A 144,179-nucleotide genomic window follows, 5' to 3' on the forward strand; every position below is an offset into this window, starting at 1 on the left:
AGCTATTGCACAGAGTGGTTAAATAATAAGGCTCTGAAACAGACCTGGTTTGGAGTCCTGGCCTTGTCAATGACAAGTTCTAGGCCATATAAAAGATCTCATTACCCTTCTAAGCCTGGTTTTTTCCATCTATAAAATGAGAATTATCATTGTTTCATGAGTTGTTGTGAGTGCTCAGTTCATGCATGATAAATACTCAGCACAAAGCTGAGCATAACAGTCTGCGTAATCAATGGTAGCTGTAAACACCATCTGTAAACACCATTTTAAAATGCATTATATTTATTAAAGAAGCAGAAAGAAAATTTTTAAAGGAAGCATATTTTGACATGTAGTAGCATATGAGTAAATTTAATTTCAGCATTATCTTTCATAAAGCGTATTCTAATAACACTCATATATATCTAGTAAGCTTGTAATGATGATTTTGATAAGAGGAGTGATTTTTACATTTTTTTCAACGTGTAGGAGGTCTCTGGTAAGCTTACTAATATTTATTTTACAAAATTAAGTGAATCCAAAGCAGGCACAAGAGTTTCCAGTTTCGAATTTTGAGCCTGAATGAATAAGCTTTAATGTCAGTCTCATTTTAAAAAGTTCTTATTATACAAAGTTGACAACCTGAGTTATTGAAGAAAAAAAAAGCAAAGCTTACTGTGGTTAACAAGTTGTTTTTACTATTTTCTATAGTATCTAAAAAGTAGAATATATTGTAAACACTTTGTTAAAAATAATTATTTACATAGTTTTTGGAAAGTTAGTGGCAAACATGGTTTACAAGTAAAAGACACAATTTTCAAACTAAAATCAGTCCGTGGTCTTCATGAAATTTACAGAAGCAAGAGAAGATTTCGTTTAAATATCTGAAGCAGTTTCCACATTAAAGCATTTCCAAGAAATAGAAAGGGGAGAAGCTTAGATAAAGCACCAGCTGTCACCATGTCACCCAGTTAACACTGATTCCTCACTGGTCCCCATCGCTTGATGGAGAACAGGAAGAGAAAGAGAAGGAACACTTAGAGAGAGAAACAGAACCCTGAAATTACATTTGCTTAGGGGATCCCCCAAAGGCATCTTGGTCAGTTGATACATTTCCGAGGAGCAGAAATAGATTACAATAGTTAAGGCTCAAGATCATGCATGCATAACAAAACACAATTACTGAATTTAAGTGATATTGAATGTCATACAACATAGTTAAAACTTGTCATTTAAGTCAACAGTATACATATTTTCTTTATGAACCCCTTAGAACTTTGTAGGCACATTGAAATCAATCTTCTTACAAATGAGATAAATATCAGAATCTCAAACTACATGGGTGTAAGGGGCTGCATTTTTATGAATATGCCAGAAGAACACTACTTGTGCCTATCTTTTAAAAATAATTTCAACAGTGAAAATTAATGTTTAGGATTTTAAAGTTTTCAAACATAAAACAATTTACAGAGTAATTATGGATGTGACGAGATTAAAAACAACAAAAATACTTGGAAAGATAAATGAGAAAGTGACAACTAACTTGCATATACAAATGTTGTACACCACCACCAACAACAAACTTACACTTTGATCTCCTAATTCGGAGTCCTCACAGTTTGAGCAATCATTTTCTTTCTCTAAGTTATAAAGAGTCATAAAGTGCAATGAAAAGTACTTCAAAGTGGCCAGTTTCCAACTAGGGATCAAGACACTGTGAAAATCCCTAGACAAAATGGTAGCCCTTGACTTTTCTAGTTCTTATTTATGACGTGCCTTTGCCAGCTCTTACATACTCAATGTTACATTATGGATAAATGGTAAAAAATACGCCAGTTTTATGCTAAAGTAAGACTCGAGTCTATTGTCATATTCTCTGTTATATCATTTTAGTAAATGTATGCTTTTTAAAAAAGTGTAAATGAAAAAAATTAGGAAAAGGTCGGCAATAACTGTAGTTCCCCTTGTGCTGCTTGTTCTGTGAATGCATTCTTTTAAAGAGCTGGAGACTGGGGGGGACTAGCCAGAGAGATGAGAGACCAGGAATCTGAGAACTAGGAAACAACATTAGCTCCTAGTACCAAAAATAAATGAAAACAAAAACAAAGATGGGGCTACAATCAATCTTTTTCAAACGTGGTTTGAATCAGCCCAAGAGTCTCTGTAATGGATCTCAAAGGCACTCCGAGAATTGCCCTTCCTCTTGCTCCAGTTGGCATCTGTCTAGGCAAGTTTATGATTTAATGGCCTGTAGCATTGTGCTGTTTTTTTTCTAACACCACCCCACATTAAGACAGTAGTCGTTTATTTGTAACTAAGTCCTATTCGTGGTGACTTGAATCCCATCAAGTTGAAGTAGACATAAGCTATATGAAGAAGCCCTTGCAACTAATCTCTACTACCACCTCCCCCATCCTCCAGAAGAAGCACACACCATAGAAGCCGTATAGAGAAAACAAGCGTTGGATTATCAAAAGGGAATTTTAACCCACTTTAACTCTGCAGTGATATTAAGGGGTTGTCTTGGTTAGACTGAATATATAGGGGTAAAAAGTGAATTTGACTTGGAGTCTTGAGAACAAAGCTTAAATTCCTCGGGTTGTAAACAATTAAATATTAAGTGAAATCTTTACTTTCTCTGATCTTTGCTTTTATTTCTGATTTAAACTTCTCATGTTTTGGGGAAATGTGAAGAAGATGAAAAGGTAGGAAGTGGGATTAGATCTGGCTTTGAATAGTTGACTTTCCCTCAGCCTTGTCAAAATAGGCATCTTCTTTGGTAGCTTGAACTTCCCTGTTACCGTCTATCATATGAATATCTGATGTATTTTTGTCATTTTGCCTCAAACGGTAACTTTTATAAGCACGCTGAATGATGGTTGCTGAGACTGCCTCTTGTTTTCGTTTCAGAGTAGTTGTAATTGGTTCATATGTGATCTTAAAAGGGTTGGCTAACAGAAACCCTGATTCCATCTCTGAAAAAACTTTCTCCATCCTCTCATCTGTACCCATAACTCGCTTTGCTAAAGCAAGTAAGATGTCAAGGCAATGAATTCTGTCCCCAACAGCCATGGGAAGATCCATGGCAATGAGCTGGCTCTTGTTTGGTTTTGCCATGAAAAGAGGAGGATCAAGAGCAGCTGCCAAATCTGAAAGCTTGCTGGAGTCTATGTACTGGGTCATTTCAGGATCAAACCTCTTCCATACCTGAAAGAATTTCCTAAAATCATCTTCACTCAACGTCTTGGCCTTTTTTTTAGAAGCAATATTTAAAAACTCCATGACAACAACAATGTACATGTTTACAATGATCAGCCACGATATGAGGATGTAACTGACAAAATAAATAATCCCAACAAAGGGGTTACCACAATCTCCTCTAACCTGAGTCCCAGGGTTAATTTTATCAGGATCACAGTCAGACCATTTACTGTTGAAAATTGCATTGAGCATCCCATCCCAACCAGCAAATATCGTAACTTGAAAAAGACAGAGCATACTGCTGCCAAAGGTTTCAAAGTTGGACACATCATTAATTCCAGCTTCCTTTTTAACATAGGCAAAATTGTACATCCCAAAGATGGCATAGATAAACATGACCAGGAAGATGAGAAGACCAATGTTCAACAATGCTGGGAGAGACAGCATCAAAGGAAGCAGCAGATCATTGAACACCTTTGGTCCTTTCCCAGGATGCAGGATGTGGATGATCCTTGAGAGAAGTATCAGTTGCACAAGGGAAGGAGGCACAAGGTAGGGTCCTACCATCAGAGGCAGAAGTAGTCCTTGGTGTAGGAAAAGATAAAGCAGGCAATAAAATTATTCAAATATGATTGTACTCAGCAGAACATAAGTTATTTACATTTCATTTTTTCTATATATTAAGATCATTTATTAATCCTTCTCACATAACAGTTAGCACATATTGAAAGTTTGGGTTACCCAAATACTAACTGTGGAAATGCTCAAAGTATCTAGCAAAATTTGGAAGGGAATTCTTTGTATTATCATCTTAAGAGTACTATAGATCAAGCACTTCTGGAATCACAGATGGCATGAATCCATAATATAAGACAGTAGTCATACCTTTTTCTGTTTGCATTTGGACCGAGAAATTTAGTTCAGTCCAACCTTTATTGGATACCTAATAAAGGTGTTATACAAATATGTAAAGATGAATGACATGACTTCTGTCCTTGAAGACTTTATAATCTAGAGAGTAGAGGTAGACATGTAAACTAATTATAATGCAAGGCAGAAAGTCCTACTTGGTAAATATAATTACAAAATATCTGACATTTGGTGATTCACAGATTATAATTTAATTAATTAATTTCATAAATAGTATTTGGGTCCTTAGGAGCTTTACATATGAATTGAGTAAATGAATCTTTGCCTAGAACTTTTTTCTGGTGGTGGTGGGTAGATGAAAGAAGTATGGTAGTGAGAGCTATAACTATAAAACAAGGTGAAATTATACTCCCTTTTTTTTTTTTTTGAGGAAGATTAGCCCTGAGCTAACATCTGCTGCCAATCCTCCTCTTTTTTGCTGAGGAAGACTGGCCCTGAGCTAACATTTGTGCCCGTCTTTCTCTACTTTATATGTGGGACGCCTGCCACAGCATGGCTTGACCAAGTGGTGCCATGTCCCCACTGTTGAACCCCGGGCTGCCGAAGCAGAACGTGAGCACTTAACCGCTGCGCCACCGGGCTGGCCCCAAGGTGAAATTATAATTACCCTCAAAAGCATAAAGGATGTTCTGTAGAAGTACTGGAGAGAGTGTGGTTCATTTTGAGTTGAGAAGGTGGGGCAGGGGAGAATCCCAGGAAGCTTCTAAATAAGATGGTATGTTTGCTGAATAAGGAAGGCTCATGTCTCATCTGTTAAACTTGGTCACGGCCAATGGCAGCATTTTCTCTGATATTCTTTCTTGGCTGTACCCTAATCTCCACAGTGCTTTAGTGAACCTTCTGCTCTTACTCAAATTTTTATTTCTCCTCCTCTTCCAAACTCTTCTGTTATGCAGGATGTATCCCCATTTAATTGTAAGCAAATTTTTCTACATCCTCATCACTAAATTTTCTTCACCTCTTTTCTTATCTAAAATCTAACTCTATCTTGAGGACACTATTTCCTTTGCAACACTCTCGAGTACAGACAGCTTATTCTTCCCCACTCCATATTTCTCAGGGTAGAAGGATTGAATAAGCAAGCATCTGTCTTTCTCTCCAATGTGATTTCAGACACTTTTCCTTCCCATCATTTTTACAAGGAAAGAAAGGAGATTTCTGACACTGCGGATCATGCCATTCAACGACGCCATCTCCCACCATTCCTTGGTTCTATGATTTATTCATTCCCCCTCATTCATATTCATTGGAGACTTTAGCACTTGGCTCACTGCCACCCTTTCCATCCCACCATCTACCATCAACCACCCATTCAAAGGCCAGTCTCTCAGTCATTCATCATTTTACTTTGCTTATTGACATCTATGGCCACATTCCAAACACAGGATATCTGACCCTCTGAGTTCTCAAATTCAAACAACTTTCTCTCTGACTGCAATTTCCTCTCCTTCCAGATCTCTGATTCAGCAACTCTTCCTTCAGTCTCATAGGGATCTTTAATTCCATATCCCTCTGCTTTCTTCTCAGGCGGCCTCTTCTGTCTTTCAGTCAAGCTTCTCGTACTTGTCTATAATAGTTGTGCTGCTTCCACTACCAACTGAATGAGTGAATTTTCTGGACGCACATTGGGCAGTTTATCTGCATTTTTCACTACTGACTACATAGAATAGAACTTGACAAGAAACACTTAAATATTGTCCCTACTCTCATAAAGCTTATATACTAGTTTGTGTCTTATGGGAGGCAGACAATAAACAAACCTTTCTCTGCCTAAAATACTTTTATCCTAGATTCTTTCTTGGCTACCTCCTATCTAATAAGTCTCTATTTAGATTTTTGCGTCTTCCATGAAGTTTTTTCTGACCTCGACTTACTGATCAGGTGCTCCTCACTTTGTTGTGCTGCTGTAGCATCTCGTGTTTCTTCTCTTATCATAACCTTAACAGCATCGCATTAAAATATACTATTTAATTATCTGTATCCCTTCATAGATTATACACTGTGTGCATATAGGAATTATGCCTACCTTGTTTACTACTGAATTCTTTGAATGTAGCATAGTATCTATTCACAAAGAGGATAATCAAATACATTTGTTAAATAAAAGACTGAGATCTCCAGAGTAGGAGAATACTAGAGACAAATTCATTAAAGTCTAAAACTCTAGTGTTGTGAAAGTTGCAAAAAGTTTTAGAGATTAGAGGAAAAGGAACAATAGTGAGCTTGAAAGAGTATATCAACCTAAGACATAAAGATCCTTCGAGCGTCATCCTGGAAAAATAAAGTATGTGATATACTGAAGGGGTAATTAAGCCTTTACCTGGTGGTCTGTGAAGTAAAGTCTATGTATTAATTCAAGAAGTATTTCTGAATATCTTGTATCTATCAGGCACGTGTACATGGATGTATGCAAAAATGTAAGGTATTCTGTTTGGAAATAAAAAGTCCATACTTGCTTTGCTCATTAAGAGACTATATCTCAGAAGACATTTACTGTAAGGGCTTGCCTGAATTAAAGTTATTACAAATGAAAATCTGACTAAACAAAATCTTACCTGTAATAGAGAAAACGACCACCATAAAATCAAAAATGTTCCATCCGACGGTGAAATAGTTACAGTGGAAAGAGATGAGCTTCAGTATACATTCTCCAGTGTATAGCATAACAAAAACTGCATTAATCCAGTGGAGAGCAGTGTCCATTTTTGGACTCTGTTCGTCACTTTCTATCATAATTGTTATCGCTTGGAAACAGATAAGCACCATAATGATGACATTAAAAACTTGATTTGTCACCAAGTCAAAGATGAATCCTTGGAACTTGTTCTGTGGGTCAATAAAAAAGATGTAATAGTCTTATTAATAGGATATAAATACACACACATAGTGTTTAGCCGTACAACTTCCCTCCCAGCCTAAATAGGAGAATAAGTGAGGGCCTATGTTTTTACCAAACTATAATTATAGCATACAGTCAAAAAAAAACACAAACCAAAAAGAAAATCAAAAGCTTTGTTAGGGAAAGTATTTTAAAAATTTTGTCAAAAGTATTTGTTAAGAATTTTAAAAACACATTTTTATTTTTAAAAGAGGATACATAAAGGAAAGTTTTTTAGAGGCCTCAAAACAGTCTAGATGTTTTCTTACTCCTGGGCAAGGTACTGGTTTTTGCGAGTCCTCAGACATCAGCCTCTTCAGTGCACGGTATTGTTTCTTCTGTTTTACTGTTATAAAGAGATTTGAGCCTCCCTGGTAAAGAAATGAGAGAAAAAGATATTAAAATCACATTTAATCCAAATTTCATCTAAAATTAATATGTATTTTACAAAGCTTGGCAATTATTGACAATCCTTTTAAAAAGGCTTAACTGCAATGAACTAAATCATGTTTAAACATGTCTGATTTTCTGTACAAAAATCTATATAAAACACATGCAGAATATACCCTGGTAATGGTTGATATGCACTTATCTTTTGGTGCACTTTCCTCTGTGTAGTCAACCCTATTTTCCAGTCTTCTGAGGACTACCTTTTATTGGACAGAGACAAAGGAGAAACAGCAAGGGATATCTGGAAAGGTTTACTAAGAGAGACTGAACTCAAAAGCTAAAGGTAACATTGGTTTGTAACTTTTAACAAGCTGGAAAAAAAGAGTTGGTCATATGTGTGTTTTTATATGTTCACTATTACTTAAGTTTCCAAATACCATCAGAAGATATTTTTTACTATTATTCCAAGAGCCCCTGGGCTTACTTCTTCATAGCACCTTCTAGGGCTTATTCTTCTCTGTGTTTCTAGTGTGAATTTCAGTACCTTACACAAAATACACAAAGTGAATAAGAAGTGAACATTTAATGATGTGTTAATCTAAGAATTAGGACTTGTTACTGCTCTAAATCAGGACTTAGTCACTTAAAATTGACAGGGCTCATCAATTTGAAGCTGAGAAGCAAATCCTGGGATGTTATCCCCTCAGGTTAAAGTCCCAGGAAGCTGAAGCATCCAAGGAAATGCATATTTGATCACTGATCTCTCTAATCTCATCTGATAGTAGAGACTTGATGTGGTTTATCAGATTCTGCACATGGTTAAACTTTGATGACATGGCTAAAGATGGAATTTCAAAGTTAAACTATTTTTTTCTTTGATTTTTTTTAGAAGGCTTTCCTTCTCCTAATAGAAAGTAGGTCTCTATGATTAAAATAAGTGGACTTCTATGACCTTTGAGCCCTTTACATTTGTAGAAGCCCAGAAGGGAGTCTTTGTGTGGAGATGGCACCAAACAGAGGTTGTTCAATTCTGCCTCTGAATTCTCTCCTGTTCCTTCCAAGCACGCCTATTTAGGCCATCCAATTAGGATTTATGGCTCTCTCTACTTCTAGCAGAAAAACCTGCTCCAATTGACCAAGATGTCAATGCTGGTTATGACTCTGAAGGCTTTGAATATATCAAAGAATAAAAAAGTATGGTTTGTTTTTCTTGCACTTCTTCACATACTTGTGCAGATGCATCAAATATTATTTATTTTTCAGCACGTCATTATTTATCAACATAGGCACAGAAATGTTTGTAATTTTTAACTTTTAAATTTGTGTGTATACATTTGAATATAGAAAACAATGTATAGATGAACATTTTAGCAATATGTATCAATAGACAGGAGCATCAATAGTTTTTTTTAGATAAGTACCAAGTAAAAATGACATTAAGCTGAACCCTAAACCAATTATTTGAAGCAGGACGTTTTTATCAACGTGTGTGATTTTCTCAGGCATTGATGAACAAAGATATTTATACTTACCTTTATTTTATGCTTGTTGAAATTAACAATAATAACGCCAATCAGCATACTCAGTGGAAGAAATAATCCGATGATAATGAAGCTGATAAAGTAGGAATACATGTAGATATTGCCTTCAAAACTAGGCTGCATATCTACCTAAAAGTTAAGTTAAAAAATAAACAAAATAAGGCAGAGCATGGAGGATTTTTAGGGCAGTGAAAGTACTCTGTGTGATAATATAATGATGGCTATGTGTTATTATACACTTGTCCAAACCCATAGAACGTACAACACTGAGTGAACCCTAAGGTAAACAAAGGACTTTGGGTGATTATGATGTGTCAATGTAGGTTCATCCTTGATAAAAAATTCTGGCGAGTGATGTTGATAATGGGGTAGGTTATGCATGTGAGGGGGCAAGGGGTATATGGGAAATCTCTGTATTTCCCTCTCAATTTTGTTGTAAACCTAAAACTTGTCTAAAAAAATTGTCTTTAAAAATAAAAATAAATAAAAATGTAAGAAAATAAGCAAAATATTGATATTTTTTTTAACATAAGATTTATAGAGCTATTTATGACAAGAAAATCCAACAATGCTACTCGAGGTAATGTTTCCTCTTGGCTCTCTGGTGAAGGGGTATCATTGCTTTGTTTATTTGGATTTTAAAGTTTCTTGCATTGGTTTAACTATTGTTATGAGTTGGATAATCCTTCAAATGGGCCTATGGGGCCTCAACTATTGGATATAATCCTGGAAGGATTTCATTGTCCATGAAATACTCAATCTGAAACGTATTTAATTTCTGTCTAGCATAAGCATTTGCTTTTAGTGTGTTAATTATTCAATGATTGCTGGTGCCCTGCTCCTGAATGGCAAAAATGACTTTGCTTTCACCTTAACAATGGCTCTAAGATTATATTGTACTTACACCCATAGAATCGACTGCTGAGTTCATAATAGTGATCCATCCATTAAATGTTGCCTGCAAAAACGGCACGTATTTAATTTTTATGGAAATCTTATGCTTCATAGCAAATAACTAGTAAAACATCTGTTTTTAATCCAGTAAAACGTTTGATTAGTAAGGCTGACCAGACTTCAATATATTGTATAAATGAGATCTTTACCCTTTTCATTAATTACATTTGTGTTGTCTGTTAACACTTATTTAAAACTAGTTAGTTTAATTGTAGTTAATAACTTAAAATATTTTAAGATAGTATAAATGGAGAGAGCGATAGATGAATAGATAGATAAATGGTAAATAAATACATACTGCCCAAGTGTCATAGTTACTTGTAACTGCTATCTATGTGCTTTTTCTATGGCAGAAGTGAGACAGAAATGATTCACTACCGCAGAGCTGCTAGATTTTGGGTGACTGAGAAGCCATTCCTCAAAGCACTAGGTAGAAACAAAACAGTTGAACCAAACCTGAGTTGAACCAAGGATTGTGATCTCATTACCTGATCAGTAATGGTGGAAATAGGTTTGGCCAGTACCTGCCATTTCCTCTGTCAGTCCTACCTGCATCTCCGCTTCCTTCTCCCAACAGAGCAGGGAATGTATTTCACTTTTGTCTCTCCAAATGAGCCTAGTATATTATGTCTCATAACATTTTTCTACTAACTAATAATTGCTAAAATAATTTATAACCAACTCTATTAATTGTCCACGTTTGTCCTTTATGTTCACCTACGATATGGATATAATTGATAAGTAAAATCAAAAGTGTACTTACTACTTGAAGCAGTGAAAGGAAACCATTTCCAACATTATCAAAGTTCAGTTTTGCATTCTCCCATGGCATGGATTCATTAAACACGAGGTTTTCACATTGGCTCTTATTCATGACTTCAGATATAGGAAACCTTTCTCCACTTGTTGGGTCGATGCATTCATAGAACGTGCCAGCAAATAAATGTACTCCTATGATGCTAAAAGCCAGCCAGATCATAAGGCAGACCAGAAACACATTCAAAGCGGGTAAAGTAGTTTTTATCAAAGTTCTCACAACCACCTGGCGTATAAAAAATAAACATGTAAACTTTAGGTAAGAAATGTGAAACTATTTTAATTAAATTGGAAATACTGATTAATGTAATGTCATTTTCAAATAATAAAAAAAAGACCATCTCTATAGATTTAATAGGCTACATGCCAGTATTTGAATAACCTAAATAACAAATTTCAATTAAAAATCCAGATATTCTTGGGGCTGGCCCAGTGGCATAGTAGTTAAGTTTGTGCACTCTCCTTTGGGGCCCTAGGGTTTGCAGGTTCAGATCCAGGATGTAGACTTAGGCACTCTTTATCAAGCCATGCTGTGGCAGGCATCCTACATAAAAAGTAGAGGAAGATGGGCACAGATGTTAGCTCAAGGCCAATCTTCCTCAGCAAAAAGAGGAGGATTGGCAGCCAATGTTAGCTTAGGGTTAATCTTCCTCAAAAAAAAAAAAAAATCCAGGTATTCTCAAAATTTTTGTACTAAAAAACCATTAAAAGACAACAGAGCTAATTAGTGCAAATAGTAGAATAAATAATTATTTCACTGATTTAACACGTTTATCAACTTCCTATATTGTGCCAGAAATAAGCAAGACAGCTGAACCTGTGGGTCTGTATGAGATTATCTACAAAGCACATAAAATGAGAGCAAAATAGGCCTAGATCTACATCTTGGGAATTCCAGCTTCAGGGAGGATTAGTCTACAGTGGAGAGAGTGAAGAAGCGGTGGGGGAAATAAGAGGAAGACCAAGAGATTGTAGACCAATGAAGTCGAGGCAAGAAACTGTTTCAAGAAACACTGAATGGGCAGCTGCACCTCGCAACATCACAAACCTCCTCATGAACACCTCTGTGTCACTGGTGAGCCACTCCAGAGTGGGAGTTTGGAAAATGAATCTACCACCTAAACTTGAATAACCGCAATAGTCCATAATCACTGTCTGCTTTCCTCAACTCTCGTAGCTCTTTAATATTATAATCAGAATGTTATTCTTATCACTCCAATAAAGCTGTTATGGCAAAGGCAAACCAGTTGCTATATCCAATAGAATATTTTCAATCTTTGATATTTCTTTATCTTTCTCTTATCATTTACACTTTTGACTCCCTTCCTCCATCCTCACTTCCTCCTCTTTTTTTTCTGAGCTCCCATTGATTCTCTTTCTACCATTCTAATCTTTCCTTCCCTCAGCCATTACTGGATTCACACCCTTTTACCTGTACTTTCTTGCTTATATTCCTTATTTTTATGTCCTTGAATTAATATTTTGACTTTTAATTGTGCTTTCAATAACACTTGATTTTATTTCTAAAACTAAGTCACAGATCCTTTGTTGACATTGTAGATATTTGAGAGAGCCATTCGTGTCTCTGATGAAAAATGCTATGCCTTCTAGAAAATACACCTATGTAAGAATAAAAGCAATAGGTATGGTTGACACAAATACTTCAGCAGTAAGAGCACCCAAGACATGAAGCTTATTAAATACATAAAACATTAATTTTGTAACCATGTAGCTTCGTTATATACTCAATAAGATATCTCCAGGGATCATTCAACTACAGAACTTCCAGAGGGTGAGATGAAGCTTAAGATCTGGATCTGACCTTGACCTAACCATGGCTATCATCCTGTTGCTGTTCTAATGAAAGTATGGCACCAGATGGTACAGCGCTTCATTTCTGACAAACAGAAGCAGCTTCCCTAGCAAATCTCTTCCTACTTTTCTCTAAATTGGAGGCAGACAATTTGCTATTTGGGCAACCCTCCCATGTATATAAATTAAGAAAAAACCCTTAGTATTATCCCATAATGTTTTTTACAATAAAGAAGAATTTGTTTTAGTTACATTCATTATCTAGTTTATACCTGTGTATGTGCATGTGTGTCTCCCAGCTTTATTGAGGTATAAATGACAAAAAAAATTGTACATATTTAAGGTGTACAATGTGATAATTTGATATATGTATACATTGTGAAATGATTACCACCATCAAGCTAATTAATATATCCATTATCTCACTTAGTTACCTTTTGCTATGGTGGTGGTGAAAACACTTAAGATCTACTGTCTTAGAAAATTTCAAGTATACAATACAGTATCAAAACTACAGTTACTATGCTGTGCATTATTTTCTGAGAACTTATTCATCTTATAAATGAAAGTTCGTACCCTTTGACCAACATCTCCCTATCCCCACCCCCACGCCAGCCCCTGTGCTTTGAGTTAACAGGCCATGTGTAGTTTATAGCCCTAGAATATTCTATGAAATTTTCCTATCACTAATATGTATTTGTTTTGGAAATTTGGTTGTCTTGTCATTTTAACCTCAATCTTACAGACCTCTTCAACCACTTTCTCCTTTTCAGCTTTTTTACTCCTTATTTTGGTTTAAGATCAAAGCAGTGGGGATATTACCACCTTGTGGACCTCCATGATGTTAATAAAATGTTTCATAAGTTATAATAATTACAATTAATATTTTAGATCTTTGTATTCTGGGTGTATGATAATTGGAATTTTGCTGTATTTGCTACATAATAAAATATTTCTTGCCTAACACCAGCAAATCGAATGCATTTGGAGAATAGGTTAATCAGGCCTAAATCCTGTTATAATGAGTCAATCACAGATTCATATGAATTATACAAACATTATTATTATTTTTTTTTTTGATTTTATTTTCTCCCCAAAGCCCCCCGGTACATAGTTGTGTATTCTTCGTTGTGGGTTCCTCTAGTTGTGGCATGTGGGACGCTGCCTCAGCGTGGTCTGACGAGCAGTGCCATGTCCGCGCCCAGGTTTCGAACTAACGAAACACTGGGCCGCCTGCAGCGGAGCGTGCGAACTTAACCACTCGGCCACGGGGCCAGCCCCTACAAACATTATTATTAATCATATGCTTGCATACATATTAAAAGTAATTAATGTACTTAATACATGTTCTTATGTATGTATATATGTATACACATTTATCATATAAAGCTGATACTATTAAAATTCCTGAAATTTGCTTTTGGTTAAATACATATTTTAAATTACTTACATTTCTGTTTGGATTTATAATGATCACTCAAATTTTGAGATAAAAACAAGTGTCCGTTTTTTAACCAAGTGGAAAGAATTTGTGTTATGGTTTCTTAATGAATGGCAGTTTAAATGTAACATATCATGTATAAACTATAAAAATAATACAGTTTAAACACAAATAATTTTTTTATTGGATCCTATCTACATTGAATATGTGATATTCCATGATACATCAAATAGGTAGGCTAATGTTAGATAACCTAGGTAAATTAAAAATGTAAGAAAACATAAGTGGAAGATTATGAAATAAAAGATAAAATTAGACTATTTCTGCATGTAATTGGTCACTGAATATTTTCATACTTATTTGTGGTGGTCATAGACTCTGTTTTTTCTATTAAGTTGAGCCATATGGGATTTCCATTATAGGCCCAAAAGACTAAACATTCACCATTTTATGTGGTTCAACCTGTTGGTTTCCCTCACATTGTTCAGAAGAGGTTTTAACATGGAAGTGAGGGTAAGAATTCATAATTTGTGATGTGTGACTTTAAAAAAAGTAAATTTACTTTAAAATTCAAGCTGTTATTTCATTCGGTGAATAACTACTTAGTATGTACAATGTTCTTATAATTTTAAAAGTTAGCTAACTGATCAAAGTTTCATTTTCTGTCAGTTATATTTTTAGCATTGAGATAATTTCATTAATACTTAGACATATCCAAGTGGGTTAGAATGGTATTACTTTTAGAGACTATATTTTCTCTGTCAACTATTGGGTTATTTTTGCTTATCTTTATTAGTTTTCATATCTTATGAGTAATAAAGACCTAAAATCTTACTAAGTATAGCTAATATACCTTTTGTCTATACTTTTATGTAGTAGAATATAAGGTTTTGTATTTGTTAAAGATACAAATGAGAAGACTACAAAGCTTTTAATTTGTGGAAATTTAGTAATCCGAAATAAAAACCTATAAATTAGTTTAGAGACTTTTCTCTTACCTTCATTCTTTCAAACTGAGATAGAACTCTGAGTGCCCGAAGGAATTTAATGGAAATAAGTGGTTTTAGTTCTTCTCGAGATTTGCCTATTAAGCTAAGACAAAACACCTAGATATATTTAAAAAAAAAAAAGAGCAAATAGGATTTAATTTTAACTTTAATCAAAACAATTTGTAAAATGAACTTGGCATTTGTTACACAAAAGATGCACAAAGTCTGCCAAGAATTATGCAAAAAATTTAATATATATTTCAATATATCTTAACAATGACTTACAGAAAGGTATAAGAAAATCAGTTTGTTCTCAAATCACTTAAAAAAGATAAAACAAAAATATTTTCTGGTAATACGGATGTATGTTATTGAAATAAACAAAAATTTGTATATTTGACATTATGATAAAGGATTAATATTTATATCCATGTTTTAATTTGATTAGATTAAGAATCAATTTCATGATTATTTGCAATATAGTAATAATACACAGTGTTTTCATTAAAACAAAATTAGAATACATTTATATATTCATTCATCTATAAATACAGTTAACACAATATACAGAATGGGATTTCAAAAGAGAGGCATCAAGGAGGATATGAATATTGTTAAATTCTAGTACAAATTACATAAAAGTACGGGAAGATACTAAGGTTATTTTTTAAAGCAATCATATATGCATAAAAATGATTCTTTTTTATTCAAGTTTAAGTTCAAGTTTAATGGAGATTGAGCAAGTGGTAGAGTTACGGTTAACTTTTATTGTATCTTCATATTTTCTGTATTTTCAAGGCAATGTCAATATAAAATTTATTCTTGTTACCCTAAAGAGATGCTCTTGAACTGGACTTTGAGTAAGGGTATCAATTATGTCAGCATGGAGGGATGTGGACACATAAGAGCAATGAGCAGGAAACAGGAAAGTGGATTGCAGGTGGAGCATGGTTTGGTTGGAGTAGAAGATTAAATTGCAAGTATTAATTTAGAAGACAGAGGTCAGATACTGTAAGTCATTATTTACAGACTGAGAAGCTTCAATCATTGCTTATTGAATAGGGAGCCATTTGTTCATTTGACAAAAATTATTGAGCACCTACTATGTGACAAAGATTGCTCTAGGCACAGGGCAAAATGAGGGAACCAAGCCAAGAAAAAATTCTGCCCTAATGGAGCTTATCTTTTAGTGGAGAAGACAGACAATAAGCAAAATAAATGGGTAAATTATATAATATTAACAGGTGCAATGGAGATGAGGAAAGCAGAGAAACGAAAAGGGAGTACTGGAGTGGCTGCAGTTTTGAATAGGGTAGTGCAGAAGGACTTAACTTCAATGGTTTCATTTAAACAGACATAAATGAGGTGAGCCAGGCAAAGTTCCAGTTGGAAGGAAGAATATGTGCAAAGGCACTAAGATGGAAGTAATCTTGGTGTGTTTGCCGAGTTTCAAGGTGTCCAGTGCCGGTGGAGCAGTTTATGGACCAGGATAGGGGAAAGGGAGAGCAGTAAGGGATAAGACTGGATCATGTAGAGACTGGTAGGCCTTTGATTGCAAAGACTAGCTTTTACTCCGAGTGAGATGGGGTGTTTATTGGAGGGTTTCAAGAAGAGAAGGGATTGGGCCGACTTCTATTTTACAATAGTAACTCCAGTTGCTCTGAGGAGAACAGAGTGAAAGTGTGCAGTGTTGGAAGCAGGGACATTGGTTTGGAATCTATTGTAATGATCCAAATGAGAATTTTTGGTAGCTTGGCTCAGTGTGGTACTTGTGAAGGTTATGATAAGTAGTCTAACTTTGAATATATGATTTAAAAGTTGAGCCAACATTATCTATATATTTTAGGATGCTGATATTTTTAAGACATTGTTCAATAAAGCTATTCTGTTAGCAGTGGCTTCATAGGTGACCCTTAGAATAATTCAGAATAAAGTGCTGAACTTTAAAAATTTTAGAATGAGAAGAAAGAGATAAATGTTGAACATTACAAATGAATAAACATGGGATGTTAGTGACTAAAAAGGCACAGAGAGAGGAAAAAGGAAGATGTAAGTAAACGGAAGAGTGAGAATAAAGAAGGAAGAGCAAACCAAATAGCCTTTTAAATTTTTCTTTAAAATACGTACGATAACAACCATGAAGTCTAGCTTGTACCAGCCACTACTGAAATAGGCTTTAAAACCATATGCCATCCACTTTAGAAGCATTTCCAGAACGAAGACATAAGTGAAGATCATGTCAGCATATTCTAATAAGATTCTAATAGTCTTTCTCTGATCAATATATATATCTTCAAAAGCCTGTGGGTAAAAAGTTTAAGGATTAGTTTACATTTAATTTCTAAAAAATCTTTTGGGATAAACGGGAATAAAACGCCATCTCTAGCAAGCAGAGGGTGAGCAAAGTTATAGACTGTAGTCTCAAGGGCTGGTTCACTTTGCCTGGATTTAGCCACATAATCCCTAGCTGACATTTTCTGATCCCATGCCTGTAGCAGACCTCGGTAATTGATCCCAGAACTTCTTATGGAGACTGAACTTGGCCTCATAATTGTTCTGAAGAGTGATCCAAAAGGCTCTCTCAAATTGGTTAATGAAACTTAATACAAGAGATGGAAGCTTTCGTCACATCTGACATGGTTCTTATCTCTGACTCCATGTAGCCAACTCACAGATACAGGCCAATTGCTAATAAAGGAGCAGAGATTAAAAAAACAAATGTGTCTTCAGAAACCCACACTTCTATTACAAGAAAAAGTCACAAGCTTGTTCCACTGCAGAAATAATCAGGCAAACTAGTGGAAACACATGAATACGAAATAAAACTATAATCGTTTCTTCAAAGCTTCTCAGTTTTAATAGGTCAACCTTAATTTTACTGTGGAGGATACAAGGTATGGTAATGTCATTCAAAGCAATTTCATAGTGCTTTTATTTTATAAGCACTGAAAAAAGGCAAAAAGGACCAGTAACTTCAGGCAGACTTGTACCAAAGTGCATTCAAGGCCAAAAAGTAAACAAAGATTAAAATAATCTTATGTGAAGAATGGTGTGATTCTTGTAAAACTACTGTTAAACAAAAGTAAATATAAAATAACAATAGAGTTACTGACTTTTAATTGAACCAGTTATGGACTAAAAGTATATATGAGCAAAATATATAAATATATAAAAAATATATAAAAATATATATAATATAATAAATATATATATTTTATATATATAATAATAAATATATATAAATATATAAATAATATATATAATAAAATATATATTATATATATAAAATATATAAAATTATAAATAACGTCTGGAGTTATTTTAAAGGACTTTATTTTATTATATGTATTTATTTATGGAATAGGTACATAATGCAAAATAAAACAAAAGATACACAAAAGTCTCCACTTTAGTTAAAGAAATTTTAAAATTGGGCAAAACTAATCTATGGCAGTCGAAGTCCACAGTCTGTTTACCCACATGGAGTGTGGAAGTAACTGTGAGGGGTCAGAGTGTGTTTCTGGAGTCCTGGTAATATTCTATTTCTCGGGCCAAGTGACAGTTACACTGGTGCATTCACCTTGTGAAGATCCTTTATGCGATACACTTACGATTTGTATGGTTTTCAGTATGTGTGCTAAATGTCAACATAAAACTTACTTCAAAAAATATGTGCAGTGCAAAGTCTAGCTCCCAACCATGACTCCATCTTCTCTGTTCTGTGCATCTCACAATTAACTATTTCTTGTGTATCCTTCTCTGATCTTCCTCACTCAGAGACAAGCAAATAATATACAACCTGTTTTTCTTCTTTTCCTACATAAAATGTAGCATGCCATACATTTTATTCTAGATCTTTTGTTTTTTCACTAATTACATTTCTTGCAATATCAATATGCTTACAGCTTCTGTATTTTTTAAATAGCTGCTCAATATCCTGTTGGGTGATTGTACCATCAGATATTTAAATAGTCACCTAATGTAGACTATTTTTGCTTTTCAGTCTTGTACTATTCCAAAAAATTCTTCAGTGAATAGCTTTGTAAATGCATTTAATACATGTTCAGATATTTGTGGGATACTTTCCCAGAATAAGATTGTTGGGTCAATGGGTAAATATATTTGTAGTTCAAAAGTCCTTAAAAATATATGCAACACTTCTCTTTCTTATTGAATACCAAAGTATTACACAATACAACAGTTTTGTATGTGCCTATTATTAAACTTTGTTTCATACATGAAACATCATTAAAATAAGAAGAATTAGGTATCTATTAACATTCTTTTTTCCCACTGTCATTCATATATTTTGAAATTGTATTATTTATTTGATAGTGAATGAGGCATATACAGACTTTTAAGAAACTGTATTATATGTCTTCCAAAACTAAAATCACAGAAATATGGATTTGGGTGTTATAATAAGTATTCTGAAGAAATCTAATTTGGCACAGTGACTTATGAATTAACAGGTTTCGGGTGCATTTTCTCCCATAAAAGTTGCACAGACTCTCACTTACCAGAGCACCTGTGCTGAGCAGAGTGACAAAGCCAACGAAACATTGAAAAAAACTGTTTTCTACTATCTTGCAGCAGGTTTGCCTTATGTTCTGCCAAATTTTCCCTTTCTTGGATTCTCTGCTGATTTGACCAGATGAAGATCTTCGTCCATAACCTGTCAAGAATGAAGCTATTAAGAACAAACATCTTGAAAACTCACAAAGAAGTAAACATCTCAAACTTTCTACCATATGCTTTTGTAATTATTTATTTATAGAATCTAATATAGGTGGTCTCTGACTTATAAACTTTTGACTTTTACCCCTGCTGTAATGACCACTGCCATTACAGAGGAAGAAAAGAAAAACTTAACTAGTGAGTTTGGTAATAGTAGGAGGAAACAAATTGTGAAAGGTAGAGATGACTTAGAACATCCACTAACCCTGTGTCTGAGAGTAGAATTTATCCCCTACTCTTACAAAAAAAAATACACACACATACAACATCCTCTGAATATCACATTTTGGTATAATGCCTGAAAACTCATTCTCTGAAGATTCACATGGCATAATCAGCATTCCCATTTAAATACACAAATATTTATGAAATGTTAAGAGGTATAATATCAGGTAAGTCAATTAAGTTGATTTCAGTTCTTAGGTGGCATGGGAATGGGAATTTTGACTGAGGCTATTTAAGGAGCTAACCTGGATTCTGGAGCACTTTGTGGGTACAGTACATTTGCATGGGGTTGCACTCTACCTTCTGGTCAAGAGAATTAATATAAGGAAAACCAGAGGCGTGAAAAGAGAGTGACTAACAGGTGAGAAAATGAATAAATGGAGATGGGTGGAGTTTAAAGTCAATACATTTCATTTTAGAATTTTACCTAGTGTCTTTGACCAAATTTATACATCTTTGACCAAAAAAATTAGGAAATATTGCTTCCCTTGCCTTGGATGTTACAAGTCCTAAAACTCAAGCTACTGAGAGCAGATTCTTATTTTGAATACAGGAATTTGAGCATTTAACAATAACCATTTTGATGATTTCCAGTGATTTCAAATGTCTAGAACCTGTAGCCATTTGTTAATCTTGCTTGGAAAATCACTGAATTATGTCATCAAGAGGTATATGTTACATATCCAGTGAGTCAGTCAACTGACTGAAGCCTTATACTTTCTTTTTTCCCAACCATTCAGTTTTATTAGTTAAAATATATTAAGTCACACAGAGTCTAAATAAAGCATTTCAAAATCCACTGTATGATCCTTGGTCAAAACACAGATTATAAACATTCAAGAAGCATTCTTGTTCTTCTGATATAATGATCTGAAAGTTGTCCTTTCTTTGATTTCCAAGGTGGAGCCATTTTATATTCATGTGGAATATAAAAAGAATCACCATTACATGATTTGTTTTCCTATGAAAGTCATAGGATGTTTTCACGTGAGTATTTTAAATATTGACTCCAGTCTATGAGGCCTAAAAATATATACAGGCACACATATACACTAATCTTTTTAAAAATCCTGTGAGGTAAGTTTTATTATCTCCTCATTTTATACATTAGGAAATGAGTCAGAAAGAGAGTAGGTAAAAGCTAGTGAATGCTGGACTGGGATTTGAATTCAGGCTATGTGAGTCCAGAGCCAACATCCTTACCTACAGCAGTAGACTCACTAAGAAATAGGCCTTTTCCCCCTTTCCCAAATGTTGACTTTTTTCTTGACATTTATTATAAGTTTCTATCAGGATTCATATGGGCATGTGCACATGTGAGCACACTCACATGTTTGTGTGTGTGTATTCCTCAGTCAAGCTAATAAATTCTCTAAAATTAAAAGTATCTCCAATAGCATTATTTAGCTTAAGAGCAATTTAGTCTAGGGTCTGGCCCTGTGGCCGAGTGGTTAAGTTCACACGCTCTGCTGCAGGCGGCCCAGTGTTTCGTTGGTTCGAATCCTGGGTGTGGACATGGCACTGCTCATCAAGCCATGCTGAGGCAGCGTCCCACATGCCACAACTAGAAGGACCCACAACTAAGAATATACAACTATGTACTGGGGGGCTTTGGGGAGAAAAAAGAAAAAAATAAAATCTTAAAAAAAAAAACCAAAAACTGTCCTACTGAATCTCACAGCAAAAAAAAAAAAAAAAAAAAAAGAGAGCAATTTAGTCTAATTTCAATGATCAAAGGAACTTATTATTTTCTTACCATTTTTAAGATGCTTTGGTTTTTCACGTTCATAGACCATTTCTTCTTCTTCAGAGATAGCAATATCAACTGTACTGCATTCAGATGAGCTAGATTGCTTCACCTTCTGAAAAGTCAAGTGCCACCAAAAATGTGGTGATTAAAGTTTCATTTACTCACTGAAGTTAAAGTTTATTTTACAGAAAGACTATTATCAGGTTTAAAAGACTTTAGGTCAATTTCATGACTGATATTAAAATGCATACATATCTTTGAGTCGGTTTTAGAAATTACTTTTAAAAGTTAATTTAAGCTAAAATAATTTTTATTTTAAAAGTAACATTTAGTTAATAACACTGTTCTCCTAAAAGATGTGTAGGCTAGCTCCACTTTCCAAAGGGATTTGAGCTCCAAAGCTGTCTTGAAGTTATTTACAAGGTTCCCATATATGCTATTTCACTTAGGTGAGTAGCATCAGAATAGATCACCTCTTGTTGCTAAAGATGGACAGACAAGAGTGCACTTAGTTTTCATCTTAAAATTCAGTCTAGGCATTCTTTTGCATGTCATCATTGGACAGGATTGATGTGAGGTTATCCTGAAGTGAAGTGAAGGAATGACACAAGGAATAGGGTCAAGACTAGAACTTGGAAAGTGATACCAGCCCTACAGAAAGAGGCTAGTTCCAGGATTGATGTTCTTTCCCACTCTGCTCTTGACTGAAGTTCAAGACTGGCTAGAACAAGGTACTCATGATTTGCACATGTGATAATACTGAAAGTCACACATTTGACCTTTACTTGAAATGATTTTCTCATAATGCTTTATTTTGCCTTATTTAAAAATGAATATGCAATATATTATCATTTAAAATGAACAGTATCCTAAAGTTAACAGCATATAGAATTCTTTCTTTTTTTTTCGGAGAAAGATTTGCCCTGAGCTAACATCCATTGCCAATCTTCCTCTTTTTTTGCTTGAGGAAAATTATCCCTGAACTAACATATGTGCCAATCTTCCTCTATTTTGTATGTGGGTCACCGCCACAGCATGGCTTGAAGAGTGGTGAAGGTCCACGCCTGGGATCGAAACCCTCAAACTTGAGCTGCTGAAGCAGAGTGCATGGAACTTTAACCACTCGGCCAGGGGGAGCCCCCTAAAATTATTTTCTAATTTAAAAAATTATGATGTGTATTATAACATTTAGAAGAAAATCAGTCTTATTCCTTAAAAATTAAGGAAAGATCTAGGTAAAGTAGAGTATATAAAAATGGAAATTATTGAGGCCACCCAGTTGCACACCAGTTAATTGTGCACATTCCACTTCGGTGGCCCGGGGTTCGCTGGTTTGGATCCCAGGTGCAGACATGGCACCACTTGGCACGCCATGCTGTGGTAGGCGTCCCACATATAAAGTAGAGGAAGATGGCATGGATGTTAGCTCTGGGCCAGTCTTCCTCAGAAAAAAGAGGAGGATTGGCAGCAGTTAGCTCAGGGTTAATCTTCCTCAAAAAGAAAAAGGAAATTATAAATATTTTGTCATACCTCTTGGTCTTATGCACAACAAGTGTCAAGGAAATATAATTAGGAAGCTTTGTTTGCTTTAGACCTTCCACAGTCAATTGTCAGTAAGACGTTATGGTGCTCAATTGAAAAAATATATATCCAGCAGGTTATTACTCTTAAATAAATGAATCATTTTTATTATTTCAATCCTCTTATATTTTCTTTATTTCTGATGAAATAAGGGCTATAGTGATGCACTGATTTGGGAGTAGACAATAAATAAGTGAATATTATATAATACTTGGGCATTCAATAATTGAAAATTATAGACCTTATAGTCATATGCCTTTTTAGAGTTTTTAAAATCCCTTCACATAAACTCTTTGATGTGAGTTTTTCAAGCCCCTTTTAGTGTGTATTATTGTAAATTTGCAAATAAATCAACTAAGATTCAAAATTCTAAATAATTTATTTTAGTAGAAGATCACTTAACGGCATGAGAAAGTGACTATGATATATTGCTACATTATGAAAAAAGTTACAAAACCAAACATAAAGTTTGATGTGATTTTTATAAAATTTATATAGTTATAGATTTGTAATAAAAAAAGGGTGAAAGTTTAAATACCAAGAGTACGTATCTCTGAATTATCAGATGACATGTGATTTTAATATTATTTTCTTTGGTTTTGGGCATATCAACATCCTTAGTACTCATGGGCTATGTAATCTGGAAAGTATCTAATTAAATTAAATATGTAACTAAATATACAAATAAGTGAACACATCTTCTGTGAGTAGTCAACCAATCAACAGGACCAAATAATTATGCAGCAAGCATAAATTACAACTTCTAAAACCTCAACATTTACAATTATATTTAGTTCTATTTTTCCTATATATTTCCATATCTCAGACTTTCTAACGAGATTGGCGAGAAGTTTTCCAGCACATCTCGACATGATGTACTGTGATAAATAGCAATTTTATCCAGAAATGGATGGTAGATGGTAGTCAAAGTTTTAAGTGAAAATATAGAAGTGTGCTGGAGAGGAATTTTCCCCTACTTTCTAATAATGGTATTAATGAGAGGAAAACGAACTTGAGAATATTATGCTTGCTAAGGAGTGAAAGTGTTTCTCTAAAACAAAGATGTCTTCACTAGGAGCTAGAAGGACTTTGAACAATTGAAACAACTCCTGTTAGAAGGCCAATTTGAGAAGTTACTGCAGAGAGCAGCTGCCAAGAGGAAAGACATCTGGGAGCCAAGATGGTGCCCGAGACTTTGGGGACCCGGCAAGAGACATTCTCTGTCCCTCCCCAGTGCCTGAGAGAGATCTGAGATGATTCCTAGTGAGGTCCCATTCAAGAAGCCCACAGTGCAGATGTGATCCCTGTAGATGTAGCCTTCTATTAAATTACACCTTCGACTAAGACATTATGCTGCTTGCAAATGAAGGCAATAAGACTGTATCCAGTAGGGAGCACATTTTAGAAGCTAAGTGAATAGCAGTATCTACCCTTCTTTGAATGTGTCCTTTTTTTTCGTCCAAGAGTTTATAAAGCTACAAACTATTCACAACTCAAACTGGTGGTTTTCCTTTATTATTTTAGTCCAACTTAATTATGTAGGTTATAACATATGTTGCAGAAATGAACTGACAAGAATCTTAGAATTTTAGCAAGCAAGAAAGTATCTTAGCATTCTTCTAGCCCAATCTCACATATTAAAGGTGATAAAGCCCAGAAAAGTTTAGTGATTTCTCCAATAATACACATTAATTTTGAAATCTTGGGTTTCTTCAGTATGTTTTCCATCATCCCACACTGCCTACTTCTTAATTTATAACATTTTATAATTATATTATCTAATGTTTACTAAGTGTTCACTGTATTCTAGGCATTGCTCAATGCACTATTGAGCTATTTTTTTTTAATCCTTCCATCCTCCCTAAGAAATAGATACAATTTTATGTATAGACGAGGAAACTGAAGCTTAGAAAGTTTAAGTAACTTGATCAGGAGCATAGAATCAGGAGCAAGGAGTGCTATAGCTAGGATTGAATGAGTAATCTTACCTGGAACTTTAGCACCAAGTCACTTTCTTACCAACAATGCCATAAATAACAATAAGCAATCAGGATATTGAAACATCTTACCTCTTTGCTGCTTCCATCACCTGACTTGCTCTGTATCTCCTTATTATCCAGATTTTCTATATCAGATTCTCCTGAAGCAATTGGTACAGTTTCTGAGACAGTAGGACTGGGGATAAGTGACTGACTCTCATTTTCCGTCAGTGTGTTTTTCTCTGTGCCACTGCTTTTTTCCTCATCCTTGAGGAAATCTTGGGTGTTGCTCAATTCAGAAAGAGTATGGTCAGAAATATTCTCTTTAACATATATATCATTTACATTGTCCACAGTCTCCTTTAGAACATTCTGTTTTTTGCATAGTATTCTAGAAAGCAAATAGTTTATTCCTTTCTTAATCCTTGCCACTGCATGCTGGAGATTTTTTGCTTCATTGTTCTCTTCAGTTGTTGCAGCCTTGTATGAACTAAATGAGCTCACCAATGCCAGAAACAGGTAAAGTATCTAAACGAGGATGCAAATGAGGTTAAATGTATTTCATTTTTTGTTTCCTTTTAAACAATTAAAAAACCTTTTAAAAAAGCTGACCCGAGATTTGAAAGCAGCATATGAACTACAATATTATTTAGGCTATTCAGTTTCTACTCATCTACAATGGGTCAGATGCTGAGCTAGGAGTTTGTATAGCCAGAACTCATCTTAAGGTCACAACATTCTATACAATATCATTTGTTTCTCTTTTACAGATGAAAAAGGCAAGGCTTACAGATGCCAAAGATTAAAGGTCACACAGGTTGAACTCGTCTGTCTTATTCCAAAGCTTTTTTTTCCCCACTGAGTCAGGCTGCCTCTGCCAAGGTGAGAAAATGAATTGCTCAGCCAGGTGGCTAACTTTACTTTAGCCCTACCCTAGGAAGATGCGTGATGACTGGCATCTCCATGGGTTCTGCAAAGCCATGAGGAATCTCATGGGGAGAGAGCCATGCCTGGCTCTGAAGCTCACATCTAATTTGCTTTATGACACACAAGGACAGGGGTTGGGTAGGTTAATTGATTCTCTGCGGTAATAAATTTGGTCAACTAAGAAAGAGATAAGTGATGGAAGAATCATTCCTAACATTTTCAAGTTACTTTGAACTCAAAAAGAGTGTATATTTTGACCTTTACTATCACTGAGAAATATGATCAAGGCACGTTCAGTTTCAGAGAATCAGATTTTTATCTTGTTGGTAATTATAAGGTATAGATTTTAATTTTGGACTCTAGTGTAGAAGATTCATGTGGATTACTCTCTTAGACTTAAAATAATAATTTGAGCATTTTGCCTAGTCTGGCAGGTTTTCCCCTCTCTTCAGATATTTGGGCTTTCTTTTTTTTGAAGAAGAAGATTAGCCCTGAGCTAACATTGGCCACCAATCCTCCTCTTTTTGCTGAGGAAAATTGGCTCTGAGCTAACATCCATGCCCATCTTCCTCTACTTTATATGTGAGACACCTGCCTCAGGAAGGCTTGACAAGCAGTGCCTAGGTCCACATCTGGGATATGAACCAGTAAACTTTGGGCCGCTGAAGCGGAGTGCGTGAGCTTAACCAGTATGCCACCGGGCCGACCCCCAGCTATTTGAGTTCTCAAAGATCTAATTTACTTTATGCTTTACATATTGGCTTAAAGGGAAAAATTCAAATGGCATACATTATGTTTAAGAATATGTATATAACTTCCATAACTAACATTTTCCTGCCTATGTTTCTGATTTCTTCACATATTAAGATCTACTCTTAAAAATCATTATACTGACAATGTATATGCACATAAAATAAAATAAGTATATGAAGATCTCTAAACACTCATTTCTTAAAATTTCTTTCAGAATTTTGGGTCTATGTGAAGAGATTAAGTTCTCAAACTCTCTGATAATCACTGTCTTTCTCATGCACATAAACACCTAAAATAATATGAAGTGCCACCAAATAACGTTCAATTCTAATGGAGTACTTTTACTTGTCTATACTTAGGTCTTTATATCTCTTAGGAATAGATAAAACTCAAATAAGACTTAATCATATGGAAAAATCAAAATTATTGCAGATAATGAAGTCATCGAATAGATAATCATAACCATATTTTTGCTGTAGCAATAAAATGCAGGGTTCAAGATGGCTCAACACTGGAAATTTCTACAAGTGAGATTATCTGAACAACTGACATATATTTTTCATAACCTACAATGACAGCATCTCAAAGGATAAAAAATAAAAACTGAAAAGACAATGATCAGGTGCCAAGACCCTCAGAGATTAGTTTGATTATTCTTTTACTAGTGTCTCATTTTAACAATAAGGTTTACTTACAGATAATCTAGGCAGGGGCTCCACAGCCCTTGTGAGAACTACACTATCAGCATCTCTATCACTATCAAAGGACAATGAATTCAAGATGTAAAAGGGCAAGACCAGATATAATTTAAGGTAGTTGGTTGTTTCTTTTCCCTCCTTTGTTTGGTTAAGTATTAGGCATGGTGAGAAATAAGAAAAGGTGTTAGTTAAGAATTTCATGACTATGAGCTTCATATGAGCAGGAACCATGTTTTCTCTTAAGTGGATAACTAGCACAGTGCTAGGCACAAAGTAGGTGATAAATAAGTATTTGTTGAAAAAATTAATTGTAGAATGAATGGAAGAATAGGTTTTGTGTCAGGATTTGGACAATGAAAATTTATGGTAAACAATTGTAGTTTTAAGAGCTTACAATCTAAGATTTCTTATATCTTAGATATATGTACACCTCTTCCTCACACACATATACATGCATACATACCTATAGAGTAAGAATATATACTATGAATGCTATATAGTAAGAATATATATTATATATACAAATATATGTATATTTATATAATGAGAATGTTAAAAGGCTGAAAATAAAGTGCTAAATGCTCTGGAAATGTGATATAAAGAAAGAACTTTATAACACTGTAAAATGCTACTGCTTTGTTCAAGTGTGCTCTGAATTAAAAATAGCAACCAAATAATGCCAGGATGTGAAAGAACAGAACTCCCACTAGCAATATCAAACACTATATTAAATCTCCAGACCAGAGAGAAAATGACAAGTACCCAGAAATCAGTCCTGAGGAGACAGAAATATGTAATCTAAATGACAAAGAATTCAAAATAGCTATCTAAATGACAAAGAATTCAAAAAACTCAACAAGTTAAAAGAGAATGTAGAGAAACAATTCAATGAGTTGAGGAGCTACTTCAGATAAGAGACTGAAACTATAAAGAGGAATCAATCAGAAATATTAGAGATGAAAGACACAATGGAAGAAATAAAATATGGATTCCCTGAATGCTTGAGTGGACACATCATGGAGGAGTGTATCAGCATAATTGAAGACAGACAAGTTGAAATGCTCCAGATAGAGAAGAGAGAACTAAGACTAAAAAGAAATGAAGAAAGCCTCCAAGAAATATCCGACTCAATTAAGAAACACAACATAAGAATTATAGGTATTCAAGAAGGAGAAGAGGAGAAAGGAGCAGAAAGCCTGTTCAAAGAATTAACAGCAGAGAACTTTCCAAACCTAGGGAAGGAGATGGAAATCCATGTGGAAGAGACTATCAAATCTCCTAAATATGTCAATGTGAAAACACCTAAGGCAAGGCATATAGTAGTGAAACTGGTAAAAGTGAATGACAAAGAGAGAATACTAAGGGCAGCAAGGCCAGAGAAAATAACCTACAAAGGAACCCCTATCAGGTTTTCAGTGGATTTCTCTGCACAAACCCTAGAGGCTAGGAATGGAATGACATATTCAAATCTTTGACGAACAAAAACTTTCAGCCAAGAATACTCTATCCAGTGAAAATACCCTTCAGATATGATGGAGAAATAAAATCTTTCCCAGACAAACAAAAGATGAGGGAGTTCATAGCCACGAGACCCAACCCCCCACAAGAAATCCTCATGAAGGCCCTCATACCTGAAAAAAAAAGGGAAGAAAGGGGTTACAAAGCATGGAGTAAGGAGTTAAATACGTAGATAGAATCAGAACAGGTTAGCAAATACTCAAGTATAACATTAAAGATAAAGGAAAGGAAAACACAAAAACCAAAGATAATCTTGTCATTTTAACCACAAACTCATAACATAAGATGGAATAAGATGTGACAAAAATAACTTAGGAGGGGAAGAGGAAAGGGACTGAATCAATTTAGACTAAGGAAATCAGAGGCCATCAGAAAATGGACTACCTTATCCACGAGATTTTGAATACAAATCTTTTGGTAACCACTGAACAAAAGATCAGAACAGAGAACAAAATAATAAATAAGGAAAAAACAAAGAACACATCACAAAAAATTACATAATCCAACTGGTAGACCAAAATACACAGGCCAAGAAACAAAGTAAATGCGGGAGAACCAGAAAACGAATGATAAAATGGCAGCATCAAGCCCTCATATATCAATAATCACCCTAAATGTAAATGGATTGAATTCTCCAATAAAAAGACATGGAGTGACGAGATGGATTAAAGAATACTCAACAATATGCTGCCTCCAGGAAACACATCTCAGCTCCAATGACAAACAGAGGCTCAGAGGGAAGGGATGGAAGATGATACTCCAAGCTAATGGCAAACAAAAGAAAGCAGGTTTTGCAACACTTATATCAGATAAAGTAGACTTCAAGATAAGACAGGTAAAGAGAGACAAAGAGGGGCAGTATATAATGATCAAAGGGAAACTCCATCAAGAAGAAATAACACATAAATATCTATGCACCAAACACAGGAGCACCAAAATACATAAAGCAACTATTAACAAACCTAAAAGGAGATATCAATGACAACACAATAATAGTCAGGGACCTCAACACCCAACTTAAATCAATGGATAGATCATCCAGACAAAATGTTAACAAGGAGATAGTGGACTTAAATGAAAACCTAGACCAGTTGAACTTAATGGATATATATAGAGCACTCCATCCCAAAACAGCAGAATACACATTTTTCTCAAGTGTGCATGGAACATTCTCAAGGATAGACTATATGTTGGGAAACAAGGCAAGCCTCAATAAATTTAAGAAGATTGGAATAATAACAAGCATCTTTTCTGATCACAATGCTATAAAGCTAGAAATTAATTACAAGAAAAAAGCTGAGAAAGGGACAAACACGTGGAGACTAAACAACATGCTATTGAACAAACAATGGATAATTGAAGGCATTAAAGGAGAAATAAAAAAATCTGGAGAAAAATGAAAATGAAAACATACCATACCAACTCATATGGAATGCAGCAAAAGTCATATTAAGAGGGAAATTCATCATAATGCAGGGTTACCTTAACAAACAAGAAAGATCCCAAATAAGCAATCTCAAACTACACCTAAGAGAATTAGAAAAAGAAGAACAAACAAAGCCCAAAGTCAGCAGAAGGAGAGAAATAACAAAAATCTGAGGAGAAATAAATGCTATTGAAATAAAAAAGGCAGTAGAAAGGATCAATGAAACAGAGTTGGTTCTTTGAGGAGATAAATAAAATTGACAAACCCCTAGCCAGACTTACAAAGAAAAAAACAGAGAAAGCTCAGATAAATGAAATTAGAAATGAAAGAGGGGAAATAGCAAGGGATGCCACAGAAATACAACAGATTACAAGAGAATACTATGAAAACTATATGCCAACAAAATGGACAATCTAGAGGAAATGGATAAATTCTTAGACTCTTACAACCTCCCAAAACTGAGTGAAGAAGAAACAGATAATCTGAATAGACCAATCACAAGTAAAGAGATGGAAACAGTAATCAAAAACATCCCAAAGAATAAAAGCCCAGGACCAGATGGCTTCCCAGGGGAATTCTACCAAACTTTCATAGAGGACTTAATACTATCCTTCTCAAGCTATTCCAAAAAATTAGAGAAGATGGAATGCTTCCTAACACATTTTATGAGGTCAACGTCACTCTGATACCAAAGCCTGACAAGGACAATACAAAAAAGGAAAACTACAGGCCAATATCACTGATGAACATAGATGCAAACATCCTCAACAAAATATTGGCAACCTGAAAAAAGCAATACATCAAAAAGATCATATGTCATGATCAAGCGAGATTTATCCCAGGGACACAGGGATGGTTCAACATCCGCAAATCAATCAATGCAATGCACCACATTAACAAAATGAGGAATAAAAACCACATGATCATCTCAGTAGATGCAGAGAAAGCATTTGACAAGATCCAACAGCCATTTATGATAAAAACTCTTAAGAAAATTGGGATAGAAGGAAATTACCTCAACACAAAAAAGGCCATTGATGACAAACCCATAGCCAACATCATACTCAGTGGGGAAAAACTGAATGCCATCCCTCCAAGAACAGGAACAAGACAAGGAGGCCAATTACCACCACTCTTAATCAACATAATACTGGAGGTTTTGCCCAGAGCAATTAGGCAAGAGAAAGGAATAAAAGGAATCTAAATAGGGAGCGAAGAAGTGAAACTCTTGCTGTTTGCAGATGACATGATCTTATATATAGAAAACCCTAAAAAATCCATCAGAAAATGATTAGAAATAATCAACAACTACAGTAAAGTTGCAGGGTACAGAATCAACTTACAAAAATCAGTTGCATTTCTATACTCTAATAACAAACTTACAGAAAGAGAACTCAAGAATATGATTCCACTTACAATCACAAAAAAAGGATAATACAATGAAAACTATAAGACATTATTGAAAGAAATAGGTAATGACATGAAGAGATGGAAGGTGATTCCATGCACATGGATTGGAAGAATAAACACAGTTAAAATGTCCATACTACCCAAAGCAATCTACAGATTCAATGCCATCCCAATCAGAATTCCAATGACATTCTTCATGGATATAGAACAAAGAATCCTAAAATTCATATGGGCCAATCAAAGACCTCAAATTCCTAAAGCAACACTGAAAAAAAAGAACAAAGTTGGAGGGAGGCATCACAATCCCTGACTTCTAAATGTACTACAAAGCCATAGTGATCAAAACAGCATGGTACTGGTACAAAAACAGACACAAAGATCAATGTAACAGAACTGAAAGCCCAGAAATAAAACCACACATCTACGGACAGCTAATCTTTGACAAAGGTGCCAAGAACATACAAGGGAGAAAAGACAGTCTCTTCAATAAATGGTGTTGGAAAAACTGAACAGCCACACGCAAAGAATGAAAATAAACCATTATCACATGCCATATACAAAAATAAACTCAAAATTGATCAAAGACTTGAAGATAAGTCCTGAAACCATAAAACACCTGGAAGATAATATAGGTAGTACACTCTGACATTGAAATTAAAATGATCTTTTCAAATATCATGTCTTCTCAGACAAGGGAAACAAAAGAAAAAATAAACAAGTGGGACTCCATCAGACTAAAGAGCTTCTGCAAGGCAAAAGAAACTAGGATCAAAACAAAAAGACAACCCACCAACTGGGAGAAAATAATTGCAAATCATATATCTGTTACGGGGTGGTTAACCTCCATAATATATAAGGAACTCACATAACTGAATAACAAAAAAACAAACAGCCCAGCAGAAAATGGGCAGAGGATATGAACATTTTTGCAAAAAAGATATACAGATGCCTATAAACACATGAAAAGATGTGCGACATCACTACTCATCAGGAAACTGAAAATCAAAACTACACTAAGATATCACCTTATGCCTATTAAAACAGCTATTATCACCAAGACTAAAAATAACAAATGTTGGAGAGGGTGTGCAGAAAGGGAACCCTCATACACTGCTGGTGGGAATGCAAACTGGTGCAGCCACTATGGAAAACAGGATGGAGATTCCTCAAAAAACTAAAAATAGAACTAGCATATGACCCAGCTATCCCACTGCTGGGTATCTACCCAAACAACTTAAAATCATCAACAATCCAAGGTAACATATGTACCCTTATGTTCATTGCATCACTATTCACAATAGCTAAGACACGGAAACAATCCAAGTGCCCATCAACTGATGATTGGATAAAGGAGATGTGGTACATATATACAATGGAATACTACTCAGCCATAAAAAAAGAAAAATCATCCTACTTGCAACAACATGGATGGACCTAGAGGGAATTATACTAAGTGAAATAAGCTAGACTAAGAAAGACAAACACCACATGATTTCACTCATATGTGGAATATAAACAAACACACGGACAAAGAGAACAGTTCAGTGGTTACCAGGGGAAGGGGGGTAGGGGATGAGCACAAGGGGTGAAGAGGAGCACTTAGGTGGTGACAGAGAAGAAATAATGTACAACTGAAATTTCACAATGATGTAAACTATTATGAACTCAATTAGAAAAATAAAATAAGAAAAAATGCGGAATACCTTCCTTTTACACCAATGCTGTAGTTTTGGTGTGAAATTACAATGCTGTATGCAACGAGTTGGAAGTATGAGGGGAAAAAGATCTGGAATTTGTGAGGGAAAAATCCCTCACAAATTCTCTCCTTGCATTTTTTCCCTGGTACTTACTCCAGTGTTATTATCATGATGCCCTGCAGCTGGATGACTGTTGAGGGGAATAAAGCTTAAAAGATGTGGTAAACCAAGCAATATGATGGCAAATCAATTGGAAATGGAGGTTCATGTAACTCCATTTTATCCTGAAATCTCTCTGCCCATTGACTCAAAGTTTCTGATATTCTGGAATAATAAAAATGAGAAATAGATTGGAGTCCAAAAACAAAGAAAGAGAAATGCAATTATGTAATTGCCTAAGCATATCTGTTTCTTTGCTTTTGACCTGTGTGTGTATGTATGTGGGTGTGTTGTTTACCTCAATAGCCATCAGCCACGGCGCTTCTTTTTGGGAAGAGAAACCTACATTTCATTTGGGAAATCACCCTTATCCCATCATTAGTCATATGATTTGGGTTTGGATTGATGCCATCTGCATCTCCAAGGGAGTGCTCTGAGTGGCTTAACATAATAATATATGTTAAAATATTCCACACCCTGGGTAATAAGTAATAAATATGTTCCACACTCTGGGAAATAGACATTGGTTCAGAAATGGACACGTGACTCAGAGCTAATGTAATAATAGGAGAAATTTGCTGTGGCTCCTAGGAAAGAAATAGGAATTTTCTCTTCTATTGGACTTGATGTGATATGAAAATGAGAAGGTTTAGACTGCAGCAGCCATCTTGATAAAACAGAGGCTACTAGCCAGTAAGGGACATAGAGAAAGACAGATCTGAGATATATAAAGACTTGTCTGTAATGATCCTGCTTGAACATCACTGCCACACCACACTGAAGTGAAATCTCTCTGATATTTTGGAGTTATGTACGCCGATACATATGCTCATTTTTGTGTCAGCCAGTTAGAATAATGTTTTATGTCACTGGGAATTGAAAGTGTACTAATAGCTAAAAAGGCGGAGTGTATTGAAATATTTTCACTGGGAGCTGAAAGCATACCAATAGTTACAAAGGCAGAGGATATTGAAGTATTTTTACACGTCGAGCACTGTCGTAGGCTTTGATGATATAGAGGGGTCATGATCCCTTCCTTCATGGAGCTTACAGTTTAATAAGGAAAATAGACAAGTACATCAACAATTAAACATAATGCCAATGTGCTAAGTGTATGATAGGGCTATGCCTCAGGTAAATAGAAGTAATGAGGCAGGGCACTGATACAATGGAGCCTAACCTGTGATTTTTTTTTTTCAGTCTTTGGGAAATGTGCTTGATCTCTACGACTTATGAGTGAAAAGCAAATATTGAGTATCTTTTTTTTCCCGTAAGAACAATTTTCTTTTATAAGCAATTCTTTTTCCTTAGAAGAAGTGAAAGCTTTTTACTCAATTCATGTAACACCACTTCAATTACTGAAAATTTAAAAGTGAAAGCTTTCCCTCTTAGTTAACGCATAATAGTTTTATAGACAAGTGGTTTTCAAATTTTGCTGCATAATTTAATCAAATTAGGATTTTTAAAAAATCCTGATGATCAAGCTATGTCCAGATACCAATAAAATCATAATTTCTGGGAATGGATCCAAGGCATTAGTATATTTTTATGAATTCTCCAGGTAATTGCAATGTGCAGCCAAGTCTGACAACCAATATTACACCTAAGTGCTTCTTAAAATTTGATGTGCATACAAATCACCTGGGGATATTGTTAAAATGTAAATTCTGCTTCCATTGGTCTGGGATGGGGTCTGAGAGCCCACACTGATAACTACCTCACACATGATGCCAGTGCTACTTTGAGTAGCAAGGTTATAAACCAGTGCTATCCAAAGAAACACAAGGCATGTCACATGTGCAATTTTCCAGTAGCCACATTAAAAGCATAAACCAAAACAGTTGAAATTAATTTTACTAATGTATTTTATTTAACTAAATGTATCAAAAATATTATCATTTTATAATGCATTCAATATAAAATTATTAATGAAATAATTTACATTCTTTTTTTGGGTAAGACTTCAAATCCAGTGGTTATTTTACACTTATAACATATCTCAAATTTGACCACTCATGTTTCAACTGATCGATAGCCACATGTGGCCAGAGGCCACCATATTGGACAGCAGAGTTATAGGCCACTGGATTCCATAAATCTACATCGTGAAAATACCAGACTACATTACACCAATTTTTCAAGGAAAATTTGAAAGCATGTATTACTTACCAATAAGTTTCCAATTAATATGACCATCATGTAAAAAGGAATACAACTGAATTGGCCTGCTACCTTAAAACAATCCCATAAAGTCTCTATCCACTCTCCACAGAGAATTCGGAACACATTCAGGAAGGAGTGGAAGAAGTCATGCATGTGCCATCGTGGGAGTTGACAGTCTTTGTCTATTTTGCAGACACATTCTTTGTAGCTTAAACCAAACAGCTCCAGGCCAACCACAGCAGAAAAGAACATAAATGTGAACAACAGCAGGACCAAGTCTTTCAGGGCCTCCAGTGAGTTACTAAGAGTCAACATCAGAATGTTAAATGTCGTCCAATATTTCCCCAATTTGAAAATTCGCAACTAATAGAGCAATGTAAAAAACAAGAATAAGAAACAAACAAGAAAAAACCTGGTCACTATTTATCATGATGCACATTTAAAATTTTTATCAGCATTATACAGATACACGTATATAGTCTTTTACGTAATATTCAGTTTTTAGCATTATTAATAGTAACCTCTGAAAATTCATTTTAGGTACAAAAAAATTCTTAATACATCATGCATATTCTATAGCATTTTATACTAAATCCATACATATCCTCTTCTATTGATCTGTCAATTTCCATTCAATATTATACTATTATAATTACTCTAGTTTTATGTTTTAACATCTTGTAGGGCAACTATCCATTCTTTCCTTTGCTTGTCACAATACATGGGCTGTTCTCTCACATTCTGACATAGAGATGATATTGAAAAATTGTGTGAGGTTCCACTGAATTCCATTGAAGGTCCTATTGTGTATTTCCCTTTTAAAGTAACATATTAAAGACCAAACACAACATTCTAGGTGTAGTCTGAATATTTCCCTTCTTTTCATTAGATTTTTTATTTCTATTGACATAGCATAAGATTACCTTAACATATTTGGCTACCATATCTCAGTGAACTTAGTCATTTAAAACCCATACATTGTTTTTATATGTGCTATACCTTTCCCAATTTTTTATAATACTTAGTTGGCTTTCTGGACTCATGAGTAGGACCTTACATTTAGTCAGGTAAAACTTAATCATCTTAGACTCAGGCCATTACTAGCCTTTCAAATATTCTTTTATACTCTCTTTTATCACACTTTCTGTATTTCCCAGTCTGTTTCATTCATAAATTTGATAACTACATCTTGCATATATTTCTCTTACTCATTAAAAATGTTTGTGGATGAGGATTTAAGACAGGGTTCTGAAGGATTATTTACATAAGATCAAATCTACTTAACTGTTCTTGATTCCTGCTACATTCCTTCAACTTGTTACTAGAACGTGGCAATATATTATACATCAAATGTTTAACATTTCCATAAATACCACTCTAATAACAATATTTCTTTGCCTAGTTTTCTGATATTTATCATCACCCTACATTGCAGATATATACTGATTCTGACAATAATTTTCATAATAATATTCTGATGGCCTGATTATTCTTTTACAAAGTTTTCTACGCTACATGTAGAAATACTCACCTGATTCCAGTTCCTCAGTTACACACTGGTATTCAGCTTCTGACACTCTCCATTATCCTGCCTCTCAAAACTTACCCAGTAACCCTGGCCCTGCTTCCTAGAACTATATCTCACGGGTGCTGCATATATGGCCATTTCCTGTAATGCTTGGGTCAAATAACAGCACTGGTGACTGCTTACTCTTTGCTGGGGGCACTTTCTAAGCTCTCTATATACAAATTAATTCATTTAATACTCCCAATGTCCCATAGGGGTAGGTATTACTATTCTTCCCATTTTATGTCTGAAGAAACTAAGATAAAATTTCATCAAATAAAATTTAGGTCTTGGATTCTACTTACCACCCTGAATGATCGCAAAAGAGCCATTCCATGAATATTCGTTAGATAAAGTTCTGCTAAACCATGAAACACAATTAGGCAATCATAAATGTTCCAACCTACTTGGAAATACCCATATGGATGCATGGCAATTATTTTAAAAATCATTTCTGCTGTGAAAATTCCAAGAAAAACCTAAATAAAAACAAAACATGTGGATGAGAATATGATTCCAATAGCTCCTTCAGAACCTCATACACAGAAACTGAAACTTCTCACTGCCACATTCTTCACAGTTCTTCTGTCAAGATTGGATTAGTTCTGGCGTCTGTATTACAAGGAAAGACTCATACACGTTATATAACAATCCAATGTCAAACTCTCTACACAGAATCTTCAATTATTTTAATCAAAGCCATCCTGGAAGAAAACGAAAGAATATTGGAGGGTGAACATCTTTCCATTTTGAAGTTCCTTTTGGGATATGGAGTACATGTTACAACATTTAATTTTTTTAACTATAAAAAAATTTTTTAAGTACTTATATGATCCGAAAAAAAAAGCAAAGTAAACTTATGAAAACTGTCTTTTAAAAACCGTAAAATTATCAGAAATAACTAAATTACTGTTTTGGTATCAACTAAATGTATAATTCAAAACTGGTTAGCAGTTTGGCTGTTTATATTCATACTAAGCAACCAAACAACAACAACAATAAAAGCAAATAAAGTTAAACAATATAGATTTGCTTGAATGTGACCTATTTTTAAGCTCCAGAAATCTGTTCTGTCTTCTGCACTGTACATGAAAAAAGGATAGGCGACTCTCAAAAATACCTTGCCAAAATGATAAACTCCAATCTAAGGCAAAGACACGTGGTTAGAGAGATGGGGTCAGGTGCAGCTGTAGTTGGGATTCAGAATTCAGGTGTCAGTGAAGAACTTATGTCTCTTATTTCACCTCTGCCCTACTCTGATCCAGGGGCTGTGGTACCAAGAGAGGGTAGATTTGGGAAGGGAGAGGAAATAAATAATTCCACTTAAACTGACTGCCAAGAAACCTGAGGAATCCCAAATTTAAACAGCAGAATTTTAAACTCTAGCTATAAACCTATTCAGTCATAAGAAGGTTTACAAGCAGGGCTGGGGGCAGTGGAGCGGGGAAGCATGAACACAATACTTCATTCAATACTCTTACAATGCATTTGAAACATCCTGGAGTTACAAAGTAAAATAATGCAGATGTGACAACTAAAGAAAAGTTGAAATTGCAAATGAACATAATGTACAATAATAGCCTTACCAGGTTTCCAATGCTGAGAACACTGATGGTTTCTTCACTCATTGGATAATGTTCCAAGGCCAAAAAATACATGTTTAGAATTATGCATATGGTAAGGATAAGATCAGTAAATGGGTCCATTATAATCATATGGACAAACTCTTTCAATTTTAACCAACAGGGAGAACAATTCCAGATCAAAAAAGTTTGAGCAAATCTATACCAACACAATGAACATCCTTTCCTGGATTTTTTAAGTTCTGAAACAAAAGAATAGAAAAGTTAAACATTAGCAAATTGGTTAAGTTCTACCTAGCAGACAACTCTGACTTTTGCATGCAAAGAGAGGTTTGAAATCAGACTTACGATTTGGAATTAGCAAACTGAAATATTTCATACTAATAAAAATGAGAGCAAAGTACATTTTCTCTATTTTTTTCACGCTTGCTGAGTAAGACAAATGAAAATGAGAAGAACTGTATATTAGAACCGGTTCTGTGTGTTAGAATTGTGTTCAAGAAAACAATTATGGAATATAGTTGAGAGTACTATGATTTATAATTTATAGATTTCTATGCTTTACAAAATAATGCCCTTCAATATTGTCCATATAATGAGTTACTAGTTATAAGTAGAAAAAGCAGAGACAAATATAGAAAGGGCATTAATATATTAATGCTATATACTTCAACCTCTTTTTTAGCCATGTTAATACTTCTATGTCATTTTCAATGTTAAAGAAAATTCCTTGGCACTCTTTGGTGACCCTTTCCAATGTTTAAAACACTACACTTACAGAATTTTTATGCATTGTTCATCCTAATATTCTCAGATTGTTCCTTAAATTTTAGTTATTATCACCTAAAATTCTGAAGAAATTGCAATGATTTCTTTACAAGTGAATCTTATGAATAGTACCTTCCATAGTGTCTAAATACTTTTTACCTTACCTTCTTTACGTCTGATGGCAGCATCATCCAACATATCCAAAGAAGTGATCATAGAAGTTGGTGATCTTTTCTTCATTTCTATTTGAGTGGTGTTGGTCTAAAAAGAAAATTGATGAATCTAATAATGGCTTCTCCCTTTTGTAGATCCAAGATTATAGCTAGAGGAAGGTTTATAGCCTTATTAAAAATGCTGAGTCTTACCTCCAGGAGCCTCTCTGTTTTCTACCATTTGCTACTCTTTTTACACTATAGGCAGTATTAAACTGATTTGAGATTATTTGGAAAACAAATGTGTGTAACTCACAACTCAACAAAATAATTTTATACTATGAAGTCAACTAAAAAGTAGCATAAGATGGGAATATTAGTGGTATTACCCATATCTGACAAAGAATTCAATGTATAGTTTAGGATTATTGTAAATATCCAGTTGTCAAACATGCACTGAATAATAAAAGCATTTATCTAACACCTTAAATTTTTTTCCTTGAGGATATCTTAACTTTGTAAACTCTTGGTAAAGTCAAAATGATTTAGTGTTGTGATGATGAAATAAGTTTTGACGAATATCAGGCAATAGAATGGATTTAAAAGGATTGCTTTTGTTAGAACATATATGATAATTCCATAAAAGAATCTCGCCTTTCCATCTCTCATGTCTTTCGGGTAATGGTTTTAAGATACCCTCTGTTTCGCTGATGTGCTTACATAGAGTTAAAGAACCCTGGCATTGGAAAGGCACTCAAACCCCTAGGCTTTGACGTAGATGCTACAAGTTCTAAACATTCATAATTATCACAAGTATAGCCCCAGATGTTTCTAGTGACCATGTGTGAAATGCATATTTGAATTTGCACTCTAAGAAACTGACAATGGGCAGGTGATATTACACCATAGAGTTTCCAATAGTTTTTACATTTGGCACACACAAAGAATGATAATATTTGTATGTTTGTTAACTTGTTAAGTAGGTGAAGCTAAAGAGGTGAAATAAATAGTAAATAAATTTAAATAGATGAAGCTGCTCTTGAGTAGAGTTAACTGGCACGGGCTGCCGCTGCCCTAACACTGAGGGAACTCGTGGTTGAGGCTCACCCATAAGCCCTACTTGGCGCTCTCTGGGTGGCAAGTTCTGCTGCGGTCTATCTGAAGTGGCACGATAGATATTAAGGGAATCATGTTCATCTCACTCAGAGTCAGTCAAGTCGTCTCTAATTTCACAAATACTGGGGCTAGAGGAGGTGAAAACCAACTGTACTACGCACTGCGTTCCATCAGGAAAATGATGGATTCTGCAGGTCTACAGATTTCCGTCCTCTCACCTTTCTTTTTTTGATTGAAAAAGTAGGCTAAAAACTCAGGACCTGAGGTTAATTTATTTACTTAAGCCATGCTTATTCCAGAAAGTACTTTTTAGCTGACCTGCAAAGTTACAGAAAATATGTTATAATTTATATAATCCCAAATTTCCATGACTTAACCAACAGAAATATAATTTTTCTGTTATTAAGATCTGACAGGGATTTCCTAGGTGTATCTTCACAAAGATGATACTTTGTGATATAGTGGCTAATACCCTCCACTATACTCTTAACACAGAAGAACTACTTCTCATAGATCTATTTCTGATAGTGACAGTGTTTGATGGAATCATCAAGGAGCAATTCAGTAAAGATAATTGTCTGTGTTGGGAGGACTGAGGCGGGAGGAATGGGAGAGTAGCAATGTTACTGTTGATATAGTCAATGCTCAATTCTCTGTTAATATGGCTTGAACTATGGGTGTATTTTAGAATATAAAATGAACGAACCATGTATCGGTCTAGTAATATGTTTACCTTGACTGCGCTTCTCAAAAATATTGAATGAATGCTCACAGGTTGGCCAATGACGAAGAACATAGCTATCTTACCGTGCAAATTGGGAGGATCATAACTCAATAACTCTTCTTTTCTGAAGTTTAAGAGCTAATAAGGGCATATGCCTCAATTTTAGACAATCCAGTTAAAATTTGACTGAAAAACGGGGCTGGGATTCTTCTTCTCCCGACTGGTTAAATTTTCCCTGGACAGGAGGTGTGAAGAAGGAAGAAGCCAGTCCTATTTCTAGCATTTAGCAGTGAATGCCTGAAGAGTTCGTCTCGGACTCAGACTTGCTCTCTCTACTGCAGCCTCTCTGGCCTTTTTAATCCTCTGACTCACTCTGTTCCTTCTCCCTATATAGCATGGACTCATTCTTCAGACACCAGCTCAAGTGTCACTTCCTCATAAAAACCTTTTCTCATTCGGAGAAATCCTTTATTATAGGCTCTCAAAGCAGCATGTTTCTCTCTTTTACAGCACTTGCCAGATTTTCATTTAATTTTTTTTAGTAGAGAATAATACAGTGAACCCAGTATCCCATAATACAGATACTCAACATCTAGCTTCAACAATTAATAACTTTATACTCTTCATTTTTCACGTACTACTCACCCTACTTTTTTCTGAAACATTTTAAATCAAATTTAAGATATTAAATAATTACCAGAATAAGCTTTAAAAAAATCATTATCACAGTCAGTAAAATTAGTAATTCCTTACTATTATTCAATATCCAGACCATGCTCAATTTTCTTTCATTGATCACAAACATTCTATTATAGTTGATTTGCTTCAATCAAAATACAAAAGAGATCCACATATTATATTTAGTTAATTTTTTTCTATGTGATTTATTTGTTGAAGATATCGGGTTGCCTATACTGTAGAATTTACTTCTTTCTTGATTTGGAAGATTGTGTCCTATTAGTGTAATTTAATGCATTCTTTTCTCTCCTATACAGTAGTCTGTGGAAAAAGATAGTTAGATCTAGAGGTTTATTAGACTTAGCTCATATTTTGGCAAGAATATATGGTACATGGTGTTTTATGTTTCCTATTTCATAACATCAGGAAATAGGTAATGTCTGGTGGTCCTAGATTTATAATTTTGTGTTTGTGATAATTTTACAGTCTATCTCCCCATTAGACCATTAGCTTCATGAAGATAGCCACTATATTTGTATTTATTAATTGTTTTAGCTCTAATGCTTAGTACAATGCCTAGCATATAGCAGATAATCAATAATGTTTTATTTAATTAGATAGATGAGCTTTAAGGATGTCAGTTAGATGGGCAAATATTTTTGAAAATATTTGTATTCCTACAGTTTACATATCTGATTCTCTTCCTGAGGTTTTACCAGTAACTGGCAAATCATAGGAAAGTTTCACCTGCAAACTGTGTAATTGATGTAATAATATTGTTTCAGCCTTGCGCCTCCAGAACAACAAAGTGGTGAAAAATGGGTTCTCTTCCTCAGTGTTGAGAAATTAGATAATCAATAAATATAGATCAAACTCTGCAACTGGAATTCCTCAATTAGGATTAAATTTGAGAATTCATGAAGACACCTTTCATACTTCTGGTACATAGCTGACAATAAATATTGCACATTATTATTATTATCATTTTAATTATCATTAAATGGGGATATAGTCAAAGACTTAAGAATTTTGTGTTGATGGAATATTCTCCATGTGGAGTGCTGTGCCTTCTGTGTTTGTCTTCTGTGTTCCCTATAATTAGCCATTAACATTTTTTCAGTTGCTTAGTATATTCTAAGCATGGACAAGTGCTTTACAGCATTTATTTCATTTGAATCTCACAATAACCTATGAAACAGTTACTATAATTATATACATCTTACAGATGTAAGCTGAAGTTTAGAAAGGTTAACAGACTTGGCAAATATCATACATCTATTAGGTGACTAAAATGGACCGAAATCTATATCTATCTGACCATAAAACTGCTTTTAGCTAATACGATCCACCGCTTTCCTATGAGCATTTAAGCAATCTCCCGGTAATTCCAACATTGGAATTAGAATCTGCATAGTTTTAAATCAGATCAGTCACCTAAAGGGTCTTCAGTATGTTCCATTTTAAATTCTTCTCTCTCCAGCGTTTTCTTATGTATCAATAAAAAAGGAAAAGAAAATAAATTTTGTGAAAATGACTTTCACTCTGACTTCCCAGAAAACTTTTGCGTGACAAACTGTTCTAGTACTCTTCCAGGAAAAGAAATCCTTTATAATTGAAAGATTTTAATTAAAATCAGAAAGGCTTTATGTGACCCAGAGCAGTCAAATGAATGGAGATATTGGGAAATTGGGAAATAATCCAAGTTCTTCGTAAGCATAGTTAATAGGGCCTCTCATCTTAGGATAAGAGAAGTATTATGCTCTTGGATACATTTGTGTGTAGCCATTGACATTTGAAATGCCACTTCAAAACAAATTACACATTCAACATATCATTCAGGCTGTAATCATTCAATCTGAAGGACCCCGGACTCATTTCTAGGGACAGAAAGCTTTTGTAATTTATTTTTCTGTGACTTCCTCATGGGTAGAATAACGGCTATACTCAATAGCCTCGTTTTATACATGTTTTCTTCATATGGTCTATAATTGCTCCTTGTTTCAACAGTATGTAGATTATGGATCTCAGACACAAGTATCTATCAATAACTTGCCATTTATTATGACCCTACATGATGTCATTCAGGCCCCACTTTTTAGTAGAATGACTTTTCTAGAGCTTGTTCGTTGATGATAACTTTTAAAGAGTTACCTATGTAGGAGAGTTAACATTTTTCCCCTTTTTGACCCAGAAGGTACCCTTGGTATTAATGAACCTCCTAGCCAGGCTTACTACACATTCTACTTAGTGCCAGAGTGTATCTTGGCCCTTTAATTTTCCCCATCTCTTTTTATCCTCTTTAAAGGAGAGAGTCCTGGATATAGCTCCTTTCTATTCTTTGTGTGCTCCCTCAATCTACACTTGTTCCATCTAGCAGAAAATGTATTTCTAGTTTTTTTCTTTTTCCGGGGTAGGCAATGTTTATTAGCAGGTGTTAAGAATACAGAATTGTAACAAATCCAGAGTAATGAAAAAGGAGGCAGGGCATGGCTCCCCTCCCCGAAGTGAGGGCCCTGTAACTAGGCCAGTGGAGCAGGACCACTTTGACTTGACTGTGGACACTTTGGGCCCAGCACCCTCCAAAGAACAAGCTCCCAGGCAGGAAGGCTCCACACAACATGGGGAGTGGGGGAAGTAACACCCCCCAGAAGAGTCATGAGCCAGGTGGCTTGGCTTCTGTCCACTGCATACCTTAACAGCTCCAGGTAGGGGTGTTAGAAGACAGGGCTAAACCTATCCCTCTCCAAACCAAGGAAGAGGTTTGAGGTTGCCAGGTCCTACGGAATATAAGAAAGCTACTTCTGGTTGCTTCCTGGGTCCTGTTCTTACTTTTAGCACACTTACATCACAATTTAGATTTTTAAAGATAATTTTCTACAACTTCTTTAATGCTACTTCTGTCATGGAAACTTTTAGAGTCATAGAACAAATCTTTTACTATGAGGCTAAAAGTCTGAAAATATATTCAAACATAACACTAAAGCTATTGAAAATTAGGTTAAAACCTTATCGAGTTTTACTAATCACGGATTTAATTATTCCGTGGATAAAATAATACCCTATGTCATGATGCATGGTGCATTTCTTCTTGAAGGAGCTAGAAAGCCAAAAAATGACTTTTTTCTCTTTCTACAACTTCAGTACTGTCCTTTTATGCATGCTTTTAGTATTTCATGATTGCTGAATTGTGGAAGGCACTACCCCTTTTGAGTTGAATGCTGCAATTTTCCAAGTTAATTCTGATGTGCTGTCTGAAGCAAGTTTGAATTAATAAACTATATCTACATTAAGAAAAGTCAGATTTGAAAAAGATATAATATACTCATAGTTTATCAGCAGCAGTAATACACGTTTGGGAACAAAAAATTTGTGTATATTAAAGAAATCTTTAAAGATGTTGGTCACTATTGCCACAGTGCACCCAGGAAAGAATGTTATATAGCAAAAGTGCTCTTATCAAAATCACTTTTGATCTTCTTACCAAGAACCACACACAGATTTTGACCATCTGGTAGAAGGCAATCTATTCCAAGACCTTGAGAAGATAGCTCAAACTCTGTGATTCTATGAAATATTGAAAAAAATTTATACCTCAGCTGCTTCATTTCCTTGTTGAAATTCTTTTAGAGTCTGCTGAAATTCTGGTTCAATCTTCTTAGCTTTCTCAGCAGCTGTCTGCTTTTCTTCTTCATAGGACATAGCAAGTATGCCCAAGAACAAACTCGCCATATAAAAAGCAAACCAAAAACTCATCACAACAAAAAATATCATGTAGACTTTCCCAGAAGCATAAAGGATCTAAGAAGAGGCGGACAATAAGACAAAGACGTTATTTGTCTTCCTGTGATCTCCTATTTTAAAATGAGAAATGTAATTTTGTTATGAAAATAATTTAGCTATAAGTAGAAAGTAATCACAGAACAGTTTAAGTTCCGGCTCTACCTGAAAAATTAAGCAAAAAGCTCTTCAACTTGAAGGTATAGATGTAAGATACAAAATACAAGGTAACACCTAAGGAATAATTTAGTAATTTATTTAACTTAGAGTATTTGACTTTTATATCTTCATTAATAGAGAAAACATATTGAAAGGAAAAAATTTTCATCTCTCAATAAAGAAAGCTGGGCAGTCTGAATATGGAAGATTGTTTCCTTAGCAGTAGAATCTTTAAATATATAAAGTTCAATAAAGTCAGAGAATGAATGTTTGGAGATTATTTTCTTCTGACCATTACTCTATGGAAACACCATAACAAGGTACAAGGTCAGGTCTACTCAAAGTGTGGGGAACAGGAATATTTCTGTCAGAATAACTGCATTGGTGAAGAACCTTTAGGCAAATTACATGCGAAAGTCATACAATTCACTTATATGAAGTCAACTAATGAATAGAAAAATACAAGATTTTAGATTTCCAAACTGAGCATGGACTAGATTTTATTTCATAATAATTAACTAAGAGATCAAAAAATTTAAAAATTTAGAAAATTATGAGTAGACACTACAAATCCAAAATATAGTCCACTGCTTTATCCTCATTGACTAAATTGAACAAAATTCAAGAAAACAAATGAGAATAGTTTTAATTTTTAAGCATCCATTTGAATTAATAGATAAGTACTATTTACAGAAAATATTGTGTTGATATAACAGTTACTAATGTTTACAGATTAGTAGGAGTTCTAACATTCAACCAGAAATAATTTCTGATTAATCTATAGTATATTTGTCTTTAAAAGTATTTTTAACAAACCCTATTATCCCAGTGAGTTAACTATTTAGGATTTGGTTAAATATTTTTCCCATTGAACTAGCTGTCATATACATTGGTACATTCAAGAGTCAGTAATAGATACTATGGAGTATATCCCAGGCCACGAACATTAATAAACATTTATGTTTATCACCTCATTAATTCTGTGCAGTACCTTTGTGTGGTATTTACTGTACTATTATTTCCAATATGCAGAAGAGAGATGAAAATGAGATAGGCAAAATGACTTGTCAAAGATCTCACAGCTATGAGGGAATGCCCAAATCTACAACTTTTTTTCTTTCCACCATATGAAGCTGGCAGAGGATAAAAGTATACACTCTTATTAGGATGGAGAAGAATACAAATTCTAGTTCTATTATATTTTACTATAAAATCGGAGCTAATTATAGCCCCCATATAATAGATTTGTTAAAAAATCAAATGAAATGATACATGCAAAGATCTTAGCCCATGGTAAGGATTCAATACACATTAACTATTGTTAAGCTTAACTCCATTCCATGAAGACTGATACTTGGTTTTGTTCATTTCTGTACCCATGGTGCACCAAACAGTACTTGGGTCAAATAAATATTTGTTGAATGAATGAAGAATGATTTTCTCCAAAACATGAGCTGTACTTTTTGGGGATAATTCCTGAATTTCCCTAGCCATAATCAGTTTAGTTTAGGGCAATGCTTACAGTATAAATTCAGTCCAAATCAAAGCAAGCCTTATCCACTCTAGTTAATAAAAACTTAGAGTGTGGGGCCGGCCCCATGGTTGAGTGGTTAAGTTCGTGCGCTCCACTTCAGTGGCCCAGGGTTTCCCTGGTTCGGATCCCGGGCGCGGACATGGCACTGCTCATCAGGCCATGTTGAGGTGGCATCCCACATGCCACAACTAGAGGGACCCACAACTAGAATATACAACTATGTAGTGGGAGGATTTAGGGAGAAAAAGCAGGGAAAAAAAAGAAGATTGGCAACGGTTGTTAGCTCAGGTGACAATCTTAAACATAACAAAAAGAAACCTTAGAGCGCAATAATGATGAAGGTCCTGTATGGACTCCAGCACCAGGGCACTTCCAGACTGACTGCTCATTTCACTGGTAGTGAAAAAGGATTTCCCTTAAACCAATGCTAAGAAGAATAGTAGCTAACATACTTTGAGGGCTGTAAAGAAAAAAAAAGCAAGACATTTACTATTGTATAACGTGGCAAAATCCATAAATATTCATTTATGTTTTTTGTTTATTAAAATTTCATTAGGCATTTCTATGTGTTAGATGCTGAGAACACAAAACTTTAAAGAAGACAAAATATTCCTTCTTAGGTAGTTCATCTCCTAGTGGGAGGAAGAGCTGAACAGGCAATTAAAATAACTGCTATCAGAGGCAATTATAGGGTACTGTGGAATTCTGGTGTAGGATATGCCTAACTCTGAGAGAAGGGCTTGGGGAAAAGCTCAGAGAAGAAATCTGGCTTTGAGGCATGAATTTGAGGCATGAGACTGAAGACAGAAAGAAATGTGAATTTAGGCAGAGGGTACAACATACACTGAAACAAGAAATTATGGGAAAAGCTCATTTAGGAAATCAAATAAAGCAGAGAGTTTATATTGGGACATTGGTAAGAAATAAATCTGGAGAGCATCTCCCAGTTCCTATGGGAACCTCATCCCATAGGAATCTGGAAACCACTGAAGGATTTTTAGAAGGAGGATAACAAGACAAGATTATTTTAGAAATAAGTTCCCAGTGTTGTGGAGGAGGCAAACAGTTTGGGAAATAGTATAAATGTTAATCTTACAAAACTAGAAAAATATAGTTTGCATAAAGAAAAATGCAACTTGTAATATTTTCATATACTTCTTTTACTAGAAATATACTTGTGCTACATGTATGTTTAGTTTACTTGATTTTAATTTAATAATATATCATGAACCTTTGTGCCAAAAATATATCACATAAACCTATCATTTTTACTGGCCTGTACACACACCCACACGCACCATAATTTATGTACCCAATTATAAAAAGTATGGTGTGTGTGTTTAAAAAAAGAATGTTCTCCTTCAACTATAAATATTTTTGGAATTTAAAGTAATTTATTTATTTTATCCAATATCCTTTGATAGTAACTACACTGCTAAAATAACACTGCATAGTCTACTGTGATAAAACTCTTAAAGGAAAACTGGATCTCCATTTTAACGAGTATTATTATCTTTCTGAGAAACTACGGCACACAAATAATGAGTTATGAAGAAAGACACTCAGAATTTGGATTTCAAGTCTCATAACAGCAAGTCTGTTATAACTGGAGCACAGTTGAATATATTTATTTTTTTTAGCAACTGTTTGTTATATGTTTTTTTCTTTTTCTTTTCTTTTTTTTTTTTTTGCAGAGAAGGATTTGCCCTGAGCTAACGTCTGTTGCCAATACTCCTCTTTTTTTTCTCCCCAAAGTCCTAGTGCATGGTTGCATATCCCAGTTTAAGTCCTTCTAGCTCTTCTGTGTGAGCCGCCACCACGGCATGGCAACTGACAGACAGGTGGTGTGGTTCCGTGACCAATAAGTGAACCTGTGCAGGCAAAGTGGTGAAAATGCTGAACTTTAACCACTAGACCCTAAAGGCTGGCTCTGAATTTTAAAGGGGAATAAGAAGAAATAGAAGAATTGAGGAGAAAGAATACATTGTAGGCATTCAATAAATAATTGCTTAATACATGGTAATCTCATAGGTTCAAAATTTTTGACTAAAGAATTAGTACCTAGAAATGCTCTTTACTTAGTTAATATCGAATGTATGATATTACAGAGCAGAACAGTGATCTCTGGCAGATATGAGTGTTGTAACTTTGGGGAGGTTATTCAACCACTCTGATCTTACTGTCTTCATGCATATATACAGATATATACATAAATACATATATACATACATATATATATACTGATCTTGCAGTATATATCATATATATACTGATATATATACATACATATATATATATATACACTGATCTTGTAGGATTGCTTGAAAGATTAAATGAGATATCATACATAAGGGCACAGACTTGGGCACAGTGTTAACATATAGCTGGACATTCAACAACTCCAGTTCTCTTTTCTTCTATCCTCAACTTCTTTTCCACATAAAAATTTAATAAACTCCATTACACTTGACCATTATTTTAGAAGGGAAGAGCATGGCACCATTCTTACATGCAGTGCAGATTCTCTCTGTTCTTACCTGGTGATAAAGTGCTTCAGGGTAATCCTGTGTCATTAGCCGAAATAGGGCAAGTAAGGCCCAGCCAAAACTGTCAAAATTTGTGTAGCCATCATCGGGATTTATGCCAGCTTTTACACACACATATCCTTCAGGACACTGACTAAGAAGACAAAGAAAGGAAAAACTGTTTACTCTTACGGGACTTTTAGATTATGGCCAAATCCTAAATATAGAAACCTGACCATGAATCATAGAGGGCTCCCTTTTCCACAGGGAGTAACTGGTCTTCTCCCAAACAATTCCCAGCAAAAAGGCTGCAAATGAGTTAGATTTTAAATTGATATAAGTGAGCAGTTGTTAATTAAGCTAACAGAAAAAAGGGCCTCACAAACAGTTTTTGCCAAGCCTTTGTTAAAGATTTCTTTACTACCCAATATCAAAGAGAAAGAATAATTGATGGAAAATCACACTGATAAAAATACAACCGCAGTAGGGGAGGGCTTAATTTTCAAATGATCTCACCTCACTCCCTGAGATCCCATTATTTAAAGGTGAGAAAACATTTATCACATCAATAATTCGGGAGCAGTACTTGCATTTCAGTAGAAAGATCAGATTAAACATTTATTTCATTTCCTTTCATGGAGTCTTCATACTTTTATCTACTGGGGGCTTGGGTGTTGTGGTCAATTATTACAGCAGTGGCCTAGTATTCTCATACTTTCCCCTACCCACACCCTTGTATAGCTAGCTTCCACATTATTCTGGCTTTGGCCATGAGACTTGTTTTGGACATTTGTTAGCAGTTAACAAATGTGATGCAAACATAGGTTTAAAAAGTATTTGTGCATTGAGGTTGCTAAATTGCTGACCCACAGAATCTGAACAAATGAATTTTTGTTCTTGTCTTAAAGCATGAGCTTTTGGGATATTTTACCACACAGTAAAGTATGATGGCTACACGTGCAACATTGCATGACTTTCTCTTCTGGCCTTAAAATGCATCATTGTGATTCTGACTATCCATGACCAGATAATTTCAACAAGCATTTCAGGTCATATTTGAGTTTGGGATGTCCATAAAAATGGGTAGCTAGAGTGAGACTGGGTAGACATCATGTGATGGAGGCAAAATTTAGATTTGAGAATAGAATGGAATCCCAGCAGTAGCTGGGCAAAAAGAGTTGAGCAAGTGACAAAATGGCTAAATCATCTGAATAAAAGTAAACTACATAACTCATGCTCCCCTCCCACCATGTGCCTTTCGTCAATCTGGGCCCCAGGGCCTATGAAAGAGCTGAGCCTACAAATGGTTGTCAAGTCATCCCAGCTGAGAAAGTAACATAAGAAATTACATGAGTCATAGTACTGCTGAGAAGCACTTTACATAATTTTCTTATCTCTTCATCTGAAATTATAAGACAATAATACTTAAGAACTTTGTCATCTCACTGAAGAATTATTTATAAGCACCATTTTTAAGAACAATAGGCTCTTTGTTAATGTAAATTACAATCATAAAAGATATACAAGCCATAAATAAGTGAAATAACAGCATATCTTCACTATTTCTTTTCTTCAAAGGCTTCCGGCCAAAGAAAAGATTATATTGTTTTTCTTGATAATTGTCACTAGCTCTCAGGAACACTGAATGCAGAAAATCAGATCCTTGTTTAGGTCCCAGCTCTGCCATTTGCTAACTTCTTGACCTCGAATAAATCATTTAGCTAGTCTGCCTATTGCGTTTTCCTGTGAAATTGGATTAACAGTATTCCATATTGTACACTTCTCAGCATAGTTTTGATGATAAAATGAGATAATGCAATCAAATAGGAATCACTAGTAAAGCAATAATCATTCAATAAATACTACTGATTGGTGATACTGACTTGATAGAAGAAAATTTTAACACCACTTACCCAGCATCTGTTCCGTTGCCACAAAGGAGAGCATACCTTTCTCCTTCCAAATAGTAAAAGTTTTCTGTTTCTGAAAAATAAGAAAGAAATGATATTCTATATCTAATATTGAGTAAATAACATATCTGAAATCTATTTAAATCTGCACAGATGAACAGTGCTCTCTAGTGTGAGAAGGAAGGAGCATATAGCCCAGCCTTTTTTTATCTAGGAGGCTATCCTAGCATCTGATGCACGGGCCAGAAGACCTCAGGCAATTCACCTGTTTCACTGCACTGAAAGGGACAAAGCTCAGCACAGAAGGAGGAGAATCTCTTTCAAAATCATAATTCAGAAAAATGAATATAACCAGCCAGCTATGACTAGACACCGGAAGGAAAAATTCCCAAGGCTAATCTGTTTGAAAGCTGAGGTCCTCTTCTTCCAGGGCTTACTCCTGATGACCTTCCTGAGCAGAAGACCAGATTTTTCTGTCTGTAGGCTTAATTTCCATTCTCTTCCCATTTTGAAGCTTATTTTTCTCCATGGAGCATCCCGTGCCAATTACTTTCCCTGATGTCACCTAATGTCCAACACAACCCAAGCTAATCTGAGTGATAGCCGTAGAATTTATCCAGGTATCCTTATCTGTTGTCAATCAAAATGTAAGTTGTGTATTTATGGATATCAGTCACCAGAGTTGGGAACATGCATGCAAAAACATTGGTTTTTTCAGGTTTTGAATTCAAATCACAGAGATCAAACCCATCAGTCCTGAGGGTGTGTATGTGTATATATACACATATACATAGCATACATATATATATATACACACACATACAAATATATATATGCAACAATGTATATACATATACACAAAATTGAATTGTTCTAATCTCAAATAAAGTCACTTTAATTTGTCACCTAAAGTAATTTTAGAAAAATTTTTAAATCATAAATAGGAACCATTGATCAAACCTTTAAAATGGCAGTAAAAAAAAACAAATGAAATTTGACATTAGTAGAACTGGGCAGTCTGAAGTACTTTCTAAATCCAAGGACTATGACATGGTAATTAGGTTAAATAATGTTTTACAAATCTAATATTTTCAGCAATTTCTAGCATGTTCTTTGAGGAAATGGAATGACTAGAACTGGAAAAATTTTAAAGTGTCAATCTTTAAAAAGCTATTTCTTTATAATATAATATTGTACTTTAACAAAGATGAAAAGAACCTGGATTCTATTTTCTTAGCAATACTCAGTGAAGTAGCAAAATTCATTTATTTTTTAGATAACTAGCATATTTTGTTACAACATCAAAGAAACCAAAGGGTATTCCAATTGGAATCTAAGATCTAACATGCCTCTCCTGGTGTCCTCGTCACCAGAACTAGGACCATGAAATAGATACATATAATAAGGAAACATTTCACATACTCATATACTAATAGTTTTGTGTTACTTGCATTATAATCATATTATGAGTAAACCAATGAGCAAAATTAATCAAGATTTGTTTTAGAACTTATTAAATCCAAAGTATAAATAAAATTAATGTAGAAGGACTATATAAGATTTATCAATACTTTATTTTTATTAGTTGAAAAATATGCTTTTATGCTCAATATCACTAGTCATTAGAGAAACGCAAATTAAAACCGCAATGAGGTATTGCCTCATGCCTGTTAGAACAGCTATGATCAAAAAGACAAGAGATAACAAATGCTGGTGTGGATGTGGAGAAAAGGGAGCTCTTATGCACTACTGGTGGGATGGTAAACTTAGGTACAGCCACTATGGAAAAGAGTATAGAGGATCCTCAAAAAATTAAAAAAATAGAACTACTACATGATCCATGATTCCACTTCTGGGAATATAACCAAAGGTAACAGAAACACTAACTCAAAAAAAAAAAATCTGCACTCTCATGTTTATAGCAGCATTATCTACAATAGCCAAAACATGAAAACAACCTAAGCGTCCACTGATGGATGAGTGGATAAAGAAATTGTGGTATATGTATACAATGGAATATTATTCAGCCATAAGAAATGAAGAAATCCTACCATTTCTGACAACATGGATGGACCTTGAAGGCATTATGCTAAGTGAAATGAGTCAGACAAAGATAAATAGTATTTGATCTCACTTATATGTATAATCTTAAAAAAAAAAGCAAACTCAAAGAAAAAGAGATCAGACTTGTGGTTAGCAGAGGTAGGGGTTAGGAGGATGGGGAATCGGAGGAAGGTGGTCAAAAGGTACAAACTTCCAGTTATAAGATAAATAAGACTAGGGGTGTAATGTACAAAGTGAGGATTATAGCTAACAGTCCTGTAGATACACAGGAAAGTTAAAGCAAATCTTAAAAGTCCTCATCACAGGGGCTGGCCCCGTGGCCGAGTGGTTAAGTTCGCGCGCTCCGCAGCAGGCGGCCCAGTGTTTCCTTAGTTTGAATCCTGGGCGCGGACATGGCACTGCTCATCAGACCACGCTGAGGCAGCGTCCCACATGCCACAACTAGAAGGACCCACAACGAAGAATACACAACTATGTACCGGGGGGCTTTGGGGAGAAAAAGGAAAAAATAAAATCTTTAAAAAAAAAAAAAAAAGTTCTCATCACAAGGAGAAAACTTTTTTCTTTTATTCTTTTCTCCTTTCTTTTCTTTTTATTGTATCTATATGAGAAGATGGATGTTAGCTGAACCTATTGTGGTAATCATTTCACGATATATGTAAATCAAACTATCATGCTGTACACCTTAAAAGAATATAAATGCTTTTACTTTTTTCTAAATACTGTCAGAAAGGACCTGATAATTTTAATATGAGAGAAAAATCCAACAGGAGAGTATGGCCTGGTGAGAAGGGAATAGGTGTTTTTTTTTTGTGTGTGTGTGTATGTATGAGGAAGATTGGCCCTGAGCTAACATCTGTGCTAATCTTCCTCTATTTTATGTGGGGTGGCACCACAGTGTGGCTTGACGAGCAGTGCTAGGTCTGTGCCCAGCATCCGAACCTGCAAATGTGCTGCTGCCAGAGCAGAGCGTGCAAACTTAACCACTATGCCACCCGGCTGACCCTGGGAATAGGTTTTAAAACCACATTGAGCTTAGTTAGAATCCTAGTTTTACCACAGAGTAGTTACACTACACTGGAAGATTCACTGAATTTCTCCGAACTTCCGTTTCCTTGTTTGTAACGGGGGTTGTTTATATCTCCTCTGCAGGATTATGGTGAGGATATGTGATCAGGCATGTGAATTACTTATGCATAAGAGATAAGCAATACAGATCTGGCATTATTTCTATTAGCCTAAATATTTTCAGTATTTACCAAAGTATAACTCAAAGCATTTAAAATGAACAGCAGTAATTGAAATCTAACAATAGTAAGAATTTCTATGACGTAGGCCATTTTTTGATTTATAAGGTCACCTCAAAATTTCTAATGAGTAAACTTACATTTATATTTTAAATAACTTTATGAAAGAAAGGTAGTATTATGGGGATTCTACTCTGATGAAATTGCAAATAAGACTTTGGTTATATTTAATTATTTTTTAAAGGAAAAATTTGCAAAATTTAGCAATTCCAAACTTAAGTTTTCCTGATTTAACTATCTGAAGATTGGAACTTTGTGATCCTGATAAATGAAACTGATTCAAATTAGTATTTGACCATCATTACAGCATTGACAGGAATGTATTCTGAAGTTGAATTTGTTCCGAAGTCGAGTGTTCAACATTTCTGTGAAGATTACTCTGCCATTAAGAAAAATGCTATTTTTTTGACATAGATGGCAAGTGATTCTTACCTCGAATATAATATGGGTTTCCAGTTCTGTTGTGCAGGGTTTCAGTTTCATTTTCTTGGGGCCATCGCAAACATTTATGCTTCAGGTTGCCCATGAAAAGCCCCATCCCAATTAGAGAAAATATGCTCAGAAAAAACAGAGTTAGGATAATGACACCAGTAAGTTTCTTCAAGCAACGGATCAGGATCCCTACAGAAGACTTCAGACCTGAAAAGAGAAAGTTTTGTTTTTGATAAAATAAAATATCTGAGTAAAGCAGCATTCGCAAACTTCTCCCATGGCAAACATGTACTCCATTGAAATCAATAGCTTTGTGTTTTATAATCTAATTCATCATTATCTAGGTCTAATAAGTAAAATAAATAAAAATACAAATGTTGAGGTTTCTGTACTATGCTAATTTATTACACCTGACAAAATAATTCAGACGCAATATTTTAAAATTAGCTATTTATCTATTTCTCTTTTCTACATAAAGAGTAGGCTTTCTTTCTTAGTTACTGCTTTTCGCATAAATCACCATCATGTCTAATCGTAAAGGTATAGATAAATCAAAACGAGTTGAAATGTTGTAAAAACAAGATTAGCTTGAAATAGAAGTATTCTACACTATTCTTTCACTAACTTTTTAAGAATTTAATTTTTGGACCTGATTAAGTAAAACATGAAAAAGTTTTAATTATTAGAAATGAGAATAACACACAGCTATGATATATGGGCTGTATTTATATCAGAATACTTACTAATTGGGAATTCAACCTTAAAGCTGGCTTTATTTAAGAACATTCATTTTTCTAATTATTAAATAATACCTGCTCAATTCTGAACACATAGAAAGCAAGAAGAAACAAAAAACAGAAATAACATAATTGTACGTCATAGATGAAACTAACTTTGCTGCCCTTCCTCCCCTCCTTCCTTCCTTCTCCTTTTCCCTGGCTCTCTTCTTATTTGTTGGTCTGTTTATATTTAGGATCTTAATAACTGCTCAGCTCAACAATGGATGAGAATAAACCAGCTCTGTGACGTTGAGCAAGTTATCAACATTTCTACGCCTCCATTTCATTATCTTTAAAACGGGGGATAATAACACCTATTTCATATATTATTGTGAGAACTGAAAGTCTATTTTTTTAAAGTCACTTCCTCAGATGATTGGGCCTCTTGAACGTAGCAGAATAGGGCTGGAAAAAAGTCATTCTTATGATTAAAGAAATGTGATATCTAGATGAAGTGTACAATTTTAATTGCTAACATACTGAAATACATGTTTATAGCTTACTTTTGTTGCCACTTGGAATTATATTATTAGTTTAGTTTTCTTTTTTTTTTTGCCATATGCAGTCTTTTTTAAGTGTTAAATTAGAAATGGAATTTCCACATCAAAATATACGACCACACTTAAGTAGTGATACAAACGTTCAGATTGTTTTCAAGAGATGTTGAACCAATGTATAAACAAAAGACTATAAACATATAGTTAAGCCTTCACTAAACTGAGACATTTGACAAAACATTATTGCCAATTTATTAGAAGAAAAATGGGATAACTTTACTTTGATGTAATTTCTGTGATTACCATAATGAACTTTTAAAATATGCATATTTGCACTATGTACTTTTTATTTGGTAACTGTCACGAGCCCTTGGTATATTTTTCTACTGAAAAATGTTTTTTCAAATTGTTTTGTTAGAATTATTTTTAAGAATAGCAACTCTTACATAAGAGTATGTGTGTGAAGTTTCCTGTGGAGCTTTAATTTTAGTGGTGACAATTTGTTTGAAAGTAAAACAAGTCACCATCAAGTTTCACAGAATCAAGTTTATTAATAATTTTCACTGTTATCTGCCACATGCCAATTTTTATTTTGATTTCCTGGTATAACTTTCCCATTCTTTTTTCTTTTAAACTTTCATTTTGTTTTAGTTTAGGTGTAGCTCTTGTGGAGTTTATCTCTAATTTAATATTAATGTCTCTGAATCTTGACAGAAAAATTTAAGTGAATTGCATTTATTTTCATAAATTGGCATTATTTTTGGATTGGCCTTCACCATTTTGTTTTTTGATTTTTTTATATTCTCTTTATGATTTACTATGCATCCTATCCTAAGTAAACTTTAATTTATTTCTTTTTTTCTCTAGTATTTTAGATAAAATATATCCATTTTGAGAACCTGTATCAAACAAGTTCTTATTTTGAACAAACATGTACTCTCTACATCAAAAACAAAACTGCCCACTATAGCCTCACCATATAAGGAAATAACCGTATGTACGTTCTTATATTTCTCCATTCCCACTACTCAGTTTTTAATATAATTTAGGACTTTTGATCTAGTTATAATTGTTGAATTTTATCTATTTTGCACTGTATATTCTCTTTCATGATTTATAGGAAAGGTAACATTCAAATTCTTACAAAGGCTTGTCAGGAAACATGAATTCATGCAAATAGGGAGTGGAGAGGACTTAGATGACTACGCCCAGCGTAAAGGGGCAGCTGCTCCTCAGCTACAGCTGGTAGCGGCCAGGCAGGTCTGTGGGTGGATCAATGCTGACAATTCATCCAAGTTAACTTAGATTTTAATGTTAAAATCACCAGATTTTTATAATGTTGGCATCTATTCCAAAGTTTTCTAAAACACAAACAAAATAGGACTCTAGTTCAAAAATGATCCACAGATGTTCATGTTATAACTTCTGATTTGTAATATTTGCATTCTGTTTTGCAACCCACTAACAACATTCATTTGGAATTCATTCTCTGTTGAAATGATTTCAGAGTTCATTGTGATTAGTTTGGGTACTAAATCTTCCCACTGTTGAATATTTTACTTTCATACTTTTGTGTGTCGGTAGACATTCAGGGAAGATACACATGTGAAATTTCAGAGCCCTTGCCAGAGCTGAGAATACCTCTCTGCTGACTTCATGCGTGAATGACAGACAGGTATAGAATTCTGGCGGCACAACCTTCCTGCCTACACTTCCCCCCAGCAACTCATGCTTAATATTATCAAGAGCTCTAAGGAGGATCTTTCCAAAGGCTCTTTTCTTTGCTTTTTTGCTTACAGGGTTTTCAAAAGACTTTTATTCTCTAATCTTTTAAATTTACAAAATTTCATATGTCTAAGTGTATATTTTAGTTTTCTTTATCTAGTCTAAGATGAGCCTTTTCCATTTGTGGCTAAGGTCTTTCTCAAGTTAACGGATTTAAACATTTTTTTCTAGAGTATTTTTGAATAATTTGTCTTTTATATTAGTCTGGTCTCTTTTTTAGGATCACTACTTATTCATAAGATGGAACTTAGTTTTCTCTTTCACGAATCCATCCCATTCATGTTTCTGCTGTAGTGATAGAGAATTTCTCTAGTTTTTCTTTACACATGTGGTTTTGTTTTACTCTGACATAATACTATGCAGATAAAACTATACTTTACTGCTTCTATTACCATCGAATATTCACCATGGGTACTATAATTTTTATCACTTCTTTGTCTTAAAGGTATTTTTATTTGTCTATTTTATTATCTCATTTTCATCTTCTACTTGAGAGAGTCTAGGTTTTCCTCTATTGGGACTACAAAACAGATGATTTCTAATGTTTGCTTCTCTTTCTTAGAACACATTACTTTTAAAGAAAAAGAGAGGGTTATTTTCATTCTCTTAAATAACATGTTTCTCTTTCTGTCCTGTAAAATATTGTCATACACTTTATATTGCTGGTATGTGCCTTATTTTCTTCCTTGAAAAAAAGAGGAGTTCCAATGAGCCTGTGTGCTCTCTATTCTAGTGAGTGTAATTTTCTTGTATTAACTGGGATTTCCTGATTTCCTGATTTATAGAAATAACCCTTACCTTTGATGCTGAGAATGAAGATGCAGGTGATGCAATTTTATGTTCTAGTAATTTGTGGAGAGTAGTAAGGGAGTTAGGACTGTGGAAATTCCTACAAGGGCAACTCTCACTGCTGGTTTCTTTACCGGGTTTGGTGAAGCTGCCATGCCACAGACCATTTTTATTAAACAGTTTTATTGAGATATAATTCATAAACCATACAACTCACCCATTTAATGTGTATAATTCAACATTTTTGTATATCCACAGGTTTATGCATCCATCACCACACTCCTCAATCTTTTTGCTGTTTTCCCAGCCTGGACTCCAGGTACAAAGCGTGCATGTGTCTGGCGTTCTTCATGGTGTGCCAGTGCACAAAACCTGCCTGTAGGGCTTACTGTTGGTATTACTACACTTGCACCTAGGTTTATTGATCCAACTCTTTCATGGTACTTCTGACTCATAGCAGCTAAAAAACTCTTGAGTGGAGTTGTTCCTATCTGATTGTTTTTATACATTCTGAACAACAAATTAGAAGTTGCTGGTGGGATTCTCTAGGCTATCTTCAGGAATGGGAGCTGTAAATTAGTCCTCAGCATCTTCGGTCAATGTGCTCACAGCTTTACCTTACACAGGAGAACCTCCATTGTGGCTGTGGATGCACCCTCTCCACGCACTCAGAGCTAAGGAGAATTTACCTTATATTATTTTCAGTGCAACTGGTTTTTCAACGCAATAAGGAAAAGAAGAAGGTAGACTAGATATCTGTCTAGACTGCTGTTTCTCTCAGAAGTCTAAGGACAATTTCGTAAGTTCATATTTAAGAAGTAAGAATAAATAAATAAGAAAAAATAGAAAAATAATTTGTTTTGATTGATCTCTACACTTTATGATCTCTACACCCACCTCAAATAATTAACAGTCAAATGTGATATTTTTTCTTACCTTTCCAGGAGTGAAATATATTTAAAAATCAAAAAATTCATTCATTTCAAAGCTGAAACACTGTCCAATTTAATATTTCTCCAAGGAATAATAGAGGAGTTCGAATGAATATATGGGAGCACGTAAAACAAAATTAAGAAAAGGAGCTCAATGTTATTTCTTACCTTGGTTTAAAGGAATAATTTTCAAAATTCTCAAATTTCTTGTAATTCTAAATATTAGAATGAATTTTAGAGGAGAGTATCTTGTTATATGCCTGTGGAATTAGATTAGAGTTATTTAGAAATCATATTGAGTCTAGGCTACTTATCTTTAGCTTTTTAGATGCTTTGAAACTTATTTTACAACTGGATATCCAAAGTTTCCCTTTCTCTCAATATTCCATTTTGCAAATAGTTTCATTATTGATCAGAAGACAAAGATTCCTACAAAGTGCAGGATAGTCAAGTAAATATTAACCCACAAACAAATCAAGAGAGTTCATGAAATTTTGACACTGTGAGTACTCTTAAATCCATATCAAATACTTTATATTATGTTCACAAATATTTTACCTAATTAATGAAAAAATAGTTAAAAATAAGAAAAATCCATAGTTTCTTAAAGGAATGAGCTTCATTTTTAAGCATTTAAACTGATGATGACGATGATGATGATAGTGATGATGATGATAATGATGATAAAGATGATAATGGTGATGGTGATGATAGCAGAAGGCAGGGTGTGTAGTGGTTAAGGGCCCAGAATCTGTAGCCAGATTGCCTGTGTAGAAATCCAGATTGTCTCCACTATTTTCTAGCTGTGTGACATGGAAAAATTGCTTAATCTTTCTTGCCTAAATTTCCTTAAAGGTAAAGAAGGAATAATAATACTTTCCAATTCTGAGGCTTTTTGTGGGGATTAAATAGGTTAATATATGTAAAGCGCATAGAAGGGCCCATGACACACACTAAGGACTAAGTGTTAGCTAAGTGTTTGCTAACAGCAACGGCAACAGCAGAAATAATGGTACAATGGTAGTAATAGATAATAATTTCAATGATATTAGCTACTATTTTTTGATTGCTTACAACATGGCAGGCACTGATTATGCTGTTTATAAAGGTTATTTCTTTTTTAAAAAATTGACCCAAAATCTATAATAGAACATTATTTTAAACTATTTTAACAGGAGTTTGATGCCAGTGATTATTTCCTTAGCCATAAAACAGAGTACACAAAATAGAAGCATTAAAAAAAATAAACACACATGTAAATCGTTAGAATTTAATATAACACTCTAGAAAATGTATGTGTGTTTGTTTAAAACATCTTATTCTGATAGCTGGTATATTTACTGGTCTTGAGCAATGTAGGTAAATAAAATATAGACTGGAGACAGAATCGAATATGCTAGGATCCTCTTCTAAGTCTCCAGCAGGTTTTCCGTTCACTGAAACAATCATTTAAAATGTAAAAATTCAATCTCTATTGTTTTCGCTTCAGATAGTAAACAGAGATAATATCCATTCCTTTCATTTTTATTGCTTATTCTGAGGAGTTTGAGCTGCCTGAGAGAACTCACTGTGATTATGATTTATGAAATATCTTTTATTCACAGAATTTTGCAGGCAGAAAACTTTGTCAACCTCAATGTTTCTTTATGAAAAGCATTTGCTTAACAAGATAGTATTACGATGTTTGCAACTTAAAGAAATACTCACTCAAACAAGGTTACGCTGAAATCCAGCCAGTTCCATGGATCACCAAAGAAATAAAAAGATCCTGCCCAGATGCCTCTTGCAATGAGTTTTACAAGTATTTCAAATGTGTAAATTCCAAGCAAAGTATCCCTGCAGGAAAATTTTCATATACACATTAAAAGTGAGAATAATGCTTTGTCAGCTCTGAAATACACTGTATATGATAAATATCTTAGAACCAATCAACCAACCAACAAATCAACCAACCAGACAACAATCAAAAAAGCACGTGTCCCCTGAACCATAAGATAGGCCTTTAGATAAGGCTTCTAGAATGGGCTATGTCTTACTGCATTAACCATGAAATTTGACTATCAATTTTTTCAAGTCCTAGCTCAGGGTTATAGTCTTCATATATATTTAGATAAATGATGAAAATATCAAATACCAAATTTATTCCACATTGGAAACTATACAATAATTAACTAAATTGTAAAGGAGTATGAAAGAACTAATTTTATTGTATGTGTACACAAGGATTTTTATGGTGAATCAGTATTATATTTACCTTCCAAAGACAACTAATTTTAAGAACAGAATTAAAGCTCGAGAGGTAGCATCAACAAAGCCTTCTTCCTAGAAAATGTAATTGGCCTTTCCCACATTGTAGTCTCATGTAAGTCAAACTACTCACATCTCTTAGGAAAGAGAAGAGAAGTAGAACAGAGAGGAAGAAAGAGAAATAACTTTTTTAAAGAATGGAAAGAAATAAACGTTATTTGAGTTTGAAGCAAATCAGATGTGGGAGTGCAATAGTAAGGAAAATCCAAGGCACTGAAACACTGTATTAATTATTAATAATTAACTTTAAAATAAAACCTCACTTGTATGATACCATAGACATAGACACAGCTAACGACTTGCACATTTATGTCGTGGTAACAACATGTTGGGAAACAGAGACATTTAAAATCCAATTAAGAATAATGAAGAGGTAGAAAAACATTAAAATTGATCAATTAACATATATGCATACTTGTTTTTACTTGGAAAATTCATTAATTGTGGTATGTGTATAAATATTTTACTATGTACAATGAATATTAAATTATATATGAAATATAAGTATTAAATTGTACAATGTTTTAATATGTAGTATATAAAGTACTGTAATACAATATATTAAATATAAAATATAATCATATATGAGATTATGTATAATAAAATTATATAACTTACTGTAATGCTGCCCACCATTTTGGCAAATTAATCATGGTCATAAATACGCAGTCAATCAGGACACTAGTTAAAATTAGCAGTCGGAAAAAGGTAGGTTATGGTCAAGGAATAATGGATAATAAATAATATTGGAAATTATGTTTCTATAATCTGTTTACATGTATATACACGTATGTGATAAGACAGTTTCTTAAATGTTGAAAAAGTATATACCATTCACATTGAAAAACAATGAGCATTAAGATTTTTTAATATTTACTACTGCTGTGTGTACTAGAAAATATATTTTAAACATGGAACACTTAGTGCAGTTATAGTCTAGATTTCAATATGACCTAAAAAGAAATATCAATTCAAAAGAGAAAAAGACTGCAGCCATGTTGAATAGAAAAGTTGCCTTTGATATTAGTACAGTCTAAAGTCAATAGAAAAGGATATGGATGTACCAAAATCTTAATAGTTGTTCCTCTAATTGAACTGAAAGGAGACAATGTACACCAGGTGGCATTGAATCTAAAGATTGTTCTCTTTCTATTTAACACCATGAAAGTCTACAAGAGGAAAAAAGAGCATCAAGTGAAGTTAGAACTAGAAACTATAATCTCATCAATTATGTAACATATTGCCAATGATCGTTTCAATCATGAATTCTAACACTTACACTTTTATTTTGATATTCTTTTACAGACTAAATCAAATGGAATAGTTTTCTTTAAACTTTTTCCATTGCTATTTAGGCTTATTTACTACTTTTTTTCTTTTTTGTGACCAATGTTCTACCTTAAAAAGCCATTTGCCACACACCAATCCTCAAGTCTTCCTGTAGAGCTAACGTAGTAGGAAGAGAACTATATCCTGATGGCTCATGGAGGTGCTTTTAAACACCAGAGCTCAATGAATGTAAAGAAAGTTAATTTTATTTCAAAGCAAATAAGGTGTGGAATTACAATGGTAAAAATCACCCAATGCACTGAAATACTGCATTAATCGTTAGTAATTATGTATGATATAAAACCCAACTTGTATGTTATCACTGACATAAACAAATCTAAAACAAAAATTTACATCATGTAAAATGAATATGTTGGGGTATAGAAGCATTAAAAACAAAAACAATGAAAGATCAGAAATATCCTAAAAATGAGTCTATATATGTATATTTGTGTATATGTGAGTATCTATAACATATAGAAATATACACAGCAAAAGTGTGTATGTATGTATGTCTGTGTGTGTGTTACATAAACACATATATACACTTTTACTATATATACATATCCATTTGGAAAATTCATTTATTGTGGTGTGTGCATAAATATATCATATATAGTGAATATTATGTGGATTATAATATAACATAGTGTATGATATATAGTATATAATGCAATGTGATTCATATATTATACTAAAATATGTATTAAATATAATCTATTATATACTGTAGTATTATATATTATATAATATGTAATTATACAGAGGGTATGTAGTTACTATATATTGTATTTAAATGTATGTACAGTACAAATATATTAATGAATGCAAATATATATTCATCAATATTTTATGAACATCTTTTCTTTTTTTTTTACTTCTTTTTTTTTTCCTGCTTTTTTCCTCCCCAAATCCCCCCAGTACATAGTTGTATATTTTAGTTGTGGGTCCTTCTAGTTGTGGCATGTATGAACATCTTTTCTAAGTGGAAAACGAACTGTGCCATAATTCTCCTCAACAAAACATTTTTCCAACATACAATTTGCAGACATTTTGGCCTGTACTGTAGTTATTTTCCTTCACTCCATTTTAAATGCAAAGAGAAAATCAAAAGGGCCAAAGAAAATAAATCTGATTATTTAGGATATACTTTCCATATACTTTCTAGAACAATCTCAAACTTCACCCAAGATGTATGTGCAACCAATGAGCTTATATGTCATTGTGAAGAAATGAGTAATACCAGGTATAACAATTTTCCAGTTAATGTTTAAGTGCTGAAATTGTTTATTTAATTTTAGAATTGTTTATTTGTATGCCATCTTTAACAGAATAAACTGAATATAATTCAAAATTTTAACATCTTTGTGTCATCATGAATAACTACTTTTTATACTAAGTTATCCTTGCAGTTTGAGGCTTGTTTCATTTTTCAAAATGCTTGGTTTTGTCTAGGTTTGTCTAACAAACCTAGAGTTGCCTACCATGTCTGTATACACTACAGAGAACTCAGAATTCTGCTATAGTAGACTTACCTCTATGCTTACTGTGTTATATCAATTATTATGACAAGCATAGCAAACACTGAAAGCAGAGATAATTGAGATGACGACTAATATTTTCACTACAATGTTCTCAAGATTTTACAAGGGTTTTATAGTTAGTGTCGCATAATGCCCATGGAGGCTACCAGACATACTGGAGTCTTTTGGTTAATGTACATATTTACATTGTAAATTGCCATACAAGGCATTCCAAAGAGTTGTGGCTGTACAAAACGATCACTTTGCCTTCCATCCAGAGACTTTGGTTCAATTTCTTTTCACCCATTTGTTAATACTCTTGAATGCTCCACAAGAACATCAAATTACATTTTTCCACAACAAACCTAATTCTCATCTCCCCCAAACTTGATCTTTTTTTATAGTTATTTCATTTTTGTCAGTACCACCACCATTCTTCCAGGCTGGAAACCTTGGCATTATTAGCCAAGCTTCAAATCCTGTTATTTCTTCTCTGTTTGTTTGTTACCTCTCTCTCTCCTCCAAGATACTCCTACAATCCAGGCCTCTTGACATCAGGCCTGGATTACTCCCTCCTATTGCATTTTTCTGACCCTATCTATTCCATGCAATAATAATTTAGAAATCTACAGATTAAACCTTGCTTAAACATTGCATTTATAGCATCAGTCTTTTGGTCACCACATTAAATCCATGTTGACATCTCCATTACCTCATCTTATTTCCCACAATTTGCAACACAGTTACAAAGGTTCTAGTTCTGTCATCACCCTGTCTCTTCCCTATTCCAGAATTAATCTCTGCTCTTGCCTGTTCATAGAAGATCTTCCCCTTCCCTTGTTAAAATTTGAAGTGTTCTCCAAGCTATAACTCAAATTCTATTTCCTTAATGAAAACTTTTCCAGCTTTGTCAGTCCACACAGATCTATGCCTTTTCTAAAAATAATTATTCTTATTTTTATCATTTTGTGCTTGTTCTAGGATTGTTCAAATATTTATTAGGTTCCTCAAATCATTCTGGGGTTAAAATAGGATGTGAATGTATGAATGAATAAAAATGATAAATAAAATATAGATTGGCTCTATTTTCCTAACCTGAATAAGCTCATCAAGTTAAACATTTTAAATTGTTGTATATATTATATAAATTTTATACTATAGTTATTTTTAAATCAATAACCTTAAGTAGCCAGTACTCATACTCCCACAAAACAAATCGTTTACATTAAGCATTAAGGCATAGCTGTGTAGCCTATTACAAAGCAAAGCAACCCCAAACAAACTAACCAACCAGGCAAGCAATGAGTTTTGATAAAAATCTCAAATATATGTGAAATTTCTTATGCAGTTTTTGATAACTTAAAATTATCTCCTAATTTATTCTTCATTCTCTTTTTTCATTCTATCTCAATTACGTTTTTTGCATGTCCAGAAAATAAAATAATAAAGATGTAGTCACGGTAACTTCAACTAATCCTTACATTTTTATTCCTGTAGTATGGGTCCACATCTTCCAAGGGCTCTGACACCATTCCTCGAGGAAGATTTCCATAAACAAATGGAAGCTCTTTTCCTACTTCCAAGTCAGCGTTTGGCTTTAAATCTTGGTGTTCCTCACTGTCCTTTTTAGCAATACGCTGTTTCATAAGTTCAAGAGACTCTCTTGTGAAGGGAACAAGGCTTTTAGGTTCTGGGGAAGCCATTTCCAATTTTGCACCTGTAAGAAATATATTTTCTTCAGTTCGACAAAATTTGGGTATATAAAGAAAAATTTAAAATTACAGAAGATTAGGATAGGAATAAAAAGAGAACAGAAAACTACATGCATTTAAAGATCATTCCTGAGTTTTGCAGAAATTCGAGTTGTTAAACTAGGTTTCGTTATACTTAATGTTAGATATGACTTGTAATTTCATGAGTAACTTATTCTGCTTCATTTACTCATTCATTGAATCCTCTTTCCTTTACTGAAATCTGCTTTTCAGTTTCTTGTAATGAAAGAGTTCTAAAGTCATTAAAGATTTTTGGGGGCCAAATCCAATCATTTCAGTCCAAGCTGTATTAACCACTGACTAGACTTTTCTTCCCTAAACTTGGTCTTCATTGGCTCTGTGTCCCACTCTTCTGTATCTCTTCTTATAGCTCTCATTACTTCCCTTGACTCAATTCTTCCTCTCAACTTTTGACTTTGATATCCCTTATAGTTCAGCCTTTCTCTGTTATATCCATCTTTTTGGTGAATGCACAGGCAAAAACAGAGTTTCTATTATTGTATATGGATATTTACCAAGTACATTTTCCTAAACACCCTCTTCCCTCATCATCTACGTGGCATTCCCACTAATGACAGCAATTTAAGAAGTAAAAATAAAACTAATTGTTTTTCCCCGTGACTAGCATCACTTTTTAACCGTCTAGCCATTATAAAAGCAAAAACTCAAGTACAAACTCATTACTTTAAAAATTGTTTATGAAATTTTTCTCTTTCTCATCAATTCCTCTGAACAAAATGATTTTCTTACAATTAATTTCTATTATGTACTAAAATGTTATCCATTGTTCAGGTATCTACATCAACGTAAGTAATCTTCAAAATTCTATATCTGGATTTCTGTAGTAGCCTTTACAAGTTTCTCTCGATTCTAGTCTTTACCTATTTCAAATCATCCTACAAGCCACTCAAATTTGTCTTCATTAAATATAATTTCATTCATCAATTCCCCATTCATGAACCTTATTCTTTCCTCTCACATAAAAATAGATTCTTCTGCTGATTTTCTCCAGCCCAATTCCTGGTAAAACTGACTCTTCAAGTGATTCGACTTATGGACAACTGACGGATTATTCTTTATTCATTTCCCTTAACCCTCTTTGTGATTTTATTATTGTGATTAAGGATAAGACATTTTGTGATTGATATTGTGGCATTCTGAATGTGTATATTTTGCCTGTTATAGTGCTGGCCTTAGCCGAATTCCTTCTCTAATATTTTCCTAAGACAGAAATAACACACTTATATGCACACACATATATTTTACTCAAGAATTTTCCACTGTTGAGTGAAATTGAGTTGTTGAATAGTTTAATCCATTACTTGTCTATTAATGAAAAGTAAGAAAAGATAAGTTAATTAATCTTAATAGAGTACCAATCATTGCAAGAATCACGTTCCAACCACTAGCTTAAATAGATGGTGGGTGGAGGATATTTTAAATACACAAATGGCAATCTCATAGACGTTTAAGAGAGGATGCATAGTTTATTTCTGTGTCCTGGGGTAATACATATGGAAAATCAAGTACTGGAATGACTATGCCTTTCATGGGATCAAAGTTTTTCTGGCTTTTCATTTCTACTGCATTCTATCTGAAGAATGACTTCCTTTGCTTACTTCTATGAATGAACATAAAACAAAATGCCATCCCAGCCTCAACTTTGATTTTTCATTTTAAGTTCTCACCATATACCTATAACCTCTATCTCAAAAATGTAAATAAAAAGATTCTTTAATTGTTCTAGCCAAGCCTATGGATTCATTTCCCCTTGGCTCAGTCCTTTCTGACCAGAGAGAGGGACATTTTCACAACAGCACTGGCTGCTTATGCACAAATCCCTCAAAAAATTTTGCAGAGGTTGGGTGCAAAGCAATTTTAAAGAGAAAAATATGGAATAGGAAGATTAGCACATATCTACTTGGATCTCTCCTTCCAGACTAATGGTACAAAAACTAACAATTGCTCATCTTAAAATTTACTTATTTTCCAAATATCTTGCTCAATATCATGCACAAAACTAACACTTACTAAAAGTTTGTTAAGAATTACTTATGTATTCCATATGCACATACAAACACATATACAGTAATACCTCACATATCAAACTTTATTGAGTGGAGTCAAAATGCTTTTAATATGTGCAATTTATAAATATAAGCTACAGATAACTGAAGTTCGCACTTACATATGAAATCTCCTCCTTGTAAAATATTTAGTGAGCTTTCAAAATTGTATTCCTTACATAGGATTCCTTCAATATACATTAAATAGTTTCTTAATGACTCATTATAGGCTAGTGTAAACAAATTAAATCACGAATTATGGAATTAGATAGACACATTCAAATTCTAAATTCTGTTACTAATGTTCTGAGAGGTTTCAGTCAAATTACTTAATATTCTTGAAACTCTCATTCATAAAACTGGGATTTTTTTCTTCAGGTTAAATAAGGATAAAATAAATAATATGGATAAAAATGCCTGGTACAGTGATTGACACATAATACGTGGGAAATAAATATATTTTTATATCTTAGAGTGATGGGTCAAATCTAATAAAATAATATATAATAGGAGTTCATGTAAGGTTTTGAAATTTGGACCAAAACAACCCAACTGCACAAGTGTGGTAAAAAAGGAGTTATGTTTTTGCAGCAGAGAAAATTGCCAAGGGGTTTTACTTAATAGTAATTGCAATATAAATCAATACTGGTTTGAGACTGCCAAGAAAGCTAATATAACCTTTGTCTGTATTGAAGGAAGATGAAGGAGGCAGTCTTTTCCTGTTCTGCTGTAACTCACGACCATATCCAAAAGACATGTATGTGCATGTATGTAAACTGGAGGGTCTTCAGATAGGAGCAGAATGTTGATTAGACTCAAATCACACCATCTATAGATCAGTTAAAGGAATGGAGGATATATTAGTTGAAGCAGAAAAGATTCAAGTAGAACATTATCGTTTCCAAGTATCTGAACTATTCTCATGTGGAAGAGAAATTAGACTTATATATTATTTATTTAAAAAAAAAGAGGAACTAGGATCAGGGAGCTGAAGCCAGAATAGATTTGGCTCAAGATAATAAGGGACTTTCTAAATAGCTGTCAAAAAATAGAATAAGTTGATTTGGACAGTAATTCTTCCCCATAACTAGCAACGTGGAAGCATGGACTTGTTGACAGTTGGGTAGAATGATTTATATGGATCCAAACATTGATTGGTTGCAACCCTGTAATTTTAGAACTTTCCCATCTTAAAATCTATGGATTGAATTTTCACAGAGTATCACATGACCTAAAAATTTGGGCTAAATATTAGCTAAACTAAACCTATGCAGCATTGATAACACAACCAAAAGCAATTTATATCTACCTTTTCAGATTGCAATAAAAGTATTTCTTATATCTTGTATTTTTAGGGATTGATTCTAAATACTAACAAACATTATTAAGCTTATGTATGTAAAAAATATTATCCTTAGAAGTAGATACCAAGGGATGTTGCAAACTTATTACAAAAGTGCTGCCATTAATTAAAATATTCCTGGATACTTTCCACTGAAACCTCAAAATTCAATTTGCCAGCCAGTTTCCTTACTGCATAGTCCAAAAATAATCTTGCTTTTTTTTTTCGTCACTCCATAGCACAATGATCTTTGATTCTTCATTTTGCCACCTACTAGCTATGAGACCTAAATAGCATAGCCTGAGTCATCTTTCCTCATATGTAAACTTTGGAATCCCTCATGTATCTTTCAAGGTCATAAAGATTAAAACAGATCATATACAAAAAGCCTAGACAATAGTACTGACTTTGTCAGTGCTAATTCTTTCTCCTAACCCATCAGTTATCCCAGAAGACTTCTTTAGTGATAAATCTGATGTTGAATGAAACCACTCTAGGTTGTTGACTAGGTGAATGAATGGATAGTGGGTGTTGTCTTCTATGGTATGAAAAAGAAATGCAAGCACTTATCAAATGGAACTGGCTTGCATCAGATTTCTAGATGGCTGAGTGCAGATTGTAAATTATTAATCATTAAATCATAATTCAATAAATGCATTTCTGCGGGGAATTTATATAATATAGTTCAGGCACTATGCTTTCCGGTGAGTGATCTTAATACAGTGCTAAAGACTGAAAAATATAGAAAGATTAATAGTTAATCTGTCCATTAGAATGCCTTTCTAAAAAATCGAATAGCTAAAGTAAGTTTTTGGCAAGAATAGTATCAAAGTCAAAGTCATACTCTAACAAGTTCCAGTTATACTAATATTTTATATTGTTGATTAAAGTCCAAGCCATTTCTCTTGGACATAAGTTGAAAGTAGCAGAACCAGCATCAGTATGGGGAAAAGAGGTGCATTTTTATAGGAAAAATATTTTCTTTAAAACAAATTTCAAGCATTTGAGCACAAGCTGCCAATATTTATCATAATTATGGCAATTATAATTATGGGCACACTTACTGAGTGACTATCATTTGCAAGGCACTGGACTAGATGTTTCTAATTCTATTATCTCATATTCTCACATATCATCCTTGTGATCACCATTTTACAAACCAGGAAACAGATTGCTGAGTTTCATGACTTCTCCATCATTGTATACCTAGTTAAGTGGTGAAGATAAATGCTAACCAGGTTTGTCTAAATTTGAGTTCCTTTAAACTACACCACAAAAGTGCTTACAAGTTTTAAATTTTCTACAACTGTAAACAACTGATACCTCAGCATGGCTACTTTAGAGATATTCAAAAACCAATGGGCTTCCTGGGAAAAGTTATCCGCCAGTTTGCATCACTGAGTAGCTGACACGTTGATGTCAGGTGGGACTGTCTGGAAAATTTCTTTATATCAATGTTGTCAAAGTCAAATATCTTGTAAAATTGAAGGTGAGCAAGCATAGTGGACATTAATTCGGAATGGAGGAAGTGCTGCCTAGCACAGTGATCCTCTATATAGATTCAGGGAATTTGTTATTGTATGAATCATGGTGGGATAACTCCTGCAACAGCAGTGGAAAGGACCAGATAATTCAGATAATGACTTTTCCAGGATCTCATGGATCTAAGAAGTGACCACACAACCTTGGCCAAGCCAATCAAATGCATTAGCTCAAGATTTCCAATTTGGATTTAATGACACAAAATAAGAGGGGCAGTGGCGAATCCATTTTTGCAAGGGAAGCAGAAGCTTCTGCAACAACTTTCAACAGTTTGGGGAGTGATGGTAGCAACAGAGCCAGTAACAGTGTCCAGTGCTATATTTTTGGTGGTTTGAGGAGATATTATTGACATCTGCTGGAGTAATTCTGCCGTGTGATATTGGCTGTGATCTTGGCTGCGACTTAGTTCTCTCTCCTCCTATTTTTTTCTGTAGATGCCCAGATTTAGGATTATTAAGAGATGAATTTTATCACATGGTTTCATTTCTCTCAGGTTGATTTGTTACCGTCATTAAGCATAATTTGAAGCATTATTATGATATAGAATCTACGTAAAAAATTAGTAGTTTATTTCAAATCAGAGTGGAAAGATAGAAGCTATTCAATAATGGATACAAGGAAGTTTATGGAAAATGCTTGTTTTTTCAGTATTTTCACCATTAGGGTGAGCATTCTTTTTCTGTCCATCATTTTAAATCAAATTTAGGCCCCATTTTCCATAAAGTCTTTGAAGTGCGAGAGAGAGTGCAAATAGATTTGGTTTTACTTTTCCTTTTCAGGCATTTTGAAGTTTGGGCATTCTCTGCCTTCTAGTTATGCTGATGGTGTGGGTTTTGTGTGGTTTCAATAGTTTTCTTTTTGTACTGTAATGTTTGTAGAGCATATGTGGGAGGTTCAGAATTGGGCAGCTCTTGTTATCCTTGGCTCCATACACTTTCTGTATCCAAATAAATTTTAGATAGCTCAATGACATACGCAAAATAAAATTAAAATTAAAGAAACAATAAAACTTATAAAGGAAAGCATAAGTGAATTTATTTATCATAATTTAAAATGAAAGTCCTAGTTTAATGAAGCATATTCCTGGCTAGGAGGTCAGAAAATAAGCATTCATAAACATTTTTGGTAGTATAAACTGGTACAACTATTCTAGATGGAAATCTGGCATTAGTTCTCTAAATTAAAATGTGTATCTCTTACCCTAGCAATTTGAGCAACAAGAACTTACCCCATGGGTACACGTCAAAACAATTTATATACACAAGTTTGTTCAGAGCAGTATTTTCATAGCTAAGAATAGAAGCAGTCAACACGTATCTCAGGTGCAGCCGCTGAAAAAATATATATGGCATGTACTTACAAGGAACGGCTGTTAATTTTTTATGCTTCTGTAATCCTATGGCCTTTTAAAAGTATATGCATGTAGAATGATTTTAAAATAGAAATAAGTGTTAGCTAGGAAATGATGTGCTTCTCAATATCTTTATAAATTAAGAAAACACCTAGTACTTGATTCCTAACCTTGTACACAGATCACGGGTTCTGACAGTGACGTCTATAAGATCTGGATTGTATGACTGACTGTTATACCATATAGAGAATATGGAATATGGGAGAAGTGCCAGTTTAAAGATTAGAGGAGGGAAAGATAATGTTTTGTATTTTTCAGGTTTGAGGTGCATCTGAAATAACCAAGAGTAAAAATTCAGAAATTAATTGGAAATATGGATCTGGAGCTTAATAAAGATAATTAAACTCTATATGTATGTGTATATATTTTATATATACAGAAAGGTATGTGTATATATGAGTGTGTGCGTATATATATGTATATACATATTGTACATGGTTATATAGTTATATGGATATATAAATGGCTGAAACCAAGGGAGTGCAGAAGATCATGTGTATTTGCAAAATGTGTGAAATTCTTTATAGAATGATTTCAAAGACAGTCCACTGAAAGACGGCCCACCTATCATTTAGCATTGGTGATAAAAAAATAGTTTAGAAAGCAAGAAATTTTATATATAACTACTAATAGATGGTTTAAATCACATAGGTCAAATATTAATAAGGCATACTATAGGCAAAATATTGAAAGCACTTAAAGAAAAATACTATATTATATATTAGGGAACAACGATAAGAATGATCACTGGCTTCTCATTGCAAAAAAACCCAGAAACCAGAAGACAGTGTAACAATGTCTTTAAAGTGTTGAAAGAAACAAAACAATGTTAAGCTAGAATTCCACATACAGCAAAAGTATACTTCAAGAATGCAGAGAAAATTAAGCTATTTTCAGACGGAAATTTAGATCTTAAAGAAGTAATGAAAGGAAAGAGAAATGATAAACATGTGGGAAAATGTAAAAATCACATAAAGCAAAATTACCAAAAAACTGGAAGAAGTTCAGGTGCCCATCAAGAAAAGAGATAGAAAAGTAAAAACTGTGGTATATTTATACAATAGAAGACAATTCAGCAATAAAAATGAATGAACTACTGATACACATAAAAATGACCGAGTCCAAAAACCTTATGCTGAGTGAAAGAAGCCTTACACGAAACATTACCAACTATCCGATCTACTTTAAATGAAGTGCTTGCTAGAACAGACAAAACTAATCTCTAGCAGCAGAGCAGGAATTGACTGGGAGGGATCATGGAACGTTCTGAACCCCTGGTAGGGGTTTGGATCACACAACTGTGTCCATTTATGAAAACAGATTGGTACCCATATGGTTTGTGCGTGTTACTTTGTTTTACCTTTAAAAAGCACAAAAACAAAACTGAACTCTAGTTAACTATATGCATTATGAAGTGTTTATGGATGAGGCTTACTGGTGTGTGCAACTTCTTTTGAAAGGCATCAAAAAATAAGAAAAAAATGATGGATGGTTTGAAGAATGCAAAGAGATGTGATAAAGTAAATATTATAAAATGACAATTGAAGGCTCTAGGCGTTGAGTGTATGAGTGTTCATTGTACAGTTCTGTCAACTTTTCTATAATTTGAAATATGTTATAATAAATATTTGACAAAGAGTTTGGTTTTGGAGCTAGACTGTCTGGATTCAAATCCAAGCTTTTGCACTTCCTACAGGTGATGCTGAGCAAGGCACTTACTCTCTCTACACCTCACTTTCTTCAACTATAAAATGGGAATGATAAGAGCACTTATCTCATAGAGTAATATGAGCATTGAGTGAGTTAATATATAGAAAGCCCCTAGAACAGTGTCTGCCAGCTACTACACACTCAAGAAATGCTAGCTGTTACTATGTTTAATCCTTTAAAACATGGTATTATTATGTTTAGCCATCTTTTTAATTGAGATTACTGCCTTATTTCTCAGAATTTACAAAGAGAATATGCAGGATATAATTTAATTTCTCACTGATAAATCAAAGTAATAATATCCAACTACAACAATCAACTGCAAGACTGTGACATCCTTAAATAATTTTTTAAGCTCAGAGTTCTGTTTTTTACATTTTGTTCTGTTTTATTTATTTGTATCTCTTTTATCACCAGACTTTTGGATTTTATTCTTGCTGTTTTTAAGTTGCTTGCTTCTATCTGCTTCCTCTTCTAAAAATTGTGTCTAACTTCCTCTTCTAAAAATGGCTAGGTGTAAACGCCATAACAAAAGGCCATGAGCAGCAGCCCAAGATCTCCAATGGAAAAAAAAAATCCACCATACTATGAAAGCTTTGGCTCTTCGTAAACCTTCTCCCTCCTCCCTCTCCCCAAGTCCCATTATTTTCTTATCCTGAGATAGACTTTGAAGGGTTGAGATCGATGAATGATGACTCCTGGATAAATAAGGCAGAATATACCATTCTTTAGATTCCCAGATTCCAGTCAGGGTTGGAAGACGCTGATGATATTTCTTTTTATTATAAGTATAATTCAAAATATGTCACAATTATTACTTGACGACTTAAAGCCCCAATACGGTAGAACTATTTCCGGATGGGAGGACTGATTGAAAGGCAGCTGCGTGGACAGATCTAACATCAGATAGAAAACAGCCAGGCGCGCCTATGAGCATACAAGCTCTAGTCTCCAAAAGTGGCTCAGGCTTCGCTCTATTTACTACATAGCTAATTTATATTCCTGGATTCTGCTTTTCTTGCATCTCTTTAGTCTAAGTGCGGCTATCACTTTCTATATTCCAACTCTTTTTCTTGCTCCTGAGTTTATTTTACTCTTTTTTTTTAAGATTTTATTTTTCTTTTTTCTCCAAAAAGCCCCCCGGTATACAGTTGTGTATTTTTAGTTGTAGGTCCTTCTAGTTGTGGCATGTGGGACGCTGCCTCAGCATGGCTTGATGAGCGGTGCCATGTCCGCACCCAGGATTCGAACTGGTGAAACCCTGGGCTGCCGAAGCAGAGCTCACGAACTTACCACTCAGCCATGGCGCCGGCCCCCTGTTTTACTCTCTCCTGACTTAAATGACTTTTGATTTATGGCTCTTGTCTTTCCATTCTCTGCAATTGTGTTCTGTCCAGAGTTTAGCCAATTTTGGCTAAGGTTCCTCAATATATGTCCCTGACATAGGGTTGACTTAATCTGAGTCCCAGTTCTGGGCTGTCTGGTGGCTTCAGATTATCTGATTGGTCAACTCTGTTCTTCCTTAGTTCCCTTGTCCTAACCACTTCACACACCTAGGAACACATTATTGGAATTGATATCTGGCAGAAAGAGTTGGAAACAAGTAAGACTCTCCAAAATACATATATATTCATATGTACTTATTTTTATTTATACTTCTATATTTTAACATTTAATTCTGGATATATTTTAAAAAGTGCGCTACAAGTATTTTTCTTAAAAGATCATTCCTGCAGTTTGAATGGCATTTTGGTAATGAGTTTAACCACAGTGTTTACTTTGGGCATTCATCTATTTAGCAATTATTTCTGGAACATAAACTTATGAAGTGCCAAGCACTGTGCCAGGCAGCAGTGCTGGAAATGTTAATAAAATATAGTCACTGAATTTAAGGACAATAGGAGACAGATTTGTAAACAAATAAGAACCAAGACATCTTGGCCCTTTCTGAAAATTATTGTTTCAAGAGCAACAGAGACTGAACTTAAAATCATCTCCAATACTGGTGAACCTGGATTCTACAGAGTGTTTGTCAAATTTTTCAATAACCTGAAAACATTAATGTCTCTCTTCTTAAGGAGAGAGAGCAGTCTAGAACATTAAGCTTCAGAATGACACAGTCAATATATGCAATAGGATTAGAAGTTCACAACCAGTGTCAGATAGCAAAGTCTCCCTATCTGCCTCTGATTGCAAATTTATGAAGAACAACGAACAGAAGGAAAGCTGAGTGGCAGCTGAAACACGAGGAAGGGATGCAGGTCATTGAGGACAGGAACCCCATGAGGGTCACCTGCCTCACTAAAAAATGCCATTATGACAGTGATAAAGCCAACAGAAAGTGACGTTGCCAGGAACACAAAAGTAAAACTGATTCTGCCTTAAATATTCCTACTAGACCTTCTAAGCCAACAAAGGACTTGGTTCCCTACCAGTGAATCTGGGAAAGTGGTCTCACCCAACATTCTAAACCACTCAGTGTCCTCAATTTCTCCAGATGTTCTCAAAACTTCTACTGCTTTGTGAAGTTGGCCTCTAGAATTTCTGAATTACCCCTTGTTACTCCAACAAAATGAGCAAATTGTAAAGGATCCAAGATCTTCCTAGACTTGTATTTCTGGTGAACCCAGTCTGTCAGATCCTTGACCAAAAATTGCTGGCTAGTGGCCAAGTTAGGGCTCAACAAGTGAAAGAAAAGTACCCTTGCCCCTTCCCAGGGGAATGCAAGCGGGCTCTGTCAGGCAACCAGACTCTGTAACTTGCCTTCAATTGTGACGTCCCTGATGCAACTGGCTCCCCTGAGAAGCAAGACCTGATCTCAATATATGTTTAAAAACATCCTGAACTGATACTCTCCCTGGAGCTCTCAGGGACCATTCACAACCACCTGACCGCCCTGAGCATCCTCTTAACCAGCAGTGAGACTGTTGGATTTCCTTGGACCCTTCACTGTTGCCCAGCCTCTGAGCAGCAGAACTAAGCTCAAAGATCCACAAACCAATCCCTAAATCTGTGACCAGCTGACAGAGTGCTGGACCAGTTATCATATTAGGCCAGCTCTAAACCTGTAGCACCTAGTCTGACTCTGGGTTAGCTTGAGCTGGGCACAAGAGCTTCAATAGTGTACCAGACTCTAGGTGGCTGACCAGATATGACAGTGTTAAATGTGCAGTTCATGAATCCTGGGCTTCTGAGACGATAGAGAAGGTGAGAGGATGGTGGCTTCTGATCAACAACCTGGTACTGAGAGCTGCAGGGAAAGAAAATCCTCTCAGTGCAGCTGATTGGAATTATACCAGCTCTTGACTGCATATTAGGACTCTCCTGGTGCTAATATTGAAAATCTAGGAGCCAGCAGCCCAACCCAGACAGATAATTTTCAGAGTATCTTGAGCCCCTTGAGATGAACCTAATGCAGCCTGCCAGACAGAAAGATTCTTTTGGCTGATAGCCAAGCTTCATCCAACCACCTCTATAAAGCAAGTAGAGAAACCATTATATTTTCTTTGGTTGCTTTTTTTTTTTTTTAAGATTGGCACCTGGGCTAACAACTGCTGCTAATCTTTTTTTTTTTTTTCTGTTTTATCTCCCCAAACCCCCCTGTATATAGTTGTATATCTTAGTTGCAGGTCCTTCTAGTTGTGGGATGTGGGACGCCGCCTCAACGTGGCCTGATGAGCAGTGCCATGCCAGCGCCCAGGATCTGAACCCTGGGCCGCTGCAGCGGAGTGCATGAACTTAACCACTCGGCCACGGAGCCGGCCCCTCTTTGGTTGCTTTTTTCTTGTCCGATATGCTTAGTATGAGAGATGAAGCATATACTGGAATGGCTGAGGCAATATCTGCTTTAGAACATCACTTCTCCAGAAGATCCACATTCTTTTCACCTCTTCGGGCACCCTCTCTCTCTCAGCTCCAGAATTTTCCTCATTCTCTGGGTGCCTGTTTGGCAATGACCTTACAGATGTTGCCATTCTGCCACAGAGGCCCTGGTGCAAAACAGCTCTAAAGTTTGAAATCAAAGAAACGCAACTGGGACATGCACCTTATCCTGTTGCTCCCAGTTCCCTCCAAGACAATGAATCTATCTTTTTCCTTCCACTATTTCCTCTTATTTCCAACCCATCCAATATCCTATAAGTAGTATGAGTAGAAGTCACAGGTTCTGAGGACAGTTTGAGTTTATGCTTGTTGTTGAGAACTAATTATTAATAGCATTCTCTTTCCTTTTTCAAAAGCATCCTGCATTGGATGACATAGCCACCCAATCAGTCAGCCAATGCTTGGCCTCTCTGTAGCCTAGCTCCCAGGGAAGAGGTTGTGTGGACAGTATTCTGTATCAGCAACTGCAGCTGCATCTTCTTAGTGATAATGAGGGGCAGGGAAGAAACAGGATGTCAGAAGTCAATGTTTTTCCTCTCTCCTTTTCCCACTCTGTATTGCTTCCCTTGTCCCTCAGTTTGATTCCCAGAGCAGAGCCTGCCAATAATGCAGTCAGGCTGTGGAGACAGATTTTGCACACATAGGAGCCTCCTCACTTTCTTTCTTTCTCTTTTGGTGAGGAAGATTGGCCCTGAGCTAACATCTGTAGCCAATCTTCCTCTTCTTGCTTGAGGAAGAGTGGTCCTGAGCTAATGCCCATGCCAATCTTCCTTTTCTTGCTTGAGGAAGAGTTGTCCTGAGCTAACATCCGTGCCAATCTGCCTCTATTTTGTATGTGGGATGCCATCTCAGAATGGCTTGATGATCGGTGTGTAGGTCTGTGCTCAGGCTCCGAACCCGTGAACCCGGGGTCACCGAAGTGGAGTGCACAAACTTAACCACTATGCCACCAAGCTGGCTCTAGCCTCCCCACTTTCATTTTTTCCCACCTTAGGGAACTGAAACTACAGCATCTAAACAATCAACTTCTCTGCTTTCTGGGAAGCTGGAGTCGATCCTAGGCATGAGAATCAGATGATAGATTTATTTGCCAAAGAGAATTTTGAAATGTTCTACTCTGTATCAGATAATATATATTTATTTGTTCTCCTAATGAGTTTACCAAAATATTCAGGGTAGCTTAAAAGACTGCAGATCATAGAGCAAGACAATATCAATTAAGAAAAATGAAGCAAAAAAATATAGGAAAGTGGATCCATAGAATAAGGATATTATCTCAAATGTCAATTTCACTCTGACATGGAATAGGAAATAAGGGGTAAAATGACTTCTCAGTTTCTAAGCTATTTTGAAACAATTATACTGTCTATCATACACGGACAATGCATCAAGCCTATTGCACCAATCATATTCAGATAAAACAAACAAGAAAAGTAGTGATGGTAATGACAAGACTGGTAAACAAGTTAACTTGGGACTAGAAGGTGCTGCACGCATAGGTGAAGGAGGAAGAGTTAACATGATCATTAAACGGAATCCATGTTGTTGAGAATGTAGGACCCACACCTGCTTTAGTGAAAGGACCAATTTAGACTGACATTTTTGTTTACCGGGGTCCCTTGACTGCACTTCATGGATACATTACGGCTTAAGTTCGTCTTTCCCATATTCTGCGATGACTCACAGCTGAATTCTCTGATGCAGAGCCTTTTCCCCTAGAGCTCTCTGACTATCATCTTTTTTCCTCCAGGGTTTACAACTCAAATATTAGCTGCATTGCTTTTTTTCTTATCAAGGATATGAAAATATAGTCATTATCTTTCAGGAAGCAGAAGGCTATTAGCAAAGATGACTGAAACTCATGAAATTCTGAGAGATATGGATAAGAGTAAAACAGTCAATAATTTTAATAGTAAAGCTCTAAAGACATAATTCAGATTCTTCTTAATGGATGCCACTTTTGGCAGGCCGGGATATGGAAGCAATGGGAGCCCTCACATAATTCAATTGAGAGTGTAAATAAGCACATTTTTTTTCTGAAGAACTGCTTGGCAATAGTTCCTAAAATAAAGTTGCACGTACTCTTTGACCCAGCAATTAAACTGCCCTACGAATATTTTTGCTGAAGTTTGAGAAGTCATGTTTGCAAAGATGTTAATCACAACATATTTTCAGTTTCAAAGACTGGAAACAATCAGTGTCCACCATACGTACCATAAATTCCAGTATGTTGCTATTATGGAACACTACTTACTAATAATGAGGAAGGAGACAGAGATGTCTGTGTTCATGTGGAAAGATTCAAAAAATAAATTATTTAGTGAAAAATGTAATGGTGAGAATGGCTTGCATTGTTTACCTTTCAATAAAATGTTTTGTAAGCATTATATACATAACGCTATATATGCCAGCGCATGCATAATGATTCCCCTGTGGAAGGAAGTAAACTGCTACATTTATGGCGAGGGACTGAAGAGGAGTCAGGCGATTCTGTCGCTTTCTGGTTAATATTTCTATGCTACTTGACCATAATTTACCATGTACATGTATTACTAAAATCTAGAAATGGAAGCTTTATACACTGAAGTCTTGGGAATGAAGGACATATCAACCAGAATGACACCAATCCACCTGGAATTTTGCAGCTGTCTGTTCCCCTTGACTTCAGCCTACTTGGCTTTCTGCTTTTGGATGATTTTCCCACTTGAGCTGCTCGCCTCCTGTTCAGCTTTGGTTATCTGACTCCTACTCTTTTACTTCTCCCTGGCATACAGTTATCTCGCCTGGCTTAACTGACTTCTTCTCCTTTGTCCCTCTATCTGAATTCTGCCTGTAGCTGTGTTCTGCTCTCAGGTCAGCCTATTTGGGCTTCAATATAGCCACTTAATTTTGGACTCAACTCCCTCACTCTGACAATTTCAGACACCACATTCCTAGTATGGCATCTTGCAGAGGAAAAATGTAAATAAGTAACTTTCTCAAAAACATAAATATGCATTGTCGTTTTGTTTTGATTATATTTCTTAAAATTTTAATCCAGGCCTTCTTCTGGATTCAAAAACTAGAAACACAGCCTTGTAAATAAATGAGCACCAGCAAAAATTCAAAGGGACAGGTACTATCTCTTCTCTTTTGAGAACCGAACTCCTTCCCAAATCTGGTAAACTTGGATTCTGGGGCTGGTTCATCAAAGTAATCAGGAGCTCTGGTCTTTGCAAGTATCTTCTTTCCAGGGAAGAGGGGTGCAGGTCACACACATTCAGAGAGGTACCACTTAAACTGAGGAGAAGAAATCTGGACAAAAATGTCATATGACAAAGCCTTAGCACCTGGCCTCAAATTCATTTACAAGAATGAGCCCAAGGAAAGCCCAGGGGATGTCTGAACACCTTGAGGGGATGCAGGACAGTATGTCTCTGTGGGAGTGGAGTCTCACCAGGGTGACCCACTATGGCTGGTTAGGCAATGATGGCAGGGAAGGGTTCCAGAAAACTGAAGGAAAGCTGCCTCAGTTTTAAGTATGCCCACTTGAGCTTCTCTATGGCAACCTCAAGGTTCACTAGCAGGGTCCCTTGTTTCTATGGATATAAGAACAACTTCGAAGCTATGCCTGTCCAGCTCACCAAAACAAGGATGTTGGGGAAAGGCCAGAATCTTTCCAGAACTAACTGTTCTTGTCAGCCTAGTCAGTCAGACCCCTGACCAGAAGAATCTGGCCAGAAGCCATTTAAGAGCTCAAGAGGGAGGAATGTATTCTTGCCCCTGCTACAGAAATACAAAGGCGAGCTTGTTATGCACGAAACTTCTATACTCATCAGCAATTGTGAGACCTTTGGCCCATGGTTTTATATGCCACTGGATCCGTGGAACACAAAATTTTTAAAGAATTCCAGAGCTGGCACATTCACTGGAACCCTGGAGGTCTCTTAGAACTGGCTATTTACCTCTGCTCCTGAGCACTCTTTAAGAGTTGGTCTGCTTTTCCAGGATCTACACCCACCCCGCAAAACTACTCTAGCTTTTCAAATGTGGAACCAACACATAGATACCCAATCCCTTCTCACATTGGAGAGCAACTAGAGAGGAGCCTTGAAACATATTAGGGCGAGACTAGATATGGACCTGAGCCAAAGTTATAGCCTGTGACCAGGTGCTTATACCGTGCAGCCTCTGTAAGAATTCAGAGAATGAGAGGCTGGTGGACTGGGAGACTCATTCTGACCTGTAAAGCAGAAGGAAAGGAATATTCTACTCAACACCATATATTCAACCAGGGATTATGGCCTCTGAATCGGCATCCTCTGATGTTCTAGTTTAAAACGAAACGTGTTGCCCTAATCTCAGACTTTAAAAATCAGAATTTCCCTGGGTGGGGGCCTAGCTTCAGCATCTTTGTCAAGCTCTTGTTTGATGCTGATGCAGTCAGTCTGGCACCTGGCTGCTGCCACAATCAAAGCTGTCCACAGAGCAGGTTATCCTCAGCCAACAACAGGCCCAGTCCATCCAGTCACAAATACTGTGTATAGAATTAGAATATCTGTTTGCCGGACAAATGGGGCTCCCCCGCCAGCGTGGAGTATAACCAGAATAAGCCTGGTTTATAAATAGCAGCGATTGAACAAATACATGGAAATCATAATTCCAGGTGAGCCAAGAGATAGGGACCAGCTAAAAAACATCCCTTGAAGCCTTCGGATGAGAACTTTCTCTTCAGCCTTAAAAGTTCCATCTTTTTTTTTAAAGATTGGCACCTGGGCTAACAACTGTTGCCAAACTTCTTTTTTTTTCCTTCTTCCCCCCCAAAGCCCCTCAGTACATAGTTGTATATTATAGTTGTAGGTCCTTCTGGTTGTGCTATGTGGGATGCCGCCTCAGCATGGCCTGAGAAGCGATGCCATGTCTGCACCCAGGATCTGAATTGGCAAAACCCTGGGCTGCCAACATGGAGCGTGCGAACCTAACCACTCAGGCACCAGGCCAGCCCTAAAAGCTGCATCTTTTAGTGTTGCAGAGGTGAGACCTTGCTTGTCTGGTCTAGGTTAGCCCACGCTAAAAGAAGAAAAGGAGACCAACTCAGGGAAAAATGAGATCTGTCTGTCCAAGTTGGTGTCATAGGACAGTGGGTGACTGTGCATTGCTAACAGCTAGTCAGGGTGGGCAGGGTTTACAGATGTCCTCTCACAACTGTTGAATCCTGATACTGGTTAGCAGGAATAATGGAACCAGACTTCCAGAAATCAAGAATATCTCTTTTATGCTAATGCTCCCATGATAAGCTTTCAAGAAAGAGTCTTTGGTGGTAGGTATAGGGTTGTGGTTCAGTCTCTGACTCTCCCAGCTGTGGCACAGATCCTGTCGGAATGAGATCTAGGGCTGGGGCGTATTAGGGTTCTTCTTCCCTAAGTGAAGGATAGAGCAAAATCCTGTTATTTCCATTTCCAGGGTGCTTTAGATCTGTATTCATCCTACCTGGACAAAATTAGTGGGAGCATACAGCACTACCCTCCCGGAGCCTCTCACAAGAGGCTAGAGACAGAATGCCCAGTTCCGAAGTGCCTGGCTCTACCTCCCGCTCTCCAGGGGAGACTGATATGTGGCAGCAGGTCCTGGGGCCTGCCCATGATATCTGGGATCCATTGGTCTCTTTTCTTGAGCCTGCGTCCAATTTCAGGTTTTTCTCCTATTGTTTTAAATACATCAATGGGAAAGAAGGAGCTCACAGTACCTCTCGCCCAGTGCTGGATTTTAATGAATCCCAGCAGTCAAGAGTAGAGTATTTATGCCTAAATTTTGATTTCTCCTTTATTAATTAATGGACCAAATAAATTCAGCAATATCCAATATATTTGATGGTTCCAGCCCAAGGAAGTAAGACCACATACCTAAAACAAAATTCAAAGCTAAAAAGAGAAAGAGGGTAAAGCATATTTTGAGAATATTCAAAGGTCTTTAAATATAAATGGTTAGCCAAAGCACACAATTTTTCAAGGATGGAGGCTCACAGGTTAGAATATACTTTAAACTGTACAGGTGGCAAGAGATCATGATCTGGACTTGAATTTCACCTCCTCTAGTGCATTCTAGCAAGGGCTGTCAAAGTCCTTTTATTCTTATATTGAACTAGACTTAAAATAAGAATTAGAATAGTGAAGTGGATAAAAACACAGAATAATTCCTTATACAAGCAACAGTTACACACGATATTACCTTCACAAAACTCTTCATGTAATCTCCGTCCTTTAGTCCTTACCAGGATACGTAACTTTTTGATGTGTCATTTACAAATAAGAAAAATAAAGCTTCATCAAAAGTTAAATAACTTGCTTCATTTTCACAGAAATGGGAATCAAGTTGTATCATTCTAATCCCAAAATCTTCTCCATTGGACTTCCAGCTCATCATTGATGAGCCAGGTAACCTCATCAAATTACTCCTTATGGGCCTTGCAGCTGGATTATAAAAACTTTAATTAGGGCTGGTCATAGCAGATATCATGCCCAGGACTGTTTATTACAGGGCCCAGCTTCCTTCTATTTTGCCATAAACTACTCTCCTGAATAATAGCCAGGAAGAAAAATATCCACAAAAAGACCACCCAAACTCGTCCACATTTCAAGAGATTTTTCTGGCCAATATCCAACTTGACTCCATCATTTTCATTAATGAAGGGAGCTCATCAGTGCGTCATTCCACATGTATTCATCATTTAGCTTACTTCAAGAGAGCTCCTAAGTAACGGAAGCAACATATAACCAGAGTCACAATGAACACATCACCACGTCTGAAAGAAAACCTCCAGAAGGTATGCACTTTACAGAGCTAAACAATGCAAAACAAACACAAAAACAAAAAACTTCTTGATCCAAACAATCCCAAGTGTCCATACATTTAAACTGGGCACACCATTGCCCATCACATCTATGCCTCTAATTTCATACCGTTGATTCATACATGAAAAGCACCAATTTTCAAACCACTAAGTTAACTTAGAATAAAAGACAGGATTCCTTAGAAGAAATATACTCCACCCTCCATGAGCTTTTATTCCTTTCTAGTCTATCATTGTGTCATGTAACCTAACAGTCATTGCCATATAGGATTTCTAGAAATTTTACACTAACAGGGCATTTAGGTTTCAGAAGCTTACCTGGTGGGATGAGAAAACTGACCACGCGTACAGTGCAGAGCACACATCCACAAACCACTGCAGCTCTTGAAGCAGCTCTCTTAATTCAGGTCTAGAATCTTAACCTCCTGCTGGAGACCCTAAGGGTGCATATGGAGTGGGGCCAGCGAGGGTGGGTGGGAAAGGCTGGCAGCAGATGGTGCCTATCACCATCCTGGGCTGGGCACACGGCAAGAAAAAGGCACTTACTTGCGACCATGTAACGGGTCTCCACCAGCACCTGAGGGAACTCTGAGAAGCTGGGCTCCCTAGAGCCCCTTTCTCCTCCTGGGCTTCTCTTTCTTCCCGGATCTCTCTGGCTTCCTGAGCTCTGGTTGCTTAGGAGGTGTCGCTAGGCTGGCGTCTGCCCTCACCAACTGATGCCACCCAGGCCACGACAGCGCGCCAGTAAACAGGTCCCACTGAATTGCCAGCTGGAAACTAAGTCTCTGGGGCGGCCTCCCAGCTACTGACCCAGAGACCCCTCCTGCCCAGATGCGCAGTGGAGTCGAGCCGCCGCTGGGAAGCTGGTTTTGTGCCCTTCCCACTCCTCCTTCCACTCTCCCAGCCACGCCACCTTCTCCCCCGCCCTCATGCCCGGCCCAGTGCGCGTCTCGAGCATCCAGACCAGGCGTGGGCGGGGTGATGTTGACAGAGACCTGCAGCCCCGGCTGCAGCCGCAGGAACAGCAGCTGCTGCGGAGCCTCCTCCACCAGCTGCCTGGAAAGGGAGGGGGCGAGAGGAGCAGAATGGTGAGGAGGGGGAGCCGGGAGAGGACTGCGAGGGCCTGAAGGAAGGGAGAGAAGGCGGGGAAGGGCAGGCTGGGAACAGGAGGTAGGAGAGGAGGAGAGGAACGCAGCAAACTCAGGTGTTTACCTCCAGTTGCTTTCTCTCTCCCCTGTCCTAGCTGCCCCAGTGGAGCTTGTCAGGGCCAATCGTCAGCCTGCAGCGTTCAAACCTGGACACTGCTGTAGCGGGGTATGTGTATGCACGTGTTGGTAGGTGTGCAGCTGTTTAGGAAAGAATGGGTTGGAGCAACTATAATCTTCTCACTCTAGATTTCTTTCCTACTCTGGCGATTTGAGACACAACGGAGAGAGGAAAAATTATGCATATTTTGGCAAACTGGTGCAACAGCGTAGTTTGGGGGTGAAGGGAAGAAGTGGTAGACTTTTTTCCCAAAGGGGGTTTGGAAAATTTTGCTGTACCATAGACTATTCATTTTATAACCCTATCTTGTTTAAGAATGGTGAAGTTTCCTTAAAATAAGATTCTTACCACACACCAAGAAAAGATAAAAATGAGGAAAAGGGAAAAGAAATCATGTATATTTATAAGAGGCTCAAATTTTATGTTCCAAGGCATAGGACAGAGGAGTAAAAGTGGAACTAAGCTAACATTGGTTCTGTGCAAACCATGTCAAGAACAGCATGTTTCATCCAGGATTCACAGAAAAACATGTATTTTGTTTGTTTGTTACACATTTGTTATGAAAAATTTCAAACATATAGAAAAATACAAAGAAAGTATAATAGACTTCTATGTACTCATCACACAGCCCCAACATGTAGCAGCTCAATTGTCAACACGCAGCCAAGCTTGTTTTATCTATACTCGCCCTCCCATCTTGGATTAATTTAAAAGTAGACATCATATCATTTTCTCCAAAAATATATCACCATATGTCTCTGAATGATGACTTAAAAAAAAAAACCCAATACCATTATCATATGTAAAAATTAACAATAATTACTTTATAGCATCAAACATCCACTTGACTTCTTTTTAATAGACAATGTATGGATTACCAGCTTCTCTTCCCCACATTTTGTGATGACAATACAAATGAATTTTCTAGTGCATAGAACTTTTTCTTGGAGCAATCCAATTTATGCTTCCCTTCTCACCCAGTAAAATTCTAGGAATCTTTCAGTACGTTCAAACATAATATAAACTTGAAAAACTTAATGACAAATATTTTAAAGCTTAAAGAAGATACTTGATTGACATAAACTGCTTTGTTTAATGTGTAATGAACAGGCAACTAATCCCAAAATGTTGTGCAAACCAATAATAGAAACAAGACGCAAATAGAAAGGGAAACCAACGATATTGGCTTTGTCTTCTGAGTTGGACAACCATTTTTTGTTGTTGTTTTGGAACAAATATTTTGCCATTATTGTTAGATAACTTTACTAAGTTGATCTGACAAATGTGGGCAATTATCATGCTCCTAATAATGAGCTGAGAAGATCCTCTGAGTTGCTCAGAAGGGGGAAGTATGTGTGGTGGGAAGTTCAGTTGCTGTTCGTTTTTCACACTTCTGCATTAAGAACCTTATAATCCCGTATTCTAAGCCGTGTTTCCTAAATATGTATTCAGAAGGTGCAAGCTCTAAATCCACATGTTCTGCCTTGTTCTATCACACTACACTCGAGCCTGATAGTCCCTTGAGGAAATTATTTCTCTTGCAGCCTGCTTAAATGGGGACTGTTTCTTCTAACCTCAAGGATGTCACTGTCAGGAGTTGGGATGGGCCTGGGGTTTTTATTCTCACTCAACATAGCCAGATCCAGGGTTGGTAAAACCTTAAACAATTCTCCCAAAATACAAAGAAATCAAAACCCTTCCTTTGAAGATATGTTCTCTAGCTGTCTCATCCTTTTTTTCTTCTAGTCCAGTGTTCATCTTCTGAGTTTATGGATATTCTGATTTATTAAGGATTTAATTTCTGATTGACAGTCTTCCCTTTTGTTCAGACTCTTACTATTATTCTTATCAACTTTCTCATCCATTTGGATGCCAACAATCTTTTGGATGAAACAGCCAATGGCCTCGCTTCTCATTTCTTCCCTTACAGATGATCTTTTTCTCCACTGCACCTCAGCTGTTAATTTCTACACTCACACTTTAAAGCTTGTCATAGCCAGCAACTGGTTTGTTTTTCTCCTTAACACTCATCTGGCATGCTAAATATCAATTGCTTATTTTCTGTCTTGTTCCACCAGACTGCATGCTGCATGACAATAGGGACTTGTTTATCCCCTGCTGTAAGGTAGTGGTTAGAACAGAGAATGTAATATAGTAGACACCCAGCAAATTTCCTAAAGGAATGAACACCAGTCATGCCCCAATCCAGTATGTGCTTCCCAGAAGAATGTGGTGATTCACCATAGAAATAGATCATAGAGCACATGTAGTAAGAAGAACATGAGAATTGTTTGCTGATCTGCTTGCATTCTGCTAAATCTCTGGTACTTAAATACTTTAATGTTTCTGTAATATATAGGTATGAAAATTTCCTATAGCTGCAGAATTTTGATACAAAGCACGGGCCTGCCTGAGAAGAAATGGTAAAAACAAGGAAGTCCGACTTTGTCTATGGGGAATGCCAAAGCACTCAGAGAAATAAAGCATTCAGCATCAAAGAGATACTTCCCTTTCCCTTATTCTAGTACAATAAGGAATAAACTTTGATTTGGAAGTATTGTCAAAATCCAGGTCTAGATTTTTTTAGGATGACTATAATATAAATTATATTGTAGAAACATATCTCTCTGAATCATTTGAATTTTATGATTCTAAGACTTCATATTTTGTTTAGCAAATGCCAGTTAACTTTCCATCAATCATCTGTAAAATCACAGGCAAATACCTGTACTCCTTTTTGTCGTAGTCTGTTAAGGATGCTGTTGAAGTTGGGTACCTGAGGGTTACTGAAAATATTCAATGAGAGCGTGATTACTCTTCAACCGTCTTCCCAAAACAGACCCAGATGAAAACAAGTTAATCTTATTAATTTGCTCTTTTCTTGTTTGACCTGAGGGGTGACTCAAGGGTCACAAGGATTTATGAGCTTGTTTTACAGAAGAAAAAGAATGCCTTTAAGGAAGTTACCACCACCAGATAACCAGCCCCAGCTGCTGCTGCTCCTCAGAAGTCTGGTTGCCCAAGGGCTTATCTGGAGTGAAAGGAATATGGGTTTCCCCTTTGTTTCTCAGAAACTCCTCCTCCCAAGCTCCTTAGCTCTATAAAACCCCCCTATTTTCTTCTTTTCTTTTTTTTTGAGGAAGATTAGCCCTGAGCTACTAGTGCCAATCTTCCTCTTTTTGCTGAGGAAGACTGGCCCTGAGCTAACATCTATGCCCATCTTCCTCTATTTTATACATGGGACGCCTACCACAGCATGGCGTTTGCCAAGCAGTGCCATGTCCGCACCCAGGATCTGAACCGGCAAACCCTGGGCCGGCGAGAAGCAGAACTTTCGCACTTAACCGATGCACCACGAAGCTGGCCCCTATTTTCTTATTTTGTTAAGGTGGATTTGAGAGAATCTATCCTCCTGCCTTCTTGTTTTGGCCAATTCAAATAAAACTTTCTCCTTCTCCAAGCACAGTGTCTCAGTGATCAGCTTATTGCACATTGAGTACATGAACTTGAGTATCACTTAACAGTGTTAACGTATCACTATAACAAAATACAACAACTTGGTGGTTCATAAACAACAAAGATTTATTTTTCACAGTTTTGGAGGCTGAAAGTCTGAGATCAGGGTGCCAGCATAGTCAGGTTCTGGTGAGAGCCCTCTTCTGGGTTGCAGACTGTAAGTTTCTCTTTGTATCCTCATATGGTAAAGAGCTGAGAGAGGAAGAAAGCTCTCTTTTGATTCTTAGAAGGGAACCAAACCCACTCATGCGGGCTTCGCCCTTATGATCTCATCTAATCCTAATCACTTCCTAAAGGCCCCATGTCCTAGTACAATCACACTGGGGAGTAGGGTTTCAACATATGAATGTGGTGGGGGAGGGAACACAAACATTCCATCCATAATACTTTCTTTTCAGTTTTTATCATTCTCACTACCTATATAAATACAGTACTGCAAAGCCAGAATCAGTTCCTTATCATTATTTTTATGAGTATAGTATTCTACTTATGATTCTGACTATTTATATGCTTGAGTTCCTTAGAACTGTTCCAAGAAAACCTTGCCACCATCTTCAACTCTATCCCAAGATCCAGAACTATAAGAATTTGGACAGTGAATAAAACAGTAAAGAGTTGTTTAACGGTCACAGAAGAACAAAATAAACAGCTTGCTTCTTAGAGATTCTCAGAAATGAAAGGACAGACTATAGATGATAAGAGCCAACTGGACTCCTTTACAAAAAGTGGACAAAAACTCCTCGAGAGTATTAATTATCAGTTGATAAATTTCTAAACTCGTCCCAATTTCTCAGATTCCCTGGGGCATATATATAGAGCAAGACAAATACATTACTCCAGTTTGATTCTTTCTAAAAATCTTCCAAAGATAGGCATAGTCAATAAAAAATATCGGCAAAGAGTCAAATTATATATTGGAAATCAGCAGAGAAAAATGTGTCAAACATCTCATTTGGAAAATACACACTCATATAGTTTAAGGTAAACCATTTTGTGCCTATGTTTATCTCATAGTTTGCCTTGGTCCCAAGAATCAGATTACAAAAATCACAGACACATCTGGAGTTTGTGTTCAAAATGTTCCTGATCACAATGCATTCCATTTTGCAATTTTGTATCCAACAATCATCTATCCAATAACTCCTAGCTAGGCTTGGCAGAAGTCCAGAATATTTTCAAGTGAAAACATAAAATAGAAAACAAAGATAATTACAAAAATGCAATTTGTTGTCATTTATCTGGAAGTCCATTATAACTTATGTTCACATATGTGAAATAGTTCAATATATGCATGTAAATGTAAAAGTCAGATTTGACTTCTGTAACAAAAACCTAAAATAACTGTGGCTTAAACATGGCAGAAGTTTATTTCTCTCAAACCTAATAATCAAGGTATAAGCAGTCCAGGGCTACAAAATGTCACCAATCAGGCTCTTTCAACTTTGTTGATTTGCCATCTCTGGTGTATTATACCCTCATCTGCATGATTCAGGATGGCTCACCAACACGTTTGTATTCCAGGCAGTAGGAAAAGAGAACAGATGAATGGAATTCATGCCCATTCCACTAAAGATTACAATCCAAAAGTTTCATTTTACACATTCTTGAGTTCATATCATGTTGGCCAGAGCTTAACCCTATAGGCACACTGGTTGGAAGGAAGGCTAGGGAATGTCATATTTATTCGGATGTCTATTCAATGAGCCAAGAGTTGAGGTTTCTACTAATGTAGAGAAAGGTAAGAATAAATATTGGGAATGACCAGAAACTTCTGCTATGCCATGTCTGCATCTGCAATTGGCATTCTATTTAGATTGGATGCCCCAACCAAACAGCATATTAGAAAAAATGTTGTAACTTCTAAAGATTTAAGAACATACAAAAACATAACCAAATTTATCAATAAACATTTCTCCTTACCTAAATTAGAATTATCAGGCAAGAAATTTGATTGATTGCACTGAATATTGAAAACAACCAATTGGGGCCGGCCCCATGGCCGAGTGGTTAAGTTGGTGTGCTTTACTTCTGTGGTCCAGGGTCTCACTGGTTCGGATCCTGGGTGCGGACATGGTACTGTTCATCAGGCCATGTTGAAGCAGCGTCCCACATACCACAACTAGAGGGACCCACAACTAAAATATACAACTATGTACTTGGGGGGATTTGAGGAGAAAAAGCAGAAAAAAAAAAAGAAGACTGGCAACCCTTGTTAGCTCAGGTACCAATCTTTAAAAATAAAAAAAGAAAGAAAAACAACCAATTGAACAGTAACAGTGATAGATTCTAGTTTGTTTCCTCAAATGCATTAGGTTTCACAGTTATATTATTTCATTCATTTCTGCCACTTTGTTTTTGTTTTGATAATAAGATGTCAGGTCTAAAAGTTTTCTTACTTTTCCTTTCCCAAATTTTTCAAGACAAGGAGTACAAAACCCAGAAATTGCTAACTACCGCTTCAGTGAAACTATGAAACATTTGTAGCATCAAAACACAATATATGAAGTGGAATGTAGATGGAAAATTTTAAGTAGATGATTTAGTAAAGTGAAGCAAAGAAAATCTGACCTAATCACCTATAAGAAGTGATACTGGTGAGAGTCAAGCTACTCCTCTCTGCAGACAGCTAGAAAATCTCAGGAATTGAAGAGACCTGGTCTTCCTGCAACTGGGCAAGTTTGGGTCTGAAAGCAGGAAGTTGTGTGAAAATCTTGAGGCCACCTGAGGTCCAACTCCAGCCCATGCTACTAACTTTCCTCTTCCTCAACTCATGGTGAAAGTACTTCTCTAGAAAATTTGGATCATAGAGGTTTGAAATCTAGAATATCAGACACAGAGGAGAAGGAAGAGAAGTGCTGGACTGAGAAGAGGAACATTAATAACGGTTTGTGTTCTAAATGTTGAGCTCTCCTCTTTGCTCCAGGTTCTTTCATTTAACCAGCACCCAGAATTCTGGTAGTCACATTTTATATTTCAGAAGGCAAATTGTAGGATTTTCCTCTGGTTAAAACCTGACCTGCCACACAGGATAGACTCATTGATATTGGCATTTTGGTGTCTTCAAAAAAGTTAACTGATTATTGGATCATCCACAGAATAAAGCCTTCTAGTCCACAGGATTTACTTCCCAAAACCTCAAACACATGCATAAATGCATAGAGTATCAAATTGGGTACTTAGTGATCACTAAACAAGAATGACTGGATATTTGAGGAATGCCTTCAGCATAACAGAGAGGAACTGAAACAAATCTATTGAAAGAAGTAACTCTGTGGAGGGAAAGCTAGAGCAAGGCATACAAGAAAATTCAAGGACAATATAATCAATGTGGGAAATAAGAGTGATATATCCATGGAACAAGGATAGGATGCCCTATTTTAAAGGGAAAGCACATGAAAGAGCTCTAGGAGTCTTAGTCTATGATAGATTATAGTGATGATGATGATGAAAGAGTTTGGATAATAAAATTATGGAAATCACCAAGAATGTACAAAGAGATGGATAACAGGATATTAAAGATAAAATCAGGGGATAAATACCAAATGTTCAGCCTTCAGTTGACAAGAATTTCAGATAGATAGAACAGAGAACAAGTGAGAGTGAATGGTCAAATAAATAACATAAGAAAATTTCTCAGGATTGAAGGACCGAAGTCTCCCAAGTGAATGGGCCCACAGAGGACCAATCAGTTTAAATGAAAATAGTTCCTTGACCAAATAACCATGAAATAATAGAATCTTTGGATAAAGGTAAGATTTTAAAGCTCCCAGACAGATAAAAAAAAAATTTGAGTTAAAAACAAGGGATGATCAGTGTACCTATTGCCTAAATCTTGGGTCTAATATCATTCTCCAGTAAAATCAACCAGGACTCCTTTGGGAAATGGCTGATTCCAGGAATGCAGTAGGAAATATACAAGGTGAGTCTGGAGCATCTTGTAGTGCCAGAAAATAAGGAAGTGCTCAAAAAAACTCACCTTAATGGGGGTACATCAAAGGAAAGGGACATGGTAGCCAACAGAAAGAGCTGCTAATGACCAAAGCTGGAACGATTTGAACAATAAAATAAATAAAGTAGCATTGGATTATAACCCAAAGTATAAAATATCCATGAGTCCATACTTATATAAATAAATGATTGAATAAATTAATAAATGTGGGAGAAGAGACAAATCTTCCATGCAGAAGAATTCTAAATAATTCATGAAGATACTCCACATTAAAGAAAAGGGAGCATAACTCCTCACTCTCTAAGTGTGGGCCATGAATAGAGATGTCCTTCCAAAATGTACAGTATGGAAATGGGGAAAAAAGAGTAACTTTACAGTGTAGAAACCTGACAAACACTACCTCAGCCAGGTGATCAAGGGTAACATCAACACTCATAAATCCTGTTGATAGCATGCATTTTGACGTGACTTGATGAAAATGGCCTTCACGTCTGTGATCTTACTGCCAAAACCCATATCCCCAGACTAGTAGTAAAACATCAGACAATTCCAATACAGGAACAACCAATACTATACTTGACCACTACTCTTGAAAACTGAGGATATCAAAACAAGAAAAAGTCTAAGAAACTGTCACATCCAAAAGGAGACTAAGGATACAACAGCTAAATGTAAACACGGTAAGCTGGATGAGATACTCGAACAGAATAAAGGACATTAGGGTAAAAACTAAAGAAATATGAATTAACTGTGGACTTTAGTCAATAACTATGCCTCAATATTGCTTAATTGTAACAAATGTACCAAAAATGTAAGATGTTAATAATAGGGGAAATTGTGTGTGTGTTCAGGGAGGAGTGGGGTATATGGGAACTCTCTGTATTATCTTCTCAATTTTTTTGGTAAATCTAAAACAGCTTAAAAAAAATGAAGTGTATTATTTAGGACAAAAGTATGATAAGATCAGAATATTCCCATAATTTCAAAGAATCTAGTCACAAAATCGGTGTTAATTACAAAGGGGAAAATAGCAACTTTACCAGTGGAGTACCCTGGCATAGGCCAACATATTGAAGTGATCAAAATTAACATCACTAATAATAGACATGTAGACATTATGTTCCTTTTGATATAATGCACTGAGAAGGCATCAATCCCACTTCTGTAGCATCTTGCCAAATATGCATAAACTTAATTTAATCAGGAAAACACATAAGACAAACCCAAAAAGAGGGATACTCTACAAAATAACCAGTCAATACTCTTCAAAGGTGTCAAATTCATTAAAGGCAAGGAAAGATCAAGGAACTGTCACAGATTGTAGGAGACTAAGGAGACACGACAAGTAGACATAATGTGGAATTCTGTATTAGACTCTGAAGCAGAAAAATGACAGAAGAGGGAAAATTAGTGAATTCTAATAAAGTCTGTTGAGTGAAAACAACAACAAGGGGGGCCAACTTCATGATGTAGTGGTTCAGTTGCTTGCTCCGCTTCAGTGGCCCAAGGTTCGCTGGTTTGGATCCTGGGTGTGGACCTAGCACCACTGGTCAAGCCATGCTGAGGCAGCCTCCCAGCTAGAAGAACTAGAAGGACCTACAACTAGGATCTACAACTATGTACTGGGGCTCTGGGGAGAAAAAAAGAGGGACATTGGCAAGAGATGTTAGCTCAGAGGCAATCTTCCTCACCAAAAAAACCCCAAAACCAACAGTAAGAGATTGGCCATGATAGGACACAGTTTATCAGTAGCATCATTGGAATCCAGAAGACAATGGATGCTCAAATTTCTAGAAAAAAATGATCTCCAATCTAGTATTCTATACACAGCCAAGCCATCAGTCAATATAGAAGAATATAAATAATTTTCAGACATGGATGTTCTCAAAAATTTATTTTCCATGCACATAATTTCGGGTGCATTCTCACTTAAGAAGTTATTGGAAAATGTGATCGATCCAAGGAGAGAGCAATACAGAAATGTCTCTGATATCCAATAAACAGGATTTCACACATGAGAAATGCAAAGAGGTATTTCCTAACGATGTGAATGGATGTGCCATAATGAGAGATGCACAGCAGGCTCCAAGAGCACCCAGTCTACACTGGCAGTGGAGGTACAGGTGGTATTTTATAGAAATTTTGAAGAGTGTGAGAGTACTTGGCCAACAATTAAAAAAATAAGGAATTTAAAAGTTATCCAAGTATTAACTCTAGGAAAAACAAAAACACAAATATGTAAGAAACTATGATTACTGTATTCTCCTTGACTTAGCAGAGTCATAATGTGAAAACAACCAATGTGTGTTTAATCAGTGTCATACAGCCCCATTGGCAGGATGTTTACATGGAAAGGTGGTAAAAAAGAAGGAAAATGCTCATTTTCCACAGTAGAAATATGATAATATCTAAAATTGATGAATCAAAAGAAAGCGGTGTCCGTATATTATTTGTAAACTTGGTAGAAGATTACTGATGAGACAGCTAAAGTGATTTACAGAGTTGCCTATTGGGAAGAAAAGTCAAGAAGATAAGAGGATTTTGATATGTCTTCTAACACTATTTAACTTTTTAAACTATATTTATGTTTTACCTTAATAAAATATAAAAATAAATTAAAAATAAAGTTAATACACAATTTCCCAGGAAGTTATCACACCAACATGAAGATATGAACAATGTCCCACCTCCCCCCCCCACCCCCGACTGCTACTTTGTCTCCTTTTTCCACCTGAAGGAAAAGCAGACTTGGAGCGATAATTTCACAAAACAACTATTCAAGAGATGACTCTTCGAAGAGATGGAATCCCCATCTTTTCACCTCACCAAAAATGAGAGGAATTTCCAGAAAACCACCAAAGTTAAATTGGCTCTTCTCTTGTTAAGTGAATATTGCGTTTATAGCCAGAACCTAAGAAATTCACCTCCACATCATTCCAAACTCCAGGCCCACATTCACTGAAGCCAGTCTGCAGACTCCGTCTTGTAACCTCCTCTCTGTTGGTAACTCTCTCCCAGAAGTAATTTCATCCCTTGCAGAAACAGAATGTAATGGTCTTTCAGGACCCCCACCCGCTACTGCCTCCAACATTACAGTGGATGGAAGTAAGAAATCTTGAATGTACCAACAGTCAACGTGGAATGAAATGCTCCAGGAGGGTTCATATCCTGCCTACTATGTCTCGGTAAGCACAACAAACATCAGCTAAGGTAAATAGCTGATTGTGTAAATCCAGCTTTCTGAAATGTTTATAAATGGCAAAGAAATCAGGTTTTTTTTTTTTTCTTCAGCATGTTATACAAAACAGAAAGAATTAACTATCATTTTATTGTAAGTCAGCTGCTTCTATGACAGTATGTTAAACCATTTTGCCTCCTATTTTATTTTCTCTTCAACTGTTTATCCGTCATTTTTAAAATCCTTAGGGAATCCTTTGCTGCCTCCTACCAGAGTTAACTACTCCAGCTATGGGGTTTCACATTCCTTCTGTAATTAAATTATTAATTGTGTCACTATTTGTTAATTTATGTCTTCTTCCCAGGATGTAACACCCAAGGAATCATAGAACGTATTGGCCTTACCACTATGTCTCTGTGTGAGCTCTGGAGATTTAAGAATGGTTGCATGTGTTATTTGTAAAACAAGATAATAATGTACCTATGTCCAAAGTCATTGGGATGATTAAATGATGCAATGAATATAAGGCTCTGTGACATAGTAATTACTTAATAAATGTTATATTTTATTGTTATTGGGCTTTTTACTACAGATTACTAAGGAACAATCAGAACAATAACAGAACAACAGTGCAATTTCCAAACATCTACCTTAGAATAAAATACAGACAAGTTGAAGGAAATAGTGCCACATTATAAGTAGACAGGTGTCCTAGGAACTGAGTACTTAATGTAAAGTACAACGAAGATTTTGGTCAAGAAGGAGAAAGGTAGAAAATACACTATGCATGATGAGTAGGAAAGAAAAGTAAGACTCCCAAACGCACTAAATGTATTCAAATTATTGAAGTTGTCCTGTGCTGGGTCTCTCTTTGCATAGTTCTGGTCTTGGTGCAAGTAAACATATCTAAGAATATTAAAACATGGTATTGAATATAATCAGCTTATATTAAGTGCTTAATTAGTATTTGCTGATAAATTAGTTTATAATCAGTGTTTTTGGATATTTTCCACAAAATGAAACATATCGTTTAACAGAAAGAATCTTCTATGTAGAGGTCTTATTTGCCAAAATATTTGGAGAAGTCCTGGGTGAAACCAGGAAGAAATCTGAAGCTCTGTAAACAGTGTTGCAGCACTTCCTGATCTGATTATTCAAAAACTCTCTCTCTGCCTATCCAGCCCTTCTTCCCTATGGTGACCCAAACTGAGGCTTCTGTACTCTTTCCTAAGATATACTTCTCCTCTGTCTTCTTGATTCCTTTTCTTACCTTCTTCCTCTGGGACCTTGCTCAGTTTTCACCTCTTTTTCTTTGTCTTCATAATTCTCCCAATCAACTAACCTATAGATATGCTACACACTCTATTTACAGAAAAAGATACAAATGCACAAATGTAGAAAGTTCTTCACTTAGTGTCACAAGATTCGTGAACCAGTCTGAAGCTCATTTATTGATCTTAAAGCAGACAGGGCAGTGAAACAAGCTCCTGGTCTTCTGTGGGCTACTATCCTCTTTCTTTTCTCTGCCAACTTCTTAAAAGGACAGCTTATACTTATACAACCGTTCTTTCATTCTCCTCTGGAATTTGCTTGAGGCTCTTTCTCTCGCACCGAAATGCTCTTGTCATGGTCACTAATAAGAGCATCTTACGTGAATAAAATACCTTGCAGAAGCCAAAAAGGTAATAGCTGATGTTCTATAAGATGCCATATTAGTTTATCTTTTCTTCAGTTTGTACTTTCACAAATATTTTGCATAGTTTACACTACAAAAATTTAAACTGAACAGGTTTCAATGCTGATTAACTGACACTATATGTTATCATGTCTTATAATTCAGTAATTTCATTTTGTTACAATTATTTTCCCTCTCTGGAAAATTACGATGTTATGTTAGGATACTGGGAAGTGGGCGGGCGCTGCATAAAGATACGGAAAAAGATTTACTAAATGCCAGAATTAATGGATCCTTTTCAGTTTCCATCTGCCTAACACCTCTGTGGTATTATTACTTCCTTCTTGAAACAGTCGTTTTGTTTGTGTTTGCTGACGCCACACTTTTCTGATTCAGTTTCTCTGGTACATCATCTCAAGAGGTCTGGTCTTATTCCAGCTCTTTCTTTAGTCCACTGCTATCCAAAAGAACCTTCTGCAGTGATGGCAATGTTTCATGCCTGCCTGTCTAATACAGTAGTTATTAGCCATATGTAACTTTTGAGCATTTAAATCATAGCTAATGAAATTGAAGAACTGCACTGAAAAATTTTATTTTATTGTAATTGATATAAGCTCAAATATGGACATGTGGCTAGGGGCTACCATACTGGACAGGGTAGCATTAGAAAACAGTGTGATCTTGGAGAAGATATTTTTTCTTTTCAGTTGTTTTATTTGCAAAAATTAAGGGATCAGAACAGTTGATTTCAATGATTCTTTTTCCCTTCTGGGTCTAAAATCTTGATTGTGTTCCTTCACATGAAAAAAATCATGGTTTCCTGAAAACAAAAACCCCAAATATTTTCCTTTCTATGATCTGAAGCAGTTTGAATACTGGAGAAGAGAATTAGCACTCTGTTGGTTATTGGCATTTATTCAGAGAGCGCTTGCACAAAGGAAGTAGAATGCCACTCAAGAAATTATAGTTTAGCTTCTAAGAGAGTAGATCTTAAAAGTTCTCATCAAGAAAAAGAAATTGTAACTATACATAGCGATGAATGTTAACTAGACTTATCATTTTGCCACATATACCTGTATCCAATCATTATGTTGTACACCTGAAATTGATATAATGCTATGTGTCAATTATTTTGCAATAAAAAAATTACAGTTCGATGTTATTAAGAGGCATATGTATTAGCTACTTTGGTTTTAATTAAATTAGGAAGCGTTGATTTAAATAAGGTAACATAGGACCAATGATGGGTTTAAAAATTATTCCATTTTAAATGCCTACAAGCTGAGTACATGGTTTCTTAAGGAATTTCCTCAACATATTTTTCAAGCGTCTGCACACAGTGGGCATTGAGTAAATGTGGCTGATTGAAAAATGTTTCAAATTAAGTTTTTCCTTTAGATACATTATATTTTCAATAAGAAAATACCCTACTGCCCTCTGGTGTTCAAATTAAGCCTTATATGTTACAAAGTCTACCTCCCTCTACCTTACATCCCCATCGTTTTATTCAGCTTTTTCTTCTTGGAGGAGGGTTTCGTGCAAAATTTTGGTTCAGATAGATCTGTTTTCATTTCAGCTGCGCTTTGGTGAGGTTAATAATTGTATCTGATATGTTTGAGTTGATTCAATTAGTATATCTGAAATAACTCCTGTCTAAAATCTAAATTTCAGTCTGTGTGTGTCTCTCTCTCCCATCCTCCTTCTCTCCCTGGCTCCTTTCCTCCTCTCCTTCTCATTACTCAGTTTATGTATACATTTACACACATTTGCAAGGATGCACATTCACTTACCTTGCCTTTTGCCCCTCTGGTTCAAATTAATGGTAAGGAACAGCAAATATCAGGTATTATTAGACATTCAGAGCTGCCAATGATCTCTAGATAGCTCCTAGTTCAACTCTCTCATTGTAGAATTGAAGATGTATCTCAAAAGGGACATTTAAGGCAACAGAGTGTCAATGATAGAGTGTTAGATGTCCTGCCTACAACCCAGGCCTTGTCCTTCTTAGTTCCCAAAAGCAAGCAGAAAGGGAGCTTTCATTGTTAATTTTATACACAAATATTTTTAGGATACCTACTGTATGCCAGATACTGTGTTAGGCACAAGGCAGACCCCTTCTTGCCCTCATGAAAATTATAGTCTAATAAAGGATACAGACAAATAAATAGGACTTACAGTACAATGTGATAAATGCATTACAAGAACAAATAGAAGATACTATAGAGGATCAAGAAAAATTTTTTGGATTATCTAGACAGCAGGGATCAAAAAAATTTCCCATCAGAATGACTAAGACCAGTGCAACAATTTCAACAACTCCGTAACAGTCAGCTTGGTTGTAGCTATAAGAATCTTGGCCACAAGGTATAAGAGTAAGGAGGTTATATTTCTAGAGGCCATATTTGTCTAGAAATAGGGATTGATGTGTAAAGAGAAAACAAAAACAAACTTAGAACCTATTCTCTTCTTGATTCAATATCTGAGCCTCCCATAACGTAAGCATAGGAAAAGGTAAGAAAAGAAGAGAGAAACAAGCAAGCTGGCAGGAAGGACATTAGAAGGTTTCAAAATCACTTCAGTAAAAAATAATAGCACTAAAGTGCTTCAGAGAAAGAACCACCCTTGAAATTCTAGGCAGACCATAGGGAATTTACATGAAGTCAGTGCCCAAACCTTACTCTGATAAGATAATTTGTTTCAAGAACTCGGAATGCAAGGACATTTTTGCTACATTGTAGGGGAGGGTAGTTGCAAAAAAGTGACCATTTACTTTGGAATCTAGGAAAAGAGAACAACATTTTGAGGGTCAAAATTAGTGGCAAGTTCCAGATCTTGCTTTAGAGAAACATTTGTTTTAGGAAAATTATGTTTCATATTTTAATAATTGAGAATTTGTCAGCTGAAACATCTTCAATTGCAGATTTTTAAATTTATACAAATGCTATAATTGCGACTAAAAGAACTTTCTGCAAAAAATCAATTGCAATTGCTTTTTGGCTTCCACCCTCATGGTCATTAAGAATAAATGTCAGTACTTGTAATGGCACAAAAATTAGTCTTGCTGCAATGGTAATGATTTTCAACAGTCCAAGAGCAGGGAGGAAAAACTGAAAATGCTTTTAGAGAGTGAAGATAATGTAAGAAATTTATGACTGCTTTGGCGATTTTCTGAGTCTTGGAGACCTTGAGACTAAAGAAGATTGTGATTGTCTGAGAACTCACAGCTACATCCGAAACATGATGGCTTCATTTTACTTAAAATTAGTTGTTTAAAAAATATTATTTATACTCAAAAATTTTATTGATAACATCACATACAATATACTCTTCAGCTCAAACTCAAACTTGTGGTAGATATTCATTTCATGGAGAGTTAAGTATTTACTGAAGTCAGAGGCATAATGGAACATATGAATATGCAGTATATTGTACTCTCCACTAATTTGTTTCCTTGAAAATAGCCTAGATTCTCTTTTTAACAGGGCTTCTCACTCCTTATCCAGTTCCTTCATTGCCTGTACAACTAAGATCAAGTTATTCTTTGTTTTGAAACTACAATGAATCCTGAATTGTTTACCTGGGTCCCAGTTATTTAAGGGCAACTCAGCCTATGTTCCTCTGACATTTAACACAGTTGAACAATGATGCTTCTCCTTAAGTCTAGGCTTTCCCATGTGTAGGAAAGTAACTAGACCATAATAAATAGACCCCTGACCCCTCAAAAATGGAGAATACCAATTTTTTTCAATGAAAAAAATCCCTAATTCTGTAGGTTTGAAATCCACTTAAAATGATCATTCAGAATATTCCTAAAGAGGAAATGAATTTATTAAAGGGCAGCACACAGGAGCAAAGGCATTGACAATATGGCTCTTTGCCTGGACAATTGTCATTACAGCCAGACTTCATCGAGCACATAGTACATGTTGAGCTCAAGGCTCATAGGGAAGTAAGATTATCATCTCAACATAAGTACTGAGTCTAGGCAGACTTTTTCTAGGGTCCATGTTCTTAACCCCTAGTGGGTAACCTCTTAATCTTTAAATTCTAACCCAACTCATAGTCCCCATACTTCGTTTTGCATAAAAATAGCTTGAAGAACTTATTGCAAATCTAGTAGATATAGAGTGGAGTCCAGGGATCTACATTTTAACTGCAGCCCAGATCATAAGTGCAGACAGAATAAAGTACTGTGCTATACTGGTATGGCAGTGATCATGAGTATAACAATGAGTTATTTTGTACATCTGAGCATCAGGTGTTTGTTTTCTACCAGTTGGAGGAGCCGGCTTCTTCAGTCAGTACCTGCCATCCCCCAAGAGCTGCCTCCTTGCATCACTGCCCAGCACCAGCCAAGCTCCCTCTTATGACTGCTCTGTTTGCTCAAGATAAGTGGCACGGGCTTCTTCCAAAGATTCACTTTTCCTAATGTAACTGCTTTGGCTAAGCACTGGCATCCTTTTAGCACATTATGCCAAGAGCTGGAGAACATAATACTCCTCACAGGCCCACTGGGACTGCTGAGTGGAGAGCGTTGAAAAGCAACTCTTTCCAAGCTTTACTAAGAGCTGTAAGTGACAAGTTAAATTCTAATCCATCTTCTAAACACGATTAAATGGAAATGATAAAAGGAATGGAAGGATGGAAGTAGCCATCTCTTATGGTAATAACATAATTTCCACTTTCGTTATGACTTGGATGTAAAAGTGAAGTGTTAAATAACTTGTAAAACTGATTAGCATATTGGTCATTTTTATTCCTTACTTCCAACCACTCATTCTCCACTTTGATCCTTTCATAAATGTATTTCTAAATTTATTTTACAGTGACTATTATTTATAACCATATAAACAGGGTCCAGTTTTAGTTATCACCCCAAGTCTTATAATGTCTGAGAAGTGCATAGTGCACTCAAGAAGTGTTAACACAATGAATGAGTGTACACCAAGAAGCGCTATAAAAATATGAAACAAAAATGTGTTGGAGTAAAATTATGTTTTGATAAAGCTTGCTATTAGCATTGGTCTTATTAATATATTCTGAATTTCAGTGTATGATTTATTTTTCGAATGATAAATTACTTGAGGATATTAACCTGGCATGCCCTGCCATGATGTGTGTCCCAGATCTTAAAAATGTAGTAGTACAGAATTTGCAAAAAATCAGAGTGTTAAACTAACAGTGTTCTTGAGTATCAAATTGAAAACTAGAAAATAATTTTATTCATTAAAGAGGCAAAACTAGATGCATGGAATATATTTCGAGAGTCTAACAGGCAGTCTCGGGCTGTATAAGCGTATCTGATACCACTTACTGTCGCCACAGATCTCGAACTCATCTAAGTTTCCTAGACCAAGTCTTTGGTCTCAGTTGCTGTCAATATACCAACTTTACATGGCCCTAGTCCCAACTATTGCAGCACAACCTAATGCTAAATTTTGTGACGCTTGCTCCTCCCACCACTTCTGACTCAAGGAAAGTTCCACGCAGCAGGTGGAGAGATTTGGCATCCTGACTGGAGCTGAAAAAGGGAAGACTCCTAGAAGGGAAGGCAAATTACTCCTCCCCGGGGAAAACTTTGACCAATGAGGGATAGGAGTTCCGAGGAACCAGAATAAATTCCCTCTCACCACCTTCCTCATTTGGACTGTTTGAGATGCAGTAGCTCTATACCACTTCTATGAAAGCATCCAGCAAGACAAAGCAAAAACTCATCCCTGCTGCAAAGCTGGGGCTGCCTCAATAATGCGCTCCCGTATATCTGTTCTCCCTTTTATAGAGATCAGAATCTGAAGCAAAAGCTGTTTGCTTATGCTTTTTTGGTGATTGCTGTCCCTCAGACCTCAGCTCCCATAGCGTTGCAATTAGAAATGAAAATCAGGCACAGAAGTTTTTACTTCATATTCTATTTTCTATGAAATCCTATCTAAGACAATGTAGCTGACTGGGCAATGTTTAAGAACATAATTTCAGTCCTAATTCATGTTTCAATGAGTACAGGAGTTTGTTCAGCTACCACTGGAGAGAACATGGAAAACCATACAGAAATACACTTCCCCAGAGAAACCTAAGTTAGGGACTCAGAAACTGCTCCAACAGGGAAGGCTGTAGGCCCAAACACTGTTCAAGGCTGCCTGAGTATTGCTAGAAGGAGATTTGTAATTGTGGTTGACAGGCACCCCAATGTAAGACTAGGAAGTCTTCTGAAAGGCAAGGGAAAGGACGACATGATAACATAAAAAATGAAGTTGAAAAATCAAGAAGCAAAAGAGGCAAATGGTTCAGAATTATGCAGAGTGAAGGAATCCTGGCTCGGAAAAGGCAGTCTAGAATAAACTGCTTTACCAGTGTCACACCAGCTTTACTTTCTTCCAGATACATCAATTTGATCATGGTATATTATCCTTTTTATGTATTATCAGGTTTGATTTACTAATATTTTGTTTAGGGTGTTTGCATCTATGATCATGAGAGACATGGCATGCAATTTGTCTTTTTTATAATATCCTTGTCAGATACTGGATCTGTGGTTATGCTGACCTCATAAAAGGATTCAAGTAGTTTTTCTATTTTCTGAATTTTGTGTATATTTAGGAAAGTTCACACGTGAAACCATGGGTTTAATGTTTCATTTAATTTCTTAAATAGGTATAGAGCTGTTCACATTTTCCGTTTCTTCCCATGCCAAATTGGGAAAATTACATTTTTAAGAAATTTCTCCATTTCATCTAAATGTTTAACTCATTGGAATAGAGTTGTCTATTACACTCTCTCTTATCTTTGTATACTTGTAGAATATGTAATGATGTTCCATTTTTAAATTCTTGATTTGGTAATTTCTTTTTTTTCTTGATCAGCTTTGCTAGTTTTTTCCAATTTTCTTAGTCTTTTTAAAGAACTAAATTTGGTTTTATTGAGTCCTCTACTGTTTCTTTGTTTTCCATTTCATTGTTTGTGCATCTTATCTTTTTTATTTTCTTCCTTTTTATTTTGGTTTTATTTGCTGATATTTTCCTTTCTTCTTTAGATGGATTCTTCAATTACTGATATTTGGCTTTCTTCTTTTCCACAATATGCATTTAAATCTACGAATTTCACTTAGCACTGCTTTAGCTGCATTCTATAAGTTTCTGTTTGTTTTGCTTTCATTTTCATTTAGCTTAAAATATTATCTTATCTCCTTGACAATTTGTTTGTCCAATGGGCTATTTAGAAGTGTGTTATTTTAATTGCTAAACAGTTAGAGACTTCGTGTGTGTGTGTGTGTGTGTGTTATTTACTACGAGCTTAATTCTACTGTGGTCAGATAAGTATTCTGGATGATTTTTAAACCTTGAGCTTTATGGTCCAAGACACAGTCTATTTTGTTAAATGTTCCATGTGCCGTTGGGGAGAAAAAGTGTATTTTGTTGTTAATGGGTAGGATGTTCTATATGTCGGTTAGGCATTTTTGTTAATGGTGGTGTTCAAATATTTTTTATGCTTCTGATTTTTCATTGCCTTCTTTTATCAGCTACTGAAAGAGATATGGGAAATATCCTACTATAATTGTGGTTTTGCTTTTTATTCACATAATTTAGTCCATACTTTCTCTCTATATTTTAAAACCATATTTTGGGTACACAAAGATATAATATTGTGATATCTTCCCAGGAAGTTCAACCTTTTATCATTATGAAATATCATTTTTGTTTCTAGTGATTCTTCTTGTTTTAAAATATTTTCGTATGATTTTTAGTAAAGCTACACCTTCTTTCTTTTGATTGATATTTCATGACATATGCTTCTGTATCCTTTTAATTTCAACCTTTCTTATATTTAAGGTATGTTTACTGCAATCAGAAAATAGTTAGGTCTATTTTCATCCAGACTGAAAGGCTTCATCTCTTAATGTTATCATTGGTATTTTGGGATCTAGATCTATCAGCTTACTCTTTTTTTCTCCATTTTTCCATTTCGTTCTTGTTTCTTTTTTCTCCTTTATTGACTTATTATGAATTAATCAAATGCATTTTTTAATATTTCTATTTTCCTTTATATTCACTTAACTATAGATTGTATTGTTATTTTGGTAGAAAGAGGGATGGATTTCCTAGAGAGTACACAATGAATCCTTGATTTATTGAGCCTACCACAAAGTAATTCTTTCCTCTTTCAAGGTAGTTCAAATGGTTTCATAAATTATGGTATACTCAAATTCTGCTACATACAAGAATTTGGATGAATTTCAAAATCATAATATTCAGCTAAAGAAGATACATACAAAAGAGCACATGCTTTAGGATTCTATTTTTACAAAACACTACAATCAACAAAACTAATTAGGGTGATAAAAGTCAGGATAGTGGTTTCTTTTGGGGAAAGTGGTAGAGAGAGGGCACAGAGGGAATTTCTTGAGTGCTGGATATTTTCTATACTTTTATCTGTGTGTTGATTCCATGGTTGTGCTATATCCATGTTATAAAAATTCACTGAGGTGTACACGTACACATGTACTCTTCTATATATGATATATGTGTTATATTAATATATGTCAACCTTTAATATATGTAAAATAAAAATCTAGTTTTAATAATACTCCTCTAGCCTAACTCCTGTAAGTTGTCTAGACTGGTGAATAACTCTCTCTGTGCTCAAAGCACATTACATCTTTTTGAGCTCTCGTGTAGGTATATTGAAATGTGCCAGTTTACTCAATGGATTCATAATTAAATCACTGATTCTTCAAGGAGGCTTCTGTGAAATGCAAGGGCATGGGTCCCTAAGTGCTCATAGTAATCCATCTTGTAATCAACCTTGATTTCAGAAAAAAAGGAATTGTGAGTACTGTTCTCTTCAGCCCTAGGCTTGCTGTGGTGAGATAGGCATTGGCAACACAGCACACCAGGGACTTGGGGTATCTTTAGTCAAAAAGATGACGCTTACCTGCATGATAACTAGTTCCTCAAATCGGTCTGCTTCTTTTTTCTTAGTCTTAGAATCTTGCCACAATTCTCTTTTTCTTCATTCTTCACTGACTTTATCAAGTAATCAAGGTGTGTGCTAGTTGAGTGATTAAGACAGATTTTTTTCTTGAAGATTCTTTCATGTCTTGGTTCAACTTGTATTGATCTTCCAAGACACTGGCTCCTTGACTTCTCATTCAGAAAAGAAGCTTCTTCTCTTTAAACTCATAGGCAGATTATTTCTACCCTTCTTGTTTAAGGAGTCGTTATAAATTCTGCATATGAATCCAAGTTACGGTACTACCTCTAGTGTAATGAGGGCATTTTCTGCTGAAATGTTGTCTACCAACACCTGACCCTGCAGACCCTCACACAACTGGCAGAATTTTTTTGCTTCTTCAATGGTTTTTCTCTCTCTTCTATAACAAGAGCTTATTTTTCTTTTAACCTAAATTCCTTTTCTCCTCTTTTTTGCACAGAATTACCTACAAATTTCTCCAGTCTCTGGCAGAAGAGACCTACTATCTTCCATTTTTATAGCAGCAGCCCAGTCTCCAGCCTCAGCCAGCAGGGCAGTGCAATGGCTTTAAATTCATCCAGGCATGTCTAATATTGACCATCTCTTCCCAGGAAAGGAAACTCCTACTGCTTCACATATTGGGTTTCCACGCAGGCTGGGTTGAAAACATTGTCTAGTCTGCAATTATACAGAGAAGTTTCCCTTTCTTTATGTAATGAAAACAAACAAATAAAAAAGAAAGAAATTGCACAGAATATTTTATATCTTCTGTCTTGATAAACAAGCTTTTCCCTCAAATCACAACTCAAATCTGGTCAACCTGCATGCCTTTTAACAGTAAATTCTAATGTCATATGCTCATAATTAATCAGTACTCTTGGCATGATGATTTTAATTCTAGATAAACTCTGCTTTCAATTTGAGGACAGATTTTTCAGAGTCAAAAATAAATCAAACACAACTTCTAGCCCTTTCCAGTCTTCCCAGGAATACAGCTCCTATCTATCCAACTAGTTAGTCAAGCCAGAAACTTAGGAGTTATCCATGGCACTTTCTTCTCCTTGATCCTCACGTCTATTCCATCATTATTAGTAGAACCTGTTGCTTCACTCTTAAACAGCTTTTAAATCCATATCGTCATCCACATTTATTGTATCATTACCCTACTCCTAGCCACTATGAGCTCTCATCAGTACTAATGCAATCTCCTCCTACTGGTCCATCCACATATCCTCTTCTATTCCAAGCAGTCTCTGTTTGAAGAAAAATCCTTTCACAATATAAAATCTATTATATCAACCCATTTCTCCTCAAGACAAAGACCAAAATCATTATTAAGGCTCCCATGGCCCTACATGGTCTGACAATTTTCTACCTCTCCAGTCTCCTTTCATTCCAAGGACCACCTCACTGAATGCACCCCAGCCACACTCCTTCCTTCAGTTCCTAGAACAGGCTACGCTAGCTCCCTTAATCATCCTTCAGGTCCCAGGGACAGCTTTGTTGACTATCCTGAGCAGATCAAATTCCTCAACTTTTACAATTATAGCAATTGCAACATTAATAATTTAACATTTATATATCTGATTATTCACTCAATGTTTGTCATTCTCCCTAAACAAAAACTAAACGCAGACAGGAACCTAGTTTGTCTTTTTCTTCATGACTACCACAAGCACCTAGCACAGGATATGACACATGGTTTTAGTTTATTAATAATTTGTTGAATGAATGAATGAAAAAATTATCTGGCAACCTTAAAATAAATAAAAGCAATTTTAGTCTCTACTATATTTTCTTAAAAATCCTAAAGGCTAAGTCATGTTCTTAAAAATCATTTCCCTATTTTATTTCCACTTTCAATATTTCTTATATCTCTTGGTCATCTCTGTTTCTTTTCTCTCTTTCCTTTATTCTCTCCCAAGAGAAATCCTGTGCTCTAGACAAAGCTAATCCCACTAGTCTCTCTTCTTCTCCAGTCTTCCCTTTTATGTACTATCAGGATAAATGTGGGCTCTTTGGTTAGAAGACAATCCTTAGAGAAATAAGTGAGGACTGGGAAATAATAACAGTTAACGTCTACTGGGGAATTCTTGATGCGTCAGACACTGGTTTCTGCACTTTACGTGGATTGGCTTATTTACACTCCAAACAAAAACCCATTAGATAAGGGCTAAAACAATTCTAATTTTATTTAGGAAAAATGTGAGGCACAAGATCAGAAGGATGATAAATGGTCGAGCCCCTGTCTGAACCTAGAAAGTCTGAGTCCACTGTCTGTGATCTTCACTAAGCAGTATGCTATTGTCTCCCTAAAGCAACAAAATAATTCTCAGTGGTGGTGAGCCTGGAAAGGCTGTGAAACTACATGCATTTATATTTTTCTGTGCTTGTCACCCTTCCCACCCTCCCCAGTATCCAGCATAAACTCTACAAAATGGCCAATAAAATATCAGTAGAACGAACAAATGAATGAAAGAATTGATTAACCAATGAATCAGTCCGCCAAGTAGTACAATTTAAGGGTTGAAGCAATCAAGTGATTGATAAGCAGCATGTGTTAAGAAGAATAATCCACAGGATAGCTTGTGGTGGCAGCCTTGGAAAAACTCTAGTAACTAGACACTTATAATAATTTACATATGAAGTGGGGCTTGGACTAGAATATAATCATGAAGCTGGTCAGATAGATACCTTTAAAAAATTTCCTAAATGTGAAATTCTTTCTGTATTTTCCCTGACTTGCATTTACACATCTGTAGAAGGACAGATAGGCAGATAATGGGAAAGGGAAGGCAATTTACATCTGTAAATTGTTTAAATATCTCATGGTCCAGATTAAAAAATTACTCTCCAAAAAAGGCTGGCTTCTGCTCTAACAGAACTTATTTCCCCTTTAATATCCCATAGGAATTACATTAACATCTTTCATTGTAGTTTTAGTGATAAGGAAGAAACTTAAACTCTTTGCAAAACTCTTCCTTTTTTCTTCCTTTTTTCTTCTCTATTTCTTTCTTTCTCTTCTTCTCTCTTACTTGCTTTCTTTTCTTTTCTTTTTCTCTATTACTTTCTTTTCTCTTCTCCTCTATTTCTTTCTCCTCCTTAGACCACATTAAATTTAGACTCAAGTTTCTAAATGCTACTGTAGTAGACAGAATAATGTCCTCCCCTTCGTCCTGCTAAAGATGTCGTCATCCCAACCCTCAGAACCTGTCAGTGTGTTACCTTACCTGGCAAAAGGGACTTTGCAGATGCAATTAAGTTAAGGATCTTGTGATGAGGAGACTATCCTGGATTATCTGAGTGGGTCCACTGTAATCAAAAGGGTCCCAAAAAGAGGGAGGCAGGGATGTCAGAGTCAGAGAGAGTTTTCAGGATGCAGGAAGGAGAACACTGGGAGCCCTCTAGAAGCTGGAAAAGGCAAGGAAACGGATTCCTCTGTAGAGCCTCCAGAAAGAATGCACCCCCTCTGACACTTCAATTTTGAGACTTTTGACCTCCATACTATAAGATAAAGAATTTGTGTTTTTTTAAGCCACTGTGTTCATGGTATTTTGCTAAGACAGCAATAGGAATCCAATACTCCTACGGTATGCCCATAACTTTATTTTTTTGTTTTAAGGTTGGCAAAGGAGCAAAGAACTAGTATTGATTCACCTCAGAGTCAATTATTTTGCCATTGCTGGGGACAGAAATAATGAAAGCAATTCTTAGAACATTCTAAAGTTAAAGAAATCCAGTTTTATTTTGTTTTGTTTTCAGAGATGCTTTCATAGGCTTCAACATAGCTTAGTTTTTCCAAATTGGATGACCCCTGGTAGAGAAAGAGACTGATAGTGGGAGAAGGGAGAAGAGGCAATGTTGATGTAAATACATGAAGACATTGATTTAGACATGTGCTTAACTTATAAAGTACCATTGTATTTATTCCATTGTTTAAGATTATCAGAGGAAAAAGACAATAGCTCCTGAGAGTTAATGATCTATCCAAGCATATATCAGTTTGATATACAAACTTTACTACATAAAAGGCATTCTGCAATTATATTGTTCAAACTAAACTTTTCCAGAAAATTAGAAGCAATGTTTACATTTTCCTCTGTCTTATTTACTCTCTGCTATCCATATTCTAAACTGTAATTTACATTGCAAAGTATATATTTTCTGCTACTGTATAGTCTTTCACTTATTTATCCGTAATCTAAAACTTGGTTTCTCTTTGTATCCAATTAATAGATGTTTATCTTTTCCCACTTTTTGTACATCTAATCCATCTATCTACTGGTCAGAACATTTCCAAGGCTGACTGAATATGTATTTAAATAATAGTGGAAAGAATTCATGTCTTGGTATAATCTTATATTTAAATACAACAGCTTGGGAAAAATCCCTGTACTCTTTACATAGAATTACTGATGTCATGTAGATAAACCAGGAATAATTCCAAAGTATCTTCTAATGGTGCTTGTTAAATAATATGTGATTAGCAAGTTTTAGTCCTCAAAGAAATTTAAGAAAAAACCTTCTACCTGCCAGACATCCCTCTCACTTCTGTTGCACTTACTCAGGGAGAATTCTCACAAGCCAAACAAAGTTTTGCTTTCCCAGCAGTTGCAGGGTGCAAACTGACAGGCTGTGATCTCACTAGATGATGCCAAGAGAATCCGTTATTTCTGCCTGATCACATGAAAGCATAGTTTTGATGAGTGTCCTGAGTCTAGGCTTAGGCAAGACTTCTAAAATCTAGAATCTAAAAGAAGGAGCCATTTAAAGTGTTGTAGACTAATGAGTTTTTTCCTCATCTCAGTAACTTATTGACCTGTCACCATTTTTTGAGTTAAAGAATGTATCTTTGTGCCTGAATTAAGTTTTCTGCATAAGGATGAACATTTGAACTCTATGAAAACAGAGAAAAATTGGTAACTATCCTTTCTTTTATGTACTTGTTCTTGCATCAATCATCACTTTGTAGTTGAACTTCATCCTGTGAAACAGTTCATTTAAGTGGTGACTACCATTCACCTTTTTAATTCATTCCACAGTTTTTTGCAATTTCACATTGTCTCACTAGGTTCAGTTCCAGCCTGTTTCATGATCAGACTATAATTTTTCAGTCTTCCATTAACTTCATTACAGGCAATCATTTAAGAAGTTCTCTTAAAGAGTTGTCAAATGCAGGGAAGTTCAGCAGATTTTAGAATTATTTTGCCTTTGGGTATACTCTAGGCAGATGATAACATTCAGGAAACAATCTGGACTTGCTCTCAAGTAGTCCCAGGCATGTATTGTAATTTCTGTGGTTCCTATAGAAAGGAGGTTTGAGTGAGCCTCATTAATCACTCTTTCCATCTTTGGGAATTTAACCAATTGAAGCCAGAAAAGGAGCCAGTAAGTATTAAAATAGGCTCAGAATTTTTACTAGTAAAGCTGGATTGAGGCATATAGCAGGGTCTTTCTACCTTTATTTTGAGCCTAGAAGTTGAGACCCTCAAGTCTCTGGCCTGTCTATCACATTGCAGGTGGACCAGCTGGGCCTAAAAGAAGCCCTGTTTCTTCAGCTTGTTCCATGGAATTTACAAGACCAAGGGTTTGCTGTGTCTGGGACTCAGTTCTCTCCAAAAGGACAAAAGACAGTTGGGTCCATGCTCCCCAAGTTATAATACTTGGGTTCTAACCTCACGACTATGTGATTCAGAGAATGGCAGAATGCTCACTTCCACCCTGGGGGGAACCCAATGCTGGAGCAAAGCGGGACAGGAGGATGAGATGAAGCGTTCCTTCCTGGGAAATAGGGTGGAAGTTGCTTCATAGAAAAATGGACATGGAGAAACAGCTCCCTGAATGCAGGAAAAAGACCCTCACGTTCCAGGTATGTGACACCCTGACTTCCAAATATTTCTATGTTGCTGTTTAGAACTTGGAATCAGCAGACATGACTTTAAATCCTAAACTGCGACATTTCAATTAGAACACTGGACAAATATTTTAAGTGTCTAGAGCCCAGTTTCTTCATCTGAAAAGGGCAATGATATCAGTACCTGCTTCACAGGATTGATGAGGATATTAAATAAGAAATTACATGTAAAATACTATATAAGGTGTTTGACCTATAGAAAGGCCCCACCAAAATGATAGCTATAATGGTAATTATAATTATTGTTATTTTATTATCATTATTATTCTAAAATGAATATGTTCTTCATTTTGAACTGGACTTGCTTATACATTCACATATAGATCAATGGTGCCTGTTCACTTATTGGAATCAGTATTTAACTCTAACCCAGGGTCAGCAAACATAGCCCATAAGCCAAATTCATGCCCAAGTTCTTTTTTTTTCTTTTTTTTTTAAAGATTTTATTTTTTTTCTTTTTCTCCCCAAAGCCCCCCGGTACATAGTTGTGTATTCTTCGTTGTGGGTCCTTCTAGTTGTGGCATGTGGGACGCTGCCTCAGCGTGGTCTGATGAGCAGTGCCATGTCCGCGCCCAGGATTCGAACTAACGAAACACTGGGCCGCCTGCAGCGGAGCGCGCAAACTTAACCACTCGGCCACGGGGCCAGCCCCCCAAGTTCTTTTTTTTCTTATAAACAAATTCACATTGGAACACAGCTACACTTATTCATTTACAAAGTGTTTATGGCTGCTTTTGAGCAACAAGCAGAGAGTTTAGTTGAGGCAGACACCAGACACCATCCAGGTCACAAAGCATAAGATCATTATTTTGTGGCCTTATACGGACAAAGTTTGGCAGTCACTTCTAGCCTCTGTGCAGGAACATGTGAAACACCAAAATGGGCCCAATTTGGGTGGTAAGAAACACTTACAGCAATTCTAAATTAGACGGAGCATTGATACACTTTGAAAAAGGTAATGATTAAAAACGTTATATTGCTTCCGATTTGGATTTATGAGGCAGTCAGGCTTTGAAAACTCTGCTGGAATGACTTTGAAATAATACTGTGTTTGGCTACTCCAACCAGACACAAATAGGTATGCTTCTGTCTGATACTATTGTTTCTTAATAAAATGTTTTTAAGCAAATTAGTCTTTTTCATCTTTATTAATTCTCTTTCTTCATTTGAGATCGTCATTCTTTTTCTAACAGTTTAAGGTAAATGCTAACTCCATTATTTTACATGTTCTTTATTGATAATGAAGTATTGTGAGGGCACATTGTTTTTCTGGATCCTGTTTTATTCTGTATCTCCTAGGTTCTGTTGTATTCTCCTTTTCATTGTTTTTTAGTTTATAATTTTTATTTTTCTGTTTCCTTTGATTTAAGAGTTGAGTGGCTTCTTAATTCCCAAGTAATTATGACACATTTTAAATTCCCTTTTTCTAGTTTTATGATATTATGAGAATGTGATATATAAACACTTTACTTCTTGGATTTAAGCTATTCATTTTAGCTAAGTACATGTTTAATTTTTGTAAATATTCAATAGATAGACAATAAAGATTATTCTCTTTTTGATGAATTTAAGCCCTCTGCCCCTTGTATAGCCATAGTTATGTAATCAAATATACTGATTGCATTATTCATACCTTCTATGTCTTTACTTGTTTTTGTTTACTATTTCAATCCAATTCCAAAATGGGCATATTTAAATCTTCCACTTGCCTAAAAGAAAAAAATAAAAGCACAATATGACCCCATTTATGCATAGCTACAACTATCCTTAGAAGTGTGTGAACTTTCTTATTCCCAAGTATTACAGCCACCCTGACTTTCATCACCATACCATTCTTATTTCCACCCAATCAGAGTTTATATCATCTCAAACTTTCCCGTTTTTAAAGCTGATATATGAATGAGTGCTTCTATTGATTGGCCCTGTAAATATCTGGCAAATTCCTCAGGTCTAAGAACGGTTTCTTTTGCATGCCTGTTTTTTAGGACAGTAACTAAGAAACACATAGCAATATCCCTTTTACTGTACCTGTCAGCATCCAGACTTATGCTAGCTGCCTAATCTACGATCTTGCCCATGATATTTTCATTTCCAAGATGTGATCCCACCACAGGACACTAGGTGGGGCTACGATCTCTCTTAATGCTTCTAGAAAGGACCGCTGATCTGGGTTTTCTTCAAATCAACTCTGATGTAGGTTTTTACTGTACCATTCTTGATCCTCATATACAAACCACAATCCAGAATGTTTTACTTTTTTTTTTCAGTCTTTAATATATTTTTTTCAATTAGAAAAGAGAAAGAAAAGCACCGCATTTCAGTGTGTTGACTGCATTATAGAATCTGTTCCGTATAACCCAAAAGATTAAAAAAAAAAAAAAAAAAGACTGTGTGGCTATAGAGCAAACAGTGCTAAAGGAAATGCAAAAGAAGGAAAATTTTCATAAGTCACGGAAAAAACTAGCTTAATCGCTTGCTTCTCTATGCTTCTCGGAAGATAGAATATAAACCAGAACAACTGTTTTGCTTAGATTGGTTGTAAAACAAGGCAAAAGAAATCCGACACTTCAAAGTCTATCAAACAAAATGAAACATGAAAGAAACGAAACCTTTAAAATTAAATTTAAGTATCTGGATATATAGAAAGTTCAAGTGTTTTGACAAGTGCAACAGGTTTTATATTGGTGAAGTTGGTTATTTTTTTTAAGCTGCTTCTTTATGGTAGACTAATCCAATTGTTCTCTCAGGCAAGAAGTTAGGAGGTACAATTGCAATAGTTGTAAAAAGTACTCTTCTTGTCCCTAATATTGTAATCTAGTAACTTATATCTTTTGAATTGAAGTTTTGGTAGGTTTAGATGCTCCATTGAAAATGATTTTTAAAAGATTAGCACTGGGGTGTGACTTGATTAACAAAATATCAGTAAGCAAAATTAGGAAGTGACTGAATACACACTCCAGGTATAATTGACTTAAGTATCTAAGACTTAAGGACAAAGCCCTCATTCACCCAGAATAACCACTCCAGAAATATGGAGTCTGTATCCAGTGAGCTGAGATTAAAGTCTTGGGCATATTGTTGCTCTCTTACCTCTACATATGGCAACTGGTAGAACTGAGTATTCATATCAGAAATCTTAGAATTATTTTTGTACAACATTAAATTTTACAAATTTATCTGCAATCACTTATTCTTCCCATTATTCCTTCTTCCAGGAAATTTGACATTCTCCCTTGGTGGTCTCAAGAATCTTTTCAAAATAATTATTTCTGAAGAAAAGAAAATTTTGCTTTGATCATTAAGACGCATACACAGTTCTGCCATATTTATTAAGTGGATCTTGAAGTATTTGATTCTTGATTGAAGGTAGAAGATATTCATATTGGTTTGAGGGGAGTTATCTTCAGAAATCGTTTTGTAAATCACTTCTTGAGAACTCCTTTTTTTGGGATTTATCCAGGTTTTCAAGAAACTGTTCAAAAGCTTTTACATAAGGAGTTAGATTGGTCTTCTTATAGTCTCTGATTCTGTTTGATATCAGATTCAACTTCGTTCTCCTCTTTTTTCTCTTCATTAGTGGAAATGCTATCCACTTCATGGTAGATGGAACCTATGGCTGGAACAGTAAATGGATCAAATCGATCTACTCTCTGTAAATCAATAGGCACAAAAATGCAACCTGTTTTAGGACGAACACTAAAAGGACTTTTCAGTAAATGACTGATTCCTTTGCTAACATTAATATCCAGCTGTGGAAAACAGTACCAGAGCATGATCTCCCACTCAAGCCAGGATCGACATTTGTCTTTTTTGATGTTATTCTCACATCTGCTGGCTACCCTCTTCAAATGCTGCCAATCCTGAAGTGGATTGTGATGCTTTTGGAAGCCTTGTTGAAGTTTTTGGAAGCAATCATGAATTATTCTAGGAAGAAGGGCTAACATCCTACCCCATCTTTCTTTATTTTCAAGAATATCTTGATCAACCAAGGCATATTCTTCAAAGCAGTCTTTTATTATGTTTATATTTCCTAACAAAAGGGTGAATTTTTTCACTTAGACAAACTGTCTTTTTGACCTCTTGACCACCCTTTACAAGACTCAAATACTCATCTATCCCAGAACGTACTGGGAACAATTTTCTAACTGATTCATCACAGACTCAACGATGAACGCCTCTCCTTCTAGAATATACCCAGAGATGACGCTTAAATCTCCTGTCCTCTGTCAATGTCTGGTGGATGATAAGTATGGCCATCTTCATGAGGGTCCAGCACTCAGAATATATGCCTGCAGAACTACAACATCTCCTCACATCGTCTAGTCTGTCATGTCCATGTCAAACACCAATTCTTTTTCCTGAGCCTGGAAAGTTCCCAGCTTCACTGTATTGTGTTGATTGAGCCTGTGGGAATATATTGCGCTTATATCAATCTTGTGTGGATTCATTTTCTGCATCTCCTTTTCCGGATCACTCTGGTTGTTGAAGGATTGGTAGCAACTGTAAATATCATCTGTCAATGTTAACGAAAATTCCCAGTGTTGAAAGTGATACTTTATCACTCCGCCATGGTTGAGCCAGCGATAGTAATGGACATGACGAAAGATCCTCTGGTAATAAAGCTTACGCAACTTGAGCAGCTCATCGGGTCAAAACTTCTCTGCAGAGCGCGGAACTCCCCCCGGCAGGATTACCGCAAGAATTGGCTGGCACAGCACAGCTGGAGCCTTGGCCACTGCGCAGGCGCTGCGTGGCCATGGCCCACTGTCTGCAGGGCCCGCCGGGAATTGTAGTTCCCACTTAGGGGTTGGCCTGGCGGCGGGAGGCGCTCTTGGGCTCCGTTACTAGGCCCATTGCTCAGATGGACAGAAGGAGGCCCCGCCTATTCCAGGAAAAAGATCTTCTGTGGAAAGGTGAGCACATGAGCGTGTTGAGAATCAACAGCCAGATGAAGAGGTAGTAGGGCAAGGTGTGAGGGAAGGGGCGCTGAGTTTCCATGCCCTCTCCAGGCGCCGCGCTCTTCCCGGACCTCCATATAGTCACCAACCCAGAAGCTCGCAGTGTGGTTTTTAATACACTGCAAGTTGCTTGGTGCAAAACCCTGTGAATCCCTGAGGAAGAGAAGGAAGTCGAAACAGAAGGCTAAGTATCGTGCTTATTTGCCCGCACTGCTTAGGTGTAACTGCTGCCAGAAGTCTGAGCTCCAGAGAGAATGAATTAACTGCAGGTGGAGTTCAGAGTTTGCTTATTAGTCTCCAAATCTTTATGGCCAAAGAGGTTTAGAAATTTGCGAAAGTAAGACATGCTTTCTCTCTGGGTAAAACTTCATTTGATTCTTTCAGAACTAGTAATCTAAATTTCAAAACAGTGACAAAAAGATACCTGTCAATTGGTACTTGACTCTCCCATACATTGCCTATCTAGAACAATGCAGAAAGTTAGCATGATTCACATTTTTTGGAGAGGATCTAGTTGAAGAATATTTTTCCCTATCCTAAGACCATAAATATATTCTCCTATATTTTCTTTAAAAATGTAAGGTTTATTTTTCATAAATAGGTCTTTATTAGTTTGAAATACATTTTTTTTAAGTCTAGGGAAAACGAAAGAACTTGCTGGGGAAGAAGACCCTGGAAGGACTTGGGGGCTGCAAGGAGATAGAATATATTAAAGTAGCTATCCTGTCTTTCAGGAAGATGGAGATATTGGTAAATTAGGAAAGAAAAAAAAAAAAAGAAATGAAGGAACAGGTAGCAACCAGAAAAAAGTTGAAAAATGTATGAATTTAAAACCATCAAAGGAAATGTGTTCTGTCAAGGGCTGGACAGGAAAGGAAAAATGAAAAACAAAAGTTATTATACGTGAAATAAAGAGAAACTTGGAAAAATACTTGTATTAGTCAGCTCTGGCTGTCATAACAAAATACCATGGACTGGGTGACTTAGACAACAGTGGTTTATTTCTCACAATTCTAGAAGCTGGGAAGTCCAAGATCAAGATTTGGTTTCCTGGGAAGGGCTCTTTTTCTGGCTTGCAGAAGGCTACCTTCTCACTGTGTCTTCACATGGTGGGGAGAGAGGAAGTGAGCTCTCTGGTGTCTCTTCTTATGAGGTCACTAATTCCATAATGAGGGTCATACCTTCATGACTTCATTGAAATCTAATTATCTCCCAAAGGCTCCATCTCCAGTTGCCATCACATTGGTGGTTAAGCCTTCAATATATGAATTCCGGCGGGACACAATTCAGCCCATAGCATTCCACTCCTGGTCCCACAAACATCCTTCTCATATACAAAATACAGTCATGCTGCTCCAGCAGCCCCAAATGTCATAACTCTTTTCAGCATCATTTCAAAATTTTAAGTCCAAAGTCTCATCTAAATATCAAAATCACCTGTGAGTGAGACTTGAGGTATGAGTGGGTGGCAAAATTCCTCTCTAGCTGTGAACCTGTGAAACCAGACGAGCTGCATGCTTCCCAAATACAATGGTGGGACAGGCATAGTATAGACATCTCCATTCCAAAAGGGAGGAATAGGAAGGAAGGTAAGAATAAATCACAAGTAGGTCAAAACCTAGCAAGGTGAATTCCATCAGATTGTAAGGCTCCAGAATAATCTACTTTTGTTCCATACTCTGCCTTCTGGAACCACTGAGGCAATAGTCCTGCCCCTTTGCTCTGCAGGCCAGGCGTTGTGGCCTCAAAACTCTGGCAGGTGGAGGTCATTTCCCCAAGGCTCTTCCAGGTGAGGTTTCGAAAGGTTCTGAGTAACCCCAGCCCCATAGCTTCAATTGGAGGCCATCCGGCCTGTTGAAACTGAAGTGATGGCTTTGATGATCTCTGAATTGTCTTCAGGGTCAATCTTTTTATTGTTTTTGATTGAGGTATAATTTACATAAAACAGATTCTGGTGTACAAAATAACGATTCAATATTTTATACCATATATTGCAAAATGATCACCACAATAAGTCTAGTTAACATCTGTCGCTATATATAGTTACAAAATCTTTTTCTTGTGATGCTTTTTTTTTTCCTTGAGAACTTTCAAGATTTACTCTCTTAGCAACTTTTAAATATGCAATACAGTATTATTAACTATAGTCTCATGCTGTACATTATGTCCCCAGGACTTATATATTTTAAAATTAAGTTTTACCTTGGACTCCCTTCACCCATTTCGCCCACACACCATCTCTGGCAACCACTAGTCTGTTCTCTACATCTGTGAGCTTGGTTTTTTTCTAGGGTGATTCTTCCATTTTCTTAAAAAATGGTGCATGTTCGCAGTCAAATAGCTTTATTGTTATGTCCTGTCGAATCTAGGTCCAATACCCTTTCTTTATTTCAGCCTGTCCTGATCCCCTTTAAACAGTGTTTCTTCTTATATAATCCCGTGATCTCTTTATCAAGCAATAGTCAAGCCACACCCTCGGTATTCTTTTTTGAATTCTCTTCACCCTTAATTTCCATAATTTCCATAATTCTAGCATGTACCTCAAAACTCCTCCAGTCTTTACCTAGTTCCAAAGCTGCTTCCACGTTTTTAGATATTTGTTATAGCAGCACCCCATTTCTTGGTAACAAAATCTGAATTAGTCATCTCAGGCTACCATGACAAAATACCATAGGCTGAGCGACTTAAACAACAGGAATTTATTTCTCACAGTTCTGGAGGCTGGGAAGTCTAAGATGAAGGTGCTGGCCAATTCAGTTCCCCATTGAGGACTCTCTTCCTGGCTTGAAGATGGCCACCTTCTCACTAGCAGAAAGAGTGAGAGGAAGCAAGTTCTCTGGTGTCTCTTATAGAAGCATTAGTCCCCATCATGAAGGCCCCACCCTCATATATGATATATTTTATTGCATAGGATATATTACACATAATATATATTTATGCATCTAAATATATAATATATTATATAACATATAAATATATATCATATTTAACATATATTTAATCCAGAAATACTAACTAAATCAACTAAAAACAAAAGCTTAAACATGAACCAACTTAGCAATAATGTACAATCTTTAAGAAAATGGCTGTATTAAGTTTATTAAAAAATTTGAATAAATAAAAAGCTATATGGGTATTCATGGTGGAATGACACAACACAGTAAATGTGTTAAATATTATCAGTTTTCTCCAAGTTAGCTTTTAATACGATCTCAAAAAAATTATTCTGAATCTGTGGTGTAACTGAACAAATTCATTCAAAAATTTATGTTGAAGTCTAAACACCTATAGAGTGCTAGGTTCACTATAAGAAGATAAATGAGAATACTGACCAGATATCAAGATATCCTGCAAAGCTATAGTTACAAAACCAATATCATCTTTATGCAAGAAGAGACAAGTAGGTAAATGACACAGAATAGAAAATTTAGAAATAGATAAATGCATATATGGAGACATGATATATTATGAAATGGCGCTAAAAATCAATGGTTAGAAGATATTGGGGAAAACAGACTCTCTAATTGGAGAAAAATAAGCTTTGGCTTTCCTTATTCCCAATAAAAAGGAGGATTACAAACATGTTATAGACAATGAGAAATTTGCACCATAAGCACCATAGTCTACAGAATTATTCTTAGAAGAAAATTAAGATAATAGCTTTGTGGACATAGGCAGGAAGAGACTTATGCAAGACCTCCAAAGCACTAACTATGATATGAATAAGCCAAGTGTTATGATGTTATCAACAGTAAGGGTTTATGTCCAATGAAGGATACCACTGATAAATGGATAAGCTATTGGCTAAATTTAAAACTAATAAGGGATTGTCATCTGTTGTATAGAAATAATTTCTCTTAATCAAGGAAAAGACTAAAACTCCAATGGAAAAAATGAACCAATGAAAGAGACAAAATACCATAGATCAGTCATCTACACAGCTATATAGTACACAAGGAAACTCTCATACTCATTATCATATAAATGCAAATTAAAACAGTGAAAGATAACTGTACTCTCATCAGAAGGACGATAATTAAAAAGGATAAAAATATCAAGTGTTGGTGAATCTGTATGGAGTGCTAACTTTCATGCACTTGCAGTGGAAAGTAATTTTTCCTAAAGTAAATATTAATATGCCTATGATTTTATGATCCTGTATATATATCTTACAGAAATTCTCAGAAAAATCCATACATAGATGAGGACAAGAATATTGATTGTGGTGTTGTTTATGGTGACAGAGTTGATGGCAACCTTGTGTCCATCACTATGAGATGTGATGGATGTTTAAATGTGGTGGATGTTTACTAAGGTTCAATATGAAATATTAAGAATAAGTGAACATGTTCCAGCAACACTGAAGGACCTCTAATCAGAAGTTTGGATAAGAAAAGTAGAAACAGAATGAAATTTACACCATTTAGGTAAATTGGAAATATCCACCAAACGCACTGTGTATCTTATAAAGTTATGTTTAAGGGCATAGATCAAGCAAATTAGCTATGGTATGAAGGGAATAAGAATATTGGCCATGAAAGAAAGACAAAAATAAAATAAGAAAGATGACTGGCAGAGATAGATGATGGCAATGTGCTTTTTAATTTAAAAGTGTGATGAACTCAATTGTTTCAAATCGAGCTCCAGTGAAAAATGGGGGAAGAAAGAAGAAAATCCCCCCTCCCCACCTCGGGTGTTTGATATTTGCTCCTTGGGGTTCTGGGTGTTTTATTTAATACTTTATTTTTAAAAGGAACACATGGAACACTCTAATTTCTTGGGCCTGGTAGGAAGAAGGGAGTCCCCCCTGATATATTTCTAAATGGGAAATTCTTTTTCATTACTTATTCTTACACCTCGTCAGGCCACGTTGAGGTGGTGTCCCACATCCCACAACTAGAAGGACGTGCAACTAAGATATACAACTGTGTACAGGGGGGGTTTGGGGAGATAAAGCAGAAAAAAAAAAAAGATTGGCTGCAGTTGTTAGCCCAGGTGCCAATCTTTAAAAAAAAAAAATTGTTTTCCTAAATTTGTGCAAATTACTTTTAATCTACTGGTTGCTAGTCAAAATTTTTTTAAAGTTTAAAATGACATAATTATAGCTTTTAGAAGAGTTACGTCACTTTTTTGTCTTTTGATGACATATTAACAAAACCCAAATGCAAATAACATTGCTTAATAGACAGATGTATTTAAGTAGCTTAGTCAAACTTATTTTCATGGATTTATTTTGTAAAAATAGAACTTCGGGATTGAATGTGCTTTATGTGAGTCATTAATTTGGGCCAATCTCTTCATTGGAAAGCGCAATTTCACAGCAACCCTTGGCAAAAGGTAACATTTTGAAAATGCATTAAAAATAATGTTGTACTTATAATTTTTCATGAATATTTTGATCACTGAGAGATAAATCTATTTTACATTAATAGGAAACATCTAGTCAAATGTGTAGCAGCTACTTGTAGTGTGGGTTTTTACAACAATACTGTAAAAATATTCATTTCTATGAATCATCTTTTTCAGATATTTGTCATAAAGGTATTTATCCATTCATTTGTGATGACATGCTTAGAGACTGCTAAGTACATATTTTTTTCAACAAAGAAGTTGCCAACTTTATCTTCATAAAAGATAATAGTGTTGAAATTAAAGATATTGAAAAGATATCATCTTAATCTCTATAAGGTACAATTGGAAGAAATTCCTATGTTAAATCACATTTGAAAGATTTTAGTTCTCTTTCAGTCTTTAGCAATTAGCTAAAGTTCTGACTTTATTCTGTCCTTTATTTCCAAATTCATTCACTTTATTAATTTAACAAGTTTATATTTACACATATTCTAAACCATCCATCCAGAACATTGTTTATTCTGTCCTTTAATTCCAAATTCATTCACTTTATTAATTTAACAAGCTTTTACTTACACATGTTCTAAACCATCTTCAGTAGTCTTTAGCTTTGTGTTTTAAGCTACTGTTCTACTGGAAGAACAGCCTAGTCATAAACTGGATTCATAGAAATGAATCTGACCAGCTTAACATGAATTAAATACGAAAAAACATGGGCTCTGGAGTTTCAGAGACCTGAATTTGTATTCTGGCTTCACCACTATTGCCTCTAAGACCTTAGGAAAGTTATTTAAATCTCAGTTTCATCGTCTGTCAAATGCTGGAAATAACACATAACTCCTAGCTTTGTTGGAGGATAAAATGAGATAATGTAAAACCATTGGTCCGATACCTATACCATATCAGGGACTCTCTCAGTAATGCTTCTATCAGATATAGGAGTTCTAAATTACCTATTTGATTCCTTAGAATCAAAGTATCTAAACAAACTAATATTTTAAAAATGTGTTATATTTTAATCAATAATCATTTTTTTACAATATGTACTGTGAGGCCTATATAGTCCTAGTTGTTGGACGTGCAAACATGAGCTTGAATTCTACTCTGGTGAAAAAGAACATTTATAATTAGAAAATTTTCCAGGCCAGCCTCGTGGCCGAGTAGTTAAGTTTGTGTGCTCTGCTTTGGCAGCCCAGGGTTTCACCGGTTCGGATCCTGGGTACAGACCTATACACCACTCATCAGGCCATGCTGAAGTGGCGTCCCACATGCCACAACTAGAAGGACCCACAACTGAAATATGCAACTATGTACCAGGGGGCTTTGGGGAGAAGAAGGAAAAATAAAATCTTTAAAAAAAGAAAAGAAAATGTTCCTAATTTCCAGTAAAAGGGCAGATGAATTTAGTCATGGGAACAAGAACCAACAACTGTAAAATAATCAGATGCTAAAAAAGCTATTATCCCTATTTCTTACTCTCTGTCTCTGTGAGTCAGCTTCGTTCAATTTTCTCCTTGCACATCAGATTTCTTTGTTCCAGTTGATCATGGCAGCCCAGTGACAGCCACATAGGACTCTTTTGGTGCAGAGACTGCATCTTCTAATCTCTCTGGGTAATGACTACACAATCTTTGGAGACAATCCAATTGACACAGTTTTAGTTGGCTGTCCACCTAGTGCAATTGGCTGTGGCAGGTGGCAAGATCATGAAGTCTGTTGCTTACTCAGAAGAAGCTGAGGAGGTCTAAGGATCTAAGGATGTGGTCTCTGCAAGCTGGAGTGGGTTAGTTTCTAGCTACTAGTAAATATTCTTAAGAAGGGAAAGTATATTATTCAGAGAAAAGGAACTTTAAGAAAAGCTAGCATAAGCCGATTGAAATAAGATCAACCATGTCATATCTGACTTCATCTAAATTTTCGCACATCAAAATATCTTAGTGCAACACAGTTACAAAAAGAGAAATATTTATGAGAGTTGAAGCAACTGTAACATGAAGCCAAGAATTTCCTAGCAAAGACTTTTGGTGTCTTGATAAAATGCTATAATTGTACAAAACCTTCTTTGGACACCTTTATAGACCACATTTATTTTTGAGCTCATTTGCTTCAATCACCTTGCTGATGTGAACAAGGACATGAAACATTTGGCTTGACTCTGTTCCAGTGATACAAATTGTTCCCCAAACTCCAGCCAAATAGAATCTATTGGTCTATTGGTCTGAAAGATGAACAGGTAAGACTCTCTCTATATTTTTAAATATATGTTTATACAACAATATTTGAGAAAGGATTTTTGGTAGCTTGTTCAATATTGCATCGAAAAATATTACTGTACTAGAAGAGTATTTCAAACAGCACAGCCTACTAAAAGTGAATAAAGGGCACCACTCTACATTACACAAAAAATCAGTATTATTATCTGGAATTTAGATCTAGGAAAAAAGAAGTTGTGGCATCCAAGGACAAATAGTAAGTCAGATAGAAGTAGAAACATAATTTGCATTCTTAACACCAATTAATTTTATAGTGAAGACAGTGAAAATTAAAATATGATGCCCAGTTTAGAAAGGAGAGCTTAAGTTGAAAAAAGAAAAGCATATCTCAGACCGTGTGCCAGTAAGAAGAATTAATAATATATGATTTACATGGCTGAAAATTATTCTTTTTCTTGAGCACAACTATCTTTAGTAAAGTTCAGATCAACCAATAGTGAATGCCCATCATATATAAAATTCCACATTAGGTTTTGGGAATAACGAATTAGTAAGAGTTACAATGCCTTCCTTTAGGGATTTTCAGTGAGGATATTAGATGAGGAAGACATGAATACACATAATTATTAATTCACTGTTACTTCCAGAATGATAGAAGCACATATACAGTACAAAAATAATATGAAGAAAGGCATGTTGAAACTACCAGTGTGTAAACCACGGTGTGGTTCATCAATCTTATGTATTCCAGACTTACGAAGACTAGAGATTTAACATAAATCCTAACATCACCTTGCTGAGGTAAAAAAAAAATCAACAACAGATTTCTTTTCTATGGAGTATCAAAGCTTTAAGTCAAATGCCTGTGCTGTTAGTGTTGTTAAATATTAAATCGACAATTAGTCAATGGATAAAGGAGTTTTTTTTTCTTACTGTTTCATATAGTAGGACCTTCCCATGCATCTGAAATCAAGCTTAGTAGACAACTAATTACCTACTTCGTGCCTTGCACATAGAATGAGTTCCCTTTCAACATGACTCCACTTGGGACCCCTGTTTGTGACAAATCTCAAACAATGTTCCTGGCTTTCTTATCTCCCCTTCCATTCCATAACCCAAGTTTACTCCTCCCTGTGACATTTTATAGTCTTCTTCTTGTGAACTTCTGCTCTAGATACATTTCAAAGCTATCCCTCATTTGTCTACTCACACTTGGCATTCATGATGTTGTCTTTGTTCTATCCCAATGACCTAAGCTCTGCCTAAATTTTTTCCAGTAGATTCATGTCTGTCTACATTATTATGTATCAATTGTGACATATAATTTTTCAAGCCTTGATTACCTGGCCCAGATTCTGTTCTTTTCTCCTTTCAACTTGCTATAAAAACTTCGGGATTATGTTAAGGATATGTAATACTTCTCCTGATTGCTCAAAATCTGACTTATATTTGCTTATCACATCAAGGTTTTGCAAACTTTAAGCAAAGGATTTATTTATTTTTATTCTCACTGTATCTGCAGATCCCATCAAACTTACTCCCCTCCTTCTCTCAGTGCCAGTCTGAAGCAGCTTGGTTAAATCTTTGATCCAAAGCTTAACATGGAACATGCTCAGAAAACACTCCCAACAGTAATTCAAGGGAATGGTGGGGTAGAGGGTGGAAGCCATAGAGTGGGTTCCTTAGTACCAGGCTCTCCTCTCATTGCAGTGTTATCTTCTGTGCTCAGATGTTTGACTTTAACAATATAGGTATTATTTAGGAGAATAATTCCTTAAGAATTATTTGACAAAATCTCAATTATGAGTATATACATTAGTAGTATTTTATTGACATTTCCATTGAGGATGTATGTGAAATACAGGACAAAGACATGGAAAGATGGGAGGCAGTGTTAGAGGGAAGTGAATGGAAGGATTTTAATGCTACTGCATACACTAGTTACTGGGACTGGCAATTAGGAGATCTCTGTCCTAATCTGAAATTCGCCTCTGACTATAATTGGCAAACCATTGAATCTCCATGTTTTCTTTTGAAAATAAGAGAAATTAGATTTGATACTTGAAGGTCCTTTGCTCACCATGTGCAAACTTTTAGCATGGGTGTTAGGGCTTCATTCTTTGTTTTAGATTATTTTTAATTGAAAATACAAATATTTTTATTGCTTTAAAAATTCCACTGAAGCGATAGCAATTTATAAATTGTAAAATGGAAAAAAGTAAGATATAGAACATCAGAAATATCGTAAACACTTTTGAGGTCTAGGGGTTACTTGTATTTAAATATCCTTTTTAATATGAGATATTAATAAGAAACATACAGTGCAAAAATACACAATCGGCAAGTGTATGCATTAGTGGCCTTGAATACCTTCAGTTCTTCTGTTTCATATTCTATCCATTCTCAGAGATAGTCTCTCCTCAAATTTTCAGTCATTCTGTGCTCTCAAATTCTGAGTTTCCTCACTTCTACTCAAGGGTTTACAAGTTGTATATAATAAGTCATAAATACGTAGTAGAAGTTAAATTTCTTACTCCTTTCAAGAATATTTGCATTTAAGCAGAGTCAAAGCTTTAAGCCAGATGACTGCTATTAAATGTGGAAATACCAAGAATCAGTCCACTGTTAAAGAAGTTTTCTTTTCTTTTTCTCTTAAACAGCAGGAACTTGCAATGAATCTGTAATCAGGTATGGTAGGCAATTAACTATTTCATTCCAGGACAATGCCATTCTTAAACTCATTATTTGTTCTTCTGTATTTCAGAAAAATTTATGTGTGAATTATTCATAAAGTAATTTTCTTAAATGTTGTATTTTCCATGGCATAGTTACAAGGACATTTTAAAAGTAGGACACAACAAAAAATGCACAAAAATCTGAATTTCATTTTACCTATGCGATCTGAACCTGAGATATATGGGACAAATCAATTTGTTTTACTTATGTGAATTTGGTATGCTAAAGGGGATGGAAGAAACATTACTTTAAATCTAGACAGTTAGAATATATTACACTGCTCAGCTGAGAGTGTTGGACGGCTTCTAGGGCCATGTCGTGTTTGTGATTTTCAAAGGTGGTTTGGAAAGCTGAGCCTGAGGAAATGGTCTTGCTGAAATGGTGTAAACACTCTCCAGAAAGTCACAAAGTGATGGAGAATAACAGCAATGGTTGCTGACCAGTTTTAATACTTTTGTTGTAGATTTATTGGTCTTTGTTTCTATGGCTTAGAAAAATTAATTTTGTTCATGTTCACAGTTAACATTTTTTCTTCTATTTCTAGTGTATTATTTGTATACAACACCACAAGATAACAGCTCACAAATTAGGGTGTTAAAAAGCATAGAGAACTTAATTTGATTTACCTTTGAGACTTAATACCTTGAAAAAAGAGGCATAGGAGAGAAATTTAAGAACGCGTTGTACAACAAATTGAATGAGACTGAGAGTTGAGCTTTAGAATATAAATTAATTGATTAATATGTAATCTTGTAAACAAACATTATAATGCGATCTATGTTCATCTCCTTTAAAAGTAGATAATTTCTGGAGCTGGCCTGGTGGTGTATTGGTTAAGTTCACATGCACTGCTTTGGCAGCCCGGGGTTCATGGGTTTGGATCCTGGGTGTGGACCTACATACCACTCATCAAACCATGCTGTGGTGGCATCCCCCACACAACATACAGGAAGATTGGCACAGATGTTAGCTCAGGGCCAATCTTCCTCACCAAAAAAAAAGAAAAAAGTTAACAAATGAAGTAAGAGCTGTGGGACAAATTTAAGTGACTTAACATGTGCAATTAAATCTCCAAGGAAGGGAAGAGAGTAGAAAAAATACTTGAAGACATTTGTTCAAAATTTTTCTAAATTGATGAGAATTTTAAAACAATGAATCCAAGAAGCTCAATGAAATCTAGGTATAAGAAAGCTTAAGAAAATTACATTAAGATAACAGTATAATCAATGTTCAATATTGCTTTGGATTATTAGGAAATTACCTGTTGGGATAGTTCAAGGCTGTCTTAGTCAAGGGAAAAAAAATCTTTTAAATTACTATTCTCACATTAACCCTCAATTCAGTTGAGAAAGTTTTCAAAAAGACTGCTGGATAATGGGTAGCTCAAGAATAAAGTGTTAGTTGGGATTCCACATTTTGGGGCATGATGGATGTTGAATCTTTTCTGATGAGCTCTGTCGTCCTCATAATAGAAAGACTTCCTTTCATTTCTGACTTCAAGAACTCTGATCTATAAATTACTTTCCCATTCTAATCTCACCCACTTTCCTCTAGCTCTGATTTTATCCTAAATTTTGAAATGGAAAAACTAATTCTGCAAGCACCTACTTCATGTGTAGTCTTCCATGGCCGACAGGGTTCTTAAGAGTATATGAAGAGCACAAGAGTAAGGAATTATGGAGAAAATAAACATTAATTATTTGAAATATAATTCTGCTCAAGTGATTAAGATGAAGGTGTCAGGCATAGATTTGGGTACTGGTTTGTGGACTCTGAGCTTAGACCAGATCATTTGGTCAAATGGCTATTTGATAGATTTTTCTGATCTTTCTCTCATTTCTTCTCTCTTTCTCTGTTCTAAATCTATCATCTCTTGGTACTCCCCTTGAAAGTGTGAGTAGAAAGTAAAATTTATTTATGTTTTGATAACAATATTTTATTTTGGTAATTGTGACTAGGATACCAGTGCAGCAAAAAAGCAGAGGTGAGTGAAATATTTTTGGTATAATTGGCCAGAGTCTGAGTGAGCTACTACATTTGCCTAAGGAAATTGTGCTTAATAAAGAGCTGTTGCAAATTAGAGCTAATTACCATCATTTACATTTTCATAGTTAATAATCACGGACAAAAGGGATACAATTAATGATATTTTCATCTCTTTTATGGAGAAAGGTGTGACTTTATGGAGATTAAGCAAGTATGTAAATTAAATAGCTGAAGAACAGGATTTGATTTTCAGAACTTTGGCTTGGGATTCCAGAATTATTTGCTCCTAGAAAAGACAAATAATATGTTTGGTAGGAGAATTGATAACTTGATCAGAAAAGCCTTACATTTAATAAAAAATGTAGATAAGATCATATGGTCATTTCCAAATGTTAATACAATTCAAATCAATAATAAATTTTAAAAATAAAATTTCTGTCTTTCAAATCCAGGAGATTTCAACTAAGAAAAGGAAAAATATCTGTGGCTACATGCAGGGCTTTTTGATGTGTTCAGGTTTTAAATGTGCATTTATAAATGATGTAAAAAGTATTATAAAATTATAATAAAGCAAAAATATTATGCAAGAATAGAGTGAAAAGCTATAGATCCTTAAAGAAGATGTTAAAAAATGGTGAATACTTCTAAGGCTGTATTCAGAAGAAGAACAAGGAAGAATTCCTATTTGGAACAAATGATATAAAATTATCAAATAAGAAAAGAAAGAGGGGGAGAGAAAGAAAGAGAGAGACAGATCAAGACAGAAAGAATACTCAACTACTACTTTTTCTTTGAGGGGGAGGGGTTGGTTATTTGCTTCCTTAGAAAGAAATATGTACAGATTATTAAGATAATTACAAAAGAACACTGAAAAATATTAGACATTGAAGGTGTGAATGTAATATAATTGTTGGTAATCTTTTAGATATAGTAGCCATTGCACAAAATACTAGAAAATTGAATATTAGTGAATGTTGACATTGTTTTTAAAAAAAGGAAAAAGTAGATTGAAGATCATGAGTTTACTTCTTGGCAGTATGTGTGAATGAGTTATTAATATTATTTTCAAGTTATTTAGAAGAAAATTAATCTCTGACTTTATTAAGAATATTTCTCTGAAAAATATATTTTCTTAAAAAAAATTTTTTATTTGATTAATAGCACTATAACAGTAAGCCAAAACATGATTTCTTGGTCTCAGTTGCAGTAGATCGACCTTATCTAAATGAGTGGTTAAGTACAAATTTAATATGAACCAAGATAGCATAACTTAAAAGTAACATAAAGAATTTCTAGCAACTTGATTGTAGCAGCAACAAAGAATCAAAAAGAAGAACAAAGATAGCAAAAGGAAAACCACCTCGATTACAACTTCGTTAGAACTAGGTGACCGGAGATTTCACTTTTTGTTTTGATGGAAAAAGACATGGATAGCCTTCACTCCTGTGGCAACACAAAGGGAAACCTAGATAAAATATAAAATCATACTTATCTATGGGACTATTGAAGAGCAGTGAGTGCAAGAAAGTCTTGATGAATGATTCCCAGAGAGAGGAATGGTTCATATGTGAGCAATAAGCCCCAGAACAGGTATGATGGGTCCGGTTCAGACAGACAAGAGAAAGTCTTCCAAAAACCATAAGAAATTGACTTACTAAGGAGAAGCCAGCTAAACCATCCATCCAGGTAGGGGCAGCCAGCAATGATTGTAATCTTGAAGATATTCAAATGAGAGAATAGTTTGCTTGGCCCAACAGTTGTCTCTACTGCTCACCACCACTATCGGTTTTGCTGAGAGAAGTGCAGTAAATGTAAGGCTGAAAAGCAAAAGAACAAAACAAAGCAAACCAAATCAATCAGTCTAATGTTGAGCAGTCTAATATCAGAGTCCCTGAGGAGAGAAACAACAAAACAGGACAGAAAATGTGTAAAGAAATAATGGTTTGACAGGTTCCAAATTTCATGAAAGACATTAATCCACAAATCTAAGATGTCTGGCAAATCCCAAACAAAATAATGCAAGAAAATCACACATAAATAGGTCATAATAATACTGCTTAAAATCCATGATAAATCCTAAAAGCATCCAGAAAAAAAAGTCACATGATGTACCAGGAAACAAGGTTAAATATGGCGGCTGACTTCTCATTATGAACCAAGCATGCCAGAAGTTAGGGAACGGCATCTTTAAGGTGGTTAAAAACAACAAAAAAAATCCCCCCCCAAACAAAAAGCAAAATGGTAACTATAAACATAGATTTCTGTATCCAGCATAAATATCCTTCTAAAGGTGAAATAAAAACATTTTCAGATAAACAAAAGATGATAGAACTCAAGGCCAACAGTTTTGCACTATAAGAAATGCTAGAGGCAGTTCTTCAGTCTAAATAGAAATAGTACAAGTTGGAAAGACAGATCTACAAGAAGTATTTAAGAGCACTATAAATGGTAAATTAGTACATATAGAAGACTTTTTCTTTCCTAATTTCTTCAAAATACAGTCGTCTGTTTAAAGCATAAACAGTAACGTTTTCCTGTGGGGTTTATAACACACGTAGTGATAAATTGCATCATAAGAATAGCACGAAGGATAGCAAGGGAGTAACATGGAAGATTACTCTTATAAACATCTTACGTTATACCTAAATTGGTATAATATTAATTCAAGAAAGACTGTGATAAATTAAAGATACTATTTTAGTTCTTAGAGCAACCATTAAAACATTAAAACAAAGAGGTATCCTTAAAAACAATGGAAGAAGTAAAATAAAATGCCAAAAATATTTTTTTGAAAATAATTAATCTAAACAGGATCAAAAGAACAAAGAACAGAGGAGAAAATAGAAAGTATATAGTAAGAGTGCTGGCAAAATCAATCATATAATTACATTAAATTTAAATGGATCAAACACTCTAATTAAAAAGTAGAGATTGACAGAATAGAAACAAAATAAAAACGCGGTTCAACTATCTGATGCAGTTCATAAGAGATGCATTTTATTTTTATTATATTTGCTTTGCTTTTTTATTTAGAAATAATTTCTAATAATTAGAATATATGAAAACAGTACAGAGAATTTCTGAATATCTTTTATCCAGATTCACCAGTCATCCACACTTTGCCATGCAAACAACTCCATGAAGTCGTTTAAATCCTCTTGAGTCATTAAGGCTCAGAGAAGTTTAAATGACTTCCCTAAGCCTTCACAGCTAGTAAACATTAGTGCTGCAATTTAAACTCAGGGAGTCTAAGGCCAGAACACATCTTCTTAAATATTATGTTTTATTGCTAGCTATGTGTATAAATGCAATTGGTAACTGATGGTGTCAATATTCAATGAAAGTCGAGTTGGCTTCATAATACCACTTTATATCTCAATGTAAAATAATTAGTTGTTCATAAATGGTTGATGAAAAGTCCGTTGTGATGCTTTGTAGAGTAATAAGCTTATCACAGCAGTTGTTCAGGTTTACAACTAAATGAAGGTATTTCAGGGATCTTGCTTTGGGTAGAAGATCAAATTAAATGGAAGAAAAGACTGCTTCAAATTCTAATAATCTAGTATATTATCTGCTGTTTTATTGGAATACTCACAATTTTAGTGCCCCAATTTGCCTTTCCCTTCCACTTCAAAAAGTATATTACATCCTTTAGAAGTCATCTTTATTTATCAGTGGATTTTCATTGTATTCATAATTACCTAAGGAGTTAAGGTACTTTCCAGATATTAAGAAGAATCTTCATAATCTTAAATAGAAGGAGGGTCTTATGTCTCATTAAAACTTAAACTTCATTAAAATAACCAAGCTCCATTAAACTTAGTTAAGCCTCATTAAGTGAGACTTAGTGTCTTTAGTCCTCTTAAACCAAGCTGAGAATAACAAAACTGTTAAAAATTCTTGCTATGCTTTTAGGCTCAAAAGACTAGATAAGAATGGTTAAGTATCAAAAACTAATTAAGCTGGGAGCATTTAATATCTTTTCTTCATGGTTGACAGAACACTTGGGTTGTTAATTCAATTTGGATTCCATTGAATAGTTTTAAATATTGTTAAAATTTGTTAAGCATCATTAATCCAATTAATCATCATAAAGACAGTAAACACTTAAACTTTTGTCCAATTTTTAAGAAAAAAATTCTTGTTTAGTTTGGACCAAACTCGCTAGGTTTATGAGTAACTAACAATATTTCTTGTCTTCTTTTAGAATTGTTGAGCTACCCCTCTTTAGAGATGAAGACACTCAATCAGTGAAATTTCAAGCATTTCCTTTATTAACCCATACATCCAATGTCATAGAGACTTGTTTAAAATCTACTGCACTGTTTATGATTCAGATTATCTCTATCTCTGTTGTCTGTCTCTCTATCTATCTAAATAATGAATGAATGGATAAATACGCCTGATATAATAATTCTATATATGCAATTATTACCAAACAGAAGAGAATGCGTGGCAAAGGGCATTTGAAGGAATCTACAGTTACTTTTGGGATTACCATCTGCTATTTGGTGGGCCGTTAGACTATTTCTTTGTTTCAGTGCCATATGAGTTAATGTTTAAGAATGTCTCTGCACTCTTCAGAAAGTTAAATATTTTTAATGATTTCCTTCTGCCTTATTTCATTTCAATTAAAGAAATATATCAATCAGAACAAAATACTGTAAAAAGGAAATGAAATGTTTGAAAATGATAAAAAGTAGCATGCATTCATTCTTTTAACAAATATTTTTATTTAAGCGTGGGATCCTGCTGCTCATGTCAACTTTACCTTTCAGTGATCAGATAATACCCAGGTCATGAAGGACAGTTAACTTGAATTAATCACTTAATGCCCAGGGCCAGTCTCTAGTAGATTGCAGTAGCAACCTGACAGCTGTGCAGAATAGGACATGTCTTTAATCCAAAACCCTATATTCTGATTCCCTTATAACTTGCCAGCTGGTTCATATAGCATCTTTTTCACTGCCATTTTCATTGCTATTGGGCATGGCAGGTACTAAGGCCTGAATGGTGGGGGCAACTTTTATTGTAGTCTTGGGTCTCCTATGGAGTCCTTTCTTAATCCAGATCCCATGCTCAGCTGGCTGGTAAGTGGATGAGAAGAGTAGGCTTGTGTTTTCTCCAATTATCCTAAGACTCCAAACAAACACTGTGCTTCTTTCCTCATAGGATATGGTACAAATTGCCTCTTACTTAGAAGGAGTATTCCAACATACCCCTTTTTCCTGGAAATTGCAGATGTGTCAGACTCCATAACTTTTACAAGATTCATCTCATATTCTCTTGCATACTTATGTCTTCCCAGGGCAGCTTGAGAGTTTGTCACCTCCTGCCACCAAGTCCAATTAGCATATGTCATCAATATAATGACCTGCCTAATATTCTGAGGACTAACAGGACAGTCAAGGTCCTTCTAGATTACATAATGACCAGGAGAAGAGTGGACTTATCCTGAAGAAAGACAGTCAAGGTGTTCTGCTGTTTTTGAGCATGATTATCTTATTGATAGGAAGTCTAAAGAAAACAACATAGGTATGTTGGGATATATTGGTTATAACCACTAAAAATTCTATTTCTCCACCACAGTTGTGATTGGTAAAAGTATCTGATTAAGTTTGCAATAATATGCAATCATTCATTTTGCAAGGCTTGTCTGGCTTTTGTATTGACCAAAAAGGTAAATTAATGGGGATACAGTAGTAATTATCATCACTGAATTTTCAAGTATTTGATGATAGCATTGATTTCTGCCAATCTCCTGTGATAAAGTATTGCCTTTAATTTACTATCTTGTTGCAGCTGAGACATAAGGGCTTCCATTTGACACACCTACCATAATGACCTTCAATCCACAGGAACAAATCTAGGGATTCTTCCAGTTACTAAGTATATATTCTAGGACCAAGGAAAGAACCACAACATGTGGCAGTGATTCCACTGGGCATCTTGTGAGATGATTCAGAACACATCTTCATCTTTTAACTGACCTCCAATGCAATTCATTCTGACCGGTGCATCACAGTGTAGTTTTGGGTCTATAAGAATTAGCCACAGTTCAGAGCCAGCCTCTAATGATTCCTGAAGGCCTGTTAATTTCCCTTTCTCCAGACATGTCCACCTTGCTAATATTTACATTAGCAAGTTTCTGCAATCTTTGGGTAAAGGCTAACTTTTCCCCGAGTAGGTCTTTTAGTTCTCCTTTTGAGCTATGATAGGATAAAAACCTCTTGTTATGGGCCTGGGGGCAACGAGAGGTGATGAGGTTGGGTCTTTATGAAAATCAGGCCTCCTTGGGGCAACTGCCTGAAGTGAAAGATTTTATGGACAGTAATGCTGGTTCTCTCAGATATGGATTGGGCTGCTTCTATAAGTAAGGAAGATTTAGAGTGATTTAGGGATTTCCCGGTCTTATCTGTTTTTACCAAAATGACCCTGTACTTTAGGTTTCAAACACTTCCACATCATGCCTTAATTTAGTGAAGAGGCCTGGAGTTCCACGTTTAATTGGCAGTACAACTTTGTAACCCTTACAATCAGGCTCAGTGTTATCTTTCTTGAGGCTGTAGAAGATAAGGAAGCTTTTAAAGCTTTCAGAGAGATTTTCTACTTCTTTTTCTCTTTTCCCATGTTCTGAGCCGGGCATTCAAGAACTTTCACTTATCTTTTTCCGTAGTACCATCTAGGGTTTTCAGAAGTAGCCATCCATGCCATAATGTTTGTAATCCTTATTCTGACATCACCACTAATGGAACAGGCACTTGTTATTCAAATAGCAATATAAATATACCAAAAATATATAGTATTTTCCCTCAATATATATAATAGTTCAATCTTTCAGGAGAATTGTTCTCATAAATTAAATGGATCACTTGGGGCCACAAAAATCTGTGATAAATCAAATATGGCCTAATAGCAATGAGCTTTCTCTTCCTATGAGAGTCGTCCCTCCTCACTAATTAACCCTAAGTCTAAATAAGAACTTCACTCAATCAGAAGAGCCAAGTCCAAAGTACAGATAACAGACATTTAATTAACTTCCTAATGTATAATCTGAGGAACTGGTGACATCATAACCATATTAAAATGCATCATCTCATATAATCATGTGAGAGGGACATAAAATGACACACTGATCCATGACTGATCTAATATGGTGATAGCTGTCAGTATTTTCTCCAGTTTTTTGGAGTCTTTTAAGCCCTGTGACGATCCTGACGCTTGAAGCTACTGACTGCACAAGTGAGGAAATAAGCAAGAGTTGGGTGAAATAGTGACATGTATTCAGCAGAATTTGTGGGAGCCTCAGGTCTGTGATCTGCTCTGCTTCTCTCTCAAATGCCTGAACCACAAATTCAGTTTTCCTCCCAGCATTCTGGGTCATGAGTTCTCTCCATTATTCTCAGTAACCACCACTAGCTGTTTGACTCCTTGAGGACTTATGTTACGAAATTGGAATGTTTTAAGATTTCTCCTGTGCAAGTTTCTGTAATAGATTCAGGCAGACTCCCCACGTCTCCTAAATCCTCCTGAGTAATGTTAGACATACGCGTCTTCAGTACCCTCATTGTGCTAGCAGAATACAGTCTGGTGCAATTATTTGGTTACTTTTATAATAACAAATGAAACTGTAATTCATTCCACACTGTACAAGAAAAACTCCTCAGTGTTCTAGGTGCCATCTTCACTCCTTTATAGAAATCATCAATCTTAACATCACCTCAAATTTTTCCTTTCTATCTCAGAATTTGAATGAATTAGCTATCAGGAATAATATCTAATAGAAGAAATATTATGTTCTAAGTTGCTTCGTCTAGAAAAGGACAGGTCTATTTGAACTAGTAAAATTATGAATTAAAAAGCTTTTCTTTGGGGCCCGCCAAATGGCGTGGAGGTTAAGTTTGCATGTTCTGCTTTGGCAGCCCAGGTTCGCCAGTTCGGATCCCAGGAGTGGATCTACGCACTGCTTATCAAGTCATGCTGTGGCAGTTGTCCCATATAGAGGAAGATGAGCACGGATGTTAGCTCAGGGCCAATCTTCCTCTGCAAAAAGAGGAGGATTGGTGGCGGATGTTAGCTCAGGGCTAATCTTCCTCAAAAGAAAGAGAAACTTTTTCTCCTGTAGAAATGCCTTTTTATAACACCCTCCACCATGCTATATTCAGCCTTGAACTAGTCAGTCTCCTATGGAAGTGGAACTTAGAAAACTTGATTTAACTAACAACTAAGAGTGATTTATAATTGGTATATCAATTATTCATATGTAAATGTTTCCAGGCTACAAGGAATATGTATAGAATTCACATAAGCGGGGCAATTTCTTCACAAGATAAATACGCTCAGCAAATTATTTTCTCATAAAGCAAAGGTAAAATTAAGCTGAACCTTTACTGAAATATCAAAAATGTGAGTTAGTCAGGCCCAAATTAGTTTTTCCTGTAGCCTTAAAAACAGTATTTAATAACTTTACAATCCTGTGATATTTAATATCCATATATTTGCATATAAATTACTCTTTAAGATATCTTTAATATTTATACGGAAAGACTGCTGAAAAATGTAGTGAATGTTAAAAGCAGCAAGAAAATGCATCTGTTGTTTGAAAAAGTGTTTCTAAGTCTGAGTCAATGACTTCCGCATTAAATTTTCTTAGTTTATGCTTCCAACAATATTTTTTCTAATGCTCTAACATCACAGAGAAGGCTGACTGCAAATCAAACCATGTTTATTCTGCTTCTGGTCACTAACACTGAAACAAAAATTTTGGAGTCAGAATTTACCTGACAATTTTGCAGGTGATGGATGAGGCAGAGTAGCATACCTCGCTTAATTTTCCTTCACAATTATGCCTTTAATATGGAGAGTGAAATCTGAGTGTGTTTGTGTTCAAACAAGAAGGATGTGAAGGAATAATCACCTTACAGCGTGAAAAGTGCGGTTGATGGACAATGTAAACTACACGTCGCCCAGTGTTTTGGGCAGAATCCTCTCTATCTGGGAAGAATTGGAAGATTGCGGTATTGTGGGTTGAATTTATGTCCCCCCAAAAGACATGTCTAAGTCTTAACCCCTGGTACCTGAGAATGTGATCTTATTTGGAAATAGAATCGTTGCGGATGTAATCAAGTTAAGATAAGGTCACACCAAATTAGGGTGGGCCCTAATCCCTTAAGACTGGTGGTGTCCTTATAAGCAGAGGAGAAAAGTCACAGACAGAAGACATAGGGAGAATGCCATGTGGTGATGGAAGCTGAGCTTAGAATGATGCATCAAGAAGCCAAGGAGCACCAAGAATTGCTGGCAACACCAGAAGCTAAAGAAAGGCATGGAACATCTTCCTTAGAGCCTCCAGAGAGAATATGGCTCTGCCGACACCATCTAGCCTCCAGAACTGAGGGGGAATAAATTTCTATTGTTTTCAGCCACCCGGTTAGTGATAATTTGTTGCAGCAGCCCTGAAACTAAGAAACCTAAATTTCTATGAAAGGCACTGCTGTCCCTTGAGACAAAGGAGACCTTTATTAAAATATATACATTTCTTGAAAAGAGAATAGATTCTCTGAAGAAGTGAGACAAAATTGGATACATTTTTGATGAGGATAAGGAAAGTTACAAAGTATGGCAACCTATCCAAAAGAGAGTGATACCACTGGGGGCTTACTACTGTATTCTCTATTTATTCACCAGGTAGAGTTGAGAGCCTATTAACTGGAAAGAAAAAAAAAAACATTGTGGATTGGGTAGCAATCAGGGTGTTGGAAGAACCCATATAACTCCACACTGTATTGAGGATGAGGGCAGAAACATCAAAATTTTCTATGATGTTCACGTTAACACCAAGGGTAAGAGGAAATTGGACAAAGATAAAGAAATTCATTACATGGAATAGGAAGAGAGGTCTTTAAGCATTATAATGCTCAGTATTTGCTGGTGTTAGAATAAAATGTAGGCTTGAGACCATTAATGAAAGTAATTAGCGTCCAATAAATTGAACTAAATTATTACTTACCATGTAATATAGTGATAATATCAGTACAAATGATATGGTGATAAAGATTATATTTGTATGCTAAGAATGGACCATTTGAAAGCTGTAATCATCTGGATTAATTTCTTCTATTTTATCTAATCCTTGCGTAAAGCTTTACTGAGGTTTTACGGCAGCTGTAGCCATTTAAGCAAAAGCCCCGAAGTTAAATTACTATAGGAAAAAGCTACTCTAGAAATGAAATTTTACAATTTGAGTATAACAGGACTCATAACTATCATTTTCATCTGCTTTGTGAAACAATTTTTTAGCACATAGATTTGGTTTGTTATGATCCAAATGCTGTAAAAGACCATGTGGTAATCTAGCAAACTATTAAGGCTTTCCTGAATACAAGCTTAATTGGCTTTGGAACCCAAACTTTTTGATGGTTTAACAAACTGATAATATTATAAAAAATGTCAGTCTTTTCCACTATCATAGGACTTGAAAGATACTTTAATTCTCATTTGATTTTTTTCTTTGATATAAGTTCGCAGTGCTAAGTAAGAGCTAAAGCTATGTGAATGACAAACCAGAAGTAAATATACAGATAGCTGGAGCTACTGTAAGTAAATGAAAGCCTGATAAGATCCAGAGATTTATTATATACTCCTGCCAGAAAGGTGTTTCAAACTTGAAATAGCCAAGAAAGATTATTGATATGTGCTGGGCTTGACTATCTATTGACAAGGCAGTTTTCATCTCTGAAGGGACAAATGGTTAGCTTGTAGACTTTTGTCTGGAAAGAGAAGCAAATAATGTCTGTTCAGTAGAACAGATAACACCAAAGATTATCATCTTTGGACCTATTGGATATAAGCAATTTCATATCTAACCCGGAAATCTTATTGTAACATTTCTTTGTTTAATTCCTTGTATACTCTTAGCTTCTTAAATGATCTATGAACCAGTCATAATGCTTACTGGTTTCCTTATTAATTAATGATTTAAATAAAATCTTTAACGTGTTCATTTTATATTGTATGAGATTCATGTTTTTCAACATATACTCTGTTTGTTTTTGAGGTCATCCACTGAGATGCCCAAGTGGACTCACGATAGAGACAAATAAACTGTATTGTAGGAGATGCATGCCCCATGGGCTGTTTAAGTTCAGGCACATCTTGGCTTCTAGAGTGAATCTCAAGTGGCAATCAATTTTAACTTTTCTGACTCTCTAGTTTTGTTGTCATTGTTGTTTCTGGTTCAAGCATAGTTGGTAATTGATTCTCCATTGGTGGTAGCAATGGATAGAAATTTAGTTTTGTGGTTTGACCGTTTGGTGAAATGACTGTTCTACGGATGATGATCTGTTCTCTGTTAGGTGATATATGACAGAAAACTTGGTTTGTTAGTGTTTTATTATTTGTTTCTCTTTTTGTGAGCTCAAAACGATTAAAATTTTGTGCCCATTGGGAAGGAGAACAACTCTGATGCCTGCACTGGTGAGTTTTATGTTTCTCTTTTTACTTTTGATCTATAGTTGAAGTTGCAGGACTGAAGCTGTAACTTCTCTTTATATCTGTGTTTATGTGTTTCTGTAATTCAGAAAAGTATTTATATCTCTTTGACATATGTGAAGTATTTTCCTATCTGTGGCAAATGTAAATAGGTTTACATTATAACGTCTCTAATTAATGGAGTTCTGTTCTAATTGGCTTTTTAAGAACAAAGAACACCTACATAAATTACGTATT

The 144,179-nt window shown here is 35.6% G+C and overlaps 1 protein-coding gene and 1 pseudogene across 2 annotated transcripts; both read right to left on the reverse strand.

Moving 5' to 3' along the window:
* Positions 1-335: 335 nt before the first annotated feature.
* On the reverse strand, positions 336-87,674 carry SCN7A (sodium voltage-gated channel alpha subunit 7). Of its 2 annotated transcripts, none has more exons than XM_044768768.2 (25): positions 87,292-87,674; positions 67,673-67,908; positions 64,396-64,508; positions 63,958-64,047; positions 62,740-62,868; positions 61,201-61,292; positions 56,251-56,457; positions 52,451-52,520; positions 50,550-50,691; positions 46,134-46,340; positions 40,037-40,133; positions 39,108-39,346; positions 37,827-38,000; positions 35,961-36,317; positions 25,294-25,731; positions 21,650-21,755; positions 19,452-19,606; positions 17,059-17,232; positions 14,941-15,048; positions 10,637-10,915; positions 9,824-9,877; positions 8,911-9,048; positions 7,258-7,359; positions 6,666-6,936; positions 336-3,764 (listed from the first exon to the last, which is right to left on the reverse strand). In XM_044768768.2, exons 1-25 carry the CDS (start codon positions 87,299-87,301, stop codon positions 2,698-2,700), a joined length of 5,055 nt encoding a protein of 1,684 aa, XP_044624703.2. In that variant the 5' UTR covers positions 87,302-87,674; the 3' UTR covers positions 336-2,697. The 2 variants fall into 2 exon arrangements, with proteins under 2 accessions (XP_044624703.2, XP_070364144.1); XM_070508043.1 differs by lacking the exon at positions 87,292-87,674 and adding an exon at positions 87,064-87,194.
* Positions 87,675-118,610: 30,936 nt separating this feature from the next.
* LOC106843702 (DNA primase small subunit-like) lies at positions 118,611-122,387 on the reverse strand (annotated as a pseudogene).
* Between the last annotated feature and the right edge of the window lie 21,792 nt (positions 122,388-144,179).

The sequence above is a fragment of the Equus asinus genome, chromosome 4 (assembly GCF_041296235.1).
Source record: "Equus asinus isolate D_3611 breed Donkey chromosome 4, EquAss-T2T_v2, whole genome shotgun sequence".
NCBI classification, from domain to species: Eukaryota; Metazoa; Chordata; class Mammalia; order Perissodactyla; family Equidae; genus Equus; species Equus asinus.

Excerpts from the sequence above, each read along its gene's own strand:
- SCN7A (XM_044768768.2), bottom strand. Across the intron at positions 9,049-9,823 it reads CAGCAGTCGATTCTATGGGT|GTAGATATGCAGCCTAGTTT; the intron begins GTAAGTACAATA and ends CTTAACTTTTAG. Across the intron at positions 7,360-8,910 it reads TCAACAAGCATAAAATAAAG|GGAGGCTCAAATCTCTTTAT; the intron begins GTAAGTATAAAT and ends TTTCTTTACCAG.